We start from the raw sequence: 144,179 nt of genomic DNA, 5'->3' as shown, positions 1-144,179 counted from the left end.
TCTGGTGGTTCTGCACCAAAATCGCCCCATTTTGGGAGGCTATTAATGATTTATACGATATGGTTTGTGGCAGGTCCTCCAGATGGACCCTTGAGGGCGCTTTGCTTTCTATGTTCCCTAGCACTTTATCTACTCTGAAAAAGAGTCTCCTGAGGTTCTTTGTTCAAGCTGCACGTTTGGTTATTCCTAGATTTTGGAAATCCACGCGCGCCCCTCTCCCTGGGGACTGGCTCGCCACCTTTGAAAAGATATATAGAATGGAGGAACTATGGGCGGAGGACATGGGCAATACTAATAGGTTCCTGAAAACCTGGACCCCTTGGATTCTATTTAAGGGTTCTCCTGACTTTCTCACGTGGCTAAATGGGAGGTCACCAGTCCCTAGGGAGATTGCACACCCCATTGGATCTTAACCCACATGTATTTGGCACGCCATATCAAGCTATAATTCACACAGTCCTTTCTACCTCGACTTGTTTGGTCAGGGATTCTCCCTTCCTCCCCCCCCCCCTCTTTGTTCCTCCTGTAGCCCTGTCTCGTTTGTCTAAATTTGTTGTGTGTCCTATGAAGGAGCTCTCGATACTGCTTTCCCGCAACTGGGTCTTTGAGATGCTTTTATTCTTATGTTGGGATCATATGTTATTTCTTTGCTCATATTCATGTTTACATGATGTCTGCTTATATTTGCTGTGATCATCTACCTGTATGATGATATTTTATATGGTCCCGTTTTCTGTTCGGGCTATTCTTAATGTGAAGCGATTATTTTGGCTCTTGCTAATAAAAGTATTTGAACAACATAGAATGCACTGACGCACAACCACTTATGTTTCCTGATGATGAGGACATGGGAATACCACCTCAGCATGTCTCTGATGATGACGAAACACAGGTGCCAACTGCTGCGTCTTTCTGCAGTGTGCAGACTGAACAGGAGGTCAGGGATCAAGACTGGGTGGAAGACGATTCAGGGGACGATGAGGTCCTAGACCCCACATGGAATGAAGGTCGTGCCACTGAATTTCACAGTTCGGAGGAAGAGGCAGTGGTGAGACCGAGCCAACAGCGTAGCAAAAGAGGGAGCAGTGGGCAAAAGCAGAACACCCACCGCCAAGAGACTCGGCCTGCTACTGACCGCCGCCATCTGGGACCGAGCACCCCAAAGGCAGCTTCAAGGAGTTCCCTGGCATGGCACTTCTTCAAACAATGTGCTGACGACAAGACTCGAGTGGTTTACACGCTGTGCCATCAGAGCCTGAAGCGAGGCATTAACGTTCTGAACCTGAGCACAACCTGCATGACCAGGCACCTGCATGCAAAGCATGAACTGCAGTGGAGTAAACACCTTAAAAACAAGGAAGTCACTCAGGCTCCCCCTGCTACCTCTTCTGCTGCTGCCGCCTCGGCCTCTTCTGCTGCTGCCGCCTCTGCCTCTTCCTCCGCCTCTGGAGGAACGTTGGCACCTGCCGCCCAGCAAACAGGGGCTGTACCACCAACACCACCACCTCCGTCACCAAGCATCTCAACCATGTCACACGGCAGCGTTCAGCTCTCCATCTCACAAACATTTGAGAGAAAGCGTAAATTCCCACCTAGCCACCCTCGATCCCTGGCCCTAAATGCCAGCATTTCTAAACTACTGGCCTATGAAATGCTGTCATTTAGGCTGGTGGACACAGACAGCTTCAAACAGCTCATGTCGCTTGCTGTCCCACAGTATGTTGTTCCCAGCCGGCACTACTTCTCCAAGAGAGCCGTGCCTTCACTGCACAACCAAGCATCCGATAAAATCAAGTGTGCACTGCGCAACGCCATCTGTGGCAAGGTCCACCTAACCACAGATACGTGGACCAGTAAGCACGGCCAGGGACGCTATATCTCCCTAACTGCACACTGGGTAAATGTAGTGGCGGCTGGGCCCCAGACGGAGAGCTGTTTGGTGCACGTCCTTCCGCCGCCAAGGATCGCAGGGCAACATTCTTTGCCTCCTGTTGCCACCTCCTCCTACTCAGCTTCCTCCTCCTCTTCTTCCACCTGCTCATCCAGTCAGCCACACACCTTCACCACCAACTTCAGCACAGCCCGGGGTAAATGTCAGCAGGCCATTCTGAAACTCATATGTTTGGGGGACAGGCCCCACACCGCACAGAAGTTGTGGCGGGGTATAGAACAACAGACCGACGAGTGGTTGCTGCCGGTGAGCCTCAAGCCCGGCCTGGTGGTGTGCGATAATGGGCGAAATCTCGTTGCTGCTCTGGGACTAGCCGGTTTGAAGCACATCCCTTGCTTGGCGCATGTGCTGAATTTGGTGGTGCAGAAGTTCATTCACAACTACTCCGACATGTCAGAGCTGCTGCATAAAGTGCGGGCCATCTGTTCGCGCTTCCGGCGTTCACATCCTGCCGCTGCTCGCCTGTCTGCGCTACAGCGTAACTTCGGCCTTCCCGCTCACCGCCTCATATGCAATGTGCCCACCAGGTGGAACTCTACCTTGCACATGCTGGACAGACTGTGCGAGCAGCAGGCCATAGTGGAGTTTCAGCTGCAGCACGCACGGGTCAGTCGCACTGCGGAACAGCACCACTTCACCACCAATGACTGGGCCTCCATGCGAGACCTGTGTGCCCTGTTGCGCTGTTTAGAGTACTCCACCAACATTGCCAGTGGCGATGATGCCGTTATCAGCGTTACAATACCACTTCTATGTCTCCTTGAGAAAACACTTAGGCCGATGATGGAAGAGGAGGTGGCCCAGGAGGAGGAGGAGGAAGAGGGGTCATTTTTAGCACTTTCAGGCCAGTCTCTTAGAAGTGACTCAGAGGGAGGTTTTTTGCAACAGCAGAGGCCAGGTACAAATGTGGCCAGCCAGGGCCCACTAGTGGAGGACGAGGAGGACGAGAATGAGGAGGAGGTGGAGGAGGATTAGGATGAAGCATGGTCACAGCGGGGTGGCACCCAACGCAGCTCGGGCCCATCACTGGTGCGTGGCTGGGGGGAAACGCAGGACGATGACGATACGCCTCCCACAGAGGACAGCTTGTCCTTACCTCTGGGCAGCCTGGCACACATGAGCGACTACATGCTGCAGTGCCTGCGCAACGACAGCAGAGTTGCCCACATTTTAACGTGTGCGGACTACTGGGTTGCCACCCTGCTGGATCCACGGTACAAAGACAATGTGCCCACCTTACTTCCTGCACTGGAGCGTGATAGGAAGATGCGCGAGTACAAGCGCACGTTGGTAGACGCGCTACTGAGAGCATTCCCAAATGTCACAGGGGAACAAGTGGAAGCCCAAGGCCAAGGCAGAGGAGGAGCAAGAGGTCGCCAAGGCAGCTGTGTCACGGCCAGCTCCTCAGAGGGCAGGGTTAGCATGGCAGAGATGTGGGAAAGTTTTGTCAATACGCCACAGCTAACTGCACCACCACCTGATACGCAACGTGTTAGCAGGAGGCAACATTTCACTAACATGGTGGAACAGTACGTGTGCACACCCCTCCACGTACTGACTGATGGTTCGGCCCCATTCAACTTCTGGGTCTCTAAATTGTCCACGTGGCCAGAGCTAGCCGTTTATGCCTTGGAGGTGCTGGCCTGCCCGGCGGCCAGCATTTTGTCTAAACGTGTATTCAGCACGTCAGGGGGCGTCATTACAGACAAACGCAGCCGCCTGTCTACGGCCAATGTGGACAAGCTGACGTTCATAAAAATGAACCAGGCATGGATCCAACAGGACCTGTCCATCCCTTGTGCAGATTAGACATTAACTACCTCCCCTTAACCATATATTATTGTACTCCAGGGCACTTCCTCATTCAATCCTATTTTTATTTTACCATTATAATGCGGGGCAACCCAAAGTTGAATGAACCTCTCCTCTGTCTGGGTGCCGGGGCCTAAATTTATGAGAATGGACTGTTCCAGTGTTGGGTGACGTGAAGCCTGATTCTCTGCTATGACATGAAGACTTATTCTCTGCTGACATGAAGCCAGATTCTCTGTTACGGGACCTCTCTCCTCTGCCTGGGTGCCTGGGCCTAAATATCTGACAATGGACTGTTCCAGTGTTGGGTGACGTGAAGCATGATTCTCTGCTATGATATGAAGACTGATTCTCTGCTGACATGAAGCCAGATTCTCTGTTACGGGACCTCTCTCTTCTGCCTGGGTGCCGGGGCCTAAATTTATGACAATGGACTGTTACAGTGGTGGGTGACGTGAAGCATGATTCTCTGCTATGATATGAAGACTGATTCTCTGGTGACATGAAGCCAGATTCTCTGTTACGGGACCTCTCTCCTCTGCCTGGGTGCCTGGGCCTAAATATCTGACAATGGACTGTTCCAGTGTTGGGTGACGTGAAGCATGATTCTCTGCTATGATATGAAGACTGATTCTCTGCTGACATGAAGCCAGATTCTCTGTTACGGGACCTCTCTCCTCTGCCTGGGTGCCGGGGCCTAAATTTATGAGAATGGACTGTTACAGTGGTGGGTGACGGGAAGCCTGATTCTATGCTATGACATGAAGACTGATTCTCTGCTGACATGAAGCCAGATTCTCTGTTACGGGACCTCTCTCCTCTGCCTGGGTGCCGGGGCCTAAATTTATGACAATGGACTGTTACAGTGGTGGGTGACGTGAAGCATGATTCTCTGCTATGATATGAAGACTGATTCTCTGCTGACATGAAGCCAGATTCTCTGTTACGGGACCTCTCTCCTCTGCCTGGGTGCCGGGGCCTAAATTTATGACAATGGACTGTTCCAGTGGTGGGTGACGTGAAGCCTGATTCTCTGCTATGATATGAAGACTGATTCTCTGGTGACATGAAGCCAGATTCTCTGTTACGGGACCTCTCTCTTCTGCCTGGGTGCTGGGGCCTAAATTTATGACAATGGACTGTTCCAGTGGTGGGTGATGTGAAGCATGATTCTCTGCTATGATATGAAGACTGATTCTCTGGTGACATGAAGCCAGATTCTCTGTTACAAGACCTCTCTCTTCAGCCTGGGTGCCGGGGCCTAAATTTATGACAATGGACTGTTACAGTGGTGGGTGACGTGAAGCATGATTCTCTGCTATGATATGAAGACTGATTCTCTGGTGACATGAAGCCAGATTCTCTGTTACGGGACCTCTCTCCTCTGCCTGGGTGCCTGGGCCTAAATATCTGACAATGGACTGTTCCAGTGTTGGGTGATGTGAAGCATGATTCTCTGCTATGATATGAAGACTGATTCTCTGCTGACATGAAGCCAGATTCTCTGTTACGGGACCTCTCTCCTCTGCCTGGGTGCCGGGGCCTAAATTTATGACAATGGACTTTTACAGTGGTGGGTGACGTGAAGCCTGATTCTATGCTATGACATGAAGACTGATTCTCTGCTGACATGAAGCCAGATTCTCTGTTACGGGACCTCTCTCCTCTGCCTGGGTGCCTGGGCCTAAATATCTGACAATGGACTGTTCCAGTGTTGGGTGACGTGAAGCCTGATTCTCTGCTATGATATGAAGACTGATTCTCTGCTGACATGAAGCCAGATTCTCTGTTACGGGACCTCTCTCCTCTGCCTGGGTGCCGGGGCCTAAATTTATGACAATGGACTGTTACAGTGGTGGGTGACGTGAAGCCTGATTCTCTGCTATGATATGAAGACTGATTCTCTGGTGACATGAAGACAGATTCTCTGTTACGGGACCTCTCTCTTCTGCCTGGGTGCTGGGGCCTAAATTTATGACAATGGACTGTTCCAGTGGTGGGTGACGTGAAGCATGATTCTCTGCTATGATATGAAGCCAGATTCTCTGTTACGGGACCTCTCTCCTCTGCCTGGGTGCCGGGGCCTAAATTTATGACAATGGACTGTTACAGTGGTGGGTGACGTGAAGCCTGATTCTCTGCTATGATATGAAGACTGATTCTCTGCTGACATGAAGCCAGATTCTCTGTTACGGGACCTCTCTCCTCTGCCTGGGTGCCGGGGCCTAAATTTATGACAATGGACTTTTACAGTGGTGGGTGACGTGAAGCCTGATTCTATGCTATGACATGAAGACTGATTCTCTGCTGACATGAAGCCAGATTCTCTGTTACGGGACCTCTCTCCTCTGCCTGGGTGCCTGGGCCTAAATATCTGACAATGGACTGTTCCAGTGTTGGGTGACGTGAAGCCTGATTCTCTGCTATGATATGAAGACTGATTCTCTGCTGACATGAAGCCAGATTCTCTGTTACGGGACCTCTCCTCTGCCTGGGTGCCGGGGCCTAAATTTATGACAATGGACTGTTACAGTGGTGGGTGACGTGAAGCCTGATTCTCTGCTATGATATGAAGACTGATTCTCTGGTGACATGAAGACAGATTCTCTGTTACGGGACCTCTCTCTTCTGCCTGGGTGCTGGGGCCTAAATTTATGACAATGGACTGTTCCAGTGGTGGGTGATGTGAAGCATGATTCTCTGCTATGATATGAAGCCAGATTCTCTGTTACGGGACCTCTCTCCTCTGCCTGGGTGCCGGGGCCTAAATTTATGACAATGGACTGTTACAGTGGTGGGTGACGTGAAGCCTGATTCTATGCTATGACATGAAGACTGATTCTCTGCTGACATGAAGCCAGATTCTCTGTTACGGGACCTCTCTCCTCTGCCTGGGTGCCGGGGCCTAAATATCTGACAATGGACTGTTCCAGTGTTGGGTGACGTGAAGCATGATTCTCTGCTATGATATTAAGACTGATTCTCTGCTGACATGAAGCCAGATTCTCTGTTACGGGACCTCTCTCATCTGCCTAGGTGCCGGGGCCTAAATTTATGACAATGGACTGTTACAGTGGTGGGTGACGTGAAGCATGATTCTCTGCTATGACATGCAGACTGATTCTCTGCTGACATGAAGCCAGATTCTCTGTTACGGGACCTCTCTCCTCTGCCTGGGTGCCGGGGCCTAAATATCTGACAATGGACTGTTCCAGTGTTGGGTGACGTGAAGCCTGATTCTCTGCTATGATATGAAGACTGATTCTCTGCTGACATGAAGCCAGATTCTCTGTTACGGGACCTCTCTCCTCTGCCTGGGTGCCGGGGCCTAAATTTATGACAATGGACTTTTACAGTGGTGGGTGACGTGAAGCCTGATTCTATGCTATGACATGAAGACTGATTCTCTGCTGACATGAAGCCAGATTCTCTGTTACGGGACCTCTCTCCTCTGCCTGGGTGCCGGGGCCTAAATTTATGACAATGGACTGTTACAGTGGTGGGTGACGTGAAGCATGATTCTCTGCTATGATATGAAGACTGATTCTCTGCTGACATGAAGCCAGATTCTCTGTCACGGGACCTCTCTCCTCTGCCTGGGTGCCTGGGCCTAAATATCTGACAATGGACTGTTCCAGTGTTGGGTGACGTGAAGCATGATTCTCTGCTATGATATTAAGACTGATTCTCTGCTGACATGAAGCCAGATTCTCTGTTACGGGACCTCTCTCATCTGCCTAGGTGCCGGGGCCTAAATTTATGACAATGGACTGTTACAGTGGTGGGTGACGTGAAGCATGATTCTCTGCTATGACATGCAGACTGATTCTCTGCTGACATGAAGCCAGATTCTCTGTTACGGGACCTCTCTCCTCTGCCTGGGTGCCTGGGCCTAAATATCTGACAATGGACTGTTCCAGTGTTGGGTGACGTGAAGCCTGATTCTCTGCTATGATATGAAGACTGATTCTCTGCTGACATGAAGCCAGATTCTCTGTTACGGGACCTCTCTCCTCTGCCTGGGTGCCGGGGCCTAAATTTATGACAATGGACTGTTACAGTGGTGGGTGACGTGAAGCCTGATTCTCTGCTATGATATGAAGACTGATTCTCTGCTGACATGAAGCCAGATTCTCTGTTACGGGACCTCTCTCCTCTGCCTGGGTGCCGGGGCCTAAATTTATAACAATGGACTGTTCCAGTGGTGGATGACGTGAAGCATGATTCTCTGCTATGATATGAAGACTGATTCTCTGCTGACATGAAGCCAGATTCTCTGTTATGGGACCTCTCTCCTCTGCCTGGGTGCCGGGGCCTAAATATATGACAATGGACTGTTACAGTGGTGGGTGACGTGAAGCCAGATTCTCTGCTATGGGACCTCTCTCCAATTGATATTGGTTAATTTTTATTTATTTTATTTTTATTTTAATTCATTTCCCTATCCACATTTGTTTGCAGGGGATTTACCTACATGTTGCTGCCTTTTGCAGCCCTCTAGCCCTTTCCTAAGCTGTTTTACAGCCTTTTTAGTGCCGAAAAGTTCGGGTCCCCAATGACTTCAATGAAGTTCGGGTCGGGTTCGGATTCCGAACCCGAACATTTCCGGGAAGTTCGGCCGAACTTCTCGAACCCGAACATCCAGGTGTTCGCTCAACTCTACTCCCTGGGTGATCCCTCCAAGGGAGGATCTACTCTCCCAGGGGCCCGTATGGCATCCCAATCCAGGGATTCTTCAATTGGCAGTATGGAGATTGACAGGGACATCTGGTTGAAGAGAGGGCTTTCTAGCAAAGTTGTTTCCACCCTTCTAGGTAGTAAAACAACTTCAACAGCTAGGAAGTATAATAGTGTTTGGAATGTATTTTCTTCCTTTCTAGGTTCTAGCCCTGATCCATTTAGTTCTCCAGAAATCCCTAAGATTTTAGACTTTTTACAAGCAGGGTTAGACAAAGGGCTCAAGGCCTCCACCTTAAAAGTCCAGGTGTCGGCCTTGAGCTACTTTTTTGACTTCCAATTAGCAATCCACCCGTGGGTCAAGCGTTTCCTGTCTGCCGCTGCCAGAATCTGTCCTTCTGTAAGACCTCTTTCCCCTCCTTGGGACCTAACCGATAGACCCTTTGAGCCCTTATTAGAGGTGCCAATTGACATCTTATCCATTAAAATGGCTTTCCTCCTGGCTATTACCTCTGCTAGGAGGATCTCGGAGATCCAGGCCTTCTCGGCATATCCGCCCTATACGATCATCCAGGATAACCAAATAGTTATTAGGCCCCTGCCTTCTTTCCTTCCCAAGGTTGTCTCTGATTTTCATAGGAGCCAAGACATTGTGTTGCCTTCTGTTTTTCCTAACCCCTCCAATAGCTTGGAGGAAAAGTTTCATTGCCTGGATGTTAAGAGATGCTTGTTAGTCTACTTAGATGTTACGGCTCCTTGGAGAAAGGACGAGAACCTCCTGGTCCAGTTTTTAGGAGGAAATAAGGGGGAAAAAGCATCCCGCGGGGTTATTGCTAGATGGGTGAAGAAGGCCATAGCTAGAGCTTATATTTCCCTGGGTCTCCCCCCTCCTTCAGGTTTTGGCGCCCATTCTACTAGGGCAGTGTCTACTTCGTGGGCTGAGAGAGCTGATGTATCTTTAGCCCAGATTTGCAGGGCGGCTACCTGGAGCTCCCCACATACCTTTCTTAAACATTACAGATTACAGCTCCATTCTGATGCCTTTTTTGGGGAAAAAGTCCTTCAGGCTGTTGCCCCCCCCCCCCCCCCTAGGTTCTACTTATAGTTTATCTCGCACAGGGTGCCGTCATGGGTGAGGGGAAAACAACATTGCTTACCGGTAATCGTTTTTCTCGATACCCATGACGGCACCCGATATTTCCCTCCCCATGTAGATATATATATATATATATGGCATTTTGCCAGGTCTATATGAAGTAATATAGATATAAGTTAAAAAAAAAAAAAAAAAAAGGGGGGGTTGTTAACCCTTTGTCACTTCTCTCCGGAGAACAATTTATTTCTTCCACCGGTGTTGGGTGGAGGTGTGTCCCTTTTATCTTCTCAGGTTTCCTGTCCTGATGGGAGGTCCTGAGTCGCACAGGGTGCCGTCATGGGTATCGAGAAAAACGATTACCGGTAAGCAATGTTGTTTTTGGCCATAATTCCAAAAGATATGTTTGGTGCAAAAACAACACTGCACATCACCAAAAGAACACCATACCCACAGTGAAGCATGGCGGTGGCAGCATCATGCCGAGGGGCTGTTTATCTTCAGCTGGAATTGGGGCCTTAGTTAAGCTAGAGGGAATTCTGAACAGTTCCAAATACCAGTCAATATTGGCACAAAAACTTCAGGATTCTGCTAGAAAGCTGAACATGAAGAGGAACTTCATCTTTCAGCATGACAACGACACAAAGCATACATCTAAATCAACTAAGGAATGGCTTCACCAGAAGAAGATTAAAGTTTTGGAATGGCCCAGCCAGAGCCCAGACTTGAATCCGATTGAAAATCTGTGGGGGTGATCTGAAGAGGGCTGTGCACAGGAGATGCCCTTGCAATCTGACAGATTTGGAGTGTTTTTGCAAAGAAGAGTGGACAAATCTTGCCAAGTCAAAATGTGCCATGCTGATAGACTCATACCCAAAAGACTGAGTGCTGTAATAAAATCAAAAGGTGCTTCAACAAAGTATTAGTTTAAGGGTGTGCACACTTATGCAACCATATTATTTTATTTTTATATTTTTTCTTCCCTCTACCTAAAAGATTTCAGTTTGTTTTTCAATTGAGTTGTACAGTTTATAGGTCACATTAAAGGTGGAAAAAGTTCTGAAATGATTTATCTTTGTCTCATTTTTTTACATCACAGAAACCTGACATTTTAACAGGGGTGTGTAGACTTTTTATATCCACTGTATATGCCATAAAACTGGCATACAGTATATCAGTTAGTAAATGACCCCCATAGTGTCCCCCTGCTAACCACCCCACTCCTAACCAATCAGTGGTATAACCTGCAATTGCTCAATTTACCTTCCGCATCACCACAGGGAAAGTGAAGCATTGCACAGTGCCCATCCGAATCAACGGCTGTCTGTGTCTTGCAGGACAGGACAGTTCCTCTAGAGTGAGAGACACTCTTTTGTGATCGCTACCTCTGGAGATGAAGATCCTGAACAGCGGATGTTCAAAATTCCTACTTTCTTTTTTGAGTACAAATGAGTACCTTGATTATGAGCAGGTACTGGCAGCAGACCCTTTTGCAAGATGGCCATCACTCTGGAAGCATAGGATGCCAATATTGCTAATTAAAAATGTAAGAACCCCTAACAATTCCTTAATCCAAGGGACAGTACTACAGCAAGTAGTTGAGTCAACCCGGAAGGAGGCCATTTTAGATTTAGTATTTACAAATGGGAATTTGGTATCTGACATTACTGTAGGGGAAAGCTTGGGATCTAGTGATCACCAGTCAGTGTAGTTTACTATAAGTACAGTGACTGAGTCACACCACACAAAAACAAAAGTTTTAGATTTTAGAAAAACTGACTTTTCTAAAATTAGATTAGTGGTATACGAGTCCCTATCAGATTGGAACAGTTTCAATGGAGTTCCGGAGAAATGGGACTACTTAAAAGTGGCACTATTGAAGGTAACAGATAATTGCATTAGGCTTGTCAGTAAGAGCAAAAAAAAGGAAGAGACCACTGTGGTACTCAGCAGAGGATGACAGGCAAATTTATAAGATTAGGCAGAGAGAGGCCAAACAAGTTATAAGAGCTTCTAAAGCACAGGCAGAAGAGAAATTAGCTCAGTCAGGGAAAAAAGCCGATACGACATTCTTTAGATACACAAATGAAAAAAGGAAACTAAAACAAGGAATTACCAAATTAAAAACAAAAGAAGAAGGAAGGTATATGGAAGAAGATAAAGAACTAGCTGACTGCCTCAATGAATACTTCTGTTCAGTTTTTACAAAGGAAAATGAAGGAAAAGGACCTCAGTTAGGAAGGAAGACTAATGAATCTTTTGATGCATGTGTCTTTACAGAGGAAGAGGTTCTAAGTCAGCTGTCCAAAATTAATACATATAAGTCACAGGGGCCTGATGGGATACACCCAAAGCTATTAAAAGAGCTTAGCGGTGAACTAGCAAAACCATTAACAGATTTATTTAACCAATCACTGGTAAAAGGAGTCATCCCAGAAGATTAGAAATTAGCAAATGTTGTGCCCATTCACAAGAAAGGTAGTAAGGAGGAATCGGGCAACTATAGGCCAGTAAACCTGACATCAATAGTGGGGAAATTAATGGAAACCATACTTAAGGAGAGGATTGTGGAACATCTAAAATCCCATGGATTGAAAGATGAAAAACAGCATGGGTTTACTTCAGGGAGATCATGTCAAACTAATCTTATTGATTTTTTTGATTGGGTGACTAAAATAATAGATGGCGGAGGTGCAGTAGACATCGCTTATCTAGACTTTAGGCTTTTGATACTGTCCCACATAGAAGGCTTATCAATACATTGCAGTCTTTGTGCTTGGACTCCCATATTGTTGAATGGATTAGGCAGTGGCTGAGGGACAGACAACAGAGGGTTGTAGTCAATGGAGTATATTCAGACCATGGTGTTGTTACCAGTGGGGTACCTCAGGGATCTGTTCTGGGACCCATATTGTTTAATATCTTTATCAGAGAAATTGCAGAAGGCCTCAATGGTAAGGTGTGTCTTTTTGCTGATGATACAAAGATTTGTAACAGGGTTGATGTTCCTGGAGGGATACACCAAATGGAAAAGGATTTAGGAAAACTAGAGGAATGGTCAAAAATCTGGCAACTAAAATTTAATGTTGATAGGTGCAAGATAATGCACCTGGGGCGTAAAAACCCAAGAGCAGAATATTATACAATCAGTGATACAGTCCTAACCTCAGTATCTGAGGAAAGGGATTTAGGGGTCATTATTTCAGAAGCTGAGACTTTTGCCAATATATTCCTGTCAGGAACATATCGGAGCCCATGGGCTCCGATATGTTCCTGACAGGAATATATTGGCAAAAGTCTCAGCTTTTAATATCTGCTTGTATGACTAGCTAGTATAGTCAGTGGCATATCCGTTTGCTGCATTTTTTTCTGTGATTTATATAATAATATTTTCATCCGCACAATGCTCCGTTTTGTGTAGGATCCCATTGTGGTGCATGTGGACCGCGCCGGCATCCTCCATTGTACGCATTTTTTGCTGGGGATGGTCGTTTGCTGCGGTCCACATGAGGTGGGACTGCTCCCCCAATGAAAAACACGCTACAGTGTTTGGGGTTTGAGCAGTTCCCCCATATTTGCCACTATATTTCTGTTATTTTGTTTTATATGTAGTGTATGTGCCTTTACCTGGCATTCAAACACTCTCCTTTGCACCTGGTAACCTCCATCACACGGTCTGATATGGGTGTGGCTTACAGTCTTGCTTTGTTCACATTGCATTAGTTGTCCTGCTATGCAGTTGTGTGGAAGCTTGGCTGTGAGCTGGATTACATCACCTTCAGACCTTGTTCACACCATAGTTAGCGTAGTGGTAGGACCCTTGCCATTCTGAGAGACCGTGACGTGGTGCATGATGGGCTCCGATATGTTCCTGACAGGAATATATTGGCAAAAGTCTCAGCTTTTAATATCTGCTTGTATGACTAGCCAGTATAGTCAGTGGCATATCCGTTTGGTGCATTTTTTTCTGTGATTTATATAATTATATTTTCATCCGCACAATGCTCAGTTTTGTGTAGGATGCCTTTGTGGTACATGTGGACCGCGCCGGCATCCTCCATTGTACGCATTTTTTGCAGGGGATGGTCGTTTGCTGTGGTCCACATGCGGTGGTCCACTGCTCCCCAAATGAAAAACATGCTACAGTGTTTGGGGTTTGAGCAGTTCCCCCATATTTGCCACTATATTTCTGTGATTTTGTCATTATTTCAGAAGACTTAAAGGTAGGCAGACCATGTCATAGAGCAGCAGGAAATGCTAGCAGAATGCTTGGGTGTATAGGGAGAGGCATTACCAGTAGACAGAGGGAGGCGCTCATGCCGCTCTACAGAGCACTAGTGAGACCTCATCTGGAGTATTGTGCTTAGTACTGGAGACCATATCTCCAGAAGGATATTGACACTTTGGAGAGAGTTCAGAGAAGAGCTACTAAACTGGTACATGGATTGCAGGATAAAACTTACCAGGAAAGATGAAAGGACCTTAACATGTAGAGCTTGGAAGAAAGATGAGACAGAGGGGATATGATAGAAACTGCTAAATACATAAAGGGAATCAACAAGGTAAAAGAGGAGAGAATATTTAAAAGAAGAAAAACTGCTACAAGAGGACATAGTTTTAAATTAGAGGGGCAAAGGTTTAAAAGTAATATCAGGAAGTATTACTTTACTGAGAGAGTAGTGGATGCATGGAATAGCCTTCCTGCAGAAGTGGTAGCTGCAAATACAGTGAAGGAGTTTAAGCATGCATGGGATAGGCATAAGACCATCCTTCATATAAGATAGGGCCGGGGCTATCCATAGTATTCAGTATATGGGGCAGACTAGATGGGGCAAATGGTTCTTATCTGCAGAGACATTCTATGCTTCTAGTTTCAGACAGCACTATAGTTTCCCAGTAGACATATCATTCATAGCTAACATATCAATACACAGCCAGTGTATTAGATGCTATTTTTATATGTACTTAAACAAACCTCTATGAAGGACATTTTGGCCAAATTGCCCCTCACCTGCAGTTCCTTCCTGATAGGCTCCAATTATTAATTTGTATTTCTCAGATTCATCCAATACTTTGAAGCTTGCATACTTGGCGAACACAATTTTGCCTTCAAAATCTTGTAGATCAACACGTAATTCCCATGTTCCTGGAGATAGATGAGAGCAGAAGCTTTAGAAGCTGGAAACTAACATACGGTAGCTACAAAAAGAAGGCTTGAAGAGCCTTTCCAAAACTAAACTTATTCCAACAACATAAAGGAGACCATACCACACTTTAGTCTCAGAGTAAACAATTCTATGCAAACCTAACTGCAGCACAGATCTTACATATTCAAACAAGGGCCTTTGTTAAATACATGGTCTTATGACCAGAAGTGACCTGAGAACTACATATCATGCCTAGGAGTGAGAAGGTGGGGATAGAGATAACTGTTGACAAGCATTAGGCCAATAGCTATCTTATATGTATGGACCACTTCAATTCTACATAGCCATTATGTGTGGTCTAGAAAAGATGGTAGGGATCTCCAGGACAAGCATGTGGATCTGTAAGACCAACTTTGGGTAAATGCAGTAACCAAAACTATATCCTAATCTAGTTACCATAGTTTCATAATCCAGAGAAAATAATGAGCAGTGCCCTCAAATAATGGAGCTCTAGGTCATCTGGTCCATAACAGGCCAGCGACTACTGCTTATAGACCCTTCAACCTTGGATACACAGTAATAGGTCCAGCAGCGAGCAGAAAAAATAAATAAATCAATAGAGAGATGATCTACAGGTTCCTCATTACCTGTTAAAGTTATTTGATGAATATATTCATTCCCCAGCCAAAATTCACTTAGCCGACTGCCAAAGCCTTTCTTATAAGCATCCCAAGTGCGGAAGAAGTCTACTGACCCATCCCAACGTCTCTGTATTACCTAAAGGCAAGAGAAGACCAGATTCAATAGTAGAGGATATGGTCGCAATGGGTCCACATTTTCCAAATAAAATATCTCCTTGTGACTTCTCGTTCACATTTTGTATATACTAACAATCCATCCTCCATCATCTGTGTCCATATCACACAGGACCTTCAGGGGCCGGCTGCCATCTGGGTATATGGTGTACCAGTCACTGAGGACTGCCCCCCGATATCGTATTTCTTTGCAGTTCCTGGCAGCTAGGAGACATATAGAATTTTATTTTTTTATGAACCTTGAGTTATTAGAAAACCGGGGTTCTCCATTTAGGATTGTCACCTATCAGGAGATGTGTAACGCAGATATAAAGAGCAACTTTCACTCCAGAAGACCCTGTATGTCTGAGCACACAGACATACCATTGAGTTCAAAGGAAATTGTGCAATTTTTAATTTCCCCTGTGGTGGTGCTGTAGGAAAACTGAACACTTGCTGCAAGGTTCCCTCATGGATTAAAACTGATCACATTGGGTCCTGGCAGCAGAAGACCTTGTAATCAACTTATTGATCACAAGGTCTTCTGCTGCCAGGACCCAATTGGTCAGGGGACCCTTGGTGGAGCAGAAGTTCAGCTCTCACTAAGGGATCATTTACACGGGCAGATAATTCGCCATAACAAACGTAGATTGACTATGTAGTAAGCTGCGCATTTTCTTCAATTTACACAATGTAGTCATATTTTGTATATGAGGATGATCATAGGTTTGTCCCCCTATGGTTTACTTTACTGTCAGCAGCACGTCTCCTGCTTAACCGAGGGGATGTGCTGCTGACTAGCGATAATTTTCATGTTCTTATAAAAGATGAGATCAACAATAAATAAGCGTTGTCTCGTTTATCGATGATTGATGCACATGTTCACACAGGGCCATGATTGGGAACAATCACTTGGACGATTATTGTCCCAGGTAATGGGGTCTAGACACATAACTTACCATACACTGGCTCAGTCGTCCCTCTTTCTCCTTTCTCTCCTATAAGAAAAAAAATTAATAATTATATATATATATATATATATATGTGTGTAATAAGAGCAGTGGTCATTCCATATCCTCTCACAGCGCCCAGGTCGATGGTAGAGCATAAAATGTGCCTGTTTGAAAGAACTTTTTCACTGGAGAATTATAATATACCGTACTTGTAGTAGGTGAGTAATCACTGTATCACTGAAATATTGCCTACTTAAAACATAACTTTTATTTATCAATAATATAAGATAAATCCCACTAAAACAAAATATCAAAAATATCAACATAAATAGTTCTAGGGGTATTTTCAATTGCGAGATCAGAGAGGTAATATTATTCAAATAAAACTACCACCATGCCACATATGTTTCCATGCCACACATGTTTTGTTGATTGATATGTAGAGTCCAGTACTTCCTATATGTGATGCCAGGTAGTTGTAGGGTTATCAGATGTATTTAGGCAGCCACCTTCATCTATCCTTCAGGATAAATATTGATACTTTAAAATCAATGTTCCTTTCGTCTATCCTTCAGGATTAATATTAGTGCTTCAAGGTCAGGGTATGGGGGACCTCTCCATATTAATACCCTATTAATACTATTATTCCCTGCCTGAAAGCGGAGGAATCGCCCCAAAAGGGGCAGCCCCACTTATCGGTGGCTGTCCTTATTATACTTTCCCTCCCTGAATAGCTCCCCTAAATGGTTCTTGTTTTCTTCCCGAAGCATTTCCCATGTCTCACACAGACAGGTTCATGAGGGGATGATGTCAGTAAGGAGCATAATGGCTCCAGCGATGTGCCAGTTAGGATAAAAAATGTGGCGAATGACAGGATAATCAAAGCATTGCTTTATATTGCCCTATTCTCACCTGTTAAGAATTAAATTTCCTTGCCTCCCTGCGTGCGTTCGAGACTATTACGCATGTGTGAGATACCTAACGCTAATCACTGGTATGTACCTGCTTTCCTACATGCGCTCCAGGGCATCGCGCATGCGTGAAATGGATAACGTGAGTCCCTGGTGCGTCCCGCTTGCGTTACATTAGGTGCCGCACATGCACAGGATTTTCTGGTCACTTGCAGTGTTTTAAAATATGTTCTAATAGAGATATCACGCATGCATTTAGCATATGTAAACCTTGTGTGTTGTCTTAGAAATCAAATAGGAATAGTTGAGTGATATATCTAGACAAACGCTAATGTAGTACTTTGGAAACTAAATGCTATATACTGGCTTTTTAATAAATGTGGGAAAGGTAATGAGTGGGATAAAGAGGAAATATAAAAATGGTTCACTATGGAATCTATTCTGCTCCTATTTATGATGAACCTACTCATTATTAGATATCAGAATTTTGGTGTTCGACCTTTCTTGGTCTGATTTTCACACGTAATGGAGAGGGGAAACACCAGAATACACACAGAAGGGAATAGACCAGAGTCTACGCCTCAAAGCTAAGGAAGAGGGATGGTGAACTCCTAGGAATCCCTAGACCTCTCCCTGACTCCTGCCACTATGAGTAGACCCAGAAGGTGGAAATACTCATACACCGGAACCTAGCCCTGGAGACCCTGGAAGCCCTAGGAACGGCGGCAGGGAATGAGACTACTGGTTTCTTCCCAGATGAAGGAACCAGCGTCTCCCTGCTAGAAAACAACACACACAAGCCAACAACAAAATGCAAAACAGAATGCACTTATCTTTAAAGAAGAATGGAGGAGCAGGAGATCCAAAGGAACAAAACTCCAGCTCAACCAACACCAAGCAGGAAATATCAACTGCATGGTAAGCAGTGTGAGTAAGGACAAAATATAACCTCAGTAATGACCACGAGCTGCACCTGACGAGAGGTGTGGTCATTACTAAACAACAACACTGCAAGGTGAGAACAGAGAGACTGTCAGATAACTTAGCATGCCGCCGGTCTTTCAGATCTTCTCACCTCTTTCATGGGAGGGACTGTGACAGTACCCCCATACAGGTGACCTCTGGACACCCAGGGCCGACTTTATCAGGATGCGCCCTGTGAAAGGCCTTCACAAGGCGACCGGCAGTAATGTCGGTAGCAGGAACCCACATTCTTTCCTCAGGACCGTAGCCTTTCCAGTGCACGAGGTACTGAAAAGATCTACGGAGAATTCGGGCGTTCACCATCCTGGCAATCTGAAATTCAAGGTTACCGTCCACCAAGACAGGAGTGGAAGGCAAGGAGGACAGTTCAGCAGATTCAACATATATTTTCAGCAATGATTTGTGAAAAATATTATGACTTTTTAAAGCCTGCAGAAGTTCAAGACGAAAGTCAACTGGATTAATAATGGCAGAGATCTTATATGGCCCAATAAACCTTGGCCCCAACTTCCAAGAAAGTACCTTCAACTTAATGTTTCTTGAGGACAGCCACACAGAATCACCCACTCTCAGGTCCGGACCACTCATACGTCTCTTGTCAGCCATCTGTTTATACTTTTTGCCCATCTTTTTTAAATTGTTTTGAATTTCTCGCTAAATGGATGACAACGAAGAGGAAAATATTTCCTCTTCTGGTATACCAGAAGTCTCAGTACCAGAAAATGTGCCTGTGACAAATACCACACCTCGCTGCCCGCCTGACAACAACTACGTTGAGCTCTCGAGATACGGTATAGTCACTGGTTACCAAGACGTGACGTTACGCCCTCCTTAGGAGCACGTAAGGTCAGCTTGATACAGTTTACACAGACACCTCCTGTCCACGAGGGTACAGAGAGGCAACAAGCTGAGAGAGCCTTTTCACTGCCCCAGTGAAACAGCGCTTCCTCAGCCCTGGTACGCTGCCACCAGTTTCTTGTTTGATATAAGCCCGGTCCGCTAAGGGGATTATATAGGGTAAGAAACCAACCCGCGGTAGCTTATAACTAGGCCGAAACACGTACATGGGGATTCGTGATCGAGATACAAGACAGCACAAGATTAAATTATATATTTAATCGCCTTAAGGGCTCACTAGAAATAACACTATACACACAAAGAATATATACAGTGGTCTGAGGTTACAAATACAGATGTCAGAAGTCAGTTTACCAGGTATATGAGTCCTTTGGGTTGTGATGAGTTCTTAGCTGTAGTCACATGGGGAGAATCAGGTGCTTCTCCCTGGGCCTCCAACACCTCTGCCTCAAGTTCAGGAAAAAGGGCGGATACAACCACCCCATCAGCTAATATCGAGCCAGGATCCTCAGACTCACTCCCCTCCCCTCGGGAAAGCTCCGCGACAAAGCATCCGCTTTGACGTTCCTAACCCCAGGGTGATAGGTGACAACGAAATTAAATCTGGTAAAAAACAGCGACCATCTGGCCTGCCTTGGGTTCCGATGTTTAGCGACTCCAGATAAGGCCTCATGCCTTGGTGTGTAAGGCCTCATGCCAGATAAGGCCTCACACTTGATCACGGCATCTAAGGCTACTTTCACACTAGCGTTGTTTGAATCCGGCATTCAATTCCAACACCGGAACTGCCCGCCGGATCCGGAAAAACGGGTGAAAACTGATTACATTTGAATCCTGATCAGGCTTTCGATCACAATGGAAAAATGCATTGGAAAAAACGGATCCGCCATTTATGAACTTTAACTTTTTTTTCCTATTTTTCGGGTTTAACATGCAAAAGCCGGGTCCAGTTTGACTGAACACACGGAGCCGGATCCGGCGTTAATGCAAGTCAATGGGAAAAAAGCCTGATCAGGCGTTCAGTCAAAGTGTTCAGGATTTTTGGCCGGAGGTAAAAATACTGCATGCTACGGTTTTCTGAAAAGCCTGATCAGTCAAAAAGACTGAACAGAAGACATCCTGATGCATCCTGAGGGACGGACTCTCCATTCAGAATGCATTAGGATAAAACTGATCAGTTCTTTTCCGGATTTGAGCCCCTAGGACGGAACTCAGCGCCGGAAAAGAAAAACGTAAGCGTGAAAGTACCCTAAAAGCTGTAATGTCTGTGGTTGGCATTATTGCAACGTTTGAAACAGCAGAGACCCGCTGGCCGTATCACCTGCTGCACACAAGAGCGGGTACCATGTTTAAAGACCCCACTAGCACCGTACGGTGCTAGTAGCGAAGGGGTTAAAGAAGCTGCAACGCTCTGGTGAGCATCACAGCCTCCTTGCGGCTCGCCAAACACAGTGCCATATGTTGGATGGTGGCTGTGCTTGGTATTGCAGCTGAGTCCCATTCACTTGAATTGGACTAAGCTGCATCTAGGCCATGTGACCAATGAACGTGATGTCACGTGACCTAGGAAGAGGCTGCAGCACACACCTCACTCTCTCCAAACAGCTGATCGTTAGGGTTGCTGGAGGGCAGACCCCCACCCATCAGATACCAATGACCTGTCCTGAGGATATGTCAATATTAAACACTCAGAGAACCCCCTATAAAAGTGGAAAGCACCAAAAAGATGGCATCCTTGTCGGGCCCTGAGTTAATTTCACATTATTGTTATATTTTATCATATGTAAAGTTCTTTGCTAACCTTTTTCGCCTGGAGGTCCAACCTTTCCTGGTCCTCCCACAGATCCCGTTTGCCCTGGAAAAAAAATACCAACAGACTTATATACAGTATCATACCTAGAGAACGGGGGCCCCATAGCAAAGGTAAACAATAGGCCCCCTTTAGGTTCTGCTTGACACCACCACATCCCTGTGCAAGATCTCACCATCCATCACAATAGGGACAAGACCAAACTGGAGCCCCAAAGCAGCTGCATGCATTACCCCTATTGTATGTGTGCCCACTTTTTGTAAATTCATAGATTTCTGAAAGTAGAGGGACACTTTATAAGATGAAACAGATTCTATAGTTCCATAAACATAATTATTGGCTTTGTGCCAACCTTTTTCTCCTGGTTCCCCAACATCTCCTTTTTGACCCGGGAGGCCAGGATGACCAGGACAGCCTCGAAGAATCGACAATTTGTCATTTTCCCCAATTCCCAAAACTTTTACTTCTGTCAATAAAAAATGACACACATATAACGGACAACTAAAATATTACAAGCAGGTAATAGACGGGCAAATAGAAATGAAAAGAAGACCACTCACCCATAAAACAAATACAAGATGCATTCATACACAGTATAAGTTTGTTTACTGATATTGCGCTGGTTTCTGACTCACCCTCATATTAATATATGACGTGTGGTTAAGGCTGTGTTCACACAATGCAAAGGTAAATACGAATGACACACGTATAATAGACAACTAAAATATTACAAGCATGTAACAGACAGGCAAATAGAAATGAAATGAAGACCACTCATCCATAAAACACAAGGAACAAATTATTATATGACGTGTGGTTAAGGCTGTGTTCACACAGTGCAATTGCATTGTTTTTCTTTTCATATGATTTTTCAAACATTGCTGCAAAATGGTTTCTGGTATCATAAATCTGTGCTACTGTTGTCGTAATTTTCACAAAATCATAGCAAAAATCACAATGTAATCGTAACCTATGAACACAGCCTAAAGAGTAATGATCAGTTGCTCATGAAGTACTCACCCGGACATGACTGATCACTGCTACAGAGCCCGGACACCATTCCCAGCATTAGTAGTACTGGCACACGCATGGCGGCCTCAAGAAGTTTACAATGGCCTTCTCAGATAACTCTCAGACCTTTCTAAATAAAGTTGTAGCCAAGACCCTTCCCTTTTATATATGTCATGTGCCGCCGCCCTCCACACTTCTGGTGCCAAGGGAGCTGTACTTTTCCATGTTCTTATTAAATATTTCCCAACAGGATTAATGATACATAGGCCTCAACTGTTTGCTTTTCAAATGTAACTCATCCCCTCCAATGATTAATTTATAGAATTAATAGGTTAAAGTGGTTGGCCACTATATAAGTACTTTCCACTATACAGTGAGAGGTAGGGTAAAAAAGAGTTTCCTAATATACTTTATAAAAAAAAATCTGAATAGTAATGTTTTCATAATGAGCCCCACCCCCTCAGCCCCGCTCTGCGTGCATCCAGTTCGTCCATGGCTGCACGCGACTTTAGAGAAAGCTCGTCCATTGCTTTATTCTAACTGCACATGCGCTGCTTTTCCTAATAAAAGCAGCGCATGCCCAGTCTGCCCCTGCCACTGGTGCGCTCCCTGCTCCGACTCTGTCTCTACAACCGACCGACCCCATGGGAATACAAAACTGCAGTAGAGGAGTGGGTCAAGCAGGTCCTAGATGACCCCCGGCCTGGTGACCCTAAGCTTACCAGACGCACAGGGACAGTCCTCTGGTTTTCTGTGGAATGAGGAGTGGGCTTCCTCCAAGACAATTATTCTGGAGCTGAAACATTTGTGGGCCGCCGCTCTGTTAAGCTCCCCTACTTACTGTATGTGGGTGATCAAGTGGAGTACACTCCAATGCGGTCCCTTCAAGGCCCCTTTGCCGCAGGAGTGACTTTACTGGCCAAGCCATTATCCCCTGCACTTACCCCAGAGACCTGGCAAGAAGACCCAGGCTCTGCAGGGAGGGTCAGATGTCTACAAGAGACCCCAGACGGCAGGATGCAATTCTGGGAACGGGCCCAGCCAGAACCAGAGCCCCTCATCCCTGACCTGGCCGCACCCCCAACACTACGGGTGGGCCAGATCAACAATTCTGTCTTGACCTTTAACCCCAGGGTGGAACCCTACATTTTGCCCTGGAAGCTACCACAGGCAGCCCCAGTTTGCCTGCCAGAACCCCTTCAGCCGGAGGTTTTATCCGCCTCTGCACCGGTTTGGGATCCCGGCTTGCAGCAAGTCACCACTGCATTCTCCATGCTGACTGCTCAGCCATTACCAAAAGACACCACTAGAGGGCAGTGGCGCACCATTACGGCTGCTAAAGTGAGCTATCAAAGGCAAGAGCGCCCCCTGATGAGGTTCAGTAGCTCCAGCAGAGAGGAGGACCTGGAAGTTCTTCTCTAAATGTCCTTCTCATTCTAAAATAAAGGACTATTGGGAGCCACAGTGTGGACTGGTCTTGAAGACTGACAGACTGTTGGCCAGTTTTGTTTTTTCCGGTTGCCACAAGTTACAGCCTCAGCTGAATGGCCACTGTTGTGAGGACTCCCCCCCATCTTCAACTACTGTTTTATACCCCAGTTCTCATTGTTTTCTCCCCTTTCTCAGGTTACTTGAGAGTCTCATGGGACTATGGTTCCCATTATGCTGCTGTTTTATGTGCTTTTATATAACATTTTATACCAATCAAGCACTTTAAGTAAAAGGACTCAAGTCATATTTGAGCGTATTATTAAACTAATGAATGCACTATGTTTTTGCCTAATTGTTTACAGGTTAAGCAACATTCAAGCACTTATGCCCATTGTGTGTATTCTCTTCTAGGTGCCGCAATGTGACCTTCATGCACTTATTGTGATATTGCACTAACTTTTGCACTTAGCCAGATAAGTAGCACCTTACTTTTGTGTGCCTTGCTTTACAGCTCTTGTCTCTTCCCCCCTTCATACGGACTGCCTCTGCGGACACGTAATGCTAATGGCCTACACCCGGTGTTATATGCCCATAGGTACCCAGGTTAGGACCAAGTGGAAGGCCCGGCAGGTCCAGAAACTACACGGGTAACCCCGCTGCTTCGGGAATGGTTAGAGGAGTTTTTGACCCCTCCTTTCCGTTTGTTATTTGTTCAGGATTGCTCCCATCCTGAGGTGTCTTCCAGGAGTTTCATGGGATTATCATACCCTCCTCCTGTGACTGCCAAAAGCGCATGGAGAAGCTGGTACCTCCCCTTCTGTGCCTTTGCCTAAGGTGTAGGCCTCAACCTTAGAGCCATTTTAGCTACCCATAGTCACCATAGTGATCCTGCTATAAGCCTTATATTTTGACTTTGGTGCAGGGAAGGGAATACAGGATAAAGCCACCCTTCCATTTGCAGGCATTTCATTACACAATGGTGGGATTACAGAGTAAAGACACCCCATGCTTCCTTTGGTGTTTACAGAGCTCAGAACACTTCAAAGTTAGTCAGTAGTGATTGCTTAGTGCACACCTTTGGTTCACTGGGTTTACCGAGAGGGAAACTGTTACTTAGGACACCCTACTCATGCGGGCAGGAACCTCAGGGTAGCCGTTTTGTGTTTGTCTTTGTATGTCTTATGTGTACTTCATGCAGCACTTGTATTATTTTGGGTACCCCAGAGCTTATTCTTCTCATCCTAAGCATAAGCCGAGGGTGGCTTAACTCAAAGTAAGGGGGAATGTAACACCCCAGAGTTGTGTTACTACACGCCTCTACCCACTATCTGTTAAGAGCTTTTACACTGTCATCAGATATATTTTACATTATGTCTTCACAAATGTGCATGTAAAACTATGTTAAATGTAAATTTCCTTGTAATTTTCCATGTTCACCAGCAGGTGGCAGCAACGCATTGGTAAGGTCCAAGGTCCTAGTTTAGTATATCTAGGCTGAAATGGATTGTTCCAGCTTAGCTCCCCCTCTGTGGAGGTGTGGACTGTTCCCACATCCTGCAGCTTGGGTGGAGAAGGAAGTTAGAGTCAGTGTGCCAGCCACCCCGGTTGGGGAAGGCTGTATGATCGAGTTCAGGAGTCCCCCTGAATAGGGAAGAAAGCCAGGATCTTGTCTCGGCTGAGACATTGATCATATTCCCAGTCTGAGCCCTGCAGTTCCAGGACGAAAGCTGTCACGACTATGGTCATGGTCGTGACTCTTAGAGCTGCATGCAGTTTCCAGTGGCCAGGTTTAGTTGTTTACCGCAGGTGAGGGCTGTTAGTTGGTAGCCTCACGTGCGGTTGCCGCTGGCAACATGGTGGTGTTGGCAGTGTAGCAGCCTGAGCTTGTTGCTAGGCGGCTCGCTGTCAATGCATGCGGTTGCCTCTGGCAATGTGTGTTTGTATGTGTGCACTTCCTCCGTTTGGTGTGCACGGGGTTAAGTTGTGTGTGTTAGGGGTGTTGGGTGTGACCTCAGGCCTCCTTATATGTTGGTGTGGTGGAGCGTGAGGTCAGTTTGAGTTTGCTTGTTGTCAGTCTGTGTTGGAGCTCTGCTCCCTGGCTGAATGTGTCATGCTGTGTGAGCCACCCTTAGTTGTCATTGTTATTATTTGTGTCTGTTTCCTGTACCCTTCCTCTTTGGTTTTGTTGTACGTCTAGTGTGGTGTGCCATGTCTGGTACTTGTGGTGTTGTTACCAGCATGGCTGCTTGACTTGTCACTTTTGGTGTGTGTATGTTGCACTGGAGGGGTTTAAGCAATATGCAAGACTGTGTGCTTCCCAGCCTGGAAACTCCATGCTTCTTGTAGCCGCCGGGAGGTCCGGGTTGTCGTTGGTGCCGTCCTTCCATCTCGGCTGCGGCAGGTAAGAGTGGATAGCATTTGTGGTGTTGCTGTGCTATTTACCTGCCGTATTGTTTATAGTCTTGCACCCTGCCAGCTACTGGGCCTCTGGAGACGCCTGTCATCCGTGTCCTGGATGAACAGGTGTTCTCTGCCCTGTCACCAGCTGTAGGGCAATGCAGGTATACTTAGACTTCTAGGCACGTGGGTATGAGTCCCCTTACCTTTGAAGGGGGCTCATACAGCTAGGAGACTAGGGCCTGTTGAGGGAAGTTTTGGGAGGTGACCAGCTCCCTTTTCCTGCATTGCAGCCCGGTAGCAAAGGACATTGCGCGATGGGGGGGGGGATTCCCCCACTCCCCGTCGTGACAAAAGCATTCCCTGAGAGCCTATCTGAGAGTCAAGTCCAGAGACCTAGGAGAAGCCATAATCTCCTCAGCTAGTCTGTCCCCACAAAGCAGAAGATATAGAGAAGCGCAGAAGATAAATTCCTGCCACAGTTACAGAGCTACTAAGCAGACGTCCTATCCTGCCAGCTCCGGATTTATAGTGCAGAAGATTCATTCCTGCCAACCATTGCCAAAACCTGCTGGGACCAGAGACCCAAGCTGTATACTGCTTGGATACAAGTTATCATCAGTAAAGAAAAGTTTGAACTTCACCTAAAGGTCTGGACATCATTTCTGCTGCAAAATTCCTCTATTACTCCTACTATCACTACACTCAAATGTATTGCAAGTGAGCCAGGAGTCCAGCCGTACCCAGGTAGGAGACACCGTTGACACAATTATCACCACCTATAGAGACATTATAGGCCACTACACCACTCTGGCATTCCTAACCTGGGACATGCGTTATAACACCTTTGGAGGACCCTGTGGTAGCACCCTGCGTACGCTGCAATTGTGTCACAAACAAACTATAGACTATCATCTACACCTGACCCGGTCATTGCATAATTTGGCGTCAGCGTTGCCCCGTATCCTGCTCATTGCACATAGGCCAACACCTTTACCTATAGTGTGCAAGTGCGGCAACCGCTGCTGGATTACACGGTGGTAATAACCACGGATACGTGCTGTGTATAAAGTGATGGAAAGGAAGCAATATGGACAATCCCAATACATTGTAGTAAGTGCCTTCTATTAACTTTCTCTACATGATAAATGCTGAAGTGAGACAACCCTTTAACCCCTTTACGTGTGCTATACTTCATAGGGTTAGGCATTAATGACTTGGTGTTTGCATTGCTTGTTTCCTAGGTGTGATTGGTGAGTGTTATATACAGGTCCTTCTCAAAAAATTAGCATATTGTGATAAAGTTCATTATTTTCTGTAATGTACTGATAAACATTAGACTTTCATATATTTTAGATTCATTACACACCAACTGAAGTAGTTCAAGCCTTTTATTGTTTTAATATTGATGATTTTGGCATACAGCTCATGAAAACCCCAAATTCCTATCTAAAAAAATTAGCATATTATGAAAAGGTTCTCTAAACTAGCTATTAACCTAATCATCTGAATCAACTAATTAACTCTAAACACCTGCAAAAGATTCCTGAGGCTTTTAAAAACTCCCAGCCTGGTTCATTACTCAAAACCGCAATCATGGGTAAGACTGCCGACCTGACTGCTGTCCAGAAGGCCATCATTGACACCCTCAAGCAAGAGGGTAAGACACAGAAAGAAATGTCTGAAGGAATAGGCTGTTCCCAGAGTGCTGTATCAAGGCACCTCAGTGGGAAGTCTGTGGGAAGGAAAAAGTGTGGCAGAAAACGCTGCACAACGAGAAGAGGTGACCGGACCCTGAGGAAGATTGTGGAGAAGGACCGATTCCAGACCTTGGGGGACCTGCGGAAGCAGTGAACTGAGTCTGGAGTAGAAACATCCAGAGCCCCCGTGTACAGGCGTGTGCAGGAAATGGGCTACAGGTGCCGCATTCCCCAGGTCAAGCCACTTTTGAACCAGAAACAGCGGCAGAAGCGCCTGACCTGGGCTACAGAGAAGCAGCACTGGACTGTTGCATGTCATTCGGAAATCAAGGTGCCAGAGTCTGGAGGAAGACTGGGGAGAGGGAAATGCCAAAATGCCTGAAGTCCAGTGTCAAGTACCCACAGTCAGTGATGGTCTGGGTGCCATGTCAGCTGCTGGTGTTGGTCCACTGTGTTTTATCAAGGGCAGGGTCAATGCAGCCGCTATCAGGAGATTTTGGAGCACTTCATGCTTCCATCTGCTGAAAAGCTTTATGGAGATGAAGATTTCATTTTTCAGCACGACCTGGCACCTGCTCACAGTGCCAAAACCACTGGTAAATGGTTTACTGACCATGGTATTACTGTGCTCAATTGGCCTGCCAACTCTCCTGACCTGAACCCCATAGAGAATCTGTGGGATATTGGGAAGAGAAAGTTGAGAGACGCAAGACCCAACACTCTGGATGAGCTTAAGGCCGCTATCGAAGCATCCTGGGCCTCCATAACACCTCAGCAGTGCCACAGGCTGATTGCCTCCATGCCACGCCGCATTGAAGCCTCCTGGGCCTCCATAACACCTCAGCAGTGCCACAGGCTGATTGCCTCCATGCCACGCCGCATTGAAGCAGTCATTTCTGCAAAAGGATTCCCGACCCAGTGCATAACTGAACATAATTATTTGAAGGTTGACTTTTTTTTAATTAAAAACACTTTTCTTTTATTGGTCGGATGAAATATGCTAATTTTTTGAGATAGGAATTTTGGGTTTTCATGAGCTGTATGCCAAAATCATCAATATTAAAACAATAAAAGGCTTGAACTACTTCAGTTGGTGTGTAATGAATCTAAAATATATGAAAGTCTAATGTTTATCAGTACATTACAGAAAATAATGAACTTTATCACAATATGCTAATTTTTTTAGAAGGACCTGTATGTTCTATGTATCAGTGGTGTATGTGCAGTATGTGACATAAGTGTTTTGTGTCTCACATGTGTCCAATGAGTGATTGGTGTGCGCTGCATGTGTCTTGTTTCTAACTGACTTAAGTGCAGTATATCCATACAGTGGCGTACCTCCAATAGAGGCAGACCACGCAGCTATGGGGCCCCTGGGGGAAGGGGGCCCGCAGTGGAGGATAGGCCCCACCCACTAATAACACTTGTATGGCTACCTGAGAATGTAAGACTTGGAGAAGGACCTTTGGTGATGTCATCATCATGTGACCAGTGCAGGAAGCCAAGGAATAGCAAAGCAGCAGAAGTCTAAAGGACCTTTGGTGATGTCATCATCATGTGACCAGTGCAGAGGACTGGTGAAAGACCCGTGGCATATCCCTGTGAGGGGGCGGAGCTTCTGTGTGGCGCCTGGAGGGGAGGTTAGTGGTTTTCTGGGATAACCCATAACATCCTAGAAAAGCTGGGAGTTGTAGTTCTGTCCTATTATATCCTTCTCCATGTAATTTAAATGTATGCCCTAGTAGAGTCTGGTAATGCTGGGAGTTGTAGTTCTTCTGTCCTATTGTATCCCTCTCCATGTAATTTCAATTTATGCCCTAGTACAGTTTAGCAATTCTGGGAGTTGTAGTTCTCTCCTCTTAGACCCCCTCTCTGTAATGTATACTGATGCCCCATAATAAGTCTGGCCATACTGGGGGTTATAGTTATTTCTTTTTAAAGCTCTTACCTAGTATAACTAGATGATGTCCTATAATAATCTGGACATGCTGGGAGTTGTAGTTCTCTCTTCTTAGGCAGGGTTCACATCACTGTTTAGTTTTCCGTTTTGCGTGCAGGACTTTTTTCCGTCTAAAATAACGGATCTCCGACAGAAATGGCTTAAATTGATGCCAAATGTGCAGAACTGATGCTTGAAATACAGTATCCGTTTTTTCTGTATTTTTCTGTTCACCTGACGGATCAGAAGAACGGAAAACTAAACGGTGATGTGAACTCGGCCTTATACTCTCTGTGTAATATCTACTTGTATCCGATAATAACAGCCTGGACATGCTGGGAGTTGTAGTTCTCTCCATTTTACTTCTTCCTGTGTTGCTCTCTAATTTCCAATAATAACAATCTGGTGATGATGAGACTTATAGTTCCCTTGTCACTATTATAATGTTCTGCAGCCGCTGAGGTGTGTATTAGGCTTTGTTCACATCTGTGCTGGTGACGTTCGCTGTTCTTATCAGTCATAGAAACAAATCAACGGAAATCACTGCAGTTCCAGATCTGGCGCTTCATGGACAACAACACCCGACGGATCCCGCTGACTATGATGAGATCTGACGGGTTTCCATCTGCCAGGCTATAAAATAGTGTCCAGAATTTATGACCTGATCTGCGAATGAGGCCCCAACACAGATGTGGTCAAAGCCTTTTATGTTCTCTAGCATCAGATTATGAGGTTCTGCAGCAGCCGAGGTGTGTATTAGGAGGTTCTGCAGCAGCTGAGGTGTATATTAGGAGGTTCTGCAGCAGCCGAGGTGTGTATTAGGAGGTTCTGAAGCAGCTGAGGTGTGTATTAGGAGGTTCTGCAGCAGCTGAGGTGTGTATTATGAAGTTCTGCAGCAGCTGAGGTGTGTATTATGAAGTTCTGCAGCAGCTGAGGTGTGTATTATGAAGTTCTGCAGCAGCTGAGGTGTGTATTATGAGGTTCTGCAGCAGCTGAGGTAGGGTTGGACGATATCAAAAATATTCAGACGATAACGATATTAAAAAATGTATCGCGATAACGATATATATCGCGATAAATACCCGTTTAAAAGAAAAAAAAACACAAGGAGACGTTATACTGTATGAGGGCCACAAGGAGACATTATACTGTATGGGGGCAGCCACAAGGAGATGTTATACTGTATGAGGGCCACAAGGAGACATTATACTGTATGGGGGCAGCCACAAGGAGACGTTACACTGTATGGGGGCAGCCACAAGGAGATGTTATACTGTATGGGGACAGCCACAAGGAGACGTTATACTGTATGAGGGCCACAAGGAGACGTTATACTGTATGGGGTCAGCCACAAGGAGACGTTATACTGTATGGTTCAGCCACAAGGAGACGTTATACTGTATGGGGGCAGCCACAAGGAGACGTTACACTGTATGGGGGCAGCCACAAGGAGACGTTACACTGTATGGGGGCAGCCACAAGGAGACGTTACACTGTATGGGGGCAGCCACAAGGAGACGTTATACTGTATGGGGGCAGCCACAAGGAGACGTTATACTGTATGGGGTCAGCCACAAGGAGACGTTATACTGTATGGGGACAGCCACAAGGAGACGTTACACTGTATGGGGGCAGCCACAAGGAGACGTTATACTGTATGGGGGCAGCCACAAGGAGACGTTATACTGTATGGGGGCGGCCACAAGGAGACGTTATACTGTATGAGGGCCACAAGGAGACATTATACTGTATGGGGGCAGCCACAAGGAGATGTTATACTGTATGAGGGCCACAAGGAGACATTATACTGTATGGGGGCAGCCACAAGGAGACGTTATACTGTATGGGGACAGCCACAAGGAGACGTTACACTGTATGGGGGCAGCCACAAGGAGACGTTATACTGTATGGGGGCAGCCACAAGGAGACGTTATACTGTATGGGGGCAGCCACAAGGAGACGTTACACTGTATGGGGGCAGCCACAAGGAGACGTTACACTGTATGGGGGCAGCCACAAGGAGACGTTATACTGTATGGGGGCAGCCACAAGGAGACGTTACACTGTATGGGGGCAGCCACAAGGAGATGTTATACTGTATGGGGGCAGCCACAAGGAGACGTTATACTGTATGGGGACAGCCACAAGGAGACGTTACACTGTATGGGGGCAGCCACAAGGAGACGTTATACTGTATGGGGGCAGCCACAAGGAGACGTTATACTGTATGGGGGCAGCCACAAGGAGACGTTACACTGTATGGGGGGCCACAAGGAGACGTTACACTGTATGGGGGGACACAAGGAGGCGTTGCACTGTATGGGGGGGGCCACAAGGAGGCGTTGCACTGTATGGGGGGCCACAAGGAGGCGTTGCACTGTATGGGGGGCCACAAGGAGGCGTTACACTGTATGGGGGCCACAAGGAGACGTTACACTGTATGGGGGGCCACAAGGAGACGTTACACTGTATGGGGGGCCACAAGGAGACGTTACACTGTATGGGGGGCCACTAGGAGGCGTTACACTGTATGGGGGGGCCACTAGGAGGCGTTACACTGTATGGGGGGGCCACTAGGAGGCGTTACACTGTATGGGGGGCCACTAGGAGGCGTTACACTGTATGGGGGGCCACAAGGAGGTGTTACACTGTATGGGGGGCCACAAGGAGGCGTTACACTGTATGGGGGGGCCACAAGGAGGCGTTACACTGTATGGGGGGGCCACAAGGAGGCGTTACACTGTATGGGGGGCCACAAGGAGGCGTTACACTGTATGGGGGGCCACAAGGAGGCGTTACACTGTATGGGGGGCCACAAGGAGCGTTATAATAAGGTCTTATGGGAGCGAGGAGGAGGGGGAGCCGGGGCGGCCGCTGCGGGAAGTAGTAAGTTTATAATTTCGTCATCAGACAGAGCACACACTAGTGAGGCAGCCGCAGGAAAAGTCTCTCCAGAGACACCAGTACTCACACAGGGGATCGCCACATATACAATAGAGCCGACACTGGTGGGTGACGACGGTGATGATGTCAGATGGTGGGTGGAGACTTCACTAAGGGAGGCGGAGCAAGAAGGAGGCAGGCCAGGAGCGAGAGGAAGTAAGGTTACCCAGCGCTATGCAAGGTGCAGGGGTGGGCGGGCGGGCAGACGCACGTTTAGAAGAGGTCAGCGCACAATGTGCGCTGACCGCTTTGATGACGTCACAAAATACCGCGGTATTTAGGAAACGGCGATATCGCCATATCGCTGTTTTTTTAATACCGCAGTATATCGTGATACCGGTATATCGCCCAACCCTAAGCTGAGGTGTGTATTATCACTTGCGATCAGATTTTGGTATTCTGTTCCAGCATACCAGCAGAATACCAGAATCGCCAGATCCAGCATATGCCAAACACTGCTGCCACCTGCCGGATCCCATTCACAATAATGGGGTCATTCAAGATTGTTTTGCCCTTTGTTTTTGCTAGAATCTGCAACGGAGGCTTTTGCTGGAACCTCTGCAGTAGATGTGCACGTACCCTAAGGGGTGCGATGGGTCACTCACAAGGGGGCCCAATTCAGATTCTTGCCATGGGGCCCGGTGATTTCTATGTACGCCCCTGTATCCAGATATGTGTAACTTCTGCCACATGTATGTTTGTGCATGTTGCTGTGACTGTCCGCCATCATACTTCATCTTTAATATTTCTGTTATCACTGTAAGGGCTCATGACCACGACCGTTGGATGTTTTGCAGTCTGCAAATTGCGCATCCGCAAAACATGGATACCGGGTGTGTGCATTCCACATTATGCGGAACAGAACCGCCGGCCTCTAATAGAGCCGTCCGATCCTTGTCTGTGATGTGGACAATAATAGGACATGTTCTATCATTCTGCAGAACGGCCATGCGGACATACAGACACGGAATGCACACGGAGTCATTTATTTATTTTTTGCTGCCCCATTGAAGTGAAGAGAATAGTACGGACATGGAAAAAGAATACGTTTGTGTGCAGGAGGAGATGGGGCTCTCCTTATGGAAAGCACTGACACATAAAATATGACTATTATTATAAATTGACTTGTAAATGGCTCATGGAGGGTGAGGGAGGTTCTGTAGACAGTTGTGACATATGAGGCCCATAATCCTGTTTTAATCAGAAGAAGTTCCTGAAACTCATATCAGTAAAGCAGTCAATGAAAATAAAGGAATGTCATAGATTTACTGTTTTACATACATTTTATATATAGGATATCAGCATTAGAAATGGTTTCATATGGAGTCCTCGTTAGTTACAGTATTTGGAGGCCAGTCATTGCTTTTGCACTTGGGCCCAGGATGTCTACACTTTCCCAGTCCTACCTAGAACCAGAGTTAGGGCTCATTCACACGACCGTGCTTTTGGTCCGCATCAAAGCCGCATGGGTGCAGACCCATTCACTTCATAGGGGCCACAAAAGATGAGGACAGCACTCCGTATGCTGTCCGCATTCATTGCTCCGTTCCGTGGCCCCGCAAAAATTATGAGCCATGTCCTATTCTTGTCCGTTTTGCAGACAAGAATAGGCATTTCTATAATGGGCCTCCTATTCCGTTCCGCAAATTGCGAAAGGCACACAGGCGGCATCTGTATTTTGCGAATCCGCAATTTGCGGACCGCAAAAAACGGCACGGTTGTGTGAATTACAGGGAGCTATTTACAAGGACTAACTATGGGGAAGATAAGCTGGTGAGACATTTGCACTGGGCGCTGGGCCACCACACGTTGGTCAGAGTATTTAGATACAGGCCTAGAGCAGAGAACATAATGGTCTCCTCAGGTGAAGGAAAGCCTAGCTAAGGCTATGACCAGGCAGCCAGTACCCTCAGCCTACTGCAGCCAAACCCATCCCTTCACCCACCAGGCCCGTGCAGCCAGGGGCACCTCCAGTGTGTGTTTTAACATCCATCAAGACTCTTAAAAAAAATCAATAGAGAAATTTTGAACAAATAGTTGAAAATCCACAAATTGCTGGGACTGTTCCTCCATCTAAACAGGCCTAATCTTCATTTCTGCATGCTTGTACGAGTAGTTATACCCTCTGCCAGTATACCAGCTGATGCCATCTGCACCAGATGTGTTGTCTCCTAGGTGGTAGAGTCCATTAAGGTTTGCCCTGAGACAATTGTAATACCACCAGCCACCTTTATACGTTAGGGAACAATGGCCCTCATGAATGTCGTTGTCTTCATCTTTAGTACTAAATTTCATGTTGTTTAGACCTCCCATAGAATCTCCTGCAAAATGACAGACAAATACCAGAACGGTTTAAAAGTCACCAGTCTACATCCTCACATCTACTGACTTTATTCTACTGAAAACTCCACTTTATACAAGTAGAGATGTACATAGAAGAGGTAGAGCCCAGTTGCAAAGTTCAAAATACACCACAAATTATGGTTTTGCCATCAAGGACAGAAAGAGTACGACCACATGGAGCGGCCATGTTGCCATTGGGATTTGGCCGCATCCATGTCATCATACCCAAAGGTTTTTCCTTTCCTTCCTTTTCCATCACCCTTGAGCGAGTTCCCCACCAACTTTTTTGTTCTCTCACCTTGTAACAAAGAGAATGGATCCAACCAGGACTGGAACTCCATTCCCCATTGCAGCCACTTTACAATGTTTAATTCTACTTCAAGGGGTTCTCTGCTTTGAACATTCCCTGCTTGTTAGAAATGGTCCTTTGACAATAAGGAAATCACATAGTTGGTGGGGAGGTCTGGCAGTAATTGCTCAGTTTCCCTTCAGCGCCACCACAGGGGAAGTGGAGCATTGCACAGTGCCTATTCAAACTAATGGGTTGTCTGTGTCTTACAGGACAGGACAGGTCCTCCAGAGTGAGAGACACTCATTATAATCGCTTCACTCTGGAGATGAAGATCTTGAACAGCGGATAATTAGAATTCCTTAAACAACTCCTCAAAAACCTAACAATTCAGGATTCACTGTAGTAGATATAAGATTATGGGCCCAATATTCTATCATTGTCCCATGTCCTAGAGGAGTCTAGGAAGCCGACATAGAATGGCTCTCCTGCTGTAGACCTTTGCTGGCAATTTTCCTTTCCTTAACAAATGAGTGTTGCTGAGAAGGTACTGCAAAAGTGACAACCATTGTGGCAGCAGAACCACTTTTGCAAGATGCCCACCAATGTGGAAGAGTAGAATGCCAATATCGCGAAGTCCGAATTTAACTTGAACAAATAATTTATCAGAGGGACAGCGCTGTATTTTCCCAAATGTCATATTATTCCAGGGCCACCTGTAGGCCTTCTGCTTCCTTCTAGTCAGCATACTAGAGGATATTTTTTATGGATTTAAAATGGTTTTCTGAGATTTTTATACTGATGACTAGGGATGAGCGAACTCGAACTGTATAGTTCGGGTTCGTACCGAATTTTGGGGTGTCCGTGACACGGACCCGAACCCGGACATTTTCGTAAAAGTCCGGGTTCGGGTTCGGTGTTCGTCGCTTTCTTCGCGCTTTTGTGACGCTTTCTTGGCGCTTTTTGAAAGGCTGCAAAGCAGCCAATCAACAAGCGTCATACTACTTGCCCCAAGAGGCCATCACAGCCATGCCTACTATTGGCATGGCTGTGATTGGCCAGAGCACCATGTGACCCAGCCTCTATTTAAGCTGGAGTCACATAGCGCCGCCCGTCACTCTGCTCTGATTAGCGTAGGGAGAGGTTGCGGCTGCGACAGTAGGGCGAGATTAGGCAGATTAACTCCTCCAAAGGACTTGATTAACTGATCGATCTGCAGCTGTGGATCATTGAGCTGCTGATCCTCAATTGCTCACTGTTTTTAGGCTGCCCAGACCGTTTGTCAGTCACATTTTTCTGGGGTGATCGGCGGCCATTTTGTGTCTTGTGGTGCGCCAGCACAAGCTGCGACCAAGTGCATTTAACCCTCAATGGTGTGGTTGTTTTTTGGCTAAAGCCTACATCAGGGTGAAGCTGTCACACCAAGTGCATTTAACCAGCAATAGTCTGTTTATTTTTTGGCCATATACTACATCAGGGGCAAGCTGCGCCTGTCACCAAGTGCATTTAACCCTCAATGGTGCGTTTGTTTTTTGGCTAAAGCCTACATCAGGGTGAAGCTGTCACACCAAGTGCATTTAACCAGCAATAGTCTGTTTATTTTTTGGCCATATACTACATCAGGGGCAAGCTGCGCCCGTCACCAAGTGCATTTAACCCTCAGTAGTGTGGTTGGTCAAGCTATCACACCAAGTGCATTTAACCAGCAATAGTCTGTTCATTTTTTGGCCATATACTAAATCAGGGGCAAGCTGCGCCCGTCACCAAGTGCATTTAACCAGCAATAGTCTGTTCATTTTTTGGCCATATACTACATCAGGGGCAAGCTGCGCCCATCACCAAGTGCATTTAACCAGCAATAGTGTGGTTATTTTTTGGCCATATCCCAGTCTAATTCTGTCACTAAATCCATACCGGTCACCCAGCGCCTAAATACTAGGCCTCAAATTTATATCCCGCTAAATCTCTCGTTACCGCTGTCCTGTTGTGGCTGGGAAAGTTATTTAGTGTCCGTCAAAGCACATTTTTTGTTCTGGGTTGAAATACAATTCCCAATTTAGCAATTTAAAAATTTAGTGGTTTCTGCTGTATCAGAGCTATTTGAAATCTATCCCTAAAAGGGTATATAATATTCAAGGTGCACATAGGGACATTCAGAATAACTTCACACACCCGCTACTGTGCATTTCCAAGTCTAATTCTGTCACTAAACCCATACCTGTCACCCAGCGCCTAAATACTAGGCCTCAAATTTATATCCAGCTAAATCTGTCCTTAGTGCTGTAGCTGGGCGAGTTATTTAGTGTCCGTTCAAGCACATTTCTTGTTCTGGGTTGAAATACAATTCCCAATTTAGCAATTTCATAATTTAGTGGTTTCTGCTATATCAGAGCTATTTGAAATCTATCCCTAAAAGGGTAGATCATATTGAAGGTGCACATAGGGACATTCAGAATAACTTCACACACCCGCTACTGTGCATTTCCACGTCTAATTCTGTCACTAAACCCATACCTGTCACCCAGCGCCTAAATACTAGGCCTCAAATTTATATCCAGCTAAATCTGTCCTTAGTGCTGTAGCTGGGCGAGTTATTTAGTGTCCGTTCAAGCACATTTCTTGTTCTGGGTTGAAATACAATTCCCAATTTAGCAATTTCATAATTTAGTGGTTTCTGCTATATCAGAGCTATTTGAAATCTATCCCTAAAAGGGTAGATCATATTGAAGGTGCACATAGGGACATTCAGAATAACTTCACACACCCGCTACTGTGCATTTCCAAGTCTAATTCTGTCACTAAACCCATACCTGTCACCCAGCGCCTAAATACTAGGCCTCAAATTTATATCCAGCTAAATCTGTCCTTAGTGCTGTAGCTGGGCGAGTTATTTAGTGTCCGTTCAAGCACATTTCTTGTTCTGGGTTGAAATACAATTCCCAATTTAGCAATTTCATAATTTAGTGGTTTCTGCTATATCAGAGCTATTTGAAATCTATCCCTAAAAGGGTATATAATATTCAAGGTGCACATTGGGTCATTCAGAATAACTTCACACACACCCGCTACTGTGTATTTCCAAGTCTAATTCTGTCACTAAACCCATACCTGTCACCCAGCGCCTAAATACTAGGCCTCAAATTTATATCCTGCTAAATCTCTCGTTAACGCTGTCCTGTTGTGGCTGGGAAAGTTATTTAGTGTCCGTCAAAGCACATTTTTTGTTCTGGGTTGAAATACAATTCCCAATTTAGCAATTTCATAATTTAGTGGTTTCTGCTATATCAGAGCTATTTGAAATCTATCCCTAAAAGGGTATATAATATTCAAGGTGCACATTGGGTCATTCAGAATAACTTCACACACACCCGCTACTGTGTATTTCTAAGTCTAATTCTGTCACTAAACCCATACCTGTCACCCAGCGCCTAAATACTAGGCCTCAAATTTATATCCTGCTAAATCTCTCGTTAACGCTGTCCTGTTGTGGCTGGGAAAGTTATTTAGTGTCCGTCAAAGCACATTTTTTGTTCTGGGTTGAAATACAATTCCCAATTTAGCAATTTCATAATTTAGTGGTTTCTGCTATATCAGAGCTATTTGAAATCTATCCCTAAAAGGGTATATAATATTCAAGGTGCACATAGGGTCATTCAGAATAACTTCACACACACGCTTCTGTGCATTTCCAAGTCTAATTCTGTCACTAAACCCATACCGGTCACCCAGCGCCTAAATACTAGGCCTCAAATTTATATCCCGCTGAATTTGAATACAATACATTGTGCCAAATAATATATTTGTTGTTGTGGTGAACCATAACAATGAGAAAAACATCTAGTAAGGGACGCGGACGTGGACATGGTCGTGGTGGTGTTAGTGGACCCTCTGGTGCTGGGAGAGGACGTGGCCGTTCTGCCACATCCACACGTCCTAGTGTACCAACTACCTCAGGTCCCAGTAGCCGCCAGAATTTACAGCGATATATGGTGGGGCCCAATGCCGTTCTAAGGATGGTAAGGCCTGAGCAGGTACAGGCATTAGTCAATTGGGTGGCCGACAGTGGATCCAGCACGTTCACATTATCTCCCACCCAGTCTTCTGCAGAAAGCGCACAGATGGCGCCTGAAAACCAACCCCATCAGTCTGTCACATCACCCCCATGCATACCAGGGAAACTGTCTGAGCCGCAAGTTATGCAGCAGTCTCTTATGCTGTTTGAAGACTCCGCTGGCAGGGTTTCCCAAGGGCATCCACCTAGCCCTTCCCCAGCGGTGAAAGACATAGAATGCACTGACGCACAACCACTTATGTTTCCTGATGATGAGGACATGGGAATACCACCTCAGCATGTCTCTGATGATGACGAAACACAGGTGCCAACTGCTGCGTCTTTCTGCAGTGTGCAGACTGAACAGGAGGTCAGGGATCAAGACTGGGTGGAAGACGATGCAGGGGACGATGAGGTCCTAGACCCCACATGGAATGAAGGTCGTGCCACTGACTTTCACAGTTCGGAGGAAGAGGCAGTGGTGAGACCGAGCCAACAGCGTAGCAAAAGAGGGAGCAGTGGGCAAAAGCAGAACACCCGCCGCCAAGAGACTCCGCCTGCTACTGACCGCCGCCATCTGGGACCGAGCACCCCAAAGGCAGCTTCAAGGAGTTCCCTGGCATGGCACTTCTTCAAACAATGTGCTGACGACAAGACCCGAGTGGTTTGCACGCTGTGCCATCAGAGCCTGAAGCGAGGCATTAACGTTCTGAACCTGAGCACGACCTGCATGACCAGGCACCTGCATGCAAAGCATGAACTGCAGTGGAGTAAACACCTTAAAACCAAGGAAGTCACTCAGGCTCCCCCTGCTACCTCTTCTGCTGCTGCCGCCTCGGCCTATTCTGCTGCTGCCGCCTCGGCCTCTTCCTCCGCCTCTGGAGGAACGTTGGCACCTGCCGCCCAGCAAACAGGGGATGTACCACCAACACCACCACCACCACCTCCGTCACCAAGCGTCTCAACCATGTCACACGCCAGCGTTCAGCTCTCCATCTCACAAACATTTGATAGAAAGCGTAAATTCCCACCTAGCCACCCTCGATCCCTGGCCCTGAATGCCAGCATTTCTAAACTACTGGCCTATGAAATGCTGTCATTTAGGCTGGTGGACACAGACAGCTTCAAACAGCTCATGTCGCTTGCTGTCCCACAGTATATTGTTCCCAGCCGGCACTACTTCTCCAAGAGAGCCGTGCCTTCCCTGCACAACCAAGTATCCGATAAAATCAAGTGTGCACTGCGCAACGCCATCTGTAGCAAGGTCCACCTAACCACAGATACGTGGACCAGTAAGCACGGCCAGGGACGCTATATCTCCCTAACTGCACACTGGGTAAATGTAGTGGCAGCTGGGCCCCAGGCGGAGAGCTGTTTGGCGCACGTCCTTCCGCCGCCAAGGATCGCAGGGCAACATTCTTTGCCTCCTGTTGCCACCTCCTCCTTCTCGGCTTCCTCCTCCTCTTCTTCCACCTGCTCATCCAGTCAGCCACACACCTTCACCACCAACTTCAGCACAGCCCGGGGTAAACGTCAGCAGGCCATTCTGAAACTCATATGTTTGGGGGACAGGCCCCACACCGCACAGGAGTTGTGGCGGGGTATTGAACAACAGACCGACGAGTGGTTGCTGCCGGTGAGCCTCAAGCCCGGCCTGGTGGTGTGTGATAATGGGCGAAATCTCGTTGCAGCTCTGGGACTAGCCAATTTGACGCACATCCCTTGCTTGGCGCATGTGCTGAATTTGGTGGTGCAGAAGTTCATTCACAACTACCCCGACATGTCAGAGCTGCTGCATAAAGTGCGGGCCGTCTGTTCGCGCTTCCGGCGTTCACATCCTGCTGCTGCTCGCCTGTCTGCGCTACAGCGTAACTTCGGCCTTCCCGCTCACCGCCTCATATGCGACGTGCCCACCAGGTGGAACTCCACCTTGCACATGCTGGACAGACTGTGCGAGCAGCAGCAGGCCATAGTGGAGTTTCAGCTGCAGCACGCACGGGTCAGTCGCACTACAGAACAGCACCACTTCACCACCAATGACTGGGCCTCCATGCGAGACCTGTGTGCCCTGTTGCGCTGTTTCGAGTACTCCACCAACATGGCCAGTGGCGATGACACCGTTATCAGCGTTACAATACCACTTCTATGTCTCCTTGAGAAAACACTTAGGGCGATGATGGAAGAGGAGGTGGCCAAGGAGGAGGAGGAGGAGGAAGAGGGGTCATTTTTAGCACTTTCAGGCCAGTCTCTTCGAAGTGACTCAGAGGGAGGTTTTTGGCAACAGCAGAGGCCAGGTACAAATGTGGCCAGCCAGGGCCCACTACTGGAGGACGAGGAGGACGAGGATGAGGAGGAGGTGGAGGAGGATGAGGATGAAGCATGGTCACAGCGGGGTGGCACCCAACGCAGCTCGGGTCCATCACTGGTGCGTGGCTGGGGGGAAAGGCAGGACGATGACGATACGCCTCCCACAGAGGACAGCTTGTCCTTATCCCTGGGCAGCCTGGCACACATGAGCGACTACATGCTGCAGTGCCTGCGCAACGACAGCAGAGTTGCCCACATTTTAACCTGTGCGGACTACTGGGTTGCCACCCTGCTGGATCCACGCTACAAAGACAATGTGCCCACCTTACTTCCTGCACTGGAGCGTGATAGGAAGATGCGCGAGTACAAGCGCACGTTGGTAGACGCGCTACTGAGAGCATTCCCAAATGTCACAGGGGAACAAGTGGAAGCCCAAGGCCAAGGCAGAGGAGGAGCAAGAGGTCGCCAAGGCAGCTGTGTCACGGCCAGCTCCTCTGAGGGCAGGGTTAGCATGGCAGAGATGTGGAAAACTTTTGTCAACACGCCACAGCTAACTGCACCACCACCTGATACGCAACGTGTTAGCAGGAGGCAACATTTCACTAACATGGTGGAACAGTACGTGTGCACACCCCTCCACGTACTGACTGATGGTTCGGCCCCATTCAACTTCTGGGTCTCTAAATTGTCCACGTGGCCAGAGCTAGCCTTTTATGCCTTGGAGGTGCTGGCCTGCCCGGCAGCCAGCGTTTTGTCTGAACGTGTATTCAGCACGGCAGGGGGCGTCATTACAGACAAACGCAGCCGCCTGTCTACAGCCAATGTGGACAAGCTGACGTTCATAAAAATGAACCAGGCATGGATCCCACAGGCCCTGTCCGTCCCTTGTCCAGATTAGACATTAACTACCTCCCCATAACCATATATTATTGGACTCCAGGGCACTTCCTCATTCAATCCTATTTTTATTTTCATTTTACCATTATATTGCGAGGCTACCCAAAGTTGAATGAACCTCTCCTCTGCCTGTGTGCTAGGCCTAAATATATGCCAATGGACTGTTGCAGTGGTGGCTGACATGAAGCCTGATTCTCTGCTATGACATGCAGACTAATTCTCTGCTGACATGAAGCCAGATTGTCTGTTACGGGACCTCTCTCCTCTGCCTGGGTGCTGGGCCTAAATTTATGACAATGGACTGTTGCAGTGGTGGCTGACGTGAAGCCTGATTCTCTGCTATGACATGCAGACTGATTCTCTGCTGACATGAAGCCAGATCGTCTGTTACGGGACCTCTCTGCTCTGCCTGTGTGCTAGGCCTAAATATATGACAATGGACTCTTACAGTGGTGGGTGACGTGAAGCCTGATTCTCTGCTATGACATGCAGACTGATTCTCTGCTGTCATGAAGCCAGATTGTCTGTTACGGGACCTCTCTGCTCTGCCTGTGTGCTAGGCCTAAATATATGCCAATGGACTGTTGCAGTGGTGGGTGACGTGAAGCCTCATTCTCTGCTATGACATGCAGACTGATTCTCTGCTGACATGAAGCCAGATTGTCTGTTACGGGACCTCTCTGCTCTGCCTGTGTGCTAGGCCTAAATATATGCCAATGGACTGTTGCAGTGGTGGGTGACGTGAAGCCTCATTCTCTGCTATGACATGCAGACTGATTCTCTGCTGTCATGAAGCCAGATTGTCTGTTACGGGACCTCTCTGCTCTGCCTGTGTGCTAGGCCTAAATATATGCCAATGGACTGTTGCAGTGGTGGCTGACGTGAAGCCTCATTCTCTGCTATGACATGCAGACTAATTCTCTGCTGACATGAAGACAGATTCTCTGTTACGGGACCTCCCTCCTCTGCCTGGGTGCTGGGCCTAAATATATGCCAATGGACTGTTGCAGTGGTGGCTGACGTGAAGCCTCATTCTCTGCTATGACATGCAGACTGATTCTCTGCTGACATGAAGCCAGATTCTCTGTTACGGGACCTCTCTCCTCTGCCTGTGTGTGTGCTGGGCCTAAATATATGCCAATGGACTGTTGCAGTGGTGGCTGACGTGAAGCCTCATTCTCTGCTATGACATGCAGACTGATTCTCTGCTGACATGAAGCCAGATTCTCTGTTACGGGACCTCTCTCCTCTGCCTGTGTGTGTGCTGGGCCTAAATATATGCCAATGGACTGTTGCAGTGGTGGCTGACGTGAAGCCTCATTCTCTGCTATGACATGCAGACTGATTCTCTGCTGACATGAAGCCAGATTCTCTGTTACGGGACCTCTCTCCTCTGCCTGTGTGTGTGCTGGGCCTAAATATATGCCAATGGACTGTTGCAGTGGTGGCTGACGTGAAGCCTCATTCTCTGCTATGACATGCAGACTGATTCTCTGCTGACATGAAGACAGATTCTCTGTTACGGGACCTCTCTCCTCTGCCTGGGTGCTGGGCCTAAATATATGCCAATGGACTGTTGCAGTGGTGGCTGACGTGAAGCCTCATTCTCTGCTATGACATGCAGACTGATTCTCTGCTGACATGAAGACAGATTCTCTGTTACGGGACCTCTCTCCTCTGCCTGTGTGCTAGGCCTAAATATATGCCAATGGACTGTTGCAGTGGTGGCTGACGTGAAGCCTCATTCTCTGCTATGACATGCAGACTAATTCTCTGCTGACATGAAGACAGATTCTCTGTTACGGGACCTCCCTCCTCTGCCTGGGTGCTGGGCCTAAATATATGCCAATGGACTGTTGCAGTGGTGGCTGACGTGAAGCCTCATTCTCTGCTATGACATGCAGACTGATTCTCTGCTGACATGAAGCCAGATTGTCTGTTACGGGACCTCTCTCCTCTGCCTGGGTGCTGGGTAGTGTTGAGCGCGAATATTCGAAAAGCAAATTTTTTTCGCGAATATCGCAACTTCGCGATTTCGCGAATATTTCGAATATAGTGCTATATATTCGTAAAAACGAATATTCGTTTTTTGTTTTTTCCCCCCCCCCACAAAATTACAGTACACATATAATTGATTGTTTCCCAAAGGTCCAACAGCTCAGATCTTACTCACATTGCCTAGAAAGTGATTGAGGCGCGAATCTTCGTAAGGCGATTTTATTAGCGCACATGCGAATATCGGCACGTCCCAGAACAGAGGCAAAGGGCTTTGCATTCATACATTAGTGAATTGAGTTGCGAATCTTCGTAAGGCGATTTTATTAGCGCACATGCGAATATCTACACTTGTCCCAGAACAGAGGCAAAGGGCTTTGCATTCATACATTAGTGATTGAATTGAGCTGCGAATCTTCGTAAGGCGATTTTATTAACGCAAATGCAAATATCTACACTTGTCCCCAGAACAGAGAGGCAAAGGCCTGTGCATTCATATAGTATAGCACCATATTCGCGAATACGTAGAACTTCGTAAAATTCGATTTACGAATATTCGTATTTTTTATTTTACTTTCCACCTTACAGATTACATTGATCTGTACTCTGTCAACTACTGTCATCACCCCCCACTGTATCTCGATTGATTCCCAAAAGTCTCACATTCCCTAGAAAGTGATTGAGGTGCGAATCTTCGTAAGGCGATTTTATTAGCGCACATGCGAATATCTACACTTGTCCCAGAACAGAGGCAAAGGGCATTGCATTCATACATTAGTGATTGAATTGAGTTGCGAATCTTCGTAAGGCGATTTCATTAGCGCACATGTGAATTTTGCATAGCATATGTATTATGCGATGCGAAAATTCGAATTATCGCATATGCGAAATAATAACGAATTTGAATAATCGCGAATATTTTACGAATATTCTTTCGAATATTCACAAAATTTCGCGAATTCGAATATGGGACATGCCGCTCAACACTAGTGCTGGGCCTAAATTTATGACAATGGACTGTTGCAGTGGTGGGTGACGTGAAGCCTGATTCTCTGCTATGACATGCAGACTGATTCTCTGCTGACATGAAGCCAGATTGTCTGTTACGGGACCTCTCTCCTCTGCCTGGGTGCTGGGCCTAAATATATGCCAATGGACTGTTGCAGTGGTGGCTGACGTGAAGCCTCATTCTCTGCTATGACATGCAGACTGATTCTCTGCTGACATGAAGACAGATTCTCTGTTACGGGACCTCCCTCCTCTGCCTGGGTGCCGGGGCCTAAATATCTGAGAATGGACTGTTCCAGTGGTGGGTGACGGGAAGCCAGATTCTCTGCTATGGAACCTCTCTCCAATTGATTTTGGTTAATTTTTATTTATTTAATTTTTATTTTAATTCATTTCCCTATCCACATTTGTTTGCAGATGATTTACCTACATGTTGCTGCCTTTTGCAGCCCTCTAGCCCTTTCCTGGGCTGTTTTACAGCCTTTTTAGTGCCGAAAAGTTCGGGTCCCCATTGACTTCAATGGGGTTCGGGTTCGGGACGAAGTTCGGATCGGGTTCGGATCCCGAACCCGAACATTTCCGGGATGTTCGGCCGAACTTCTCGAACCCGAACATCCAGGTGTTCGCTCAACTCTACTGATGACCTATCTTCAGCTGATTGGTCTCCCACTGATCAGATACTGATGATCTATCCAGAGGATAGGTCATTAGTATTAACATTTCAGAAAACCCTTTTAAACCAACCTCTGTGAAGGACATTCTGGATAAATTGTGTCTCACCTGCAGTTCCTCCTTGAAACGGTCCTATTAATACTTTGTATTTCTCAGATTCATCCAATACTTTGAAGCTTGCATACTTGGCAAACACCATTTTACCTTCAAAATCTTGTAGATCAACACGTAATTCCCATGTTCCTAGAAAAAGATATACACAGGACATTTAGAAATTAGAAACTAAAATGGCTACAAAAGCATGGCCCTGAGCTTGAAGAGCATTTCCAAAACGCAACTCATTCCCACAACATAGAGAAGACCAAACTCAGAGTAAACCAGTCTATGCAACCGTTAGTGCAGCAGAGATCTGGGATAGGTCCCTACATTCAGGCCAGGGGCTCTGTTAAATACCTGGTCTTAGGACCAGATGTTAGCACGATGGTCCATGCCCACCAATGTTCCGCTCTCCTGGGCGGGAATGGACGCTGTCTTACTCACCTCTTCCGTACTGGCCAGTCGCCTCTGTCTCTGCTCGTCCTCTCCCATAGCAAGGATGGCCGCTGAATTGTCTTCTGCACAGTCAGTTTCCTCCTCTCATACGGTGTGTGCGTGCTTCCTGAACGGGCCAATGCCTGCATGACCTAAGTCTTCCCCTACATTTTACTGGCTGTCCCAGGGTACTTAAAGGGGTTCTGCAGGAATCATTTAAAATGGCCACCAGCATCCTGTTCTAAAATGGGGGAGATTCATCAAGACTGGCGTTTTCTGCGCCTGTCTTAATATCCCCTGCGTTGCCGGAGGATGCCGTAATTTATGAAAAGATGCACACCTCGTCCTAAATAAGTCCGTGCACCCAACAGCTCAGAGCTGCCATAGATTACTGGCTTCATATACACAAGAAAACTGAAATTTGTTGCAGCGGATGACCACGTCCCCTTTCCCGCCCTTGCCACGGCCCCTTTTAAGAAAAGTGGCGAGGACGACAAAAAGTAGTAGGTAGATGCGTCAATTTATAGCACATGCGACTTTTTACCACCACTTTTCAGGTGCATAGGGAAGGATAAATCTCCCCCTGTTCGACCTAGGGTACAATAAATATATAGAGACTAGATAGCTGAAAGCTATATAAACCCTGTTTATGACCTAGGTATTAAAACAAAGTTTTTTTACTTTATTAAATAAAAGCTTTAATACTCTAGATCAGGGATGCTCAACCTGTGGCCCTTCATCTGTTGCAAAACTACAGTTCTCAGCATACCCTAATAGTTGTAGGCTGTTCAAGCATGCTGGGAGTTGTAGTTTTAAAACAGCTGTACAGCCGCAGGTTGGGCATCCCTGCACTAGGTCATAAACAGGGTTTATATAGCTTTCACCTATTTACTCTCTATATCACTACACATTACGCTCTGGCACTTGCATATACTATATATTGGCAAGTGTTTCTGGCAGGCTCCTCAGCCATTATAGCATATCATAGGCAGGATCATATCATTACCATCCATGTAGAGCAGTGTAGTCTGTTGTGAGGTCCTGCACCCTCACCCCCTAGGAAGCTCTACAAGTGGAGGCAACTAGTCCTAGCTGTCCTTGGGTAATTAGGGCAGCTCCCTCAATGGAAAGGCGCCTGAGCGTTAAGTTCTTGGTTGTCTAGTTAACCAGTGAAGTTGTGTTGTCCTGTCTCTCTGATTAGTTGGCACAGTGGGTCCATGCCCACTGTCTGTTACACTAGCAGGGGTGGACTGGGAACTTAGAAGGCTGGGCCAGCAGTACTGTAGTGCAGAGCAAAATACCGCCCCAAATACCACAGTGCAGCAACTGTATCATCGTCTTGCGGACAGCAATACAGCTAAATTCAGGAGGGCGCCTGCAGCCGCTGGCCAGGTGCATAAATGCCTGATGCTCCTACATTATTTAATGCTGAGAGCATCAGATCTTTATGTACCTGTCTGGAGGCCTTGCTTGGCTTCCTGGGCATCGGCCCACCGGGAAATTACTAGAACAGATCTGAGAAGTACTTATCATGATTCAGATAGGGAGGGTGTTGAGTAGCATTAGGCCAACAGCTATCTTATGTTTATGGCCTACTTTAGTCCTACATAGTCATTAGGTATGGCAAAGAGAGAGATGGTGGAGGATCTGCAGAATAGTGTGGCTCTCATGTAAGTTCAACTCTAAAAACTCTAACCTAATCTACTTCCCATAGTTTCATAAATCAGGGAAGATGATGAGCAGTGTCCTCAAATAATGGAGCTCCAGGTCAGCAAGTCTATAACAAGCCAGCATCAGCCACTTATAGACCCTTCAACCTTTGATACACAGTAAAGGGTCCAGCTACGAGCAGGAAAAAATCTATAAGGAGATGATTTACGGGTTCCTCATTACCTGTTGAAGTTATATGATGAATATTGTCATTCCCCAGCCAAAATTCACTTAGCCGACTTCCAAAGCCATTCTTATAAGCATCCCAAGTGCGGAAGAAGTCTACTGACCCATCCCAACGTCTCTGTATGACCTAAAGGCAAGAGACGACCAGATAATCGGGACATGCCGATTCATTGCAGTTCATTTAAAGAAAGGAATAGTTCTGGTCTAAACAATAGAATCTACTAGAAGGCTTCCATTATTATAGAAACTATACAAAAGTTAAATATGAAGTTTCAGCCCCTCTAAGCTAAGGCTTAATCCCATAGGAAATGATATGGTCATAATGGATCCATATTTCCCTAATAAATAATCTCCTTGTGACGTCCCGTTCACGTATTGTATATACTTACAATCCATCCTCCGTCATCTGTGTCCATATCACACAGGACCTTCAGGGGCTGGCTGCCATCTGGGTATATGGTGTACCAGTCACTGAGGACTGCCCCCTGATGTCGTATTTCTTTGCAGTTCCTGGCAGCTAGGAGACATATAGAAAAATTATTTTAGTCAATTTTTAGTTAATAGAAGGATAGGATTCTCCATTTAGGATTGTCACCTATCATGAGGAGCAGAACGCAGCTATAAAGAGCATCTTTCATTTCAGAAGACCCTACATTTCTGAGCACAGACAGACTATTGAGTTACATAGTAACATCGTTTATAAGGTCGAAAAAAGACATCTGTCCATCCAGTTCGGCCTGTAATCCTGCAAGTTGATCCTGAGGAAGGCAAAATACCCCTGTGAGGTAGAAGCCAATTTTCTTCACTTTAGGAAAAAAAAATTCCTTCCCGTCTCCAATCAGGCATCAGAATAACTCCCTGGATCAACAACCCATCTCATAACCAACAACCAATCTCAATAGAAACTGTGTAATACTTGATCTCCCCTGTGGTACTGTTGTAGGGGAACTAAACACTTGCTCCCAGGTCCCCTCACAAATTACAACTGATCACATTGGGTCCTGGCAGCAGAAGACCTTGTGGTCAACTTATTGTCAGGGAACCCTTGGTGGAGCAGAGGTTCAGTTCTCACCGAGGATCTATTTACATGGGCAGATAATCAGCCATAACGAATGTAGATACTATATAGTAACAGTCCCTTTACATGGGCTAAGAATCCGCTCATTAGTGATTATCTGGTGGTGAAAAGGTTCTGCCGATTACCCAATGAATGAGTGAAATGCTCGTTCTTCGGGTAACTGGATCATTTGTGCAGGCATCTAAATCGTTGTTTGCCGGCAGCAAATTCTGTTGTCTAAATACTGTGGAGGAGATCGCTGCATGTAAATGCAGCAATCTCCTCCACTGATGAGCAGGTGATTGCCGGAAAGGAAGGTTTTCTTCCTGACAATTGCCTACTGAATTGATCCGTCTAATGGGACCATAAGTCGCTCATATTTTTCAATTTGTATTTGAGGATGGTCGTAGTTCCTCATATGGTTTGCGTATCTGTCAGCAGCACTTCTGCTTTAACTGATGGGATATGCTGGTGACTAGCCATAATTTCTATGTTCACATAAAAGATGTGATTAACAATAAATGAGCGTTGTCTCGTTTGTTGATGATTGATGGACGTGCTTACACAGGGCCATGATAGGGAACGATCACTTGGACGACCATTGCCCCGTGTAATGGGGTCTTCAGACACCTAACTTACCATACACTGGCTCAGTCGCCCCACTTTCTCCTTTCTCTCCTATAAGGAAAAGATATATATAAATGTAAAGGAGTATTATTAGAGCAGTTGTCCTTCCATATCCCCCCTCAGCGCTCAGGTAGATGGTAGAACGTACAATCCGACTTCACCAAAAATGCCCATGGTTTGAAAGATCTGAAAATGCAGGCTGGAAAGAAAGATTATACATCCTGATATTTTTTGGTCTGCTATGACAGTGCCCATGGAATCTCTACTAGTGATGAGCGGCATAGGCAATATTCAAATTCATGATATTTTGTGAATTTTTAGCTGAATATTCACCATAAATTCACAAATTCAAAAATTTGCAATTGCAAAAATCAGCAATGTAATATGCATGTATTTTGCACGCACAATTTCATTACTTATAAAAAAAACAATCACGCATAAGCTATGTGCCAATGGCTGGGTATGTGCAAGCCGACAATCTATCCATGAGACAGATACTGTCAGCATACCTTACAATGGCAGCCTTGTGTACAATGAGACATTCCAGACTCATCTGACTGAGAACCAGTAAGCCTCAAAGTCGCTTGATTTGAATTGGATAGCTTGGGGGACCTGCGAACCTAGATCATTATCATTAGGGTGACAACAATTGTAAATTTGTGTGTTATAGGGAATGATTTATTTTAAAAATAAAATAGCATCTATAAAATGATATTGTTAATGATAGGTAAAATAATTATAAAATAAAAAGGTATGGATGATAAATAGCATAATAAGGATAAAGAGAAGCTATATACAATAAATAAAAAAAGATTAGAGGTTTATCTAGTGCTGAAAAAATCTAGAATATTTGTAATTATGAATATATAGCACTATATTCTACACTTTTGCGAATTCTTGAAGTGCTGATATTTGCAATGAAAATTCACGATTAAAATATTTGCGCTCAACACTAATCTCCACCAACTATATGAGAACTTGGGCTCATTATTGTATCAGAGCCTGGGTTCAGCAAGGGATCTTCTGACCCTCTGGTTGTGGGGCCAGGCCAACCATGTCAAAGTGGACAGACAACATATTTAGAATCCATAAAACATGATCAGTTCTGACTGACTGGAGTTCTGACTCCAATATTCCACACTGTAGGGCACCAGGAAGCTGAGATATGTGGAGCTGTTTGGTGGAGTTCTTATAGTGCAGAGCTGTATAAAGGCCTTTCTACACAGGACAATAATCATGTGAACGAACCTGAACCTTCATTCCCGATCGTTGGCTATCATGTGAACATCCCTCTGCTATCAGCTGAGAAATGAGCATCTTACATCTTCTATGAGGGCACAAAAATTGTCACAGCACCAAACAGCTAGCAATATCTCAGCTTCCTGGAACCTTCTCAAAAAGGTGACATGTATATTGGAATGCAACGGCCGATGGTAAAGATGGCCAGAGACATTAGATAAATGTCAGTCAATACTTGCTGATTTCGTCATCCATGTAACATGTATGGTTCTCAATTCTCCCACGCCAGCAGATGTTATGGGAGATGAGGATCAAGCAGATGAAATCAATCTTTTGTTCTCAAGGAGATAAGCCATCACCAGATCTGTCTGGCAGCAACTTACCCCCTCTCCCCATTCACTACACATGCAGAACTGGCCAAGCTGAGCGGGAATGTTTATGAGGGGAACATGGAGATATGTTTTCTGACAGCTATCTCATAGGTATGGCCAGTCTTAGGCAAAGTCTCAGGAGCCATGGCTAAGTAAGTCCTTAAAAGTGGAAGGCACCAGAAAGATGGCATCCTTGCCATGCTTCCAGTTAACGAAAGAATACAGATTTATCTGAATTTCACATTGTAATATATTATTATGTGTAAAAGTTCTTTACTAACCTTTTTCTCCTGGAGGTCCAACTTTTCCTGGTCCCCCCACAGATCCTGTTTGCCCTGGAAAAAATAGCAATACAATAGACTTACATGCAGCGTGGTACATAGACAATAGGAACCCCATAGCAAAGGTAAATAGTAGGCTGCTTGACACCACCACATCCCTGTGCCAGATCTCACCATCCATCACAATGGGGTCAAAACCAAGCTGGAGCCCCATAGCAGCCGCATGGACTACCTCTATGGTATGTGTGTCCACTTATTGTACATTCATAGATTTATGAGAGTAGAGGGACACTTTATAAGATGAAACACATGGCGATATACAAGAGTTCCATAAACATCAATAGTTATTATCTTTGTACTGACCTTTTTCTCCCGGTGCCCCAACATCTCCTTTTTGACCTGGAAGGCCAGGATGACCAGGGCAGCCTCGAAGAATCGACAATTTGTCAGTGTCCCCAATACCTAAAACTTTCACTTCTGTCAATAAAAAAAATACACACATATAACGGACAGCTAAAATATTACAAGCATGTAATAGACACACAAATGGAAATTAAATGAAGACCAAAGGAACAAATACGAGATACATTCATACACAGTATAAGTTCATTTACTGACATTGTGCTGGTTTCTGCCTCATATTAATATATGACGTGTGGTTAAGGCTGTGTTCACACAATGCATTGCTTTTCTCCTTTTTTCATATTATTTTTTAAATATTGTCGTAAAATGTCTGTGGTATCATAAATCTGTGCTACTGTTGTCCTAATTTTCACAGAATCATATTATAACTTGTGAACACAGCCTAAAGAGTAATAATCAAGTATTCATGAAGTACTCACCCGGACATGACTGATCACTGCTACAAAGCCCGGACACCATTCCCAGCAGGAGTAGTACTGGCACACACATGACGGCCTCAAGAAGTTTACACTGGTCTTCCAGAAGCAACAAGTACTTTCAAGATAAAGTTATAGCCAAGACCCTTCCCTTTTATATATGTCATGTGCCGAGCTTAACCCCCCCTTCCCCCCCCCCACCCCCCGCTTGTCCTAAGGGAGCTGTACTTTCCCAACTATGTCCAGGGCCGGACTGGGGGTAAAAACCAGCCCTGGAAAAAGTTGCATACCAGCCCCGCAGCATTGCGTCATTATTTACTTATTTATAAAAGGGAAAGCGTTCATTTTAAAACATGTGTCTAAACACGAATATGAACTTTGCCCCATGATAGCTCTTTTGTAGAACCCCCATTGTTCTTATTATCACAGTAGACCAGCTTTTCACAACCAGGATGCCTCTAGCTGTTGCAAAACTACAGCTCTCAGCATGCCCAGACAGCGTTTGGCTGTCAGGGCATGCTGGGAGATGTAGTTTTGCAACAGCTGGAGGCATCCTGGTAAGGAAACACTACAGTAGACCATTATCCATGGGTCAGAACTAAGAATAATCAAAGAACTTTAAAGAATGTAAGACACCGTTTCAAACTCTTACTTTATTTTAGTTACTCAACACACACAAACCCAGTAGATGATGAATAGTGCAAAAAAAAAACTTAAGAGGAAAAAAAAGTGCAAATAAACCTTTTGAGGTAAAAAGTGCAAAATGTTAAACTAAACAATAATTATATAGTTTAACAGTTCAAAAAACATTTTTGACCCAAAAAAAAGTGCAAATATGTTGCTGTTAATTCTTTAAAAGTACAAAATGTGCAAAAAACTTTCTATAGAAGTCATAATAACGTCCCCATTTCAGAAAAGAACAAAACTTTTTTAAGATGCACCAGTATCATGGTAAGCAACCCAACACTTTTCAGAAAGAAACATAGAAACATTACTCAAAAAACCAATCACGCTCCTATCACTTTCAGCCTCAGACAGCCTCTACCTGCTGGAATCGCTCAGATCTCCGCATGTACTGGCTGCCTGGGCATGATATAAAGTGTTAGTGCTTAGAGCAATCACTCCTATCATGCCCAGGCTGGCAGCCAGTACATGCGGAAATCTAAGTGATCCCAGCATGTAGAGGGTTTTTACAAAATCTCTCAGTAAATAGGCATTTAGTATCAGCCCTGTGTGCGCTGGAATCACTCAAATTCCAGCATTTAGAGATCAGTATCTGGAAACTCTGTCATTAAAAACTGGCATTGGTACATCCCTATTAAGGCCTCTTTCACACTTGCGTTGTCCGGATCCGGCGTGTACTCCACTTGCCGGAATTACACGCCGGATCCGGAAAAACGCAAGTGAACTGAAAGCATTTGAAGACGGATGCGTCTTCAAAATGCTTTCAGTGTTACTATGGCAGCCAGGATGCTATTAAAGTCCTGGTTGCCATAGTAGGAGCGGGGGAGCGGTATACTTACAGTCCGTGCGGCTCCCGGGGCGCTCCAGAATGACGTCAGAGCGCCCCATGCGCATGGATGCCTGACGTCACTCTGGAGCGCCCCGGGAGCCGCACGGACGGTAAGTATACTGCTCCCCCGCTCCCCACTACACTACAGATATGAGTTGCGCTGAAGTGACACTATGCGCTGGCAGCTGGGCCTTAAACACACAAACACGTGTGTGCAACTGACTGCTAGTTATTCAGTCAAAATTGTTGTTTTTCTTTAAATGTAATCGAATGTGACACCAGATATGAGTTGCGCTGGTGACACTATGCACTTGCAGGGCTGTGAGCCTGACACACACGCAGGCAGGCAACTGCAATTTGATTACACAGGGGGGGAAAAAAAAAAGCAGACTGATGTTCTAGCCCTAAAAAGGGCTTTTTGGGGTGTTGTCCTTACAGCTGAGATCAGAAGAGTCTTTCAGGACTGTAGTGGACACTGAATACACTTGCCTAGCTATAGATTTCCCTATTAAATCAGCAGCAGCTACACTGTCCCTCCTCTCACTGAGAATGCAGCTTCCGAACGAATCTAAAATTATGCTGTCCTGGAGGTGGGAGGGTCTGGGAGGGAGGGTCTGCTGCTGATTGGCTGGAATGTGTCGCTGACTGTGAGGTACAGGGTCAAAGTTTGCTCAATGATGATGTATAGGGGGCGGACCGAACATCACATATGTTCGTCTGCCGCAGAGAATGCGAACAAGCTATGTTCGCCGGGAACTGTTCGCCGGCGAATAGTTCGGGACATCTCTAATCGCCACCAACTCTTCCTTCAAAAAGGCCTGTTGCTAAGAAGGAGCCTGGATCCAGTGTCCTGTGATAGGGTGTACCAGATCCTCATACCACGTCAAGATGCCAGTCTGGTGTTAGAGATGTATCATAACCAGTCCGGACACTTCGGCGTGCAGAAAACTGAGGCCACCATTCGCAGGAGGTTCTATTGGATTGGGATGAGAGAAGACATTGAGAAATGGTGCCGTGAATGTACTGCCTGTGCCGTCGGGAGAAGTGAACGCCATGACCAGAGAGCGCCTCTCCATCCTATTGTGAGTAAAACTCCCCTGGAGCTTGTTGCCATTGATCATGTGAAGTTGGAGCCCAGTTGCTCAGGTTATACTTATGCCATGACCATTATTGATCACTTCACTAAGTTTGTTGTAGCAGTGCCTGTGAAGGACCTGACAGCCAAGACTGCGGCGGAAGCATTCTGGAAGCATTTCCTCCTGCCCTATGGCTGCCCAGAGAAAATCCTCACCGACCAGGGGTCTGTGTTTAAATCACAGTTGTTCCAGGAGATGTGCCTGCTACATAATTGCCAGAAGGTCCGGACCACAGTCTATCATCCGCAAGGCAATGGACTCTGTGAAAAAATGAATCAAACTCTCATCGAAACTGTTGAGAGCAGTGCCCCCTGAGACAAAGGGTAATTGGCCTACTCTGCTGCCACAGCTTATGTATACGTATAACAATACAATTCACTGTTCCACCGGGTACACGCCCTTCTATTTGATGTTCGGCCGTCAGGGGAGGCTGCCTGCCGACCACTCCCTGGATGTACAAGTGCCTGATGTCATCAACCCACTACCAAAAACTGATTGGGTGGTGGAGCATCAAAGACGTCTCCTTAATGCCAAGGAGATTGTTCAGGAGCGCATGGAAAGTGCCTAAGAGCAACAGCAGAGAGACTATGACCTGGCTGCTCATGCAGAACCTCTAGCTATAAAAGACATGGTGTGGCTGAAGAATAACCACCGAACCAGCAAGCTGGACAGTAAGTGGGAGAGGACTCCTTACATCATAACCGATATTCCTAATGTTGAGGCCCCCATTTACCAAATTTCCAGGGAAGGTAAAGGCTCCCAGACTGTACACAGGAACCGTTTAAAGCCTTGCATAGAAGGAGAGACTGCAGCAGGGGACGTTGAGCCAAAGTCCCCTGAGCCAGAGTTGTCAGCCCAACCTGTTGATCCTATGCAGGCTGTTGAAAACCTGTTACATGACAAGTAGCCACTTCATTGGTTCCTCACACCCTGATTGAACTTGGTGGTACCGGCTCTAGTTCCTGCTAGCCCTCAACCCCAGGAAGACCTGTCCCAGGGTGTACTTGAAAGGGCTCCAGAGCCTGTGTATTCCTCTGGCCCCCCTGAACCAAGGCAGGAAGAGCCTCTGCCAGTAAGAAGGTCCATGCGGCCTACTAAGGGGCACCCACCTGTGAGATTTGGAGACTACATTGTGGACCAGAGTAGCTCCTCCCGGGAAGCCCCTGTTTAACTGTCTACAAGACCCGGGTACGGACTCATTTTGTTCTTTTGAGCCTCCAGGAACTTATGGTATTGTTACAATTTTATTATTATGGACTATCCTGGTTATTCCTGATACGCTGTACCAGGTCAGCGCCCCTGTTCCCTGTACTATCCTGCATGAAGTGAACGACGCCCCTTTTCACTGCACTTGTTCCTTTGCCAGCGGAGCTGCCTGATATATTTATACTGCAAAAGTAGTGATTATTGTATATGCCTGCTTTGCATTTTTTTTTTGTCTTTCAGGTTGCAGTTTTCAGCTGGGCGGGCCCCCTGTGTTGCACCGAGGATGGGCAACCTCAAAGCAGCGGGGTATGTAGTGTCCCACTAGGTAAATGTGGGCACTACACAAAGGTCAATTGGGCCACGTTGTTCCCCACCTTTTGTGGAACAGGGTCATTGTATTTTATACGGTATTTTGTATTGCATTATAGTGTGTATTTTCCTGTTATCTCCTGTACTAGGCCTGTTAGGGGTAGTTCCTCCTCCTAGACAGTAGAGGGAGCTAGGGAACCTCTAGTTTATATAGTTAGGTCCAGACAGGAAAGAGTCAGTACAGTTTAGTCCAGGAGGCTAGTTAGTGCAGTCTAGCCTGCCTGAGGTTCCTGAGCAAAGAAGCTCAGAAGTTGCATCCAGGGGAAGAGTTTGCCTCCTGAAGTTCCCTTAAAAGTACAGCGCAGAGCCAAGTTTATTTCAAGGCAAACAGAGAGCTGAAAGGCAGAAGGATATTCTACAGCAAGGAGACATATACCAGAGGAAGGTTTCCCTACCCAAGGATAAAGCCAGCAATAGGGCATACGGGCCTTGGAGAAAGCCAGACAGGAACTGGGGAAAATACAGCCTGATCTGTAAGTGTTATTCCCTCTGAGTATCTTGCAAGGACTTTGCCTGCTGTTTATATAAAGCCTGCCTGTTACAACCTTTTACATGTGGAACTAACTAAAGACTGTAAATAGTTGAACTGTTTAGTAAAACACACAAGTTGGTTCACTGCAATTTGTGTTCCTCAATTATTCCTACAACGAATCGGTGTGCCACCGTTACCGGCACTGGCGTCACAAACTTTAAGGGATCTTGCCATAAGGCACACTAAACCTGCAACACCCGGGGCACCTCACCTACCACCCGGCCTGGTCCCTATATACAGAGAGTGCCCCAGAGGATCCATGTGTCAGCCTCTCCATCACTGCTGTATGCCTGCCCAGGGTATATAAAAACTGTTAGTACCAAAAACACCCTCGGTTAGTAACTACCCCTGTGACCTCACATTCGCTCACCCTGCAGGGCTGCGTACTGCAATTGTTTTCCAGAAAGGCTGATAGGAGCTGAGGAACGGAGTGCTGCCGATCCTGCAGGACCTCATGTTTGCTGGAGAGACTTGGTGTTCGGTTAAAAATCATCGGATGAAGAACAGACCCGGGTCGGTAAGAGCGTGCACGCACCACATTGCAGATTTGCGCCTAAGAGAGAACAGTCCTATAGTTAGCTAGATAAGGTCTCTGTTTGTATCAGGCTAAAAAGTGTTTGCCACGTTTACTACAAGGACTCCATTGCTTAAAGAGACATTGCGCAATTAAGAGCTTCCATATTGCCTACGAACTCAGACCAATTCAGTGCTTTACTCAGGAACAATACTCAGAACAATACTCAGATACGGGTTCCTGGACTAGCTATAGGAGGGCGAATATTATAGAGTTGATAAGATTGTAAGCTGCTGTGCTGCACCGTAGATAAGCCCGTACTAAGCACCAAACAATCGTTCGCATTCGCTTCAGGGTAATAACAGGTACGGTGGGGCAGTTTTAGTTGTGCCCGCCAGTAGGCAAATTACAAAAAATGTCTTCAGTTATCCACCAGGGTGCGTCTTGCTGTGCAGCACAGGGGTCTCAGCCGCGGGCTGGGTGTATGTAAATGTATTACCTTGTCCCCTCATATTTGGGATTGTGTTCATCGCTGTGTTTTCAGTAAAAGTTCTGTTTTGCAAATGCTGGTGTCAGAGTTGCTTTCCTCGTTCGTGACTTCGCTGTATTCTCGGGAGCCCGTCCCGGTACACGGCTTACACTTACACAATCAGAAGCTAATGCTACGCCCGATGCATCTCCTAGATCTGTTGACAGGGCCCACAGACTCCCTAAACCCAAATCAATCCTAGACAACAAGCCTAGAGATGTGCTGGCCTGAAAACACTTGTATCTCATAAAAGAAAAAGTAATGGCTTTGACTAGAAAGAATCCCTCCCTACCAGAACCTTCTAAGCAAATTGATTTATTCACTGACCTCTCACAAACTACCATATGTCAGAGGAGGAAAGTGCATTCCATTACAGCTCTCCTGCGAGAAAACAAAATACCTTAGAAATGGGAAATTCCCTCCACATTAATCTTTCAAGAGATGGAAGCTCACATGTTCTTCATGGGATTTGTGGAATTTGGGTTCAAGCTGTTAAAGCAATGTGAAATTGATATCTCTGGAGCGGAGGCTCTTGAAAAGTAAAATACAACTTTCACAGAATAAGAAGAGTGGCTGACAAGCTCCATGAAGACCTGACTATACTTAAACAGTACGAGGTGTATATCAGGCACACTGTGAGACAGTAGCCGGGTGCAAGAGTGCACTGCGACCTCATGCACCTGGTCTTACATGATCATGTCATAGTGCGAGACCCAGCACAGGAGATTGCCTGCACCAGGACACGACAACACCGGCCACATATCTCAGATGGCTGCGGGGGGGGAGGCGGAATGGTAGGGAAAGAAGCGATTGTTTTTTTTACACTAAAGGTTACTACTACTGGGGGCACCAAGAGGGGGAAGCATTATATATAACTGCTACTGAGGGGGTCATCATCTCCTGGGGGCAGCATGATATATAATTGACACTTAAGAGATGTAAGCTCACATGTTCTTCATTTAAAGCAATGTGAAATTGATATCTCTGGAGCGGAGGCTCTTGAAAAGTAAAATACAACTTTCACAGAATCAGAAGAGTGGCTGACAAGCTCCATGAAGCCCTGATTATACTTAAAAAGTACATCAGGCACACTGTCTGTTCCCCTGCACACAGGGCCGGGACGACGGGTAGGTGAGGGTAAGTGCACACTTAGGGTGCCACTTCCCTACCTATAATAAGGAGTGCAATCATGGCCACACTTGTGGTTGTGATTGCGCCCTCCATTAGGGCTTCTTGCAGTCGCTAAACCCACATAGGCCACAGCCATAGCCTATGAGACAGTAGCCGGGTGCAAGAGTGCACTGCGACCTCATGCACCTGGTCTTACATGATCATGTCATCGTGCGAGACCCAGCACAGGACATTGTCTGCACCAGAACATGACAACACCAGACACATATTGGTCGCAGAGACCATGCACTCTTTATTTAGCTCTTTGACTGTTGTTGGTTTATTTTTTACTTAATAAGAACACTTTATTCTGAATCCTCAGCAGCAGGAATTTACGCCAATAGTATGTTTTCCAAATCTCTGTCTGTAATAAATCGCACCAGACAGAGCTGTGTCCTTTGCCTTCTATTCTTTGTACTGACCTTAGAACCCCTTGATGAAGCTAACCTTTGTGGACATTATTTATTATTGCATTGTACAAATTTTGAGCCAAAAATCTTTTTGGGAATTGGTCTATATTAAAAATGTAGATCCACTTTCTCTGTACAGCCTTGAGATTCTCTAGTAGCAGGCTCTGTATTTTTACTGTGTTCCATCAGGCAGCTCAGCTGACGGCTCCTGATGTTTAATCTTTGACCTTGTACTATATATACTATTATATATTCTATTATATATAACACTCATTATAGGTCATTTCATATCTTATAATGTGGCTTAATTAAGTGTTTATGAGCTATTTTAGAGAAAAGGGTTATTAGATGTGCAGCACAAAGTACGATTCTCACAGCTTGGTAAAAGTCAACCCTTTATGACAAAGCTGCTGAATATTTTTAATAAAGAGCAAAGCCCTCGCTGACTGAACATAAATCCTGATATACTGGTTGGATTTATGTTCAGTCAGCGCGCGCTCTGCTCTTTTAACTATTAGTTTTGTTCTTGCAACAGTAATAGTACCGGCAGTTAACCCTCACGATCCCAGCAGCGACGGAACTTACACTTTGTAACTTAGTGAAGTTTTTATAGCGGCAGCGCTGGTATCCATTTACTATTTTAGCCTTTTACTAAGACCCACTGAAAAAAAATTAAGTCCAAAATGACTAAAATGTAATTATAAAAAAAATTGCCCCCAAAGGTGTATATATCCTTTAATGACTCAAAAACCCAAATATTAGGTATGAACATGCCAAATATTATTAAAGGTATGCCTTTAATGTATTCCACATATAGGTGTAAATGTGTCTTATCCTTTCAAATATATGGTTGATAACTGAAAACCTCTTATTTCCCAATTGCAGGAAAACTTAAATTATCTGGCTATGTTCAAAATCTTCTGGTGGGGTAGGATAATACTTTATAAAATGTTGATACTACCAAAAATCCTGTGTCACCCACGCACCATCCCTCCATCCACAACTAAATATATCTTTCAGCAACTACATGTACAACTGAACAGATTCATATGGGCCAATAAACGCCCAAGAATCGCATTTGGAGCAATGACCAGACATAAGGACTTCGGTGGTCTAGGTCTAATGGCTTCACCACTGGGCTTTAAGGCTTGATGAGGTTTGGAAGCAGATCTGCCAGAAGTGGATCCACCAGGAAAGAGAAGTATAAATCCTTCGTTTATATTTCTGATTCCATCTTCTGACTTTGGCTGAAAATCCTTCCGGTGGATCTCCTTCAAATCCTTGTCCAAAAGCTTTGTGTGGATCTAGCCTAAATGTCCATCTCATTTCTTACCTACTGTTAAAGATACACTTCAAACTTGGGAAGACTAGACTAGCATATCCTCCAAATACCATGCCACTGCAATCTGGAATTATTGATTAATGAACTTTCCTTGTCTTCTTGGGTAAAGTAGGGATTAAAAACATACAAGATTTATAAAAAGATCTGACATTACAAAACTTTCTACATCTGAGCAATACTTATGGCCTACATAAATCCATCGTTACCAGCAATAACTTTGTGCAGCACAAAATACCACTCCAACAGAACAAAATACTACAGGGCAGGAAATTTCACTGTAGGGTCTATGGCCAGTCTGCCCCTGCATACCATGCAAATCATAATGTAACCCCATACTGTATTTCTATGCTTTTGATATTTTTTTAATGCTATGTAAGATGATAAAGTCACTTCTACACTGTAACATTTCTCAGAAAACCAATGAAAATGTATTGAAACAGAAAATATAGGAATGTCCATAAATGTATTGATTTACATGTATTTTATATAGTATATCAGCATTAGAAATTATATTGTGGGGTCATCCGTGGTTAATTGAAGGTCCAGGCATTGCTTTTGCCATTGGGCCCAGGAGGCCTACACTTTCCCAGTCCTGCCTAGAATCAAATCTATAAGGAGTTATTTACAAGGACTAACTATGGGGAGGGGAATCTGGAAGGACATTTGCTCTGGGTTCTGGGCCACCGCACATTGGTCAGAGTATTTAGATACAGGCCTAGAGCAGAGAACTGAATCATGAAGGAAAGCCTAGCTACACCAATGACCAGGCAGCCAGTATACTCAGCCTACTCCAGTCAAACTGAACCCTTCCTCCACCAGGCCCTTGCAGTCAGGGGCAACCATACATTGTGCTTTGGCATCCATCAAGACACTTATAAGATCAATAGAAGAAATTCTGAACAAATATTTGAAAATCCACAAATTTCTGGGACTGTTCCTCCATCTAAGATACCTAATCTTCATTTCCAGATGCTTGTACGAGTATTTATACCCTCTGACAGAAAACCAGTTGATGCCATCTGCAAAAGATGTGTGCTCTCCTAGGTGGTAGAGTCCATTAAGGTTTGCCTGGTGACAACTGTTATACCACCAGCCGCCTTTATACAGTAAGGAACAGTGACCCTCAGAAATGTTGTCTTCATCTTTCGTACTAAACTTATAGTTGTTAAAATCTCCCATAGAATCTCCTGCAAAATGAGAGAGACATATCAAATATCAGAACGGTTTAAGATTCCCCGATCTTCATCTTCATGTCTATTCTATGGAAAACTTTACTATAAACAACTAGAGATGTACATAGAAGAGGTAGAGCCTAATAGCAAAGCTCCAAATGCACTCCAAATTACAGGTATGGTTTTAAAGGGTACGACCACTTGGGGTGGTTGCACTCCCATTGGAATATGGCTGTTTGCCTAGTGTTGAGCGAACAGTTCGGGTCCGTACCGAAGTTTGCGAGTTCGGGTACCTGGACCCGAACCCGAACTTTGCAGCAAAAGTTCGGGTTCGGTGTTCGGGCATTTAATAAAGCTTGTTGACAGGCTGCAGGGCAGCCAATAAACAAGCTTTTAGGCTTTGGGCACTTAGAAGCCTATAGCGAGTTTTTTGTGTGAGGTACACCTGCACTGCATCCGTGACAGCAAATTTAATATAATTAATCCGTCTGTTAGTTCGGTGGGTGACATATATCCATTTTTGGTGTGAGGTAGACCTGCACTGCATCCATGACAAGGAAATTAATATAGTTAATCCATCTTTTAGATCGTGGGTGACATATATCCATTTTTGGTGTGAGGTAGACCTGCACTGCATCCATTACAGGAACATTATTATAGTTAATCTGTCTGTTAGTTCGGTGGGTGACCTCAAAGAATGAGGAGAGCATCAAATAAGGGACGTGGCCCTGGTCGTGGCGCTGCTGGTGTTGGTGGAGCTCCTGTTGCAGGGAGAGGACGTGGTTGATCTCTGTCAGCTACACGCCCAAATGAAACACCTTCCTCAGGTGCATGTAGGCGACAGAATGTTCACCATTATTTTGTAGGCCCGAATACCAGTTTACTAATGGTGATGCTAGAACAAGTAGAGGCGGTATTAGATTGTGTGTCTGACTGTGCCTCCAGTTCCTTCATGTTGTCTCCCACCCGGTCCCCAGCTGAAAGCGCGGAGTTGGCACCTGCAGCCCATGGGCATCTGTCTTTCACCTCACTCCCTTGCAAATTAGGCAAGCAGTCTGAGCCCCAAGTCATGCAGCTGTCTCTTATGCTTTTGATGACTCTGCTGGCAGGGTTTCCATGGGCCATCCACCTAGCCCTGCCCCAGAAGTTGAAGAAATTGAGTGCACTACTGCTGAACCACTTATGTTTTAGGATGTGGACATGGGAGGACCACCGCAGCACGTCTCTGATGATGTCAAAACACAGGTGCCAACTGCTGCGGCTTTCTCCAGTGTGCAGCTCGGCAATAAGGGCAGGGGTGAGAAGTGGATGGAAGATGATGTGGAGGATGATGAGAACCTAGACCCCACATGGAATCAAGGTCATACTAGTGACGTGTGCAGTTCGGAGAAAGAGGTGGTGGTCACACAGCGTCAGCCGAACAGCAAAAGCATCCCCTAGCCAGTGCGCCTACTACTCCCCACTGCACCCAAGGAATGAGCACACCAAAGCCAGCTCCAATGAGTTCCCTGGCGTGGCAGTTCTTCAGACAATGTGCTGATGACAAGATGCGAGTGGTTTGCACGCTGTGCAATCAGAGCCTGAAGCGAGTCATAAATGTTCTAAACCTGAGCACCACCTGCATGACCAGGCATCTAAATGCAAAGCACGAGCTGCAATAGAGTACACACCTCAAAAGACACAAAAGATCTCAGGTTCCTCCTGCTCCCTCTCCCACTGTAGTCTCAGCCTCTTCCTCCCCCTCTGGAGTGACAGGGGCACCTGTCACCCTGCAAACAGACAATGTGGCAGCAATACCACCACCTCCACCACCGTCACCAAGAATCTCCACACTGTCCCATGGAAGCATTCAGCTGTCCATCCCCCAAACACTGGAGAGAAAGAGGAAGTACCCCCCTACCCACCAGCGATCCCTGGCCCTGAATTCCCAGTCGCCACTGCTCAACGCCATCTGTGGCAAGGTCCACATAACCACCAATACGTGGACCAGTATGCACGGGCAGGGACATTATATCTCCCTAACTGCACACTGGGTAAATGCAGTGGCGGCTGGGCCTGAGGCGGATAGCAGTTTGGCGAATGTCCTTCCACCACGAGGATTGCAGGACGTCTCCTACTACTCTGTTTCCTCTCTACCGCCTGAGAGATTGTGAAACAGCTCTTATTGCAGGAACACTGTTATTTTTATGTTTGGCCACCAGAGGCCGCTGTTTCCCCACACAGCTAAACAGACTGCTCAGATCTAAATATTCATAGGAGGTGGAGCTGTGTGTCCAGAGGAAGGAAGCTGGCATCCATCTTACTTGCAGACTGGAATAGTGTGTGAGGGAAGGAATCCATTAACATCCTAGCGTGGAATCAACGCTTTGGGCGATGATGGAAAAGGATGTGACAGAGGAAGAGGGATCATTTCCACTGTTATCAGGCCAGTCATTCACAAGTGGCTTGGAGGGTGGGTTCCCGCACCAACAGAGGCCAGGTACATAACTGTCTAGCCAGGACTCAATTCTGGAGGACGAGGAGGATGATGATGATGAGGAACCATGTTCACGGCAAGGTGGTACCCAAAGCAGCATATGGGGATCACTGGAGCGTGGCTGGGGGGATACAGAGGACACAGACCATACACCTCTCACAGAGGACAGCTTGTTGTTGTCTCTGGGCAGCCTGGCACACATGAGCGACTACATGCTGCAGTGCCTGCGCAGCGACCGCCGAGTTGCCCACATTCTAACCAGTGCTGATTACTGGGTGGCCACCCTGCTGGATCCACGCTACAAGGACAACGTGCTGTGCTTAATTCCGTAACTGGAGTGTGATCGGAAGATGCGTGAGTACAAGCGCACGCTGGTAGACGCGCTGCTGATGGCATTCCCACCTGACAGCGGGGGCTCAGTGGAAGCACAAGGCGAAGGCAGAGGAAGAGGAAGAAGTCACCAACGCAGCTGGGGCACCGCCAGCACCTCAGAAGGGAGGGTTAGCATGGCCAAAATATGGAAAAGCTTTGTCAGCACTCCACAACAACCAGCACCACCAGCACAACCAGCTTATACGGAACGTCTTAGCAGGAGGCAGCATTTCAGCAACATGGTGGAACGGTACATGTGCACATGCCTACACGTACTGACTGATGGGTCTCTCCCATTCAACTTCTGGTTCTCCAAATTGGGCACATGGCCTGATCTTGCCCTTTACGCCTTGGAGGTGCTGGCCTGTCCTGCGGCCAGTGTATTGTCCGAACGTGTGTTTAGCACGGCGGGGGGTGATCACAGACAAGTGCAGCTGCCTGTCCACAGCCAACATGGACAAGCTCACGTTCATTAAAATTAATGAAGATAGAAGAAACAATGCAGTAATTGGTTGATAGGGTCCAGCTGCAGCTCGTACAGCAGAGCGGTACTCGGCTGTGGTCGTACCCCAAAGGCTTTTTCTTTGCTTTGCCCACCACACACTTTCTGTGACTCTTGAGCCAGTTCCTCGCCCCCTTCTTTGTTCTCTCATCCTGTAACGAAGGGGATGGGACCTCCTTTCCCCACAGCAGCCACTTGGCAGCCATTTCCCTTTAGTGCCACCACTGAGGAAATGTAGCATTACATATTGCACATTCAAGTCAATGGGTTGTATGTGTCTTGCAGGACAAGACAGGTCCTCCAGAGTGAGATACTCTGTAATTGCCTCATTCTGGAGATGAAGATCCTGAATTGCAGAAGACCTCTAAATTAAGAATCCCCTAATGGGGTATATGAAAATAGGTTTCCAAAACAGAATAACCCATTTAAAACCTTACAATTCAGGATTCACTGTAGTAGATATAGAATGCAGGCACAATATTCTGTCATTGTCCCTTGTCCTACAAAATTCTATGAAGCTGACATAGTAGGGTTCTCCTTCTTTAGAGCTGCTTTACCTGTCCATATGCCTTAATGGGGTAGTCCAAGTGTTTAATACTGATGATCTATACTCAGAATAGGTCATCAGTATTTGATCTGTGGGGGTCCAAAGCCTGGCACCCCCCAAGCTGTTTGAAGAGACTCCTTCCTAGGCCAGTGACATCACGTTAATCAGCCACATGGCCTAGATGCAGCTAAGTCCCATTAATGTAAATAGGTATCACGTCTGGTTTGACAAGTAACAGACATGCGGCGCAGAGAGGAGGAAAACCGGGTGCCCTTACATAAGGGAGAGGGAGGAGTGGTGACCCCTAACTCACCTAGCACTGGCACCTGGCTGCCCTGACGTCCGTACGACGATAACTTGCCTCGTCCCTGAATTACCCTGAAAGATGCCCTAGGTAGTGAGTAGGGCAGTGGGAGCACTAGTCCTCAGCACTGACACCTAGGGTAACAACAGGGAGTGGACAAACACCACATATAATCCCCGAAGGGAGACAACAAACAGTAGGAAACAAACTGGAGAGAACCGGAGATCCGACAGCACCAGTTCCAACTGCTCCAGCAGCTCCACAGCAACACCACCAGAGGTCGGAATAGATAACCTGGAAGGAAGGTCTATATCTGGCAACAAGGGAAGTAGGAAGAGAGAATATATAGTAGCTGGGAGTGGCAGACCAAGAACAGCTGAAAGGAAAACTACCGATACCTAGATGGGACAAAATGGATCCCAAACTAAAACAGAAAAACCTGGACCGGAATCCATTCCCACAACTAGGTCATGGAGCAATCCCTTGAAATTGGGCGACCTTATGACCCCAGGCACCACAGGGTCAGCGATAGGTTGTGACACCCTCGTGACAGTACACCCCTTTCTACAATGAGCCACCGGACACTCAGGCCCAGGTCTTTCCAGATGAGAAATGTGGAAAGAACAAATTAATCTGCTGGCGTTTACTTCCGATGCAGGCACCCACATTCTTTCTTCTGGACCATAACCCTTCCAATGCACCAGATATTGAAGGGAGTGACGTACAAAACGAGAATCAACAATTTTTGCCACCTGAAACTCCAAATTGCCATCGACAATAACTGGAGGGGGCGGTAACGGTGCTGGTTCCGGAGGTGCAACATGAAATACGTTATGAATTTTCAATGATTGAGGTAGCTCCAGGCAAAAAGCCACGGGGTTTGTGACAGCGCCAATTTTATAAGGGCCAATAAACCTAGGACCCAATTTCCAAGAGGAAACCTTTAACTTAATATTTCTAGTCAACAACCACACATAGTTATTCACCCCTAGGTCCGGACCTGGCGAACGTTTCTTATCAGCCATACGTTTATATCTGCCTCCCATATTTTTCTAATTGCTTTGAACCTTCTGCCATACAGAGGAAAGTGACAACGTAAATCGTTCTTCATGAATCCCAGACGGCTCCCCCTCACTGAAAGTGCAAAACTGGGGATGAAAACCATATGCACCAAAAAATGGTGACTTACCATTTTGTGGTGAAACCAACCTCGCCACTGGGTGCTGGAGAAGCCTGGTTGCCAGCCTCTTGCCCCAGGATTATGGGCCCTCTCATCAGCCCATGCTTAAACCCCATGGCGATTTGACTGTGTTTGTGGCATCTGAGCGCTGTTCGGATATATTGAGCGCTTAGATCCAAGCCAACTGGGGATATGTTGAGTGTGGGGGTTGAGTTCAGTTTGATAGGAGTTATGTATTTTTGTGTAGTTTTGCTGTTGTGAATAGAGGTATTTTCTGTTCCTAGTTGGCTTACCACACCCAGTTAAGCCAATTATCTCACACAGCCTAACTCTGTAAAAACTGGTTTTGGGCAGAAAATTTGTGCCATTTTTGGATATGTTAAATGTTTTATGCAATAGCTGCACAGTTAAATATTCTTCTGTCTTTTATTGTCTTTTGCTACCATGTGGCTAATGAAGTTTTGCCTCTGCCCTTGGAGATAAATTGGATTACTTCCCAATTGTCTCCAGGACAGAAGACATTGTGTATTAGCCCATTGTGTAAGGTAAAAGAAAAAAGGGAACACAGTCGGCACTACTGCGCGGTATGGTGCAGATGGCTAACTCTCAGCGTCCATGCAAAAAATTGAGTGGTGCTCTGCCTAGGTAAGTAGCTGAATGTCATCAATGGTAGAAAAAAAGAGAAAAAAGGCGGCACTCACCGAATCTTCGTTAAATCTTAGCTTTATTCGGTTTGAAACATAGCAGGTGCGGGTCACATATAGCAGAAGGAAAGGCAACTTTTCGTCTGTTATATGTGACCTGCACCTGCTATGTTTCAAACCGAATAAAGCTACGATTTAACGAAGATTTGGTGAGTGCCGCCTTTTTTCTCTTTTTTTCTTCTACCATTGATGACATTGTGTAAGGTAATTGTATCACAGGCAGAGGGGAGGATTTTGTGTGGGAGTGTCTGAGTGTATTGCACGTGTTTACTGATTGCTTTACAAAACCCTGTGGGTGGTACTAATGTGTAACAATGTTATATAAGAACAATAAACACACAGCTCTGGCTGACCACTGCTTGACCCTCAACACAGAGCCTCGTCTCGTTCTTGGGGGGATTCCCTGTATGCTGTTAGAGACTGATTGCTAGGCGTATAAGCCGCTTGGGTGCGTTTCCTATTCATCTGCTAGCAGCTATTCATGAGGTTCCGTTTGGAGTTTGGAGCATTCCCTTGTATGCCATCCGGGAGTTAGGTGTTCTGTAAGTAGCTGTGTCTGTAGCTCTGGAAGGGGAAGATCGCTTAAATGGTTTTAACCCTTTTTATGCCCGGGGTGCCGTTATACAGTTGATTCTTGATGGAGATTGTTTATAGCAAACTCTGCTAAAGATGACCATTCCTCCTGATTTTCAGACACAAAGGTAAGTCTCTAGGTTTTGGTTGGTGCGTTCAGTCTGGCCGTTCCTCACCACTGACACCTAGGGTAACAACAGGGAGTGGACAAACAACACAAACACCACATATAATCCCCGAAGTGAGACAACAAACAGTAGAAAACAAACTGGAGAGAACCGGAGATCCGACAGCACCAGTTCCAACTGCTCCAGCAGCTCAACAGCAACACCACCAGAGGTCGGAATAGATAACCTGGAAGGAAGGTCTATATCTGGCAACAAGGGAAGTAGGAAGAGAGAATATATAGTAGCTGGGAGTGGCAGACAAAGAACAGCTGAAAGGTAAACTACTGATACCTAAATAGGATAAAATGGATCGCAAGCCAAAACAGGAAAACCTGGAATGGAATCCATTCCCACAACTAGGTCATAGAGCGATCCCTTGAAATCGGACGAGTAGCCACGCGCTGCAACCTTCTGACTCCAGGCACCACAGGGTCAGCGATAGGTCGTGACACCCTTGTGACAATGGGGTTGAGATGCAAGAACAGCCATGCTTAGTAAGCTGTGGGAAGGTTGATCGGCAGTGGATTCTGGGTGTCAGAACCCCAACAATCACATACTAATAGCCAGGGGTGCACCTAGCCTTTCTGCTGCCTGAGGCAAAAACTGAAAGGGCGCCCCCACTCCCCAATGCCAATTTCTTAACCTAACCCCTTCCCTTCAGCCCATAGCCCTTCATTTGCCCCCCTCTTGCCCCTACCTGGTGCTGCCTGAGGTGATCGCCTCACCTGGCCTCATTGGTGGTGTACCGCTTTTAATAGCTGTCATGCCCTGCTCAGACTATGTGCGGAGGTCTGCCAGATTAGCAGCACATGTCTAGTGTTTTGTTTTGTTTTGGAGTCATGCTAGATCCGCTTCCCTTCAGGTGCAATGGGTGGGGTCGTTGGTTTAAATTACTTCCACTCCCAGTGTACCGTGCGGGTTATAGCATCAGTCTGGCTTTGGAAGCAAGGAAGGAAGGATTGGCTATTCCGGCTCAGATAAGATAAGTTTGGTTTCTGATTTTTGTGGTTTGTTGTCTAGGCTGTTTGAGTGACGTCTGTCCCCTCCAGGTTCTGAGGGAGCAGGCTGCCCCTTTCCCCTTTCACCATCTTAGGGATTCTAGGGTATGTTCAGCCCAGGCATGAGGAAACATTATTCCCACCTTTAGGGTCTGAATGTGGGCTTAGCAGTATAGGGAGAGCTGTTAGGGATTCGCTAGGAGGTGACCTTATCCCCAGATTCTTGCCTAGAAACTTGTTGTTTATTTATCTATGTATCTGAGATTCTGTCTGCCGTGACAATAGCCTATCCTGAGGCTAGGTCACCAGCATTGAACACTCAGACAAACCTGTTAAAAGGAGTGAAAAGATTTTTGGCTGGTGATTTTCTTTGCCTAACAATTTAGTGCCTCAGACAGTACTGCAAAAGTGACAATACGGCAGTAGACCCAGTTGTCCCTTTTGCAAAATAGCCACCACTGTGGAACAGTAGAATGCCAATTAATGCAAAGTCAAAATTTATCCCCAGCAATCAATTTATCATAGGAGCAGCAGTATCATACATATACAGTGTCCTACATAGCTAACATATGAATATGCATTCTTCGGTGTATTCATATGCAATGTTTTTTGGGAAGGACATTGAGGGGGGCTACCTATAGGCCTACTGCATTTTTCCAGCCAGCATACTAGAGCTTATTTCTATTGATTGAGTTAAACCAACTGCTGTGAAGGAGATTTTGGTGAAATTGTCTGTCATCTGCAGTTCCTTCCTGATAGGCTCCAATTAATAATTTGTATTTCTCAGATTCATCCAAAACTTTGAAGCTTACATACTTGCCGAACACAATTCTGCCTTCAAAATCTTGTAGATCAACACTTAATTCCCATTTTCCAAGAAAAGATAAACATAGGAGCTTAAAAACTGAAAACTAAAATGGTTACAAAAACATGGAACTGTGCGTGAAGAGCCCTTCTAAAACTCATTCCGACAACATAGAGGAGATCGTAAAATGCTTCGGAGTAAACCCTTCTGTGCAACCCTAACTGCAGTACAGATCTGTCTGTTTAATAGAGTTAGGTTCCTACATTCAAGTCTGGTCTTATAAAAAAACAACTGAGGAAACGTGGAGAACCGCACTCTGAAAGTTCCGGTGCCAACCAAAGGCTAAGATAGCCACATTCATGTAGTAAAGATTGAGGCACTCAGATTTTTGTTGCGTTTAAGAATTGTTTATGCAGTGTCCCAGGGGGTCAGTAGTGTATGCTGGGCTTTGTAGTGCAGATTACCCACTAACTTGGGATCCACTGTCGTCTTCAAATCGGGGCGAATGCTGGAACAGGCAGGTAGTTAAAAGTTCGTGACGCCAGTGTCAATTAAACGGTGACACGCCGTGTATGGTGTTGTAGAAGAATGAAGCAAGCACAGGATAGCCAACAAAAACTGGAACTTTACTGAATATCAGTTATAATCATACATGGACGCAGTTGGAAGCGTCGTTCCATGAAAGACAGTTGGTTTCAATTTGAATACAGGTGGTTCTTAGAAGTACAGAATGGCCGGTCTTAGCAATGTTCTTTACAGAGTGTTAATTACAGGAGATGCAGTACAGGCGGCTTGCACACTATTCCTGACTGGTCCTGAAACATGTGACTTATCCTCCAAGGTCTAATGCCCTATAGCTGGCGTACCCTTGAAGCTGTCTTTATATAGTACCTCCTCTGTTATCTTGAGTACCTCTTGCTTTATCTGATCGGCCTCTGTGGTATTCTGTGTCCTGGCTGGTGCTTATGATGTTTCTGCTACAATGGATGACGACTCAGGAGGGGAACCTTTTCCTTGGATCCGGAACCCGGTTACGGGGCCTTTACCACCCTCTCCTAGTCGGCAGGCTTCAGGCCTGCTCTTCTCTCACAGGCCCATAGCCTGGCCTTGACTCAGACACAGGATCATTTCTGACTCCTCTTCCCACTGTCTGACTGCTTACTACTTCCTGACTGGGCCTTATATAAACTAGGGCTCCCTAGCTCCCTCTAGTGACTCAGAGCTGGAATAACACCCTAGCCGGCCTGCACATGCACCTTTCACAGTAACAGGAAAATACATAGCAGTACATTGACAAGATGTTCTATACCAACCTCCCCATAAATACAGGGGGAACGACAACACCCAAGTGACCCTTCTGTAGTGACGGGGTATTACTCTCCCGTACACTACATACCCCACTGCTTTAAGCTGAGTACGACCTCGTACTCCATCAGGGCCCGCCCAACTGGAATCATGACCTGAAATAGAGAAAGACACATGCATGCATACATACTGTATATGTCATTTACACTCATATCAGACCCAATTGGCAAAGGTGAAGTGCGGTGACAAGGGGCATCGTTCTCTTCTTCTCAGGATAGTGAGTGGAACGGGGGCGCTGACCTGGCACAGCGGATTTTTAAAGAACCAGGATAGTCCATGACAATAAATAAGTCCATAGTAATATCAACATCTCAGAGGCTTGCACATAGGAAGTCCATCTCTGGGCACATAGGCGTGAATAAAAAACGGTTATTAAATACTGTCAGCAGCACATATATAAAATGACAATACAGGACTCTGACAATACCAGGGCCATGTTATCCTGGCAAGTCCTGCTTACCCTTTAAAATAGTGCTGACATAAAAATGTCTTTTCAACCTGAAATGGGGGTAAAAAGGGGTAAAATGGTGCAAAACTAAAGGCACAACCGGGATATTAGCAGCAGACCGGATGTCTCACAAACAACATGGGCAGGCTGGGAGCTGTGGTTCACAGTGGCACTATCATTCGGTTAGAATGCCACCGGCCGTGTATAACTGGCAGCGAGCTTCACCAGCTCTGCCAACTGAAGGGGCAAAATGGCCATTAGGGAGACAGACATGAAGAAAGGCCTACTCACAGGCGAGTGTCATATTCTTCTTCTGATGAAGAGTCGATGAACGGAACTTGCAGCAACTGTTCAGGCCTAGCCGGCCATATCTGGAAACCATCCCCTCTGACGATCTTTAAAGGGGGAGGCTTGTCCTTCATTGCCTCCATCTCGGCATCCGTCCTGGGAAACGGGATACATTGCACGCATCCTGCGTACCCGAGGTCCTCCACCCAGTAGACTCTTTTGCGTAGAGCCTCTATGTCAGCCTTGGTGCAGGTCATCGGGGCTACCGGAGGTCCGGTGACAGTGGCCTCTGGGGTAACGGTGGCAGCCGCTGCTAGACGTCGGGCCTCAGCGCATTCTTCCGCCCGCTGGCAGCTATCTAGCCGCTCTCTCTCTCTCACTGGGTGCAGCGACGACCCTGGCTCCTCCCACACACTGGGCCGGTCTACCTCCATCTGAGGCCCGCCTCCCAGGCGTAACTCTTCGGGGACGTCAGCCGCATCATCACTTCTCCAGGTGGGTGGCGCTCCAGGACAATCTCCTCCTTCTTCTTGGAGGGTTTCGGCGCCAAATATTCGCGCCTCTGTGCATCGTGATGGCGCAGTAAAAAGCCTCATGGCATCGGCGGCCATTTTAGATGTCCTGATGCTGCAATTCAATGACAGCAAGCAGGTTGATGAAAAGTCCAATAAATCACAGTCCATAAATACGATTTTCTCTCTGGGGGTAGCGCAACACAGTCCAGCGCTTCCAATTCCTCCCAGGCACAATTTTAATCCACAGATTGGGAATAAAGGTTACAGTCTTTGCAATACGGTGGTGGAATAGTTAAAGCACACAGTTCACACTTCTCTGCACTTCAGAAGTATGCGGATCCTGTTCGTGACGCCAAAAAGAGCGATGCAGTGTCCCAGGGGGTCAGTAGTGTATGCTGGGCTTTGTAGTGCAGATTACCCACTAACCTGGGATCCACTGTCGTCTTCAAATCGGGGCGAATGCTGGAACAGGCAGGTAGTTAAAAGTTCGTGACACCAGTGTCAATTAAACGGTGACACGCCGTGTATGGTATTGTAGAAGAATGAAGCAAGCACAGGATAGCCAACCAAAAACTGGAACTTTACTGAATATCAGTGAAAATCATACATGGACGCAGTTGGAAGCGTCGTTCCATGAAAGACAATTGGTTTTACATATGAATACAGGTGGTTCTTAGAAGTACAGAATGGCCGGTCTTAGCAATGTTCTTTACAGAGTGTTGATTACAGGAGATGCGGTACAGGCGGCTTGCACACTATTCCTGACTGGTCCTGAAACATGTGACTTATTCTCCAAGGTCTAATGCCCTATAGCTGGCGTACCCTTGGAGCTGTCTTTATCTAGTACCTCCTCTGTTATCTTGAGTACCTCTTGCTTTATCTGATCGGCCTCTGTGGTATTCTGTGTCCTGGCTGGTGCTTATGATGTTTCTGCTACAATGGATGACGACTCAGGAGGGGAACCTTTTCCTTGGATCCGGAACCCGGTTACAGGGCCTTTACCACCCTCTCCTAGTCGGCAGGCTTCAGGCCTGCGCTTCTCTCACAGGCCCATAGCCTTGACTTTACTCAGACACAGGATCATCTCTGACTCCTCTTCCCACTGTCTGACTGCTTACTACTTCTTGACTGGGCCTTATATAAACTAGGGCTCCCTAGCTCCCTCTAGTGACTCAGAGCTGGAATAACACCCTAGCCGGCCTGCACATGCACCTTTCACAGTAACAGGAAAATACATAGCAGTACATTGACACGATGTTCTATACCAACCTCCCCATAAATACAGGGGGAACGACAACACCCAAGTGACCCTTCTGTAGTGACGGGGTATTACTCTCCCGTACACTACATTTATTTATGAATTGTTTTCATACTCCAGTTGCCCAATTTATGCTGAAATCAGAAAATAAAGAGAGCTGACAGGACATTTCGGTCTCAAACGGACCTTCCTCAGCGGTCATAAATTGCTTTATCTGTGAACAACAGGTACATAGGATATATCGTCATTGACAACCGGTATGAAAAACGTAAAAAAAAAGGAAAAAAATCGATACATGATATACGGTAGACAATATGACTTCTTGCCTCAGTCCATACTACGCATGCTAATAAAGGTTAAAACAGTTAAAAAGTTCTTGGTCATTACACCTCAGGAAGTGAACACGTGGGACATAGAAACATAGAATGTGTCGGCAGATAAGAACCATTTGGCCCATCTAGTCTGCCCCATATACTGAATACTATGGATAGCCCCTGGCCCTATCTTATATGAAGGATGGCCGTATGCCTATCCCATGCATGCTTAAACTCCTTCACTGTATTTGCAGCTACCACTTCTGCAGGAAGGCTATTCCATGCATCCACTACTCTCTCAGTACAGTAATACTTCCTGATATTACTTTTAGACCTTTGCCCCTCTAATTTAAAACTATGTCCTCTTGACGCCACAGTGCAAGGAGGACGGCTGCTCGAATAATCTCGGTCTGCACAGCGGAGGACTTAAAGACAAGCACCACCAACCGAGCAGGCATTGGTACATACGGGAAAGGGTAATGTACAAAACCAACAAAGTTGGATTAACAAACCAATGTACTAACCCTAAAACTTTATAACCATGAGCCGGAATGCTTAAAAGTATTGGTGCAAGAGAGGTGTAATGACCAAGAACTTTTAAACTATTTTAACCTTTACTAGCATGCATAGTATGGACTGAGGCAAGAAGTCATATACGAAATATAAGGATCCAAGGAATAATTGCAGCAAAGGAACATACATAGTAAACCTGTGATATTATAGTGACCCCTAGAGGTGGCAACCTATATTGCAAGGATTTTAATTTACATTTTATATACAGTACAGACCAAAAGTTTGGACACACCTTCTCATTCAAAGAGTTTCCTTTATTTTCATGACTATTAAAATTGTAGATTCACACTGAAGCCATCAAAACTATGAATTAACACATGTGGAATTATATACATAACAAAAAAGTGTGAAACAACTGAAAATATGTCATATTCTAGGTTCTTCAAAGTAGCCACCTTTTGCTTTGATTACTGCTTTGCACACTTTTGGCATTCTCTTGATGAGCTTCAAGAGGCAGTCACCTGAAATGGTTTTCACTTCACAGGTGTGCCCTGTCAGGTTTAATAAGTGGGATTTCTTGCCTTATAAATGGGGTTGGGACCATCAGTTGTGTTGTGGAGAAGTCAGGTGGATACACAGCTGATAGTCCTACTGAATAGACTGTTAGAATTTGTATTATGGCAAGAAAAAAGCAGCTAAGTAAAGAAAAACGGGTGGCCATCATTACTTGAAGAAATGAAGGTCAGTCAGTCCGAAAAATTGGGAAAACTTTGAAAGTGTCCCCAAGTGCAGTCACAAAAACCATCAAGCACTACAAAGAAACTGGCTCACATGCGGACCGCCCCAGGAAAGGAAGACCAAGAGTCACCTCTGCTGCGGAGGATAAGTTCATCCGAGTCACCAGCCTCAGAAATCGCAGGTTAACAGCAGCTCAGATTAGAGACCAGGTCAATGCCACACAGAGTTCTAGCAGCAGACACATCTCTAGAACAACTGTTAAGAGGAGACTGTGTGAATCAGGCCTTCATGGTAGAATATCTGCTAGGAAACCACTGCTAAGGACAGACAACAAGCAGAAGAGACTTGTTTGGGCTAAAAAACACAAGGAATGGACATTAGACCAGTGGAAATCTGTGCTTTGGTCTGATGGGTCCAAATTTGAGATCTTTGGTTCCAACCACCGTGTCTTTGTGTGACGCAGAAAAGGTGAACGGATGGACTCTACATGCCTGGTTCCCACCGTGAAGCATGGAGGAGGAGGTGTGATGGTGTGGGGGTGCTTTGCTGGTGACACTGTTGGGGATTTATTCAAAATTGAAAGCATACTGAACCAGCATGGCTACCACAGCATCTTGCAGCGGCATGCTATTCCATCCGGTTTGCGTTTAGTTGGACCATCATTTATTTTTCAACAGGACAATGACCCCAAACACACCTCCATGGTCAAATAGCCCTTACACAGCCTGAAGGAGAGTGATGGGGTGCTGCGCCAGATGACCTGGTCTCCACAGTCACCGGACCTGAACCCAATCGAGATGGTTTGGGGTGAGCTGGACCGCAGAGTGAAGGTAAAAGGGCCAACAAGTGCTAAGCATCTCTGGGAACTCCTTCAAGGCTGTTGGAAGACCATTCTCATCAAGAGAATGCCAAGAGTGTGCAAAGCAGTAATTAAAGCAAAAGGTGGCTACTTTGAAGAACCTAGAATATGACATATGTTCAGTTGTTTCACACTTTTTTGTTATGTATATAATTCCACATGTGTTAATTCATAGTTTTGATGCCTTCAGTGTGAAACTACAATTTTCATAGTCATAATAATAAAGAAAACTCTTTGAATGAGAAGGTGTGGCCAAACTTTTGGTCTGTACTGTATATGTACATTTTTATAAGTTTTATTTGTATATTGTCGTGTAGCAAATTTGAATGAGGAAATAGGCAGCTATTAATAAACTTTGGATGTAAAAAAGTAAAACCGTGTGACTCCCTATATTGAGTGCCAGCCAGCAATATACTACATTATACATCGAAGTTTAGACTAAAGGGTGAGTCTGCTGGAGTGTGCACCTTCACCCTGTTTGGAAGTGGGGTAGAGCCTCTGGAAGATTGCTTTTTGTATTGATATAATTAACTACCTTACATAATGCCTTACAAGATCTAAATGCAATCCCCTTACCACACTGAACTAAACAGAATAACTGCAATAGAATAGCTTGTGTAACCACATACCATCCCTTGATGCCCAAAATACAACAAGCCCTAAGGAAGCATTGGTCACTATTGGCCAAAGCATATCCTGAGGTAAAAGAATTCCACCAGCCACCATTAACCTGCTCCAAGAGATCATCCAACATTAGGGACAAACTGGTTAAGGCTGACATTGGTAGCTTCACTAAGGTGTCTATTCCTACGCAGTCGCGGACAGGGTACATACGCCTGCCTACACTGCGCTCAATGCTCACGTACGGGACAGACCCTTCCGATTAAGGGATTTTTTTACTTATGACTCCAGCTTTGTAGTCTATCTATTGAAGTGTCCATGCGGCCTCGCATGCGTTGGCGAAACAACGCAACATATTAGAGACCGAAAAAGCAAACACAAGTCCACCATCAGACTGGGTCAAACGTTACTGCCTATTCCATATCATTTTTCTACAATGAAACACCAGGTCTCCCAATTACGGTATCAGATTCTGGAACAAGTTGACTTACCCAGAAGAGGAGGAAATCGTATACTCCTTTTTAAAACAGAGGGAGGCTTTCTGGATCCACTTATTGGGAACTCTTTCACCGCACGGTCTCAATCGCGAATGTGATTTTTTCATTAATGCTTAAATTATCTTGCATGGTTATACATGATCTAACACTACCTTATTGTTGTTCTTCCACAGACCCGCTGATTTTCTAGCCAGAACTATTGAGGGTGAGATAAGCGCCCCCCCCATCATCTTGCTAAAATACTTACCACGATCAATGTCCTTTATTGGCAGCGCCGTCATAGAGGTTCTTCTACCCTTTTTTCTTTTCTTAAACTGTCTCCAGAGGACCCTGCATTTCTGAGCACACAGACATACCATTGACTGGAACTTGTATAATACTTAGTTTCCCCTTTGGTGGTGTTGTATGAGAATTGAACACTTGCTTCCAGGTTCCCTCACAGATTACAACTATGTTGAGTCCTAGCAGCAAAAGACCTTCTGGTCAACTTGTCAGGGGACCCTTGGTTCTTATTGGGACCCTTGGTGGAGCAGATGTTAATTTCTCACTAAAGAGCAGATTATCTTCCCGGTGATCATAGGTTCGTCCCCTTATAGTTTGCATAATTGTCTTGTTTAACAGAGGGAATGTGCTGCCGACAAGAATAATGTTCACGTTCACATGAAAGGTGCAATCAATATCAAACTAGCGTTGTCTCATTTGTCAATGATGAACTGACGTGTTTACACAGGGCAATGATCAGAAACTATCACTTGGATGATCATTACCCCATGAAATGACAACTGACTTACCATAGACTGGCACAGTCGCCCCTGTTTCTCCTTTCTTTCCTATAAGAAAATATATATATACAGTGAGGAACAGAAGTATTTCAACACCCTGCGATGTTGCAAGTTCTCCCACTTCAAATCATGGAGGGGTCTAAAATTCACATTGTAGGTGCATTCCCACTCTGAGAGACAGAATAAAAAAAAATAAAAAAAGGAAATCACATTGTATGATTTTTAAAGAATGTATTTGTCTTGCACTGCTGAACATAAGTATTTAAGCAACTGAGAAACAGCAAGAATTCTGGCTCTCAAAGACCTGTTACTGTGCCTTTAAAAAGTCCACCTCTACTCCACTCATTAATGTAACTTAGTAGCACCTGTCTGAGCTCTTTAAAGACTCCTGTCCACCCCACAGTCAGTCAGACACCAACTACTACCATGGGTAAGACCAAAGAGCTGTCAAAATAAGCCAGAGACAAAATTGTGGACCTCCACAAGGCTGGAAAGGACTACAGGGCAATTGCCAAGCAGCTTGGTGAAAATAGATCAACTGTTGGAGCAATTGTTAAAAAATGGAAGAGGCTAAAGATGACTGTCAGTCTCCCTCGGACTGGGGCTCCATGCAAGATCTCACCTCATGGGGTATCACTGATAAGAAAGGTGAGGAATCAGCTCAGAACTACAAGGGAGGAGCTGGTCAATGACATGAAGAGAGCTGGGACCACAGTTTCAGAGGTCAATGTCAGTAGAACACTACACCGTCATGGTTTCAAATCATGCATTGCACGGAAGGTTCCCCTGCTCAAGTCATCACATGTCCAGGCCCGTCTGAAGTTTGCCAATGACCATCTGCATGATCCAGAGGAGGCCGGGGAGAAAGTCATGTGGTCAGATGAGACCAAAGAACTTTTTGGTCTAAACTTCACTCGTCGTGTTTGGAGAAAAAAGAAGGATGAGTTGCATCCCAAGAACACCATCCCTACTGTAAAGCATGGGGGTGTTAACATCATGCTTTGGGGGTGATTTTCTGCGAAGGGGTCAGGATGACTGAACTGTATTAATGGGCCATTTATTGTGAGATTTTGAGCAACAACCTCCTTCCCTCAGTCAGAGCATTGAAGATGGGTTGTGGCTGGGTCTTCCAACATGACAACGACCCGAAGCACACAACCAGGATAACCAAGGAGTAGCTCCGTAAGAAGCCTAGCCAGTCTCCAGACCTAAATCCAATAGAACATCTTTGGAGGGAGCTGAAACTCTGTGTTGCTCAGCGACAGCCCCGAAATCTGACAGATCTAGAGGAGATCTGTGTGGAGGAGTGGGCCAAAATCCCTGTATGCAAACCTAGTCAAGAACTACAGGAAACATTTGACCTCTGTAATTGCAAACAAAGGCTTCTGTACCAAATATTAACGCTGGTTTTCTCAGGTGTTCAAATACTTATGTTCAGCAGTGCAAGACAAATAAATTCTTTAAAAATCATACAATGTGAATGTCAGACCCCTCCATGATTTCTAAGTGGGATAACTTGCAAAATCGCAGGGTGTTCAAATACTTCTGTTCCTCACTGTGCAGCGTGCTGGTCCCCAGGGGAGAATGCGTGAGGTTAACGGTGGGCTGACGGGTGCCATAGCTTATCGTTACTCGCGGTTAGCAGACGCCTCCCTGGGCCAGCAGTGCAGTGAAGGGGAGAACAGCACCAAATTCTCCGGGGCACACTCTATTACAGGGACAATGACCAGGTGGTGATCAAGGTTCCTTTGATGGTGATTGGGTGGATTTCTTGGTGCTTGTGCGGCTGGGCCCCTGAATTAGGTAATGTCGTGACACCAGCACCTTGGTAGTGCAAATTGATGAGAGTGATTGTATTATGGAGATAGAAGAATGAGACAGGGTTCGAATCCAACTAAGAACTTTACTGTAACCAGGATCTTGACCGCAGTTTACATCCAGTTATAAACAGTCTCTTATGAATATGTAGGTTGGATGTGGCAAATCCAAGTAACAAGCTGTATATGTGGCTATATCTCAGGCTATAGTAGGAGGTTGTGTACTCACTGGTAGTCAGCTCTTTGCCTTGTTCTAATCTCAGTAAAGGTGGTTCAAGTCCTTATCTTCTACACACAAGTGATGCAACAGATAGCCTGTCTGTCCTTGAAGTAACGGTGAGGCTGCCGGAAGCTAATAAAGCCTTCACCTTGATACAAAGGCGCCTAGAGCCTAGAATAATGGCTATTGTCCTTCCTTTGTCTTTCCACATAGAAATGAGTAAAATCCACTTGGCACCCTGGAAGAGTAGACGGTAGAATGAAGGTTTCACCTATGCCTGCTTTCCTTACTTGACACTGATACAATTAATTGGCTCCTCTGGGTTGGAGGAGCCCAAGACAGAGCTCAGAGGAGGGGGTCCTCTCCTTCCCCCTTTCCCCTCACTCCATCTCCTCCAACTTCCACACTCTAACTCCAACTCCCTAACTAGACCTGAACTGAGGTATATATACTGTGGTGCTATCCCCATCTAGTGGTGGAATATGTGTAGTGCACCTAACAGCCTGTTAACAGGGATCTCTATACAAAAGTGCAATACAACATGATACAACATATAATATAACAGGATTTGTAGTGCCCACGTACAGGAGTGGGACGCTGCAACTGTATTTCAGCTTAAGGGGGTGTTATAAAAGCAGTTGTCATTCCATATCCCACCTACAACCCTCAGGTAGATGGTAGAACATACAATCAGACTTCACCTAAAATGTGCCCATGGTTTAAAAGATCTGAAATTTTTACGCTGGAAAGAAAGATCAAGTATTTTTACAACCTGATTTTTCCAGGCTTTTTATAACAGTGCCCATGAGACACACGCATCTCTTTGTGTCACCCTTATCTTCTCGATGCCATGTTCAGGAAATGGCTACATTTACAACAGTTATGGGGTCATCATTCTGTCACACAGCCATCCAGGCTTCACAAAATGTTAATTCCCTGCTCTTTACTTCCCTGCTTTCCTGGTCAGGCCTCATGCACACAACAAAGCCACGTGCGCTGATGCTGTATGGAGGTACAAGAAGTCTCCGCCAACTATATTGGAACTCAGGGACTGGGAACTTAAAGTGGACCTGGAAAAAAACTAAAATTGGCCCCATGTTGTAGAAGGGTCCAAATTGACAGAATGCAGGGCAGCACAAGTAGGTGGGGGGCAGCAATACCATAGAGCAAAATACAATCCCAGCAGAACCAAATACCCCAGTGCAGCAGAATATACTGCCCCAAAAACTGCCCTTCTGTGGCGATCATCAATAGCTGCCATTGTTTGTCCTCCTCGTACAGTTGCCTCTGATTAATATATGGAGCGGGGAGCTTAGGAGATGAGATGTGGGCCAAAGCAGTTGAATTCGGGAGGGCATGTGCGGTTGCTGGCCTGGTGCATGAGTAGGGACTTTGGCGGCCCCCTGGGCATCGGCAAACTGGTAAAATTCCCTGTAGGGTTTATGGCCAGTCCGCCCCTGTTGGAACTCTATGTGCAGCATCAGGCTCATTATTGTATCACATCCTGGGTTCACCGGAGGATCTTCTGATACTGTGGTTGGGCCAGCTTGATCTTGTTAATGTGGACAACATGTTGTGGATCTATAACACATATTAATTTCTGACTGATGGATATGTCTCCAATATTCCCCACCCGTAGGGGTACAGAAAGTGGGGTTCTCATAGTGTAGAGCTGCATGAAGGCCTTTTTACACAGACCAGGGATCATCTCAATGAACTTTCGTTCCCGATCATAGTAAACACGCCCAGCGATCAGCTGAAAGTGAGCAAACGCTCTTTTGTAGTTGATTACATCTTTTATGTGGGTATACAAAAAAATGTCGGCAGCACCAGTACAGCTAGCCATATCTCAGCTTCCTGGGACCTTTTTAGAAGGTGTGACCTGTAATTCGGGCTCCCCAGACGAAGGTACGCCGAAACAAAGCGTGTTGGGGTCGCGTCCACCATTGACCACAATTGGAAAATGGGTGAGTTTGAATATTGGTATTAGTTTTTTATACTCTGCTCTGGACACAGTTATTACTATTTATTCCTGGCACTATTTCTAACTACGCTGTTTACAGGGCACTATCCCGGTGGGTGTAGTCCAGGCCATACATTGTAATATACACACCTTTCCATATTCACCCCCATCTGTAAATCATGCGGTCTCTGGAGGATGCTTTTTCTGCCACCTGTCCTTGCATCATGTGATTTTTAATAAAAAAAAAATTTTTATGTTATTTGTATACACAATAAAGCTTTATTATATTTTATGGGTTCTGTTTTGGGCTCATTTCTTCTTTGCAGGTTGTTTGCAGTTTTTGAGCTGGTACTTTGGTTACTATAATAGATGCGGTTAGCATACAGAGGTTACAAAGCATAAATGTCGAATAATCACCCAGATATAATACTGGGAATTGCAACAAACCCCCCCACAAGAACCCACTCAGTATACAGTGAATGCACCTACATAAAGAAAAACGGAGACTAAACAGGTTATAAATCAAAAATATATTTCACTAGCAGAAGGAGCGGCTTCGCTCGGGTAGATTTCATCTATTTCATTTAATGTTTGTGTCAACACTATCCACTATAACAGTGACATCTACAGCACTCTCCCCCAAAACAGTGACCTCCACAGCCCCCCACCCCTTAACATTGCCCCCCCCCCCCACAGTGCCCCATCCCTTAAAATTGGACCTCCACAGCAGCCCACCCCCTTAACTTTGACCTTTACAGCAGCCTTCCCCTTTAACAGTGACTTTCACAGCATACCACCCCCTTGACAGTGACCTCCACAGGAGCCCGCCCCTTTACTGGATCGGGGGCGTGTCCTTTTGAACAGCTCACTGTAATACAGCAGCACTGTGCTGTCTGAGTGTGAGCTGCAGGGAGAAAGTCGCCCTCCCTCCCACCCATGCAGATGACAGAAGTTTATTTTTACCTTCATTTTTTCAATCCCCGGAGGCTCAGGAGTGGGAGGAGCGTGGCCTAACCAGTTCTGGGCGTGGCTTAGTGGGACCTGGGGGCGGGGTTTATGTCCTTTGAGGGTGGGCACATTGTGGAAGGGGGTGTGATACGATATATCAGTATAAATAAGCAGTCTGTGCCTTTAGTGTGATTGCGCTGTAGATATGGAGAACTTACAGTGTATTCATTCCAGACAGGAAGCATTCATGATATATAGGTTCCCCCTGTAACAGGGAGAAGTCTGTCAATCAGGAATACATTACATTCCTGTTGCTGGCATTGGCCTGAAACAAGTAAACTGTATGTTTTCATATATGCAAATGAGCCCCTAGGAGCAACGGGGGCGTCGCTGTTACACCTAGAGCCTCAGCTCTCTCTGCAACTGCCGCGCCCTCCGCACTTTGATTGACAGGAGAAAGCAGAAGGGTCTGGGATCCAAGGAGTTATTGTGATTGCCTGGAGCCGGGAAGGAATTTTTACCCCTAAAAGCAGGAAAATTGGTTTCTACTTCATGGAATTTTTTTGCCTTCCTTTGGATCAACTTAGAGGATAACAGGCTGAACTGGATGGACGGATGTGCAGCCTCATTAATGTATGGGGGTAATAGTGATCTTCCTACAGTGGTCTGTCAGTAACAGTACGGTGGTAATATTCAGTCACTATTTAGCTGTATTACTAGTAGTCATGGTGCGGCATTATCTGGATTGGGGGCCACTCAGGTGACGGGTGCTGACCCCCTATCTATGCCCCGCAGTCATGCCACTGATTATGACTCTGTAGCCGATGACATCACAGATAGTGTTTCTAAGGAAACAAGAAGCGTTATCGTGCCAGGATTCTAATGATGACATCACAGATAGTGTTTCTAAGGAAACAAGACGCGTTATCGTGCCAGGATTCTAATGGTGACATCACAAAATGTGTTACCATGGCAGGATTCTAATGGTGACATCACAAAATGTGTTACCATGGCAGGATTCTAATGATGACATCACAAAGGGAGGCTTAGCATCAGAGCGGCCATCTTGAATGTACTTTATTAACCTACCCTTAATGGAGATATCACTAGTGGATGGAGTATTACCTGGGGGATCAGTTATTTTGAGACTTGTACTAGTTTTCCGGCTATAATAACAGTCACAAACTTTAGCGCATGCTGATTATATGGAAAAATTTGTGACTTTAAATATTACACTTTTAAATATTGGTAACGCGCCCCTTCAGGATCCAGCTCGGAGCTTACTTACTATACCCTCAGGATACCCATAGAAAATAGCGGCTGAGTACGATTTGTGCAATTTGATAATTAAGAGAAATAAAACACAATTTTTAAAAACAAAAAACACAATGTTTATTTATAAATGGTTTTGAATGAATTTTCTGCAGCTCTGGCTCCGTCTTCAGGATTGGCTGGATTCAGGTCCGCTAACTTGTAGAGAGGAGGTCGGGGGTCGCACCTCTGACAGATTTTTAGGGACAGGATATTGTCACCAGAGGTTCCTGACGTTATTTTGTAGTCGGATCCTAGAAGAGAAAATACCCAAATAAAAAAACTGTTTACAAAAACACAAGGAGAAGACGGAGGGAAGCGGCCAAACTTACCGGACCTGGTGGTGCTCTGCTCGTCTTCACTGGAATTTCAGATGGTTTGGATGGTAAAACCATCTATAGATGGTAAGTGGGCCCCAAGGGGTAGATGGTAAGTGGGCCCCAAGGGGTAGATGGTAAGTGGGCCCCAAGGGGTAGATGGTAAGTGGGCCCCAAGGGGTAGATGGTAAGTGGGCCCCAAGGGGTAGATGGTAAGTGGGCCCCAAGGGGTAGATGGTAAGTGGGCCCCAAGCTGCAGATGGTAAATGGCCCCAAGCCGCAGATGGTAAATGGCCCCAGGCGGCAGATGGTAAGTGGGGCCAAGCAGCAGATGTTATATGGTGGCCAAGGGGCAGATGGTATGTAAGGGCCTATCGGCAGATGTTACAGCCGGCGGCAGATGTTACAGGTTGGCCGCTTTCTCTTCCGGGTACTTAAGGCCCTGATGTTGCTGGTGTTCCCCGGAAGGTCCTCCATCTCCACGTCATCCGGATATTGGCGAGGGCCAACATCCATTTTTTCATCACTCACATCGGACTTCATATCAATATCATCAGGATATTGTCGAGGGCCGACATCCATCTTCTCTACAGGGTTCACCACAGGAATCGTCTTTCGCGCCAACCTCCTCTTCTTCGCGGACTTCCCCATGGTGAGAGACAGCTAGAGATACTGACACTGCTGTCAGGGCGTGACCCCAATTTATGGGCTTAGACCACACCCCCTGATTATTATGTCATAAGTAAGCGAGTCATGCCCATTATGACATCACAAGTAAAATGGTCATGCCAGAGGAGGGGGGGCCAGGGGGACAAGCATCTATTGATGACATCACAATAGGAGCGGCCATATTGGATGTACTGAACTCACGTTTTATACCACATCATGTACATACATGTTCTTGCCTGAAATTTTCTTCATGTTTGTTCATTCTTTTCACATCGATTTTGGGATGAGGGGTGGGATATATGACCCCAGGGGACTTTGGTCCCTATAGAAGCCAATCACAGTGCAGCTTTCAAAGACAGTTTTACTGTTAATCTGACCCGATGTGTTAGATGATGGGAGTGATATAATGTGTAAGAGATGGTGGGAGTGATGAATTATGTATAAGATGATGGGAGATACGCATTGTGTGAGACATGATAGGAATAAAACATTGGTTGTATGATGATGGGGGTAATAAACTGTGTATGAGAGGATGGGAGTGATACATTGTGTGTGAAATGATGGGAGTGCTTACAGATATTTATCTATAATGTAACATTTTCACAATAAAAAAATATTTTAAAGATATTTCTGATACTTTACAGTGGATTATTGTATAATATACAGGACTATACATGGGGTGCAGTGTAATATACAGGACTCTACATGGGGGGCAGTGTAATATACAGGACTCTACATGGGGGGCAGTGTAATATACAGGACTATACATGGGGTGCAGTGTAATATACAGGACTATACATAGGGTGCAGTGTAATATACAGGACTCTACATGGGGGGCAGTATAATATACAGGACTATACATGGGGTGCAGTGTAATATACAGGACTATACATGGGGTGCAGTATAATATACAGGACTATACATGGGGTGCAGTGTAATATACAGGACTCTACATGGGGGGCAGTGTAATATACAGGACTATACATGGGGTGCAGTGTAATATACAGGACTATACATGAGGTGTAGTATAATATACAGGACTATACATGAGGGGCAGTGTAATATACAGGACTATACATGGGGTGCAGTGTAATATACAGGACTATACATGGAGTGCAGTGTAATATACAGGACTATACATAGGGTGCAGTATAATATACAGGACTATTTATGGGGTGCAGTGAAATATAAAGGACTATATATGGGGTGCAGTATAATATACAGGACTATACATGGGGTGCAGTATAATATACAGGACTATACATGAGGTGCAGTATAATATCCAGGACTATACATGGTGTGCAGTATAATATCCAGGACTATACATGGGGTGCAGTGTAATATACAGGACTATACATGAGGTGCAGTGTAATATACAGGACTATACATAGGGCCAAATAAGGGTGACACCAAGTCCCAGACTGTCTTCCCACTGCTCCCCAGGTAGTCAGGGCAACCGACCGGCTCCAGGATCTGATCTTTTCCCTCATAGATCTGAAATTTTTGGGTATAGCCTGTGGCCCTTTCACAGAGCTTATACAATTTGACCCCATACCGGGCGCGCTTGCTTGGGATGTATTGTTTGAAGCCAAGGCGCCCGGTAAAATTTATAAGGGACACGTCTACGCAGATGTTTTGCTCACGGGTATACAAATCTGCAAATTTTTTGTTGAAGTGGTCTATGAGGGGCCGAATTTTGTGGAGCCGGTCAAAACCTGGGTGGCCTCTGGAACGGGAGGTGCTGTTATCAAGAGCAGGAAACGCAGGATGGTCTCGAATCGTGTGCTGGACATGGCAGCAGAGAACATGGGCATGTGATGAATTGGGTTTGTGGACCAATATGACCGCAATTCATGCTTTTGGGTTATGCCCATGTTGAGGAGAAGGCCCAGAAAAATTTTAAATTCGGAAACTTGGACGGGTTTCCACCGGAAAGACTGAGCATAAGAGCTTCCCGGATTGGCGGCTATAAATTCAGTGGCATATCGGGTTGTTTTTGCCACAACTAAGTCCAAGAGCTCCACAGTCAAGAACAGCTCAAAAACCCCCAGTGCCGAACCGATCTGAGCTGTCTCAACCCGAACTCCAGACTGGGCGGTGAAAGGGGGAACTACAGGTGCGGCTGAAGTTGGGGACTGCCAATCAGGGTTTGCCAGCACCTCAGGGACTCTAGGGGCTCTACGGGCCTGTCTGTGCGGTGGCTGCGACGGAGGAACTAATGCACGTGCCACTGTACCAGCTTCAACTGCCCTTCTGGTGCTCGCCACTTCACCATGTTGTACGGCAGTGCTGGTACTAGGTCCAGGATGGGCTGCGCTGCTGGTGTATGCCTCACCACGTAATCCGACAGCGCCAGCCCCACTCTGCTGCCCTTGAAGCGGATCCTGCGCAACCTGTGGTCTAGCAACACGGGGCCGGGTACGCCTGGTGGTATCAGGGACTCCAACCTCCTCGTCCGAACTTTGAAAGCCACTGCTTTCTACAGGTTCATATTCTGAAGAAAAAAAGCAAGCCTGTCTTACAAATGGGAGGCTAGCGAAGTACCGGAGGCCGCTGCGATTGATCAAAAATATCAAAACTGATTGTTTTTTTTATCGCCGCAGCTCTTGTAAAGTGATTGTGCGGGGCGGGCGTGGGTGAACGCACGTGTGGGCGACCGATCAGGCCTGATCGAGCAAACACTGCGTTTTGGGTGGAGGGTGAACTAAGGTGGCACTAATACTATTATAGATCTGACTGTGATCAGTTTTGATCACTTACAGATACTATAAAAGTACAAATGTTGATTAGCGATACGCTAATCAGCGAATCAGTGACTGCGGTGCGGTGGGCTGGGCGCTAAACGATCGCTAAACTACCTAACCAAGGGGCCTAAACTATCCTAAAACCTATCAGTCAATACCAGTGAAAAAAAAAGTGACAGTTTACACTGATCACTTTTTTCCTTTCACTAGGTGATTGACAGGGGCGATCAAGGGGTTAATTGGGGTGCTGGGGAGTGAACTGTTTGGTGGCTACTCACTGTGATCTGTGCTCCTCTGCTGAGACCAACTGACGAAAAGGAGCAGCAGAGGAGCACAGCAGCCATTTAATAGATTATATTTATAAATATAAAGTGTTGACTGGCTTCTGATTCGATTTTTAAAAAATCATCAGCCTGCCAGGCACGATCATTGGCTGGCAGGCTGATGACGAAATACTCCTCTAACTTTTGCCGGCCCGCGATGCGCATGCACGGGCCGGCTTTGCCCGAAATCTCGCATCTCCCGAGATGACGCACCGGCGCGTCCACCCGGAATAACAGGGCCGCCTCAAAGACGCAATCCTGCGTACGGCAGTCCTGTAGTGGTTAAATTATTCCCTCATATGACATAACATCCAAGTATCACATACCTATTGTAGGGAGATCCACCTCAAGAGAGCACAACACCCCGACGCACTTTTCGGCGATGCCTTCCTCTGGGGCGCGGCTCTCCTTGTAAGTGTGCTTCTTATAAAACACCCAGCTCACCTGGTAGAAATAATACAAATGTCTAAAAATGCCCTCCTAAAAGGAATGTGTGCCCCTTTGCCCACCTAGGCTGCAAAAAAGTGTCACACATCTGGTATCGCCGTACTCGAGAGAAGTTGGGGATTGTGTTTTGGGGTGTCATTTTACATATACCCATGCTGGGTGAGATAAATATCTTGGCAAAAGACAACTTTTCCCATTTTTTTTATACAAAGTTGGCATTTGACCAAGATATTTATCTCACCCAGCATGGGTATATGTAAAATGACACCCCAAAACACATTCCCCAACTTCTCCTGAGTACGGCGATACCAGATGTGTGACACTTTTTTGCAGCCTAGATGCGCAAAGGGGCCCAAATTCCTTTTAGGAGGGCATTTTTAGACATTTGGATCCCAGACTTCTTCTCACGCTTTAGGGCCCCTAAAAAGCCAGGGCAGTATAAATACCCCAGATGTGACCCCACTTTGAAAAGAAGACACCCCAAGGTATTCAATGAGGGGCATGGCGAGTTCCTAGAATTTTTTTTTTTTTGGCATAAGTTAGCGGAAATTGATTTTTTTTTGTTTTTTCTCACAAAGTCTCCCTTTCCGCAAACTTGGGACAAAAATTTAAATCTTTCATGGACTCAATATGCCCCTCAGCAAATACCTTGGGGTGTCTTCTTTCCAAAATGGGGTCATTTGTGGGGTGTTTGTACTGCCCTGGCATTTTAGGGTCCCTAAAGCGTGAGAAGTCTGGAATATAAATGTCTAAAAAAATTTACGCATTTGGATTCCGTGAGGGGTATGGTGAGTTCATGTGAGATTTTATTTTTTGACACAAGTTAGTGGAATATGAGACTTTGTAAGAAAAAAAAAAAAAAAATAATTTCTGTTAACTTGGGCCAAAAAAATGTCTGAATGGAGCCTTACAGGGGGGTGATCAATGACAGGGGGGTGATTACCCATATAGACTCCCTGATCGCCCCCCTGTCATTGATCACCCTCCCTGTCATTGATCACCCCCTGTAAGGCTCCATTCAGACGTCCGTATGATTTTTATGGATCCACGGATACATGGATCGGATCCGCAAAACACATACGGACGTCTGAATGGAGCCTTACAGGGGGATGATCAATGACAGAGGGTGATCAATGACAGGGGGGTGATCAGGGAATCTATATGGGTGATCACCTCCCTGTCATTGATCACCCCCCTGTAAGGCTCCATTCAGACGTCCGTATGATTTTTACGGATCCACGGATACATGGATCGGATCCGCAAAACACATACGGACGTCTGAATGGAGCCTTACACGGGGATGATCAATGACGGGGGTGATCAATGACAGGGGGGTGATCAGGGTGTCTATATGGGTGATCACCCCCCTGTAAGGCTCCATTCAGACGTCCGTATGCGTTTTGCGGATCCGATCCATGTATCCGTGGATCCGTAAAAATCATACGGACGTCTGAATGGAGCCTTACAGGGTGGTGATCAATGACTGGGGTGATCAGGGAGTCTATATGGGTCATCACCCCTCTGTCATTGATCACCCCCCTGTAAGGCTCCATTCAGACGTCCGTACGTGTTTTGCGGATCCGATCCATGTATCCGTAAAAATCATACGGACGTCTGAATGGAGCCTTACAGGGGGGTGATCAATGACAGGGGGGTGATCAATGACGGGGGGGGGGGATCAGGGAGTGTATATAAAGTGATCAGGGGTTCATAAGGGGTTAATAAGTGACGGGGGGGTGTAGTGTAGTGTAGTGTTTTGTGGTACTTTACTGAGCTACCTGTGTCCTCTGGTGGTCGATCCAAACAAAAAGGACCACCAGAGGACCAGTTAGCAGGTATATTAAACGCTGTTATCAAAACAGCGTCTAATATACCTGTTAGGGGTTAAAAAAATCACATCTCCAGCCTGCCAGCGAGCGATCGCCGCTGGAAGGCTGGAGATCCACTCGCTTACCTTCCGTTCCTGTGAGCGCGCGCGCCTGTGTGCGCGCGCGTTCACAGGAAATCTCGCGACTCGCGAGATGACGCGTACATGCGTCGCTGAGCGCACAGCTGCCACCTCCGGAACGCACATCTGCGTTAGGCGGTCCGGAGGTGGTTAAGGAGCATAATGACAATATGTGAATTACAAAACAACAAAAAAAAATTATATCAAAAATCACAAATCGAATACCATAATTGCCAAACAATTAAATAAATGAGTGTCTGAATAAGATGATGTGTGAGATGAAAGGAAAAAACAACATTTTGTCTTTATGTATTTCTGTTTTTCAAAAGTTCTTCTCTTCTTAACTTCATCTCTTGGAGTAATCAGTAATCAGCTAGGAAATATAATAAAACAAATCTAAGTATTATGAGATATACATAGAAGAGCACAAAACAAGGACAACATACATGACATACAAAGATAAAAGATAACATGTATACAAAAAATACAAGGAATACAAAAAATTCCTAACCATATGTCATAATAGTGCTCAGAGAAAGGGACCGAAGCTCAGAACATCATTAAGTCCCTTGGGCTGCATTGTATCCAGGGTCCAAATCCATCTTGTTTCACGTTGTGCCAACAACTTCATAACATTCCCTCCCCGCATTCCTAAATCAACATGATCAATTCCACGTACCCGTAAAAGGGAAGGATTGCCTTCATGACAATTTTTTAAATATTTGGGGATCGGTTTTAGATTCACCAAATCATCATCATCCCTAGCCTTGACTATATCACGAACATGTTCTCTGACTCGCACTTTTAATTCCTTAGTGGTTAGGCCAACAAAAATTTTTGGGCATGGACGAGTCGTATAGTAAATTGTGGTACAGGATATGTTATGTGTAATCTGGTAAGTTGTGGTCTGAGTAGAATTGGTAAAACCGACAGCTCTTTCTACATTCGGACATGCGACACATCTGCCGCATGGGGAACAACCCCATTTTGATCTATTTGACTTAAAGATTGTCTCCATCCCTTGGGGGGAATAGTAAGACTTTACAAGATAGTCTCTCAAATTCTTTGACCTCCTAGCCACCAAAGTTGGAAAGGGTGTCAAAAATTTCTCAAGGGTTGGATCCGTTTTTAGGATCGGCCAAACTCTTTTAACAAATCACGCATATTCTCCCACTGAGAATGATAGTTGGTAATATATCTCACCGTTTCATCTAATTTATCCTTTAGTTTGGAATAGACTAAGCTCTCCCGAGTCATATTCTTGGCCCTATTATAGGCCTTCTTGATGGATCTCTTGCTGTATCCTCTTTCAAGGAAACGATTTATTAAAATGTCAGCTTGACGATCAAAGTCGTCATTATTCGAACAAATCCTTCTTATCCTAATAAATTGGCCAGTTGGAATTCCTCTAATTGTCTGCTTCGGATGTGAGGATGATGCATGTAGTAACGCCTTCACAGACGTCTCCTTCCTATATACATCCGTCTGTAAAAAGCTAAATACGTCAACCTTAATCGTGACATCCTAAAATTTCTATTTTCTTTGGGTTATAATTGAAAGTTAATTGGATGTTGAATTCATTCACATTAAGATCCCCAATGAATTGTTGAAGTGTATCAGACGTACAATGCCAGATCAGAAAGATGTTGTCAATGTACCGGGTCCAAAAAATTAAAACATGGTGTGTGACGGACTAAATCGTCACTGGGGAAGCTGGAGAAGACTTCTGGAACTGTATATATACTGAGTTGATCTTCAATAAAGTGAGTTCCTGTTTTACATTAAACATAGAGCCTTGTCTCATGTGTGTGGGGATTGCTATACGCTGTATACTCCCCTGGCTATAACCCCTAGCTCTTGTAAGAGCTGGTCCTGTTCCTTGTTCCTGTGGTGGTTACGGTGTCGAGCGGAGTCCTTGGAGTCCTCGGGAAGCATGCTATACATGCTATGATATCTATTTATATGGATTTTTTATGTCTCTACATATTTTTATGTCTCTACATATATATTTTGCGATATGGATGTTACTGTATTCATAATTCTTTTTGTTATCTGATGGGTCCGATCATTTGTCTGGACTGCTACGATCCCTACATCCTTTATGTATATATGCCATGATATCTGTTTATATGGATTTTTATGTCTTTATGTATTTTCGCTATATGGAGGTTGCTATATTCATAACTCTTCTTGTTATTTGATGGGTCCGATCATTTATTTAGTATAGCGCGGTATGTCAGCTAAAGGACCTTCCTGTGTTGGCGGTCATTTCTTTTGTGACGTGGGCGGGCACGTGACTGGCCATCATGTGTCTTCGCGCGTCACGTGGGTGGAGTCGTACGTGCAATCACCCGACTGGTCATCGGGTGTTCGGTGCACACCTCCTTGCCACACGCCGTCTACGATCCCCAGAGAGCTGCGCAAATGAAAGCGCGGTTTTTAATTTGTATTATTTCTACCAGGTGAGCTGGGTGTTTTATAAGAAGCACATTTACAAGGAGAGCCGCGCCCCAGAGGAAGGCGTCGCCGAAACGTGCGTCGGGGTGTGCGGCTCTCTTGAGGTGGATCTCCCTACAATAGGTATGTGATACTTGGATGTTATGTCATATGAGGGAATAATTTAATTATATTTTGCACATGCACTTTTATAACATTATTATGCTAGCCATTTTGTATTCAGGCTTTTTCATATATAAATTCATGTGATGTAATCAGCTGCTCCGCCGGCCATGATATATGCACTTGCACTTCAATACTCCTATCATGTTGGTGGACTTTACAATCATGTATTTATATGAATTAGTCTTCTTCCCTTATATATGAATTTTGACATTATCTCCTCAGGGGTAGACCGCACTTTATATTTGATGGATCATGTCTCTTTTTACTTACGTTACATTGTGTATTTAATAAAATATATTTTGGATTTTTTATTTTTTTTTTTGTTATTCACCATGTACCAACCTTTTTCTCCCGGTGCCCCAACATCTCCTTTTTGACCCGGAAGGCCAGGATCACCAGGGCAGCCTCTAAGAATTGATCATTTGTCTTTGTCCCCAATCCCTAAAATTTTGACTTCTGTCAATAAGAAATGCACAAATATAAAGGACAACTAAAATATTACAAACATGTAATAGACATGAACATGGAAATTAAATGAAGGCCACTCATCCATAAAAACACAAGGAACAAATACATTCATACATTATTCATACATTATTCATACACTATACAATATGTTAAGTTCATTTACAGATATTAAACTGCTTCCTGACTCATCCTTATATTAATATATGATATATGTGTAGTTAAGGCTGTGTTCACACAATGCAAGTGTATTGCTTTTGTTTTTTATATGATTTTTCAAACATTGCTGTAAAATGGCTGTGGTATCATAAATCTGTGCTACTGTTTTAATAATTTTCACAAAATCGTGTCAAAAACCACAAAACAATCGTAACCTGTGAACACAGCCTAAAGAGTAATGATCAGTTGCTCATGAAGTACTCACCCGGACATGACTGATCAGTGCTACAGAGCCCGGACACCATTCCCAGCAGTAGTAGTACTGGCACACGCATGGCGGCCTCAAGACATTTACACCGGTCTTCAAGATTTCTAAATAAATTTGTGGGCAAAACCCTTCCCTTTTATATGTCATGTGCCCCCCTCCACTTGTCCCAATGGAGCTTTACTTTCCCAGCCATGTCCTTATTAAATATTTCCCAACAAGCTATGATACATAGGCCTTAACTGTTTATACATTTAACTCATCCCCTCCAACGATTGGAAGAGTTTCTTGATTATGTATCAGTTAGATCCAGGGAAAACCTTCTTATGACATATGCTTATATGTAGATCTTGGACTCCACCAGTGTTCTGCCCAGCAGAGTTTGAGTATCATTACAGTTCATTTTATCAGAGTTTGATATCTATGTAGTGATTAGCGAGGTTATAGCACCATCTAGCGGTGTTGAATTGTATTGCACTTGTTTTCCTTCTTACAAAGACTGCTGCCTTGTGGGAGGTGTCAAGCATTGTGGAGTGAAAAGCATCTTGGGAAAGAGAAGTCACCAGGACACAGTACAAAGCTGTCCTCCTGCATATCTCCTTCTCTGAACTCGACCATCCTGGTAGACGCATATCTGGTGAGAGATAGAACTTTGTTTCTGGGACCTTATATTATGCAGATCTGTTCAGCTAGGTATCATTGTCTCAGGGAAGTTCTTATACTGTTAGACTTGTAGTCTTATGTACAGGCAGCCATTTTACCATGTGCTTCAGTGTTAATATATCTATACTTTATACCTATACTTGCTATCTGTATTCTTATAATTTTACCAATCAATTGATCACACATCAAATACTCCTGTTTTGCCCAAAAAACAAGTTAGACTACAAAGAACAGTCCTCTTATTTTGAAGACAGAATTGGTTTATGCTGAATGTCGGACTGCAGACTGTGTGAATGTGAATGAAGACAGAACAACCAGTGTCATATCCTAAAAAAGTTTCTGCGCCATTGCAGAGCTGTGATAGGGAGAGAGCTGCAGCAGAAAAGACATACCCCTGTGATAGTGAGAGAGCTGCAGCAGAAAGGACACACCTCCTGAGCTGTGATAGGGAGAGTGCTATTGCAGGTTAAATAACTGTAGTAGAGCATTTGGAGCAATGAAGGTAGAGATCTCTGGATTCATGTGAGGTGGATCCTCCTGTGGTGGACATGTCTTCCATTTCACGCTTCAATGTCATATGTAGTGTCCTTAGGTGGGTGTCACGCTCCATCCTCTTAGACAATAAACAAGGTATAACTTACAAGCTATAAGCACACATTCAGGATTTAGGTGCTGATTCTGTGTTGAAATCCTCATCAAATCCTCTGACGTGTATCCCGGCATGCTCGGACTGGCCCTCTGGGGAGGCAGGGGAATGCTCGGTGGGCCCCCAGTCTCCCGCGCCTAGAGATAAGACAGGGGAGTAATTATTTCTCTTGTCTCTCAGGAGAGATAATTATTGTAACCCCTAGGTGGCAGTATCACACAGCCTCCTACGGTGTAAATTGTACAGCAGAAGGCCCCGTAGTATCTTCTAAGCTTCTTGGCTGCTGGCAGTGAAGGAGGAGAGAACATGTCTGACCATCCTCCTGCCCTCCTTGCTGTCAGAAAACTGGCTGCTGGAGAGAAGGACTCCTCTGTGTTTCTGGGCTGATTTCTCAGGTGTGTGACAGTAGTGAGCTGTAGGAGACTGTAGGGGGAAATAGGGAATTTGTTTATAGCAGACACAGATCTATGAATGTGTGCTGCTCTCTGCAGAGTTTAGAGTGGCATTGGGTGGACTCTGCCCTAGGTCCCCCCAATGCCTTTGCTTTAGGTGTACCCTCATAAGTGCCCCAGCTCCAGATGCCCCCCCCCCCAATGCCCCCACTCTAAATGCACCCCTAATAATCTTTTTCAGTTGCACCCTAATACTTACCTCTGCTCCAGGATCACCACTATTGCCCTGCATCAGGCGACCCTAATCCCTCTGCTTTAGGTGCACCCCCATTAGTGCCCCAGCTCCAGATGCCCCCACTCTAAATGCATCACCAATATTGCCTCTTCTCTAGTTACCCCTGCTCCAGGATCCCCACTAATACCCTGCCTCAGATGACCCTAATGTCTCTGCTTCAGTTATGACCCTTCGTTTGTGCCCTTTGCTCACGTTGCTCCTCTAGCACTTTTGTTAAAGGTTATGCAAATGGAGTTGGACTTATGACTGAAAAATTCTACACAGTGCGTCATATTTTCCAGTATTGACACTAATGGTTTAGGGTACTTTCACACTTGCGTTAAACTTTTCCGGCATTGAATTCCGTCCTAGGCGCTCAATACCGGGGAAAAAACTGATCAGTTTTATCCTAATGCATTCTGAATGGAGAGCAATCTGTTCAGTATACATCAGGATGTCTTCAGTTCAGTCACTGTACAGTTTTTGAACTGAGAAAATAGCGCAGCATGCTGTGGTATTTTCTCCGTCCAAAATTCCAGAACACTTGCCGGAATGCCGGATCCAGCATTATTTTACATTGAAATGCATTAATGCCGGATCCGGACCCAAGTGTTCCGGCAAAATGTATCCGGTTTTGGAGTCTGCGCATGCGCAGACATTTAAAATTGTGAAAAAGATAAATGCCAGATCTGTTTTTCCCAGTGACAACCGGAGAGACAGATCCAGTATTGCAATGTATTTGTGAGACGGATTCGCATCCGGATCCGTCTACAAATGCTGTCCGTTTGCATACAGATTGCCGGATTCAGCAGGCGGTTTCGGCAATGGAACTGCCTGCTGGAATCCAGCAACGCAAGTGTGAAAGTACCCTTACATGGTGGTATTGATGATATTCCGTATTTATAGGCATCACTGCTGCCATGTAAAGAGATACTGGTGCAGTGGTGGAGGATTTAAAGGGGTTGTCCAGGTTTTCAAGTTATCCTCTCCACACCATAGGGCATAACTATATAGTATGATTAGTGGGGTCCGATTCTGCAACCCCCCACTGATCCCAGGAACGGGTCCTGTTCCCCCTTTTTGATTGTGTGACGGGCCACACATACGCCCTGCTGCTCCATTTATTCTCTTTGGGACCACTGGAAATAGCCAGCGCTGTACTCCGTAATCTCCAGAGACCCCATAGAGAATGGATGGAGAGGCAGGGCATATGCTCGACCTGCCACTCAGTCAAGAAGGGGGATCAGTGGGGGCTCCAGCGTTCAGACCACCACGGATCACTTAGTTATCCCCGATCCTGTGGATACAGGATAACTAGAAAAGTGGACGCAGGCCCTTTATCAGGCAAGCATTTCTATTTTAGCTTGACACATATTTTGGGCCAGATTTTTTATTTTAATTTTTTTTTAAAAAATTTACACCCAAAGAAAACCTTTAAAGATAGGGAATGTGAAAAGTTCCAACAGCTATGACACGACAGGTGATAAGTGTCTGATTGATGGGGGTCTGACTGCTGGGACCTCCATGATCAAGGGAACGTGGTCTTAAGACCCTTGTGTACATAGTTTGGCGGTAATGTAATTGAACGTCTCAGGACGCCTTTTTTCATGATCAGTGGGTGTTCCAGCAGTCAGACCCCAGCAATCTGATATTTATCACCCATGCTGTATATAGACATTATAGAAGGACAACCCTTTTAAATATACTGTAGATTATGTGCAATCTGAGGAGGTTACGATTTGGTAAATTTCATGCCAGACACTTATGCTTAAAGAGGTTAAAGGGTTTGTCTCACTTCAGTAATTGGCATTTATCATGCAGTTAATACAAGGCACTTACTAATGTATTGTGATTGTCCATATTGCCTCCTTTCCATTACATTATAAACAGCACTTATCCTTGATTAATACCAGCATGTAATCCAGCAGCGGTGGCCATGCTTACACACTATAGGGAAAGGCTGGAAGTGTGCATATGTAACACCCCAGAGTTGTGTTACTACGCGCCTCTACCCCACTACTATCTGTTAAGAGCTTTTACACTGTTATCAGATATATTTTACATTATGTCTTAACAAATGTGCATGTAAAACTATGTTAAATGTAAATTTCCTTGTAATTTTCCATGTTCACCAGCAGGTGGCAGCAATGCATTGGTAAGGTCCAAGGTCCTAGTTTAGTGTATCTAGGCTGGAATGGATAGTTCCAGCTTAACTTCCCCTCTGCAAAGGTGTGGACTGTTCCCACATCCTGCAGCTTGGGTGGAGAAGGAAGTTAGAGTCAGTGTGCCAGCCACCCCGGTTGGGGAAGGCTGTGTGATAGAGTTCAGGATTCCCCCTGCATAGGGAAGAAAGCCAGGATCTTGTCTCGGCTGAGACATTGATCATATTGCCAGTCTGAGCCCTGCAGCCTCAGCTGAATGAAAAGAAAGCAGACAACCTCCAGAGTTCCAGGACAAAAGCATTCCCTGAGAGCCTATCTGAAGGTCAAGTCCAGAGACCTAGGAGAAGCCATATCCTCTTTAGCTAGTCTGTCCCCACAAAGCAGAAGATATAGAGAAGCACAGAAGATAAATTCCTGCCACAGTTACAGAGCTACTAAGCAAACATCTTATCCTGCAAGCTCCAGATTTATAGTGCAGAAGATTTATTCCTGCCAACCGATGCCAAAACCTGCTGAGACCAAAGACCAAAGAGACCAAAGCTGCATACTGCTTTGATACAAGTTATCATCAGTAAAGAAAAGTTTTAACTTCACCTAAAGGTCTGGACATTTTTGCTGCAAAATTCCTCTATTACTCCTACTATCACTACACTCAAATTTATTGCAATTGAGCCAGGAGTCCAGCCGTACCCAGGTAGGAGACACCGTTGACACAATTATCACCACCTATAGAGACATTATAGGCCATTACACCACTCTGGCCTAACCTAGGACATGCGTTATAACAGCTTGGGAGGACCCTGTGGTAGTACCCTGCGCACGCTGCAATTTGCGTCACAAACAAACTATAGACTATCATCTACACCTGACCCGGTCATTGCATAATTTGGCGTCAGCGTTACCCCGTATCCTGCTCATTGCATTTTTGGCGTCACTGGAACAGGATCGAACTGTGTGCTTACAGGATCGAATTGTGTGCCTATCCCTGCCATAACAGGATCGAATTGTGGGCCTAACACTGCTACAAGGCCTGCAGACTGTGCCAAAATCCAGAAAATTGACTTTATTGCTTTTATTGCGGTGCCATAAAGCGCTAAACCTTGAGCACCAACAGTTCAGGGGCTAATTCACCATATTTCTTTTAACGGCGCTGATTCTTCATGCCCTTTGGAAGAGGGAAAACTCAAGAACGCGCTCTCAAGAACGCGCTCTCAAGAGCGCGAAAACGGGGAACCGGTCTTTGACAAGCACCCACTGGAGATCCGGGTTTCCCAATTGGTCCAGAGGAGCAGCCCCTCCTCCTTTGTTGCGACCCCAGAGGCAGTGGATCCCTCCGCAGCTGCCGAACCAGCGACCATGATGGCCGTCGCACCCATTCCCGCTCCCGCGGAAGACCTTACCTGCCAAGCCATCCAGACACTGGAAGTGTCTGCACCGCCAAGTGCTTCGTCATCAATGACCGACGTCCCGGCCCAGGAACCAGCTGCGTCCTCGGAGGAGTGGACCGACGTTCCGCAGACAGCCGCGACTGCCGAAGATGACCAGCAGGAGGCACTGGAACTCGTCGCCCAGCCGCAACATCAGGTAGTAGCAAACGTGCTCCCTGAGGACCCGGTCCAAACTGTAGCTGCCCCTGCATCGACACTGCCACTAGGCCTGAACAGGCTCCGCTCCGCACACCTGCTGGCAGAGGCGGCCGGAGCTTCCACTCCGTCGCCCAGAAGAGACAGCCCCAGGCCAGGCCACCTTAACCCAAAGGTCCCGCTGGAGATAACCGGTCACGCCAAGACCCCATGGGAATACAAAACCGCAGTAGAGGAGTAGGTCAAGCAGGTCCTAGATGACCCCTGGCCTGGCGACACTAAGCTGACCAGGCGCACAGGGACAGTCCTCTGGTTTTCTGTGGAACACGGAGTGGGCTTCCTCCAAGACAATTATTCTGGAGCTGAAATATTTGTGGGCCGCCGCTCTGTTAAGTGCCCCTACTTGCCACAGGCCCGCCACAGCCTGTATGTGGGCGATCAAGTGGAGTACACTCCAATGCGGTCCCTTCAAGGCCCCTTTGCCGCAGGAGTGACTTTACTGGCCAAGCCATTATCCCCTGCACTTACCCCAGAGACCTGGCAAGAAGACCCAGGCTCTGCAGGGAGGGTCAGATGTCTACAAGAGACCCCAGACGGCAGGATGCAATTCTGGGAACGGGCCCAGCCAGAACCAGAGCCCCTCATCCCTGACCTGGCCGCACCCCCAACACTACGGGTGGGCCAGATCAACAATTCTGTCTTGACCTTTAACCCCAGGGTGGAACCCTACATTTTGCCCTGGAAGCTACCACAGGCAGCCCCAGTTTGCCTGCCAGAACCCCTTCAGCCGGAGGTTTTATCCGCCTCTGCACCGGTTTGGGATCCCGGCTTGCAGCAAGTCACCACTGCATTCTCCATGCTGACTGCTCAGCCATTACCAAAAGACACCACTAGAGGGCAGTGGCGCACCATTACGGCTGCTAAAGTGAGCTATCAAAGGCAAGAGCGCCCCCTGATGAGGTTCAGTAGCTCCAGCAGAGAGGAGGACCTGGAAGTTCTTCTCTAAATGTCCTTCTCATTCTAAAATAAAGGACTATTGGGAGCCACAGTGTGGACTGGTCTTGAAGACTGACAGACTGTTGGCCAGTTTTGTTGTTTCCGGTTGCCACAAGTTACAGCCTCAGCTGAATGGCCACTGTTGTGAGGACTCCCCCCATCTTCAACTACTGTTTTATACCCCAGTTCTCATTGTTTTCTCCCCTTTCTCAGGTTACTTGAGAGTCTCATGGGACTATGGTTCCCATTATGCTGCTGTTTTATGTGCTTTTATATAACATTTTATACCAATCAAGCACTTTAAGTAAAAGGACTCAAGTCATATTTGAGCGTATTATTAAACTAATGAATGCACTATGTTTTTGCCTAATTGTTTACAGGTTGAGCAACATTCAAGCACTTATGCCCATTGTGTGTATTCTCTTCTAGTTGCCGCAATGTGACCTTCATGCACTTATTGTGATATTGCACTAACTTTTGCACTTAGCCAGATAAGTAGTACCTTACTTTTGTGTGCCTTGCTTTACAGCTCTTGTCTCTTCCCCCCTTCATACGGACTGCCTCTGCGGACACGTAATGCTAATGGCCTACACCCGGTGTTATATGCCCATAGGTACCCAGGTTAGGACCAAGTGGAAGGCCCGGCAGGTCCAGAAACTACACGGGTAACCCCGCTGCTTCGGGAATGGTTAGAGGAGTTTTTGACCCCTCCTTTCCGTTTGTTATTTGTTCAGGATTGCTCCCATCCTGAGGTGTCTTCCAGGAGTTTCATGGGATTATCAAACCCTCCTCCTGTGACTGCCAAAAGCGCATGGAGAAGCTGGTACCTCCCCTTCTGTGCCTTTGCCTAAGGTGTAGGCCTCAACCTTAGAGCCATTTTAGCTACCCATAGTCACCATAGTGATCCTGCTATAAGCCTTATATTTTGACTTTGGTGCAGGGAAGGGAATACAGGATAAAGCCACCCTTCCATTTGCAGGCATTTCATTACACAATGGTGGGATTACAGAGTAAAGACACCCCATGCTTCCTTTGGTGTTTACAGAGCTCAGAACACTTCAAAGTTAGTCAGTAGTGATTGCTTAGTGCACACCTTTGGTTCACTGGGTTTACCGAGAGGGAAACTGTTACTTAGGACACCCTACTCATGCGGGCAGGAACCTCAGGGTAGCCGTTTTGTGTTTGTCTTTGTATGTCTTATGTGTACTTCATGCAGCACTTGTATTATTTTGGGTACCCCAGAGCTTATTCTTCTCATCCTAAGCATAAGCCGAGGGTGGCTTAACTCAAAGTAAGGGGGAATGTAACACCCCAGAGTTGTGTTACTACATGCCTCTACCCACTATCTGTTAAGAGCTTTTACACTGTCATCAGATATATTTTACATTATGTCTTCACAAATGTGCATGTAAAACTATGTTAAATGTAAATTTCCTTGTAATTTTCCATGTTCACCAGCAGGTGGCAGCAACGCATTGGTAAGGTCCAAGGTCCTAGTTTAGTATATCTAGGCTGGAATGGATTGTTCCAGCTTAGCTCCCCCTCTGTGGAGGTGTGGACTGTTCCCACATCCTGCAGCTTGGGTGGAGAAGGAAGTTAGAGTCAGTGTGCCAGCCACCCCGGTTGGGGAAGGCTGTATGATCGAGTTCAGGAGTCCCCCTGCATAGGGAAGAAAGCCAGGATCTTGTCTCGGCTGAGACATTGATCATATTCCCAGTCTGAGCCCTGCAGTTCCAGGACGAAAGCTGTCACGACTATGGTCATGGTCGTGACTCTTAGAGCCGCATGCAGTTGCCAGTGGCCAGGTTTAGTTGTTTACCGCAGGTGAGGGCTGTTAGTTTGTAGCCTCACGTGCGGTTGCCGCTGGCAACATGGTGGTGTTGGCAGTGTAGCAGCCTGAGCTTGTTGCTAGGTGGCTCGCTGTCAATGCAGGCGGTTGCCTCTGGCAATGTGTGTTTGTATGTGTGCACTTCCTCCGTTTGGTGTGCACGGGGTTAGGTTGTGTGTGTTAGGGGTGTTGGGTGTGACCTCAGGCCTCCTTATATGTTGGTGTGGTGGAGCGTGAGGTCAGTTTGAGTTTGCTTGTTGTCAGTCTGTGTTGGAGCTCTGCTCCCTGGCTGAATGTGTCATGCTGTGTGAGCCACCCTTGGTTGTCATTGTTATTATTTGTGTCTGTTTCCTGTACCCTTCCTCTTTGGATTTGTTGTACGTCTAGTGTGGTGTGCCATGTCTGGTACTTGTGGTGTTGTTACCAGCATGGCTGCTTGACGTGTCACTTTTGGTGTGTGTATGTTGCACTGGAGGGGTTTAAGCAATATGCAAGACTGTGTGCTTCCCAGCCTGGAAACTCCATGCTTCTTGTAGCCGCCGTGAGGTCCGGGTTGTCGTTGGTGCCGTCCTTCCATCTCGGCTGCGGCAGGTAAGAGTGGATAGCATTTGTGGTGTTGCTGTGCTATTTACCTGCCGTATTGTTTATAGTCTTGCACCCTGCCAGCTACTGGGCCTCTGGAGACGCCTGTCATCCGTGTCCTGGATGAACAGGTGTTCTCTGCCCTGTCACCAGCTGTAGGGCAATGCAGGGATACTTAGACTTCTAGGCACGTGGGTATGAGTCCCCTTACCTTTGAAGGGGGCTCATACAGCTAGGAGAATAGGGCCTGTTGAGGGAAGTTTTGGGAGGTGACCAGCTCCCTTTTCCCTGCATTGCAGCCCGGTAGCAAAGGACATTGCGCGATGGGGGGGGATTCCCCCACTCCCCGTCGTGACAAAAGCATTCCCTGAGAGCCTATCTGAGAGTCAAGTCCAGAGACCTAGGAGAAGCCATAATCTCCTCAGCTAGTCTGTCCCCACAAAGCAGAAGATATAGAGAAGCGCAGAAGATAAATTCCTGCCACAGTTACAGAGCTACTAAGCAGACATCCTATCCTGCCAGCTCCGGATTTATAGTGCAGAAGATGTATTCCTGCCAACCATTGCCAAAACCTGCTGGACAAAAGACCAAAGCTGCATACTGCTTGGATACAAGTTATCATCAGTAAAGAAAAGTTTGAACTTCACCTAAAGGTCTGGACATCATTTCTGCTGCAAAATTCCTCTATTACTCCTACTATCACTACACTCAAATGTATTGCAAATGAGCCAGGAGTCCAGCCGTACCCAGGTAGGAGACACCGTTGACACAATTATCACCAACTATAGAGACATTATAGGCCATTATACTACTCTGGCATTCCTAACCTGGGACGTGCGTTATAACACCTTTGGAGGACCCTGTGGTAGTACCCTGCATACGCTGCAATTGTGTCACAAACAAACTATAGACTATCATCTACACCTGACCCGGTCATTGCATAATTTGGCGTCAGCGTTGCCCCGTATCCTGCTCATTGCACATAGGCCAACACCTTTACCTATAGTGTGCAAGTGCGGCCACCGCTGCTGGATTACACGGTGGTAATAACCACGGATACGTGCTGTGTATAAAGTGATGGAAAGGAAGCAATATGGACAATCCCAATACATTAGTAAGTGCCTTCTATTAACTTTCTCTACATGATAAATGCTAATTGCTGAAGTGGGACAACCCCTTTAACCCCTTTACGTGTGCTGCACTTCAAAGGGTTAGGCATTAATGTCTTGGTGTTTGCATTGCTTGTTTCCTAGGTGTGATTGGTGAGTGTTATATACAGGTCCTTCTAAAAAAATTAGCATATTGTGATAAAGTTCATTATTTTCTGTAATGTACTGATAAACATTAGACTTTCATATATTTTAGATTCATTACACACAACTGAAGTAGTTCAAGCCTTTTATTGTTTTAATATTGATGATTTTGGCATACAGCTCATGAAAACCCCAAATTCCTATCTAAAAAAATTAGCATATCATGAAAAGGTTCTCTAAACGAGCTATTAACCTAATCATCTGAATCAAGTAATTAACTCTAAACACCTGCAAAAGATTCCTGAGGCTTTTAAAAACTCCCAGCCTGGTTCATTACTCCAAACCGCAATCATGGGTAAGACTGCCGACCTGACTGCTGTCCAGAAGGCCATCATTGACACCCTCAAGCAAGAGGGTAAGACACAGAAAGAAATTTCTGAAGGAATAGGCTGTTCCCAGAGGGCTGTATCAAGGCACCTCAGTGGGAAGTCTGTGGGAAGGAAAAAGTGTGGCAGAAAACGCTGCACAACGAGAAGAGGTGACCGGACCCTGAGGAAGATTGTGGAGAAGGACCGATTCCAGACCTTGGGGGACCTGCGGAAGCAGTGGACTGAGTCTGGAGTAGAAACATCCAGAGCCCCCGTGTACAGGCGTGTGCAGGAAATGGGCTACAGGTGCCGCATTCCCCAGAAACAGCGGCAGAAGCGCCTGACCTGGGCTACAGAGAAGCAGCACTGGACTGTTTCATGTCATTCGGAAATCAAGGTGCCAGAGTCTGGAGGAAGACTGGGGAGAGGGAAATGCCAAAATGCCTGAAGTCCAGTGTCAAGTACCCACAGTCAGTGATGGTCTGGGGCGCCATGTCAGCTGCTGGTGTTGGTCCACTGTGTTTTATCAAGGGCAGGGTCAATGCAGCTAGCTATCAGGAGATTTTGGAGCACTTCATGCTTCCATCTGCTGAAAAGCTTTATGGAGATGAGGTCATTTTTCAGCACGACCTGGCACCTGCTCACAGTGCCAACACCACTGGTAAATGGTTTACTGACCATGGTATTACTGTGCTCAATTGGCCTGCCAACTCTCCTGACCTGAACCCCATAGAGAATCTGTGGGATACCGGGAAGAGAAAGTAGAGAGACGCAAGACCCAACACTCTGGATGAGCTTAAGGCCGCTATCGAAGCCTCCTGGGCCTCCATAACACCTCAGCAGTGCCACAGGCTGATGCCTCCATGCCACGCCGCATTGAAGCAGTCATTTCTGCAAAAGGATTCCCGACCAAGTATTGAGTGCAGAACTGAACATAATTATTTGAAGGTTGACTTTTTTTGTATTAAAAACACTTTTCTTTTATTGGTCGGATGAAATATGCTAATTTTTTTAGATAGGAATTTTGGGTTTTCATGAGCTGTATGCCAAAATCATCAATATTAAAACAATAAAAGGCTTGAACTACTTCAGTTGGTGTGTAATGAATCCAAAATATATGAAAGTCTAATGTTTATCAGTACATTACAGAAAATAATGAACTTTATCACAATATGCAATTTTTTTTAGAAGGACCTGTATATACTGTGGTGCTATCCCCATCTAGTGGTGGAATATGTGTAGTGCACCTAACAGCCTGTTAACAGGGATCTCTATACAAAAGTGCAATACAACATGATACAACATATAATATAACAAGATTTGCAGTGCCCACGTACAGGAGCGGGACGCTGCAACTGTATATCAGCTTAAAGGGGTGTCATAAAAGCAGTTGTCATTCCATATCCCACCTACAACCCTCAGATAGATGGTAGAACGTACAATCAGACTTCACCTAAAATGTGCCCATGGTTTGAAAGATCTGAAATTTCACGCTGGAAAGAAAGATCAAGTATTTTTACAACCTGATTTTTTCAGGCTTTTTATAACAGTGCCCATGAGACACACGCATCTCTAGAGCAAAATACAATCCCAGCAGAACCAAATACCCCAGTGCAGCAGAATATACTGCCCCAAAAACTGCCCTTCTGTGGCGATCATCGATAGCTGCCATTGTTTGTCCTCCTCGTACAGTTGCCTCTGATTACTATATGGAGCGGGGAGCTTAGGAGATGAGATGTGGGCCAAAGCAGTTGAATTCGGGAGGGCATGTGCGGTTGCTGGCCTGGTGCATGAGTAGGGACTTTGGTGGCCCCCTGGGCATCGGCAAACTGGTAAATTTCCCTGTAGGGTTTATGGCCAGGCCGCCCCTGTTGGAACTCTATGTGCAGCATCAGGCTCATTATTGTATCACATCCTGGGTTCACCGGAGGATCTTCTGATACTGTGGTTGGGCCAGCTTGATCTTGTTAATGTGGACAACATGTTGTGTTTCTATAACACATATTAATTTCTGACTGATGGATATGTCTCCAATATTCCACACCCGTAGGGGTACAGAAAGTGGGGTTCTCATAGTGCAGAGCTACATAAAGGCCTTTTTACACAGACCAGGGATCATCTCAATGAACTTTCGTTCCCGATCATAGTAAACACGCCCAGTGATCAGCTGAAAACGACCCAACGCTCTTTTGTTGTTGATTACATCTTTTATGTGGGTATAAAAAAATGTCGGCAGCACCAGTACAGCTAGCCATATCTCAGCTTCCTGGGACCTTTTTAGAAGGTGTGACCTGTAATTTGGGCTCCCCAGACGAAGGTACGCCGAAACGAAGCGTGTTGGGGTCGCGTCCACCATTGGAAAATGGGTGAGTTTGAATATTGGTATTAGTTTTTTATACTCTGCTCTGGACACAGTTATTACTATTTATTCCTGGCACTATTTGTAACCACGTTGTTTACAGGGCACTATCCCGGTGGGTGTAGTCCAGACCATACATTATAATATACACACCTTTCCATATTCACCCCCATCTGTAAATGATGCGGTCTCTGGAGGATGCTTTTTCTGCCACCTGTCCTTGCATCATGTGATTTTTAATAAAAAAAATATTTTTATGTTATTTGTATACACAATAAAGCTTTATTATATTTTATGGGTTCTGTTTTGGGCTCATTTCTTCTTTGCTGTTTGCAGTTTTTGAGCTGGTACCTTGGTTGCCATAATAGATGCGGTTAGCATGCAGAGGTTACAAAGCATAAATGTCGAATAATCACCCAGATATAATACTGGGAATTGCAACAAACCCCCCCACAAGAACCCACTCAGTATACAGTGAATGCACCCACATAAAGAAAAACTGAGACTAAACAGGTTATAAATCAAAAATATATTTTACTAGCAGAAGGAGCGGCTTCGCTCGGGTAGATTTCATCTATTTCATTTAATGTTTGTGTCAACACTATCCACTATAACAGTGACATCTACAGCACTCTCCCCCAAAACAGTGACCTCCACAGCCCCCCACCCCTTAACATTGCCCCCCCCCCCCCCCCACAGTGCCCCATCCCTTAAAGGGATTCTGTCACCTCCCCTCAGCCAAAAAACGATTTAAAAGCAGCCATGCAGCACAGCTTACCTGGATTAAGCTGTGCTGTTTAATCTTGAAATCCGTCCAGCAGTTACTTTAAAAAACGACTTTGATCAATAAGGAAATGCGTCCTGAAGGTGCCCAGAGGGGCGTTTTTTTCTTCCTAGTGAGCCCAGTACCGCCCCTCTTTCAGTGCCCAGCCCGCCTTCCTTGTATTTTCTAACTGCCGCCCCCAGCCTGCCACAGCCTCTCCTGCCTCTCCTCCCCCTCCCTCACGCCGAACGAAGTCTCGCACAGGCGCAGTACCCACTGAGGGCTGCGCCTGTGCGATCATCAGGAGACTGAGGGCGGCAGCTTCATCTTCGTCACTGGGCATGCTCCGAGCCCAGTGACGTCCGATGCTCGCTCTTCCCTCAGTCAGCAGGGAAGAGCAAGCATCGGACGTCACTGGGCTCGGCGCATGCCCAGTGACGAAGATGAAGCTGCCGCCCTCAGTCTCCTGATGATCGCACAGGCGCAGCCCTCAGTGGGTACTGCGCCTGTGCGAGACTTCGTTCGGCGTGAGGGAGGGGGAGGAGAGGGAGGGGAGGCTGTGGCAGGCTGGGGGCGGCAGTTAGAAAATACAAGGAAGGCGGGCTGGGCACTGAAAGAGGGGCGGTACTGGGCTCTCTAAGAAGAAAAAAACGCCCCTCTGGGCACCTTCAGGACGCATTTCCTTATTGATCAAAGTCGTTTTTTAAAGTAACTGCTGGACGGATTTCAAGATTAAACAGCACAGCTTAATCCAGGTAAGCTGTGCTGCATGGCTGCTTTTAAATCGTTTTTTGGCTGAGGGGAGGTGACAGAATCCCTTTAAAATTGGACCTCCACAGCAGCCCACCCCCTTAACTTTGACCTTTACAGCAGCCTTCCCCTTTAACAGTGACTTTCACAGCATACCACCCCCTTGACAGTGACCTCCACAGGAGCCCGCCCCTTTACTGGATCGGGGGCGTGTCCTTTTGAACAGCTCACTGTAATACAGCAGCACCGTGCTGTCTGAGTGTGAGCTGCAGGGAGAAAGTCGCCCTCCCTCCCACCCCTGCCGCTGACAGAAGTTTATTTTTACCTTCATTTTTTCAATCCCCGGAGGCTCAGGAGTGGGAGGAGCGTGGCCTAACCAGTTCTGGGCGTGGCTTAGTGGGACCTGGGGGCGGGGTTTATGTCCTTTGATGGTGGGCACATTGTGGAAGGGGGTGTGATACGATATATCAGTATAAATAAGCAGTCTGTGCCTTTAGTGTGATTGCACTGTAGATATGGAGAACTTACAGTGTATTCATTCCAGACAGGAAGCATTCATGATATGTAGGTTCCCCCTGTAACAGGGAGAAGTCTGTCAATCAGGAATACATTACATTCCTAAGGCTGGCATTGGCCTGAAACAAGTAAACTGTATGTTTTCATATATGCAACTGAGCCCCTAGGAGCAACGGGGGCGTTGCCGTTACACCTAGAGCCTCAGCTCTCTCTGCAACTGCCGCGCCCTCTGCACTTTGATTGACAGGAGAAAGCAGAAGGGTCTGGGATCCAAGGAGTTATTGTGATTGCCTGGAGCCGGGAAGGAATTTTTACCCCTAAAAGCAGGAAAATTGGTTTCTACTTCATGGAATTTTTTTGCCTTCCTTTGGATCAACTTAGAGGATAACAGGCTGAACTGGATGGACGGATGTGCAGCCTCATTAATGTATGGGGGTAATAGTGATCTTCCTACAGTGGTCTGTTAGTAACAGTACGGTGGTAATATTCAGTCACTATTTAGCTGTATTACTAGTAGTCATGGTGCGGCATTATCTGGATTGGGGGCCACTCAGGTGACGGGTGCTGACCCCCTATCTATGCCCCGCAGTCATGCCACTGATTATGACACTGTAGCCGATGACATCACAGATAGTGTTTCTAAGGAAACAAGGCGCGTTATCGTGCCAGGATTCTAATGGTGACATCACAGATAGTGTTTCTAAGGAAACAAGACGCGATATCGTGCCAGGATTCTAATGATGACATCACAGATAGTGTTTCTAAGGAAACAAGAAGCGTTATCGTGCCAGGATTCTAATGATGACATCACAGATAGTGTTTCTAAGGAAACAAGACGCGTTATCGTGCCAGGATTCTAATGATGACATCACAGATAGTGTTTCTAAGGAAACAAGACGCGATATCGTGCCAGGATTCTAATGATGACATCACAGATAGTGTTTCTAAGGAAACAAGACGCGTTATCGTGCCAGGATTCTAATGGTGACATCACAAAATGTGTTACCATGGCAGGATTCTAATGGTGACGTCACAAAATGTGTTACCATGGCAGGATTCTAATGATGACATCACAAAGGGAGGCTTAGTATGAGGGCGGCCATCTTGAATGTACTTTATTAACCTACCCTTAATGGAAATAAAACTAGTGGATGGAGTATTACCTGGGGGATCAGTTATTTTGAGACTTGTACTAGTTTTCCGGCTATAATAACAGTCACAAACTTTAGCGCATGCTGATTATATGGAAAAATTTGTGACTTTAAATATTACACTTTTAAATATTGGTAACGCGCCCCTTCAGGATCCAGCTCGGAGCTTACTTACTATACCCTTAGGATACCCATAGAAAATAGCGGCTGAGTACGGTTTGTGCAATTTGATAATTAAGAGAAATAAAACACAATTTTTAAAAACAAAAAACACTATGTTTATTTATAAAAGGTTTTGAATGAATTTTCTGCAGCTCTGGTTCCGTCTTCAGGATTGGCTGGATTCAGGTCCGCTAACTTGTAGAGAGGAGGTCGGGGGTCGCACCTCTGGCAGATTTTCAGGGACAGGATATTGTCACCAGAGGTTCCTGATGTTATTTTGTAGTCGGATCCTAGAAGAGAAAATACCCAAATAAAAAAACTGTTTACAAAAACACAAGGAGAAGACGGAGGGAAGCGGCCAAACTTACCGGACCTGGTGGTGCTCTGCTCGTCTTCACTGGAATTTCAGATGGTTTGGATGGTAAAACCATCTATAGATGGTAAGTGGGCCCCAAGGGATAGATGGTAAGTGGGCCCCAAGGGGTAGATGGTAAGTGGGCCCCAAGGGGTAGATGGTAAGTGGGCCCCAAGGGGTAGATGGTAAGTGGGCCCCAAGGGGTAGATGGTAAGTGGGCCCCAAGCTGCAGATGGTAAATGGCCCCAAGCCGCAGATGGTAAATGGCCCCAGGCGGCAGATGGTAAGTGGGGCCAAGCAGCAGATGTTATATGGTGGCCAAGGGGCAGATGTTATAGTAAGGGCCTATCGGCAGATGTTACAGCCGGCGGCAGATGTTACAGGTTGGCCGCTTTCTCTTCCGGGTACTTAAGGCCCTGATGTTGCTGGTGTTCCCCGGAAGGTCCTCCATCTCCACGTCATCCGGATATTGGCGAGGGCCAACATCCATTTTTTCATCACTCACATCGGACTTCATATCAATATCATCAGGATATTGTCGAGGGCCGACATCCATCTTCTCTACAGCGTTCACCTTAGGAATAGTCTTTCGCACCAACCTCCTCTTCTTCGCGGACTTCCCCATGGTGAGAGACAGCTAGAGATACTGACACTGCTGTCAGGGCGTGACCCCAATTTATGGGCTTAGACCACACCCCCTGATTATTATGTCATAAGTAAGCGAGTCATGCCCCATTATGACATCACAAGTAAAATGGTCATGCCAGAGGAGGGGGGGCCAGGGGGACAAGCATCTATTGATGACATCACAATAGGAGCGGCCATATTGGATGTACTGAACTCACGTTTTATACCACATCATGTACATACATGTTCTTGCCTGAAATTTTCTTCATGTTTGTTCATTCTTTTCACATAGATTTTGGGATGAGGGGTGGGATATATGACCCCAGGGGAATTTGGTCCCTATAGAAGCCAATCACAGTGCAGCTTTCAAAGACAGTTTTACTGTTAATCTCACCCGATGTGTTAGATGATGGGAGTGATATAATGTGTAAGAGATGGTGGGAGTGATGAATTATGTATAAAATGATGGGAGATACGCATTGTGTGAGACATGATAGGAATAAAACATTGGTTGTATGATGATGGGGGTAATAAACTGTGTATGAGAGGATGGGAGTGATACATTGTGTGTGAAATGATTGGAGTGCTTACAGATATTTATCTATAATGTAACATTTTCACAATAAAAAAATATTTTAAAGATATTTCTGATACTTTACAGTGGAATATTGTGTAATATACAGGACTATACATGGGGTGCAGTATAATATACAGGACTATACATGGGGTGCAGTATAATATACAGGACTATACATGGGGGGCAGTGTAATATACAGGACTGTACATGGGGTGCAGTGTAATATACAGGACTATACATGGGGGGCAGTGTAATATACAGGACTATACATGGGGTGCAGTATAATATACAGGACTATACATGGGGGGCAGTGTAATATACAGGACTATACATGAGGTGCAGTGTAATATACAGGACTATACATGGGGTGCAGTATAATATACAGGACTATACATGGGGTGCAGTATAATATACAGGACTATACATGGGGTGCAGTGTAATATACAGGACTGTACATGGGGTGCAGTGTAATATACAGGACTATACATGGGGTGCAGTATAATATACAGGACTATACATGGAGTGCAGTATAATATACAGGACTATACATGAGGTGCAGTATAATATACAGGACTATACATGGGGTGCAGTGTAATATACAGGACTGTACATGGGGTGCAGTGTAATATACAGGACTATACATGGGGTGCAGTGTAATATACAGGACTATACATGGGGTGCAGTGTAATATACAAAACTATACATGGGGTGCAGTATAATATACAGGACTATACATAGGGTGCAGTGTAATATACAGGACTATACATAGGGTGCAGTGTAATATACAGGACTATAAATGGGGGACAGTATAATATACAGGACTATACATGGGGTGCAGTGTAATATACAGGACTATACATGGAGTGCAGTATAATATACAGGACTATACATGGGGTGCAGTATAATATACAGGACTATACATGGGGTACAGTATAATATACAGGACTATACATGGGGTGCAGTGTAATATACAGGACTATACATGGGGTCCAGTGTAATATACAGAACTATACATGGGGTGCAGTGTAATATACAGGACTATACATGGAGTGCAGTATAATATACAGGACTATACATGGGGTGCAGTATAATATACAGGACTATACATGGGGTCCAGTGTAATATACAGGACTATACATGGGGTGCAGTATAATATACAGGACTATACATGGGGTGCAGTATAATATACAGGACTATACATGGGGTGCAGTGTAATATACAGGACTATAAATGGAGTGCACTGTAATATACAGGACTATACATGGGGTGCAGTATAATATCCAGGACTATACATGAGGTGTAGTATAATATACAGGACTATACATGGGGTGCAGTGTAATATACAGGACTATACATAGGGTGCAGTATAATATCCAGGACTATACATGAGGTGTAGTATAATATACAGGACTATACATGGGGTGCAGTGTAATATACAGGACTATACATTGGGTGCAGTATAATATACAGGACTATACATGGGGTGCAGTGTAATATACAGGACTATATATAGGGTGCAGTGTAATATACAGGACTATACATGGTGTGCAGTATAATATCCAGGACTATACATGAGGTGTAGTATAATATACAGGACTATACATAGGGTGCAGTATAATATACAGGACTATACATGGTGTGCAGTATAATATCCAGGACTATACATGAGGTGTAGTATAATATACAGGACTATACATGGGGTGCAGTGTAATATACAGGACTATACATTGGGTGCAGTGTAATATACAGGACTATACATGGTGTGCAGTATAATATCCAGGACTATACATGAGGTGTAGTATAATATACAGGACTATACATGGGGTGCAGTGTAATATACAGGACTATATATAGGGTGCAGTGTAATATACAGGACTATACATGGTGTGCAGTATAATATCCAGGACTATACATGAGGTGTAGTATAATATACAGGACTATACATAGGGTGCAGTATAATATACAGGACTATACATGGTGTGCAGTATAATATCCAGGACTATACATGGGGTGCAGTGTAATATACAGGACTATACATGGGGTGCAGTGTAATATACAGGACTATACATTGGGTGCAGTATAATATACAGGACTATACATGGGGTGCAGTATAATATACAGGACTATACATGGGGTGCAGTATAATATACAGGACTATACATGGAGTGCAGTGTAATATACAGGACTATACATTGGGTGCAGTGTAATATACAGGACTATACATGGGGTGCAGTGTAATATACAGGACTATACATTGGGTGCAGTATAATATACAGGACTATACATGGGGTGCAGTATAATATACAGGACTATACATGGGGAGCAGTGTAATATACAGGACTATACATTGGGTGCAGTATAATATACAGGACTATACATGGGGTGCAGTATAATATACAGGACTATACATGGGGAGCAGTATAATATACAGGACTATACATAGGGTGCAGTGTAATATACAGGACTATACATGGTGTGCAGTATAATATCCAGGACTATACATGGGGTGCAGTGTAATATACAGGACTATACATGGGGTGCAGTGTAATATACAGGACTATACATTGGGTGCAGTATAATATACAGGACTATACATGGGGTGCAGTATAATATACAGGACTATACATGGGGTGCAGTATAATATACAGGACTATACATGGAGTGCAGTGTAATATACAGGACTATACATTGGGTGCAGTGTAATATACAGGACTATACATGGGGTGCAGTGTAATATACAGGACTATACATTGGGTGCAGTATAATATACAGGACTATACATGGGGTGCAGTATAATATACAGGACTATACATGGGGAGCAGTGTAATATACAGGACTATACATTGGGTGCAGTATAATATACAGGACTATACATGGGGAGCAGTATAATATACAGGACTATACATAGGGTGCAGTGTAATATACAGGACTATACATGGGGTGCAGTGTAATATACAGGACTATACATGGGGAGCAGTTCTTGGTTACACAAGGCAGCCCTCTCCCCCCTTGCTAGACGGGTGGTAACGAGCCGTTAGGGGAAGGCCCGGTGACTAGGTCGGGCGGTGCCACAGCAGCCAATCTGTTCTAGGAACAAATGCCTGAAGAGGGGCACACTTGTGTAGAAATTGTCCACATAAAGATGGTACCCCTTGCCAAATAAGGGTGACACCAAGTCCCAGACTGTCTTCCCACTGCTCCCCAGGTAGTCAGGGCAACCGACCGGCTCCAGGATCTGATCTTTTCCTGTGGCCCTTTCACAGAGCTTATACAATTTGACCCCATACCGGGCGCGCTTGCTTGGGATGTATTGTTTGAAGCCAAGGGGCCCGGTAAAATTTATAAGGGACACGTCTACGCAGATGTTTTGCTCAGGGGTATACAAATCCGCAAATTTTTTGTTGAAGTGGTCTATGAGGGGCCGAATTTTGTGGAGCCGGTCAAAAGCTGGGTGGCCTCTGGAACGGGAGGTGCTGTTATCAAGAGCAGGAAACGCAGGATGGTCTCGAATCGTGTGCTGGACATGGCAGCAGAGAACATGGGCATGTGATGAATTGGGTTTGTGGACCAATATGACCGCAATTCATGCTTTTGGGTTATGCCCATGTTGAGGAGAAGGCCCAGAAAAATTTTTAATTCGGAAACTTGGACGGGTTTCCACCGGAAAGACTGAGCATAAGAGCTTCCCGGATTGGCGGCTATAAATTCAGTGGCATATCGGGTTGTTTTTGCCACAACTAAGTCCAAGAGCTCCGCAGTCAAGAACAGCTCAAAAACCCCCAGTGCCGAACCGATCTGAGCTGTCTCAACCCGAACTCCAGACTGGGCGGTGAAAGGGGGAACTACAGGTGCGGCTGAAGTTGGGGACTGCCAATCAGGGTTTGCCAGCACCTCAGGGACTCTAGGGGCTCTACGGGCCTGTCTGTGCGGTGGCTGCGACGGAGGAACTAATGCACGTGCCACTGTACCAGCTTCAACTGCCCTTCTGGTGCTCGCCACTTCACCATGTTGTACGGCAGTGTTGGTACTAGGTCCAGGAAGGGCTGCGCTGCTGGTGTATGCCTCACCACGTAATCCGACAGCGCCAGCCCCACTCTGTTGCCCTTGAAGCGGATCCTGCGCAACCTGTGGTCTAGCGACACGGGGCCGGGTACGCCTGGTGCTATCAGGGACTCCAACCTCCTCGTCCGAACTTTGAAAGCCACTGCTTTCTACAGGTTCATATTCTGAAGAAAAAAAGCAAGCCTGTCTTACAAATGGGAGGCTAGCGAAGTACCGGAGGCCGCTGCGATTGATCAAAAATATCAAAACTGATTGTTTTTTTTATCGCCGCAGCTCTTGTAAAGTGATTGTGCAGTGATCAAAATTTTTTTAATTTTTTGTCACTGTGGCGGGGCGGGCGTGGGTGAACGCACGTGTGGGCGACCGATCAGGCCTGATCGAGCAAACACTGCGTTTTGGGTGGAGGGCGAACTAAGGTGGCACTAATACTATTATAGATCTGACTGTGATCAGTTTTGATCACTTACAGATACTATAAAAGTACAAATGCTGATTAGCGATACACTAATCAGCGAATCAGTGACTGCGGTGCGGTGGGCTGGGCGCTAAACGATCGCTAAACTACCTAACCAAGGGGCCTAAACTATCCTAAAACCTATCAGTCAATACCAGTGGAAAAAAAAAGTGACAGTTTACACTGATCACTTTTTTCCTTTCACTAGGTGATTGACAGGGGCGATCAAGGGGTTAATTGGGGTTCTGGGGGGTGATCTGGGGCTAAGTGAAGTGTTTGGTGGCTACTCACTGTGATGTCTGCTCCTCTGCTGAGACCAACCGACGAAAAGGACCAGCAGAGGAGCACAGCAGCCATTTAATAGATTATATTTATAAATATAAAGTGTTGACTGGCTTCTGATTCGATTTTAAAAAAATCATCAGCCTGCCAGCCACGATCATTGGCTGGCAGGCTGATGACGAAATACTCCTCTAACTTTTGCCGGCCCGCGATGCGCATGCGCGGGCCGGCTTTGCCCGAAATCTCGCGTCTCCCGAGATGACGCACCGGCGCGTCCACCCGGAATAACAGGGCCGCCGCAAAGACGCAATCCTGCGTACGGCAGTCCTGTAGTGGTTCAATTATTCCCTCATATGACATAACATCCAAGTATCACATACCTATTGTAGGGAGATCCACCTCAAGAGAGCACAACACCCCGACGCACTTTTCGGCGATGCCTTCCTCTGGGGGCGCGGCTCTCCTTGTAAGTGTGCTTCTTATAAAACACCCAGCTCACCTGGTAGAAATAATACAAATGTCTAAAAATGCCCTCCTAAAAGGAATGTGTGCCCCTTTGCCCACCTAGGCTGCAAAAAAGTGTCACACATCTGGTATCGCCGTACTCGAGAGAAGTTGGGGATTGTGTTTTGGGGTGTCATTTTACATATACCCATGCTGGGTGAGATAAATATCTTGGCAAAAGACAACTTTTCCCATTTATTTTATACAAAGTTGGCATTTGACCAAGATATTTATCTCACCCAGCATGGGTATATGTAAAATGACACCCCAAAACACATTCCCCAACTTCTCCTGAGTACGGCGATACCAGATGTGTGACACTTTTTTGGAGCCTAGATGCGCAAAGGGGCCCAAATTCCTTTTAGGAGGGCATTTTTAGACATTTGGATCCCAGACTTCTTCTCACGCTTTAGGGCCCCTAAAAAGCCAGGGCAGTATAAATACCCCAGATGTGACCCCACTTTGAAAAGAAGACACCCCAAGGTATTCAATGAGGGGCCTGGCGAGTTCATAGAATTTTTTTTTTTTTGGCATAAGTTAGCGGAAATTGATTTTTTTTTGTTTTTTCTCACAAAGTCTCCCTTTCCGCAAACTTGGGACAAAAATTTAAATCTTTCATGGACTCAATATGCCCCTCAGCAAATACCTTGGGGTGTCTTCTTTCCAAAATGGGGTCATTTGTGGGGTGTTTGTACTGCCCTGGCATTTTAGGGTCCCTAAAGCGTGAGAAGTCTGGAATATAAATGTCTAAAAAAATTTACGCATTTGGATTCCGTGAGGGGTATGGTGAGTTCATGTGAGATTTTATTTTTTGACACAAGTTAGTGGAATATGAGACTTTGTAAGAAAAAAAATAATAATAATTTCCGTTAACTTGGGCCAAAAAAATGTCTGAATGGAGCCTTACAGGGGGGTGATCAATGACAGGGGGGTGATCACCCATATAGACTCCCTGATCACCCCCCTGTCATTGATCACCCTCCCTGTCATTGATCACCCCCTGTAAGGCTCCATTCAGACGTCCGTATGATTTTTACGGATCCACGGATACATGGATCGGATCCGCAAAACACATACGGACGTCTGAATGGAGCCTTACAGGGGGATGATCAATGACAGGGGGTGATCAATGACAGGGGGGTGATCAGGGAATCTATATGGGTGATCACCTCCCTGTCATTGATCACCCCCCTGTAAGGCTCCATTCAGACGTCCGTATGAATTTTACGGATCCACGGATACATGGATCGGATCCGCAAAACACATACGGACGTCTGAATGGAGCCTTACAGGGGGATGATCAATGACAGGGGGGCGATCAATGACAGGGGGGTGATCAGGGTGTCTATATGGGTGATCACCCCCCTGTAAGGCTCCATTCAGACGTCCGTATGCATTTTGCGGATCCGATCCATGTATCCGTGGATCCGTAAAAATCATACGGACGTCTGAATGGAGCCTTACAGGGTGGTGATCAATGACTGGGGTGATCAGGGAGTGTATATGGGTCATCACCCCTCTGTCATTGATCACCCCCCTGTAAGGCTCCATTCAGACGTCCGTACGTGTTTTGCGGATCCGATCCATGTATCCGTAAAAATCATACGGACGTCTGAATGGAGCCTTACAGGGGGGTGATCAATGACAGGGGGGTGATCAATGACGGGGGGGGGGGGATCAGGGAGTGTATATAAAGTGATCAGGGGTTCATAAGGGGTTAATAAGTGACGGGGGGTGTAGTGTAGTGTAGTGTTTTGTGGTACTTTACTGAGCTACCTGTGTCCTCTGGTGGTCGATCCAAACAAAAAGGACCACCAGAGGACCAGGTAGCAGGTATATTAAACGCTGTTATCAAAACAGCGTCTAATATACCTGTTAGGGGTTAAAAAAATCACATCTCCAGCCTGCCAGCGAGCGATCGCCGCTGGAAGGCTGGAGATCCACTCGCTTACCTTCCGTTCCTGTGAGCGCGCGCGCCTGTGTGCGCGCGCGTTCACAGGAAATCTCGCGTCTCGCGAGATGACGCGTACATGCGTCGCTGAGCGCACAGCTGCCACCTCCGGAACGCACATCTGCGTTAGGCGGTCCGGAGGTGGTTAAGGAGCATAGTGACAATATGTGAATTACAAAACAACAAAAAAAAATTATATCAAAAATCACAAATCGAATACCATAATTGCCAAACAATTAAATAAATGAGTGTCTGAATAAGATGATGTGTGAGATGAAAGGAAAAAACAACATTTTGTCTTTATGTATTTCTGTTTTTCAAAAGTTCTTCTCTTCTTAACTTCATCTCTTGGAGTAATCAGTAATCAGCTAGGAAATATAATAAAACAAATCTAAGTATTATGAGATATACATAGAAGAGCACAAAACAAGGACAACATACATGACATACAAAGATAAAAGATAACATGTATACAAAAAATACAAGGAATACAAAAAATTCCTAACCATATGTCATAATAGTGCTCAGAGAAAGGGACCGAAGCTCAGAACATCATTAAGTCCCTTGGGCTGCATTGTATCCAGGGTCCAAATCCATCTTGTTTCACGTTGTGCCAACAACTTCATAACATTCCCTCCCCGCATTCCTAAATCAACATGATCAATTCCACGTACCCGTAAAAGGGAAGGATTGCCTTCATGACAATTTTTTTAAATATTTGGGGATCGGTTTTAGATTCACCAAATCATCATCATCCCTAGCCTTGACTATATCACGAACATGTTCTCTGACTCGCACTTTTAATTCCTTAGTGGTTAGGCCAACAAAAATTTTTGGGCATGGACGAGTCGTATAGTAAATTGTGGTACAGGATATGTTATGTGTAATCTGGTAAGTTGTGGTCTGAGTAGAATTGGTAAAACCGACAGCTCTTTCTACATTCGGACATGCGACACATCTGCCGCATGGGGAACAACCCCATTTTGATCTATTTGACTTAAAGATTGTCTCCATCCCTTGGGGGGAATAGTAAGACTTTACAAGATAGTCTCTGAAATTCTTTGATCTCCTAGCCACCAAAGTTGGAAAGGGTGTCAAAAATTTCTCAAGGGTTGGATCCGTTTTTAGGATCGGCCAAACTCTTTTAACAAATCACGCATATTCTCCCACTGAGAATGATAGTTGGTAATATATCTCACCGTTTCATCTAATTTATCCTTTAGTTTGGAATAGACTAAGCTCTCTCGAGTCATATTCTTGGCCCTATTATAGGCCTTCTTGATGGATCTCTTGCTGTATCCTCTTTCAAGGAAACGATTTATTAAAATGTCAGCTTGACGATCAAAGTCGTCATTATTCGAACAAATCCTTCTTATCCTAATAAATTGGCCAGTTGGAATTCCTCTAATTGTCTGCTTCGGATGTGAGGATGATGCATGTAGTAACGCCTTCACAGACGTCTCCTTCCTATATACATCCGTCTGTAAAAAGCTAAATACGTCAACCTTAATCGTGACATCCTAAAAATTCTATTTTCTTTGGGTTATAATTGAAAGTTAATTGGATGTTGAATTCATTTACATTAAGATCCCCAATGAATTGTTGAAGTGTATCAGACGTACAATGCCAGATCAGAAAGATGTTGTCAATGTACCGGGTCCAAAAAATTAAAACATGGTGTGTGACGGACTAAATCGTCACTGGGGAAGCTGGAGAAGACTTCTGGAACTGTATATATACTGAGTTGATCTTCAATAAAGTGAGTTCCTGTTTTACATTAAACATAGAGCCTTGTCTCATGTGTGTGGGGATTGCTATACGCTGTATACTCCCCTGGCTATAACCCCTAGCTCTTGTAAGAGTTGGTCCTGTTCCTTGTTCCTGTGGTGGTTACGGTGTCGAGCGGAGTCCTTGGAGTCCTCGGGAAGCATGCTATACATGCTATGATATCTATTTATATGGATTTTTTATGTCTCTACATATTTTTATGTCTCTACATATATATTTTGCGATATGGATGTTACTGTATTCATAATTCTTTTTGTTATCTGATGGGTCCGATCATTTGTCTGGACTGCTACGATCCCTACATCCTTTATGTATATATGCCATGATATCTGTTTATATGGATTTTTATGTCTTTATGTATTTTCGCTATATGGAGGTTGCTATATTCATAACTCTTCTTGTTATTTGATGGGTCCGATCATTTATTTAGTATAGCGCGGTATGTCAGCTAAAGGACCTTCCTGTGTTGGCGGTCATTTCTTTTGTGACGTGGGCGGGCACGTGACTGGCCATCATGTGTCTTCGCGCGTCACGTGGGTGGAGTCGTACGTGCAATCACCCGACTGGTCATCGGGTGTTCGGTGCACACCTCCTTGCCACACGCCGTCTACGATCCCCAGAGAGCTGCGCAAATGAACGCGCGGTTTTTAATTTGTATTATCTCTACCAGGTGAGCTGGGTGTTTTATAAGAAGCACACTTACAAGGAGAGCCGCGCCCCAGAGGAAGGCATTGCCGAAATGCGCGTCGTGGTGTGCGACTCTCTTGAGGTGGATCTCCCTACAATAGGTATGTGATACTTGGATGTTATGTCATATGAGGGAATAATTGAATTATATTTTGCACATGCACTTTTATACCATTATTATGCTAGCCATTTTGTATTCAGGCTTTTTCATATATAAATTCATGTGATGTAATCAGCTGCTCCGCCGGCCATGATATATGCACTTGCACTTCAATACTCCTATCATGTTGGTGGACTTTACAATCATGTATTTATATGAATTAGTCTTCTTCCCTTATATATGAATTTTGACATTATCTCCTCAGGGGTAGACCGCACTTTATATTTGATGGATTATGTCTCTTTTTACTTACGTTACATTGTGTATTTAATAAAATATATTTTGGATTTATTACTTGTTTAGTCTCAGTTTTTCTTTATGTCGGTGTATTCATAATAGATGTGGGTAGTGCCCAAGCACAGTGTACGGTACACCCATGATTTAGGTGTTATTAGTGCTTGTTTTTCTGTTTTTTTTAGTTATTCACCATGTACCAACCTTTTTCTCCCGGTGCCCCAACATCTCCTTTTTGACTTGGAAGGCCAGGATCACCAGGGCAGCCTCGAAGAATTGATCATTTGTCTTTGTCCCCAATCCCTAAAACTTTGACTTCTGTCAATAAGAAATACACAAATATAAAGGACAACTAAAATATTACAAACACGTAATAGACATGAACATGGAAATTAAATGAAGGCCACTCATCCATAAAAACACAAGGAACAAATACATTCATACATTATTCATACATTATTCATACACTATACAATATGTTAAGTTCATTTACAGATATTAAACTGCTTCCTGACTCTTCCTTATATTAATATATGATATATGTGTAGTTAAGGCTGTGTTCACACAATGCAAGTGTATTGCTTTTGTTTTTATATGATTTTTCAAACATTGCTGTAAAATGGCTGTGGTATCATAAATCTGTGCTACTGTTTATATAATTTTCACAAAATCATGTCAAAAACCACAAAACAATCGTAACCTGTGAACACAGCCTAAGAGTAATGATCAGTTGCTCATGAAGTACTCACCCGGACATGACTGATCACTGCTACAGAGCCCGGACACCATTCCCAGCAGTAGTAGTACTGGCACACACATGACGGCCTTAAGACATTTACACCGATCTTCAAGATTTCTAAATAAATTTGTGGCCAAGACCCTTCCCTTTTATATGTCATGTGCCCCCCTCCACTTGTCCCAATGGAGCTTTACTTTCCCAGCCATGTCCTTATTAAATATTTCCCAACAGGCTATGATACATAGGTCTTAACTGTTTATACATTTAACTCATCCCCTCCAACGATTGGAAGAGTTTCTTGATTATGTATCAGTTAGATCCAGGGAAAACCTTCTTATGACATATGCTTATATGTAGATCTTGGACTCCACCAGTGTTCTGCCCAGCAGAGTTTGAGTATCATTACAGTTCATTTTATCAGAGTTTGATATCTATGTAGTGATTAGCGAGGTTATAGCACCATCTAGCGGTGTTGAATTGTATTGCCCTTGTTTTCCTTGTTACAAAGACTGCTACCTTATGTGAGGTGCCAAGCATTGTGGAGTGAAAAGCATCCTGGGAAAGAGAAGTCACCAGGACACAGTACAAAGCTGTCCTCCTGCGTATCTCCTTCTTAATCTCGACCATCCTGGTCGAAGCATATCTGGTGAGAGATATAACTTTGTTTCTGGGACATTATGTTATGCAGATCTGTTCAGCTAGGTATCATTGTCTCAGGGAAGTTCTTATACTGTTAGACTTGTAGTCTTATGTACAGGCAGCCATTTTACCATGTGCTTCAGTGTTAATATATCTATACTTTATACCTATACTTTCTATCTGTATTCTTATAATTTTACCAATCAATTGATCACACATCAAATACTCCTGTTTTGCCAAAAAAACAAGTTAGACTACAAAGAACAGTCCTCTTATTTGGAAGACAGAATTGGTTTATGCTGAATGTCGGACTGCACACTGTGTGAACGTGTATGAAGACAGAACAACCAGTGTCATATCCTAAAAAAGTTTCCGCGCCATTGCAGAGCTGTGATAGGGAGAGAGCTGCAGCAGAAAAGACATACCCCTGTGATAGTGAGAGAGCTGCAGCAGAAAGGACACACCTCCTGAGCTGTGATAGGGAGAGTGCTATTGCAGGTTAAATAACTGTAGTAGAGCATTTGGAGCAATGAAGGTAGAGATCTCTGGATCCATGTGAGGTGGATCCCCCTGTGGTGGACATGTCTTCCATTTCACGCTTCAATGCCATATGTAGTGTCTTGAGATGCTCCCTTAGGTGGGTGTCACGCTCCATCCTCTTAGACAATAAACCAGGTATAACTTACAAGCTATAAGCACACATTCAGGATTTAGGTGCTGATTCTGTGTTGAAATCCTCATCAAATCCTCTGACGTGTATCCCGGCATGCTCGGACTGGCCCTCTGGGGAGGCAGGGGAATCCTCGGTGGGCTCCCAGTCTCCTGCGCCTGGAGATAAGACAGGGGAGTAATTATTTCTCTTGTTTTTCAGGAGAGATAATTATTGTCACCCCTAGGTGGCAGTATCACACAGTGATGCAGCCTCCTACGGTGTAAATTGTACAGCAGAAGGCCCCGTATTATCTTCTAAGCTTCTTGGCTGCTGGCAGTGAAGGAGGAGAGAACATGTCTGGCCATCCTCCTGCCCTCCCTGCTATCAGAAAACTGGCTGCTGGAGAGAAGGACTCCTCTGCGGTGCGGGGCTGATTTCTCAGGTGTGTGACAGTAGTGAGCTGTAGGAGACTGTAAGGGGGAAATAGGGGATTGGTTTATAGCAGACACAGATCTATGAATGTGTGCTGCTCTCTGCAGAGTTCAGAGTGGCATTGGGTGGACTCTGCCCTAGGTCCCGCCAATGCCTCTGCTTTAGGTGTACCCTCATAAGTGCCCCAGCTCCAGATGCCTCCCAATGCCCCCACTCTAAATGCACCCCTAATAATCTTTTCCAGTTGCACCCTAATACTTACCTCTGCTCCAGGATCACCACTATTGCCCTGCATCAGGCGACCCTAATGCCTCTGCTTTAGGTGCACCCCCATTAGTGCCCCAGCTCCAGATGCCCCCACTCTAAATGCATCACCAATATTGCCTCTTCGCTAGTTACCCCTGCTCCAGGATCCCCACTAATACCCTGCCTCAGATGACCCTAATGTCTCTGCTTCAGTTATGACCCTTTGTTTGTGCCCTTTGCTCACGTTGCTCCTCTAGCACTTTTGTTAAAGGTTATGCAAATTCAAGTTATCCTCTCCACACCATAGGGCATAACTATACAGTATGATTAGTGGGGTCCGATTCTGCAACCCCCCACTGATCCCAGGAACGGGTCCTGTTCCCCCTTTTTGATGGTGTGACAGGCCACACATACCCCCTGCTTCTCCATTTATTCTCTTAGGGACCACTGGAAATAGCCGTTGTACTCCGCCATCTCCGCAGACCCCATAGAGAATGGATGGAGAGGCAGGGCATATGCTCGACCTGCCACTCAGTCAAGAAGGGGGATCAGTGGGGGCTCCAGCGTTCAGACCACCACGGATCACTTAGTTATCCCCGATCCTGTGGATACAGGATAACTAGAAAAGTGGACACAGGCCCTTTAACAGGCGAGCATTTCTATTTTAGTTTGACACATATTTTGGACCAGATTTTTTATAATTTTTTTACACCCAAAGAAAACCTTTAAAGTTAGGGAATGTGAAAAGTTCCAACAGCTATGACACGACAGGTGATAAGTGTCTGATTGATGGGGGTCTGACTGCTGGGACCTCCATGATCAAGGGAACGTGGTCTCAGGACGCCTTTTTTTATGATCAGTGGGTGTTCCAGCAGTCAGACCCCCAGCTGTATATAGACATTATAGCAGGACAACCCTTTCAAATATACTGTAGATTATGTGCAATCTGAGGAGGTTACGATTTGGTAAATTTCATGCCAGACACTTATGCTTAAAGAGGTTAAAGGATTTGTCTCACTTCAGTAAATGGCATTTATCATGCAGTTAATACAAGCCACTTACTAATGTATTGTGATTGTCCATATTGCCTCCTTTCCATCACATTATACACAGCACTTATCCGTGGTTATTATCACTGTGTAATCCAGCAGTGGTGGCCGTGCTTACACACTATAGGGAAAGGCTGGAAGTGTGCATATGTAACACCCCAGAGTTGTGTTACTACGCGCCTCTACCCCGATACTGTCTGTTAAGAGGTTTTACACTGTCATCAGATATATTTTACATTATGTCTTCACAAATGTGCATGTAAAACTATGTTAAATGTAAATTTCCTTGTAATTTTTCATGTTCACCAGCAGTTGGCAGTAACGCATTGGTAAGGTCCAAGGTCCTAGTTTAGTATATCTAGGCTGGAATGGATTGTTCCAGCTTAGCTCCCCCTCTGTGGAGGTGTGGACTGTTCCCACATCCTGTAGCTTGGGTGGAGAAGGAAGTTAGAGTCAGTGTGCCAGCCACCCCGGTTGGGGAAGGCTGTGTGATAGAGTTCAGGAGTCCCCCTGCATAGGGAAGAAAGCCAGGATCTTGTCTCGGCTGAGACATTGATCATATTGCCAGTCTGAGCCCTGCAGCCTCAGCTGGATGAAAAGAAAGCAGACAACCTCCAGAGTTCCAGGACGAAAGCATTCCCTAAGAGCCTATCCGAGAGTCAAGTCCAGAGACCTAGGAGATGCCATATCCTCCTCAGCTAGTCTGTCCCCACAAAGGAGAAGATATAGAGAAGCGCAGAAGATAAATTCCTGCCACAGTTACAGAGCTACTAAGCAGACATCTTATCCTGCAAGCTCCAGATTTATAGTGCAGAAGATTTATTCCTGCCAACCATTGCCAAAACCTGCTGAGACCAAAGACCAAAGCTGCATACTGCTTGGATACAAGTTATCATCAGTAAAGAAAAGTTTAAACTTCACCTAAAGGTCTGGACATCATTTCTGCCTCAAAATTCCTCTATTACTCCTACTATCACTACACTCAAATTTATTGCAAGTGAGCCAGGAGTCCAGCCGTACCCAGGTAGGAGACACCGTTGACACAATTATCACCAACTATAGAGACATTATAGGCCATTATACTACTCTGGCATTCCTAACCTGGGACATGCATTATAACACCTTGGGAGGACCCTGTGGTAGTACCCTGCGCACGCTGCAATTGGCGTCACAAACAAACTATAGACTATCATCTACACCTGAACCGGTCATTGCATAATTTGGCATCAGCGTTGCCCCGTATCCTGCTCATTGCACATAGGCCAACACCTTTACCTATAGTGTGCAAGTGCGGCCACCGCTGCTGGATTACACGGTGGTAATAACCACGGATACATACTGTGTATAATGTGATGGAAAGGAAGAAATATGGACAATCCCAATACATTAGTAAGTGCCTTCTATTAACTTTCTCTACATGATAAATGCTAATTGCTGAAGTGAGACAACCCCTTTAGGTGTGCTGCACTTCATAGGGTTAGGCATTAATGTCTTGGTGTTTGCATTGCTTGTTTCCTAGGTGTGATTGGTGAGTGTTATATATGTTCTATGTATCAGTGGTGTATGTGCAGTATATGACATATGCATCAGTGGCATGTGAGCCACGTATAAGTGTCTTGTGTCTCACATGTGTCCAATGAGTGATTGGTGTGCGCTACATGTGTCCTGTTTCTGACTGACTTAAGTGCAGGATATCCATACAGTGGCGTACCTCCAATAGAGGCAGACCACGCAGCTGCTATGGGGCCCCTGGGGGAACAGAGCCCGCAGTGGAGGATAGGCCCCGCCCACTAATTACACTTGTATGGCTACCTGAGAATGTAAGACTTGGAGAAGGACCTTTGGTGATGTCATCAACCATGTGACCAGTGCAGAGGACTGGTGAAAGACCTGTGGCATATCCCTGTGAGGGGCGGAGCTTCTGTGTGGTGCCTGGAGGGGAGGTTAGTGGTTTTCTGGGATAACCCATAACATCCTAGAAAAGCTGGGAGTTGTAGTTCTGTCCTATTGTATCCCTCTCCATGTAATTTAAATTTATGTCCTAGTTCAGTTTGGCAATGCTGGGAGTTGTAGTTCTCTCCTCTTATACCCCCTCCCTGTAATGTATACTGATGCCCCATAATAAGTCTGGCCATATTGGGGGTTATAGTTATTTCTTTTTAAAGCTTCCACCTATAATAATCTGGACATGCTGGGAGTTGTAGTTCTCTCTTCTTAGGCTGGGTCCACATCACCGTTTAGTTTTCCATTTTGCGTGCAGGACTTTTTTCCGTCTAAAATAACGTATCGCCGACAGAAATGGCTTAAACGGATGCCAAATGTGCAGAACTGATGCTTGAAATACAGGATCTGTGTTTTCTGTATTTTTCTGTTCACCTGACGGATCAGAAGAACGGAAAACTAAACGGTGATGTGAACCCGGCCTTATACTCTCTGTGTGTAATATCTACTTGTATCCGATAATAACAGCCTGGACATGCTGAGAGTTGTAGTTCTCTCCATTTTACCTCTTCCTGTGTTGCTCCCTAATTTCCAATAATAACAATCTGGTGATGATGAGACTTATAGTTCCCTTGTCTCTATTATAATGTTCTGCAGCCGCTGAGGTGTGTATTAGGCTTTGTTCACATCTGTGCTGGTGACGTTCGCTGTTCTTCTTCGTCATAGGAACAAATCAACGAAAATCACTGCAGTTCCAGATCTGGTACTTCATGGACAACAACACCCGACGGATCCCGCTGACTATGATGAGATCTGACGGGTTTCCATCTGCCAGGCTATAAAATAGTGTCCAGAATTTATGACCTGATCTGCGAATGAGGCCCCAACACAGATGTGGTCAAAGCCTTTTATGTTCTCTAGCATCAGATTGTGAGGTTCTGCAGCAGCTGAGGTGTGTATTATAAGGTTCTGCAGCAGCTGAGGTGTGTATTATGAAGTTCTGCAGCAGCTGAGGTGTGTATTATGAAGTTCTGCAGCAGCTGAGGTGTGCATTAGGAGGTTCTGAAGCAGCTTAGGTGTGTATTATAAGGTTCTGCAGCAGCTAAGGTGTGTATTATGAAGTTCTGCAGAAGCTGAGGTGTGTATTATGAAGTTCTGCAGAAGCTGAGGTGTGTATTAGGAGGTTCTGCAGCAGCTGAGGTGTGTACTATGATGTTCTGTAGTGGCTGAGGTGTATTAGGAGGTTCTGCAGCAGCTGAGGTGTGTATTATAAGGTTCTGCAGCAGCTGAGGTGTGTATTATGAAGTTCTGCAGCAGCTGAGGTGTGTATTAGGAGGTTCTGAAGCAGCTGAGGTGTGTATTATAAGGTTCTGCAGCAGCTGAGGTGCGCGTTATGAGGTTCTGCAGCAGCTGAGGTGTGTACTATGATGTTCTGTAGTAGCTGAGGTGTGTATTAGGAAGTTCTGCAGCAGCTGAGGTGTGTACTATGATGTTCTGTAGTGGCTGAGGTGTGTATTAGGAGGTTCTGCAGCAGCTAAGGTGTGTATTAGGAGGTTCTGCAGCAGCTGAGGTGTGTATTCTGAAGTTCTGCAGCAGCTGAGGTGTGTATTAGGAGGTTCTGAAGCAGCTGAGGTGTGTATTATAAGGTTCTGCAGCAGCTGAGGTGTGTATTATAAGGTTCTGCAGCAGCTGAGGTGTGTATTAGGAAGTTCTGCAGCAGCTGAGGTGTGTACTATGATGTTCTGTAGTGGCTGAGGTGTGTATTAGGATGTTCTGCATCAGCTGAGGTGTGTATTATAAGGTTCTGCAGCAGCTGAGGTGTGTATTATGAAGTTATGCAGCAGCTGAGGTGTGTATTAGGAGATTCTTCAGCAGCTGAGATTTGTATGAGGAGGTTCTGCAGCAGCTGAGGTGTGTATTAGGAGGTTCTGCAGCAGCTAAGGTGTGTATTATGAGGTTCTGCAGCAGCTGCGGTGTGTATTATGAAGTTCTGCAGCAGCTGAGGTGTGTATTAGGAGGTTCTGCAGCAGCTGAGGTGTGTATTAGGAGGTTCTGCAGCAGCTGAGGTGTGTATTAGGAGGTTCTGCAGCAGCTGAGGTGTGTATTAGGAGGTTCTGCAGCAGCTGAGGTGTGTATTAGGAGGTTCTGCAGCAGCTGAGGTGTGTGTTAGGAGGTTCTGCAGCAGCTAAGGTGTGTATTATGAGGTTCTGCAGCAGCTGAGGTGTGTATTATGAAGTTCTGCAGCAGCTGAGGTGTGTATTAGGAGGTTCTGCAGCAGCTGAGGTGTGTGTTAGGAGGTTCTGCAGCAGCTAAGGTGTGTATTATGAGGTTCTGCAGCAGCTGAGGTGTGTATTATGAAGTTCTTCAGCAGCTGAGGTGTGTATTAGGAGGTTCTGCAGCAGCTGAGGTGTGTATTAGGAGGTTCTGCAGCAGCTGAGGTGTGTATTATGAAGTTCTGCAGCAGCTGAGGTGTGTATTAGGAGGTTCTGCAGCAGCTAAGGTGTGTATTAGGAGGTTCTGCAGCAGCTGAGGTGTGTATTAGGATGTTCTGCAGCAGCTGAGATTTGTATTAGGAGGTTCTGCAGCAGCTGAGGTGTGTATTAGGAGGTTCTGCAGCAGCTAAGGTGTGTATTAGGAGGTTCTGCAGCAGCTGAGGTGTGTATTAGGAGGTTCTGCAGCAGCTGAGGTGTGTATTAGGAGGTTCTGCAGCAGCTGAGGTGTGTATTAGGAGGTTCTGCAGCAGCTGAGGTGTGTATTAGGAGGTTCTGCAGCAGCTGAGGTGTGTATTATGAGGTTCTGCAGCAGCTGAGGTGTGTGTTAGAAGGTTCTGCAGCAGCTGAGGTGTGTATTAGGAGGTTCTGCAGCAGCTGAGGTGTGTATTAGGAGGTTCTGCAGCAGCTGAGGTGTGTATTAGGAGGTTCTGCAGCAGCTGAGGTGTGTATTAGGAGGTTCTGCAGCAGCTGAGGTGTGTATTAGGAGGTTCTGCAGCAGCTGAGGTGTGTATTAGGAGGTTCTGCAGCAGTCAGAAAAGCATCAGTTGTGACTGGATAAAATCCTTTAGATTTCTGTCTCTGCACTTTGGAAAATGCCCCTGTCCTCTTCCTCTGCCAGCAGGCGTCACACTGAGACCTGACTGACCAGTCCAGCCCTGACCTGATCCCGCACCGTCACCAGTCCAGACTCCAGACCACTGCTGTGAAGATCTGCCCCAGGCCCTGACCGCGCTCTGCCAGCAGCACAAACAGTAAGTCGGCATCGGGGAGGAGGTGAAGCAGCAGCGGCACAGTCCATGGGGGAAGGATGACACGATGTAAAAAGTAGCAGCAGCGGGCACAATTCATCGGGTAAGGCTTGGTAATCACTTGCGATCAGATTTTGGTATTCTGTTCCAGCCACCAGCAGAATACCAGAATCGCCAGATCCAGCATATGCCAAACACTGCTGCCACCTGCCGGATCCATTCACAATAATGGGGTCATTCAAGATTGTTTTGCCCTTTGTTTTTGCTAGAATCTGCAATGGAGGCTTTTGCTGGAACCTCTGCAGTAGATGTGCACGTACCCTAAGGGGTGCGATGGGTCACTCACAAGGGGGCCCAATTCAGATTCTTGCCATGGGGCCCGGTGATTTCTATGTACGCCCCTGTATCCAGATATGTGTAACTGCTGCCACATGTATGTTTGTGCATGTTGCTGTGACTGTCCGCCATCATACTTCATCTTTAATATTTCTGTTATCACTGTAAGGGCTCATGACCACGACCGTTGGATGTTTTGCAGTCTACAAATTGCGCATCCGCAAAACATGGATCCCGGGTGTGTGCATTCCACATTATGCGGAACAGAACCGCCGGCCTCTAATAGAACCGTCCGATCCTTGTCTGTGAGGTGGACAATAATAGGACATGTTCTATCATTCTGCAGAACGGCCATGCGGACATACAGACACGGAATGCACACTTATATTATTATAAATTGACTTGTAAATGGCTCATGGAGGGTGAGGGAGGTTCTGTAGACAGTTGTGACATATGAGGCCCATGATCCTGTTTTAATCAGAAGAAGTTCCCGAAACTCATATCAGTAAAGCAGTCAATGAAAATAAAGGAATGTTATAGATTTATTGTTTTACATACATTTTATATATAGGATATCAGCATTAGAAATGGTTTCATATGGACTCATCGTTAGTTACAGTATTTGGAGGCCCAGTCATTGCTTTTGCACTTGGGCCCAGGATGTCTACACTTTCCCAGTCCTACCTAGAACCAGAGTGTGACGAAACCAACCTTGCCACAGTGTTTTGGAGGGGGCTGGTTGCTAGCCTCTTGCCTCAGGATTATGGCCCATACTAACTTTAAAGAAAACAGGCCGGCCGCACAGCTTAAATCTGTCTTTGGAATTGTGTTTTATGTTATTATGCGTTCGGTTAAATTGTATGTTATGTGAGGGCACCCAGATAGCTAATAGTATTGTATTCGTGTATTCTGAGTGCCATTCACCTAATGATATGCACTCAGACTTGAGCTATCTGGGGATATGTTAAATGTCTGTGTTTGCTGTGGGGGTGTGCCATTGTGTGTTTGGGTGGTGATTCCTGTCCTGTTGTCCCCACGTGTGTATTGGCGATCTCCCCTTTGTCCTGAGAGATAATTGGATTATCCCCCGGTTGTCTCTGGGGCAGAGAGGAGGAAACCATGATGCATTGTGGGGATGTTTTGTATCTGTTCGGTGTGTCGCAGTCTCCATTCTGGTCCCCTGGGGGCGTGTCCACCAGATGGAGACCTGTATAAATACTGGCGAGTAGCCCTCAATAAAGGTTCCTGTTTTATCCTTCATCATGCTGAGACTGGTGTTTGGATAACTGATCAAACTGGGGGATTGCTATATGCTGAAGATTTGCTATACTCCCCTGGCATAACTACTAGCTCTTGTAAGAGCTGTTCCTGCTCTCTGGCTGTAGGAGAGGTTCACCCACTGGAGCCTGGAGCCTTGTCGTAGGTCCAGCGTGGGTGGAGGACGGTGAGACCCCAACCAAGCTGCGGCGGTTCGTGGGGTCTGCAGTGCGTACGGTGTCAAGTGGAGTGCTTGGAGTCCTCGGAAAGCACTAGGAGCATCTATCAACGGAGGTACCCGGTCGGGGTGCTAGGAGATCCGTTACATTGGTGGCAAGCAGTGGGATGGCGTCCTAGTGTGAGGAGAAGCAGCTCGGAGACACCGTTCGTAGAGTATATTGAGGGCAACGCTAGTATCCGTACAGCGCCCCTGGCTACAGCAGGATGGAATCGGCTAGTCTTCGAACAGCGTTCCACTACGAGGAGGATGATGACCCGGACTGGAGGGATGCAGTCCGGAAAGGCGTCTGGCACGAGGCCCTGGAAGATGTACAGCGTCGGCGGGGCGAGTGTCTCCCCAGTGAGGAGCAGCAGTTGCGGATGCGAGTGGCCCTGCGAATGCCCCTTCTGGGAGAGGAGCCCCTGAATGAGTGGGTGACAGAACTGGAGAGCCTGGTATGGAAGGAGCTTTGGCTAGATGACGCCTACCAGGCACTCTGGTGGTATGTGATTCGGCACTCTCCCTGGATGGCTGAGCACGACAGACCCGAGGGTGAGGATTATGATGGCCCTGGCCTGTTGTTTGAGGCCTTCGCAGAACCGGAGTTCGGAGATGCTGGAGAGTCCCGGTTCTGGGATATCTATGACTACAGAGAGGCTATGCATGATTGGGCTACAGCGAGAGAGGTGAGACAAGACCTGGCATCTCTAGTCACAAAGGAGTGGGAGCTGGAGCAGGACTACCAATACTTCTTCAGCTCAATTCGGTCCCAATATACACTGCCAGAGAGCTGGGTGGCAGTCCCAGACCTACAACCCTACAGCTGGGAAGACCCGACTGAAGTATCCCCTGCTTCAGTACCAGCTACAGAGGTAGGGGTCCTCATAGACTGGTCCTGTGAGGAACCACAACAGGCAGGTGGAGAAGGGACCGAGGGCTCTCCACCGGGATGCTGGGATGCTGGCCCAGACCCTCAGCAGCAGCCGGAGTTGCCAGGTGTGGACGCAGGTGATACTGACTCGCAAATGTTGAGGGACCTCACAGACTGGTCCTGGGAGGACCCACAGATGACAGGTGGAGATGGGACCGAGGTCTCTCTACTGGCCCTACAGGGATGCTGGGCCGCCTGCCCAGATCTCCAGCGGCAGTGCATATCACAGGGAGAGGAGACGACCGGTCTCTCTCCCCAGCGGCAACCTGAGTTCCAGGGGGAGGAGATGCGGGGTCCCTCTGCCTTACAGCAACCAGAGTCCTGGGGAGGAGAGGCAACCGGCCTCACCTTCCACCAGCAGCCGGAGATACCGGGAAAAGGGGAACACAAGCCCCTCTGCATGGGCGCAGATGAGACCGCGGGCTCGGTGCCAGTTCTACAGGGATGCTGGACAGTCGGTCCAGATCCCCATCCATCTCCGCAGGGATACCAGGAGGAGGAGGTAAGCGACCCCTCCCCTTCCCAGCTACTTACCAACAGAGTTCTGGGGGCAGGGGATGAGCCTGCGCTACCCACTGATTTCTTCCCAGCGGAAGAGCTGGCATCAGGGCAGAGCGCAGTCGGCCTCTGCCCTCCTCTATCCTCTTCTCCAGAGCCAGACATCGCACAGGCTACCCCAGCGGAAGTGCTGGCATCTGGGCAGAGCGCAGTCGGCCTCTGCCCTCCCCTATCCTCTACTCCAGAGCCGGACTTCCCACAGGCTACCCCAGCGGAAGAGCTGGCCTCTGGGCAGAGCGCAGTCGGCCTCTGCCCTCCCCTATCCTCTTCTTCAGAGCCGGACTCCCCACAAGCGACCCCAGCGGAAGAGCTGGCATCTGGGCAGAGCGCAGTCAGCCTCTGCCCACCAAGTACCTACAGCTCCAAGCTGGAGAACCACAAGGCAGCAAGGAGTCGCAGATGCCCACTCAACAGCTGGGGACATACGGAACAGAGCCAGGCCCCAAAATTCAACAGGTCCAGTATGGGGTTGTGGTTGGACTGCCAGACTAACTCAGGTACTGACCGTGAGGTCAGGTATCTGGTTAGTCTTCCCTGGAAGGGGGAGATGTGTGACGAAACCAACCTTGCCACAGTGTTTTGGAGGGGGCTGGTTGCTAGCCTCTTGCCTCAGGATTATGGCCCATACTAACTTTAAAGAAAACAGGCCGGCCGCACAGCTTAAATCTGTCTTTGGAATTGTGTTTTATGTTATTATGCGTTCGGTTAAATTGTATGTTATGTGAGGGCACCCAGATAGCTAATAGTATTGTATTCGTGTATTCTGAGTGCCATTCACCTAATGATATGCACTCAGACTTGAGCTATCTGGGGATATGTTAAATGTCTGTGTTTGCTGTGGGGGTGTGCCATTGTGTGTTTGGGTGGTGATTCCTGTCCTGTTGTCCCCACGTGTGTATTGGCGATCTCCCCTTTGTCCTGAGAGATAATTGGATTATCCCCCGGTTGTCTCTGGGGCAGAGAGGAGGAAACCATGATGCATTGTGGGGATGTTTTGTATCTGTTCGGTGTGTCGCAGTCTCCATTCTGGTCCCCTGGGGGCGTGTCCACCAGATGGAGACCTGTATAAATACTGGCGAGTAGCCCTCAATAAAGGTTCCTGTTTTATCCTTCATCATGCTGAGACTGGTGTTTGGATAACTGATCAAACTGGGGGATTGCTATATGCTGAAGATTTGCTATACTCCCCTGGCATAACTACTAGCTCTTGTAAGAGCTGTTCCTGCTCTCTGGCTGTAGGAGAGGTTCACCCACTGGAGCCTGGAGCCTTGTCGTAGGTCCAGCGTGGGTGGAGGACGGTGAGACCCCAACCAAGCTGCGGCGGTTCGTGGGGTCTGCAGTGCGTACGGTGTCAAGTGGAGTGCTTGGAGTCCTCGGAAAGCACTAGGAGCATCTATCAACGGAGGTACCTGGTCGGGGTGCTAGGAGATCCGTTACACAGAGTTAGGGCTCATTCAGACGACCGTGGTTTTGGTCCACATCCGAGCCGCATGGGGCCACAAAAGATGAGGACAGCACTCCGTGTGCTATCTGCATTCATTGCTCCGTTCCGTGGCCCCGCAAAAATGACGAGTCATGTCCTATTCTTGTCCGTTTTTATAATGGGTCTCCTGTGCCGTTCCACAAATTGCAAAAGGCACACGGGTGGCATCCATATTTTGCGGACCGCAAAAAACGGCACAGTTGTGTGAATGAGCCCTTATAGGGAGCTATTTACAAGGACTAACTATGGGGAAGGGAAATTGGTGAGACATTTGCACTGGGTGCTGGGCCACCGCACACTGGTCAGGGTATTTAGATACAGGCCTAGAGCAGAGAACATAATGGTCTCCCCAGGTGAAGGAAAGCCTAGCTAAGGCTATGACCAGGCAGCCAGTACCCTCAGCCTACTGCAGCCAAACCCATCCCTTCACCCACCAGGCCCGTGCAGCCAGGGGCACCTCCAGTGTGTGTTTTAACATCCATCAAGACTCTTATAAAATCAATACAATAAATTTTTAACAAATAGTAGAAAATCCACAAATTGCTGGGACTGTTCCTCCATCTAAACAGGCCTAATCTTCATTTCTGCATGCTTGTACGAGTATTTACGCCCTCTGGCAGTAAACCAGTTGATGCCATCCGCATTAGATGTGTGCTCTCCTAGGTGGTAAAGTCCATTAAGGTTTGCCTGGTGACAACTATTATACCACCAGCCGCCTTTATGCGTTAGGGAACAACTGCTCTGAGAAAGGTCGTTGTCTTCATCTTTAGTACTAAATTTCATGTTGTGTTGATATCTCATAGAATCTCCTGCAAAATGACAGAGACAAATACCAGAATGGTTTAAGAGTCACCAGTCTACATCCTCACATCTACTGACTTTATTCTACTGAAAACTCCACTTTATACAAGTAGAGATGTACATAGAAGAGGTAGAGCCCAGTTGCAAAGTTCAAAATGCACCACAAATTATAGTTTTGCCATCAAGAACAGAAAGAGTCCGACCACATGGGGCGGCCATGTTGCCATTAGGATTTGGCCGCATCCATGTCATCATACCCAAAGGCTTTTCCTTTCCTTCCTTTTCCACCACCCTTGAGCGAGTTCCCCACCAACTTTTCTGTTCTCTCACCTTGTAACAAAGAGAATGGATCCAACCAGGACTGGATTTCCTTTCCCCATTGCAGCCACTTTACAATGTTTAATTCCACTTAAAGGGGTTCTCTGCTTTGAACATTCCCTGCTTGTTAGAAATGGTCCTTTGACAATAAGGAAATCACATAGTTGGTGGGGAGGTCTGGCAGTAATTGCTCAGTTTCCCTTCAGCGCCACCACAGGGGAAGTGAGGCATTGCACAGTGCCTATTCAAACTAATGGGTTGTCTGTGTCTTACAGGACAGGACAGGTCCTCCAGAGTGAGAGACACTCCTTATAATCGCTTCATTCTGGAGATGAAGATCTTGAACAGCAGATAATTAGAATTCCTTAAACAACTCCTCAAAAACCTAACAATTCAGGATTCACTGTAGTAGATACAGTTGCAAGAAAAAGTATGTGAACCCTTTGGAATGATATGGTTTTCTGCACAAATTGGTCATAAAATCTGATCTGATCTTCATCTAAGTCACAACAATAGACAATCACAGTCTGCTTAAACTAATAACACACAAAGAATTAAATGTTACCATGTTTTTATTGAACACACCATGTAAACATTCACAGTGCAAGTGGAAAAAGTATGTGAACCCCTAGACTAATGACATCTCCAAGAGCTAATTGGAGTGAGGTGTCAGCCAACTGGAGTCCAATCAGTGAGAGGAGATTGGAGGTGTTGGTTACAGCTGCCCTGCCCTATAAAAAACACACAGCAGTTCTGGGTTTGCTTTTCACAAGAAGCATTGCCTGATGTGAATGATGCCTCGCACAAAAGAGCTCTCAGAAGAACTACAATTAAGAATTGTTGACTTGCATAAAGCTGGAAAGGGTTATAAAAGTATCTCCAAAAGCCTTGCTGTTCATCAGTCCACGGTAAGACAAATTATCTATAAATGGAGAAAGTTCAGCACTGCTGCTACTCTCCCTAGGAGAGGCCGTCCTGTAAAGATGACTGCAAGAGCACAGCGCAAACTGCTCAATGAGGTGAAGAAGAATCCTAGAGTGTCAGCTAAAGACTTACAAAAGTCTCTGGCATATGCTAACATCCCTGTTAGCGAATCTACGATACGTAAAACACTAAACAAGAATGGATTTCATGGGAGGATACCACAGAGGAAGCCACTGCTGGCCAAAAAAAACATTGCTGCACGTTTACAGTTTGCACAAGAGCATCTAGATGTTCCACAGCAGTACTGGCAAAATATTCTGTGGACAGATGAAACCAAAGTTGAGTTGTTTGGAAGAAACACACAACACAATGTGTGGAGAAAAAGAGGCACAGCACACCAACATCATCCCAACTGTGAAGTGTGGTGGTGGGGGCATCATGGTTTGGGGCTGCTTTGCTGCTTCAGGGCCTGGGCGGATTGCTATCATCAAAGGAAAAATGAATTCCCAAGTTTATCAAGACATTTTGCAGGAGAACTTAAGGCCATCTGCCCACCAGCTGAAGCTCAACAGAAGATGGGGGTTGCAACAGGACAACGACCCAAAGCATAGAAGTAAATCAGCAACTGAATGGCTTAAACAGAAGAAAATACACCTTCTGGAGTGGCCCAGTCAGAGTCCTGACCTCAACCCGATTGAGATGCTGTGGCAGGACCTCAAGAAAGCGATTCCCACCAGAAATCCCAAGAATATTGCTGAACTGAAACAGTTCTGTAAAGAGGAATGGTCACGAATTACTCCTGACCGTTGTGCACGTCTGATCTGCAACTACAGGAAACGTTTGGTTGAAGTTATTGCTGCCAAAGGAGGTTCAACCAGTTATTAAATCCAAGGGTTCACATACTTTTTCCACCTGCACTGTGAATGTTTACATGGGGTGTTCAATAAAAACATGGTAACATTTAATTCTTTGTGTGTTATTAGTTTAAGCAGACTGTGATTGTCTATTGTTGTGACTTAGATCAAGATCAGATCACATTTTATGACCAATTTGTGCAGAAATCCATATAATTCCAAAGGGTTCACATACTTTTTCTTGCAACTGTATAAGATTGTGGGTCCAATATTATATCATTGTCCCATGTCCTATAGGGGTCTAGGAAGCCGACATAGAATGGCTCTCATGCTGTAGACCTTTGCTGGCAATTTTCCTTTCCTTAACAAATGAGTGTTGCTGAGAAGGTACTGCAAAAGTGACAACCATTGTGGCAGCAGAACCACTTTTGCAAGATGCCCACCAATGTGGAAGAGTAGAATGCCAATATCGCAAAGTCCGAATTTAACTTGAACAATCAATTTATCAGAGGGACATTATTCCAGGGCCACCTGTAGGCCTACTGCTTCCTTCTAGTCAGCATACTAGAGGTTATTTTTTTATGGATTTAAAATGGTTTTCTGAGATTTTTATACTAATGACTTATCTTCAACTGATTGGTCTCCCACTGATCAGATACTGATGACCTATCCAGAGGATAGGTCATCAGTATTAACATTTCAGAAAACCCTTTTAAACCAACCTCTGTGAAGGACATTTTGGCTAAATTGTGTCTCACCTGCAGTTCCTTCTTGAAACCGTCCTATTAATAATTTGTATTTCTCAGATTCATCCAATACTTTGAAGCTTGCATACTTGGCAAACACCATTTTACCTTCAAAATCTTGTAGGTCAACACGTAATTCCCATGTTCCTAGAAAAAGATATACACAGGACATTTAGAAATTAGAAACTAAAATGGCTACAAAAGCATGGCCCTGAGCTTGAAGAGCATTTCCAAAACTCAACTTATTCCCACAACATAGAGAAGACCACACTCAGAGTAAACCAGTCTATGCAACAGTTAGGGCAGCAGAGATCTGGGACAGATACCTACATTCAAGACAGGGGCTCTGTTAAATACCTGGTCTTAGGACCAGATGTTAGCACGATGGTCCATGCCCACCAATGTTCCGCTCTCCTGGGCGGGAATGGACGCTGTCTTACTCACCTCTTCCGTACTGGCCAGTCGCCTCTGTCTCTGTTCGTCCTCTCTCATAGCAAGGATTGTCTTCTGCACAGTCTGTTTCCTGCTCTCATACGGTGTGTGCGTGCTTCCTGAATGGGCCGATGCCTGCATGACCTAAGTCTTACTCTACATTTTACTGGCTGTCCCAGGGTACTTAAAGGGGTTCTGCAGGGATCATTTAAAATGGCCACCAGCATCCTGTTCTAAAATGGGGGAGATTCATCAAGACTGGCGTTTTCTGCACCTGTCTTGATATCCCCTGCGTTGCCGGAGGATGCCGTAATTTATGAAAAGATGCACACCTCGTCCTAAATAAGGCTCATCCTCCTGTAGTCCGTGCGCCCAACAGCTCAGAGCTGCCGTAGATTACTGGCTTCATTTACACAAGAAAACTGAAATTTGTTGCAGCGGATGACCACGCCCTCTTTCCCGCCCTTGCCACGCCCCCTTTCAGAAAAGTGGCGAGGACGACAAAAAGTAGTAGGAAGATGCGTCAATTTATAGCACATGCGACTTTTTCAGCTGCATAGGGAAGGATAAATCTCCCCCTGTTCGACCTAGGGTACAATAAATATATAGAGACTAGATAGCTGAAAGCTATATAAACCCTGTTTATGACCTAGGTATTAAAAAATAAAGTTTTTTACTTTATTAAATAAAAGTTTTAATACACTAGATCAGAGATGCTCAACCTGTGGCCCTTCATCTGTTGCAAAACTACAGCTCTCAGCATACCCTAATAGATGTAGGCTGTTCAAGCATGATGGGAGTTGTAGTTTTAAAACAGCTGGACAGCCGCAGGTTGGGCATCCCTGCACTAGGTCATAAACAGGGTTTATATAGCTTTCACCTATTTACTCTCTATATCAGGGCTGGCCAACCTGTGGCTCTCCAGCTGTTGCAAAACTACAACTCCCAGCATGCCTAGACTGCTTACAGCTATCAGCCTACAGCAGGGCATGGTGGGAATTGTAGTTTTACAACAGCTGGACAGCCGCAGGTTGGGTATCCCTGCACTAGGTCATGAACAGGGTTTATATAGCTTTCACCTATTTACTCTCTATCACTACACATTACGCTCTGGCACTTGCATATACCTATATATTGGCAAGTGTTTCTGGCAGGCTCCTCAGCCATTATAGCATATCATAGGCAGGATCATATCATTACCATCCATGTAGAGCAGTGTAGTCTGTTGTGAGGTCCTGCACCCTCACCCCCTAGGAAGCTCTACAAGTGGAGGCAACTAGTCCCAGCTGTCCTTGGGTAATTAGGGCAGCTCCCTCAATGGAAGGGCGCCTGAGCGTTAGGTTCTTGGTTGTCTAGTTAACCAGTGAAGTTGTGTTGTCCTGTCTCTCTGATTAGTTGGCACAGTGGGTCCATGCCCACTGTCTGTTACACTAGCAGGGGTGGACTGGGAACTTAGAAGGCTGGGCCAGCAGTACTGTAGTGCAGAGCAAAATACCGCCCCAAATACCACAGTGCAGCACAAAGTTCTGCCGCCAGCCACACAGTATGAAGCTGTTTCATCGTCTTGCGGACAGCAATACAGCTAAATTCAGGAGGGCGCCTGCAGCCGCTGGCCAGGTGCATAAATGCCTGACGCTCCTACATTATTTAATGCTGAGAGCATCAGATCTTTATGTACCTGTCTGGAGGCCTTGCGTGGCTTGGGCATCGGCCCACCGGGAAATTACTAGAACAGATCTGAGAAGTACTTATCATGATTCAGATAGGGAGGGTGTTGAGTAGCATTAGTCCAACAGCTGTCTTATGTTTATGGCCTACTTTAGTCCTACATAGTCATTAGGTATGGCAAAGAGAGAGATGGTGGGGGATTTGCAGAATAGTGTGGCTCTCATGTAAGTTCAACTGTAAAAACTCTAACCTAATCTACTTCCCATAGTTTCATAAATCAGGGAAGATGATGAGCAGTGTCCTCAAATAATGGAGCTCCAGGTCAGCAAGTCTATAACAAGCCAGCATCAGCCACTTATAGACCCTTCAACCTTTGATACACAGTAAAGGGTCCAGCTACGAGCAGGAAAAAATCAATAAGGAGATGATTTACGGGTTCCTCATTACCTGTTGAAGTTATTTGATGAATATTGTCATTCCCCAGCCAAAATTCATTTAGCCGACTTCCAAAGCCTTTCTTATAAGCATCCCAAGTGCGGAAGAAGTCTACTGACCCATCCCAACGTCTCTGTATGACCTAAAGGCAAGAGAAGACCAGATAATCGGGACATGCCTATTCATTGCAGTTCATTTAAAGAAAGGAATAGTTCTGGTCTAAATAATATAATCTACTAGAAGGCTTCCATTATTATAGAAACTATACAAAAGTAAAATATGATGTTTCAGCCCCTCTAAGCTAAGGCTTAATCCCATAGGAAATTATATGGTCATAATGGATCCATATTTTCCTAATAAATTACCTCCTTGTGACTTCCCGTTCACAGTGTTGTAT

The 144,179-nt window shown here is 45.8% G+C and overlaps 3 protein-coding genes across 5 annotated transcripts in view; all 3 read right to left on the bottom strand.

Annotated features, from left to right (window-relative positions):
* Positions 1-14,473: 14,473 nt before the first annotated feature.
* LOC122929503 (ficolin-2-like) lies at positions 14,474-22,125 on the bottom strand. 2 transcript variants are annotated; one of them, XM_044283107.1, is made up of 7 exons: positions 22,011-22,125; positions 21,343-21,456; positions 20,982-21,035; positions 16,434-16,472; positions 15,572-15,699; positions 15,328-15,457; positions 14,474-14,679 (listed from the first exon to the last, which is right to left on the bottom strand). In XM_044283107.1, the coding sequence occupies exons 1-7, from the start codon at positions 22,078-22,080 to the stop codon at positions 14,489-14,491; spliced, it is 726 nt and encodes a 241-aa protein (XP_044139042.1). In that variant the 5' UTR covers positions 22,081-22,125; the 3' UTR covers positions 14,474-14,488. The 2 variants fall into 2 exon arrangements, with proteins under 2 accessions (XP_044139042.1, XP_044139043.1); XM_044283108.1 differs by lacking the exon at positions 21,343-21,456 and having other exon boundaries at positions 22,011-22,065.
* Positions 22,126-34,019: 11,894 nt separating this feature from the next.
* On the bottom strand, positions 34,020-124,688 carry LOC122929502 (ficolin-1-like). Of its 2 annotated transcripts, none has more exons than XM_044283105.1 (8): positions 124,630-124,688; positions 52,339-52,452; positions 51,976-52,029; positions 50,097-50,135; positions 48,790-48,917; positions 48,398-48,527; positions 46,082-46,216; positions 34,020-34,732 (listed from the first exon to the last, which is right to left on the bottom strand). In XM_044283105.1, the coding sequence occupies exons 1-8, from the start codon at positions 124,667-124,669 to the stop codon at positions 34,485-34,487; spliced, it is 888 nt and encodes a 295-aa protein (XP_044139040.1). In that variant the 5' UTR covers positions 124,670-124,688; the 3' UTR covers positions 34,020-34,484. The 2 variants fall into 2 exon arrangements, with proteins under 2 accessions (XP_044139040.1, XP_044139039.1); XM_044283104.1 differs by lacking the exon at positions 124,630-124,688 and adding an exon at positions 52,818-52,926.
* A 13,477-nt stretch (positions 124,689-138,165) lies between these two features.
* The window catches only part of LOC122929501 (ficolin-1-like), a 10,173-nt gene continuing 4,159 nt past the window's right edge, over positions 138,166-144,179 (bottom strand). Inside the window, exons 6-8 of the mRNA XM_044283103.1 lie at positions 143,795-143,924; positions 141,260-141,394; positions 138,166-138,413 (exon numbers count right to left, since the gene is read on the bottom strand). Coding sequence (XP_044139038.1) covers positions 138,166-138,413; positions 141,260-141,394; positions 143,795-143,924 — 513 coding nt within the window. The remainder of the gene's footprint in view (positions 138,414-141,259; positions 141,395-143,794; positions 143,925-144,179) is intronic.

Source organism: Bufo gargarizans, chromosome 2 (genome assembly GCF_014858855.1).
Source record: "Bufo gargarizans isolate SCDJY-AF-19 chromosome 2, ASM1485885v1, whole genome shotgun sequence".
Taxonomy (NCBI): Eukaryota; Metazoa; Chordata; class Amphibia; order Anura; family Bufonidae; genus Bufo; species Bufo gargarizans.
This window is presented reverse-complemented; position numbering and strand designations above follow the sequence as displayed.

Bases quoted from the DNA above. Each gene is read 5' to 3' on its own strand.
- LOC122929503 (XM_044283107.1), bottom strand. From the start codon at position 22,080: ATGCGTGTGCCAGTACTACTAATGCTGGGAATGGTGTCCGGGCTCTGT. The intron at 15,700-16,433 runs GTAAGTTATGTG...TATGTCTCCTAG, and splicing joins GACGACTGAGCCAGTGTATG to CTGCCAGGAACTGCAAAGAA. The intron at 15,458-15,571 runs GTTAGTATATAC...TCTTGCCTTTAG, and splicing joins CAGATGATGGAGGATGGATT to GTAATACAGAGACGTTGGGA.
- LOC122929502 (XM_044283104.1), bottom strand. From the start codon at position 52,887: ATGTGTGTGCCAGTACTACTCCTGCTGGGAATGGTGTCCGGGCTTTGT. The intron at 52,030-52,338 runs GTCAGTACAAAG...TATTTTTTCCAG, and splicing joins TGGGGCACCGGGAGAAAAAG to GGCAAACAGGATCTGTGGGG. The intron at 46,217-48,397 runs GTAATGAGGAAC...ATCTTTTTCTAG, and splicing joins TCATCATATAACTTCAACAG to GAACATGGGAATTACGTGTT.